General features: G+C 46.7%; 2 protein-coding genes across 3 annotated transcripts; both read left to right on the top strand.

Annotated features, from left to right (window-relative positions):
- Positions 1–27,452: 27,452 nt before the first annotated feature.
- OGA (O-GlcNAcase) lies at positions 27,453–102,536 on the top strand. 2 transcript variants are annotated; one of them, XM_056532868.1, is made up of 17 exons: positions 27,453–28,019; positions 37,461–37,512; positions 42,552–42,649; positions 48,856–48,986; positions 50,415–50,586; positions 50,671–50,769; positions 57,856–58,140; positions 60,550–60,708; positions 68,296–68,900; positions 71,068–71,103; positions 71,198–71,372; positions 81,665–81,750; positions 82,548–82,652; positions 95,740–95,828; positions 98,296–98,488; positions 99,386–99,545; positions 101,661–102,536. In XM_056532868.1, exons 1-17 carry the CDS (start codon positions 27,848–27,850, stop codon positions 101,795–101,797), a joined length of 2,754 nt encoding a protein of 917 aa, XP_056388843.1. In that variant the 5' UTR covers positions 27,453–27,847; the 3' UTR covers positions 101,798–102,536. The 2 variants fall into 2 exon arrangements, with proteins under 2 accessions (XP_056388843.1, XP_056388844.1); XM_056532869.1 differs by lacking the exon at positions 71,068–71,103 and having other exon boundaries at positions 27,472–28,019.
- Positions 102,537–118,482: 15,946 nt separating this feature from the next.
- On the top strand, positions 118,483–127,288 carry NPM3 (nucleophosmin/nucleoplasmin 3). Its single transcript, XM_056532870.1, has 5 exons — positions 118,483–118,620; positions 118,984–119,069; positions 122,249–122,368; positions 124,617–124,710; positions 126,654–127,288. The coding sequence occupies exons 1-5, from the start codon at positions 118,581–118,583 to the stop codon at positions 126,767–126,769; spliced, it is 456 nt and encodes a 151-aa protein (XP_056388845.1). The 5' UTR covers positions 118,483–118,580; the 3' UTR covers positions 126,770–127,288.
- Positions 127,289–144,179: the final 16,891 nt, after the last annotated feature.

Here is a 144,179-nt window from a genome sequence, read left to right as displayed (position 1 = left end):
CTTGACATACACATATGAGGTATTTCCTTACTTGAGAGAAATTGGGTTGCAAATTTTTGGGGGGCTTTTTCTCCTGTAACCCCTTGTAAAAATTCAAAAACTGGGTCTACGAGAACATGCGAGTGTAAAAATGTAGATTATGAATTTTCTCCTTCACTTTGCTGCTATTCCTGTGAAACACCTAAAGGGTTAACAAACTTACTATCTTGGAATCAGAATGAAAAATAAAAGCATCCCAGAGTTATTAATGCTTAAAGTGACAGTGGTCAGATGTGCAAAAAAAGCTCTGGTCCTACAGTGAAAATTGGCTTGGTCCTTAACCCCTTAAGGACCCGGGCTTTTTCCGTTTTTTCATTTTCAATTTTTCCTCCTTAACTTAAAAAAATCATAACTCTTAAAAATTTTCACCTAAAATTATATATAATGGCTTAATTTTTGCGTCACTAATTCTACTTTGTAATGAAATTAGTCATTTTACCCAAAATTCTACGGTGAAACGGGAAAAAAAATCAATGTGCGACAAAATTGATGAAAAAACACTATTTTGTAAGTTTTGGGGGCTTCTATTTTTACGCAGTACATTTTTTGTCAAAAATGATACCTTATCTTTATTCTGTAGGTCCATACGGTTAAAATGATACCCTACTTATATAGGTTTGAATTTGTATCACTTCCGAAAAAAATCATGAATACATGCAGGAAAATTTATACGTTTAAAATGGTCATCTTTTGACCCCTATAACTTTTTTATTTTTCTGTGTTCAGGGCGCTTTGAGGACTCATTTTTTGCGCCGTCATCTGAAGTTTTTAGCGGTACCATTTTTGTTCTGATCAGACTTTTTGATCACTTTTTATTCACTTTTTTGTGGTATAAAAAGTGATCAAAAATGCGCTATTTTGGACTTTGGAATTTTTTTGCGCGTACGCCATTGAACAAGCGGTTTAAAAAGCGGTATATTTTTATAAATCGGACATTTCCGCACGCGGCGATACCACATATGTTTATTTTTATTATTATTTACATAATGTTTTTTTTATTTTTGGAAATGCCGGGTGATTTAAACTTTTATTAGGGGAAGGGATAATTGAAAGGGTTAATGATTTTTTTACACTTTTCTTATGCAACATTATAGCTCCCATAAGGGGCTATAACATTGCATTTACTGATCTTTTACACTGATTGATCCATCTCCATAGGAATGGATCAATCAGTGTTTTCGGCGATTGAATGCTCAAGCCTGGATCTCAGGCTTGAAGCATTCATTCGGCGATCGGACAGCGCAGGAGAAGGTAAGAAGACCTCCTCCTGTGCTACAGCTGTTCGGGATGCCGCGATTATACCGCGGCGATCCCGAACAGCTCCCTGAGCTAGCCGGGCACTTTTACTTTCGTTTTTAGCCGCGCGGCTCAGCTTTGAGCGCGCGGCTAAAGGGTTAATAGCGCGCGGCACAGCGATCAGTGCCGCGCGCTATTAGAGGCGGGTCCCGGCTTCATTATGACGCCGGGCCCGCCGCAATATGATGCGGGGTCACCGTGTGACCCCGCGTTATATCGCAGGACCGGGACCCATGACGTATGCATACGTCATGGGTCCTTAAGAGGTTAAGGGGTTAACCCCTCAGATGCCATGATCAATACAGATCACGACATCTGCAGCAGCGCGGCTACATTTTATAATGATCTGATCGCCCGCACGGCTGCTGGAATCAGATCAGCTAACAAGGCAGACGGAGGTCCCCGAACCTGCCTCTGCCGCCTTCCCGGCTTCTCGTGCAGACCAGAGCAGAAGATGACTGATAACACTGATCAGTGCTATGCCCTATACATAGCACGGAACAGTATTAGCAATCAAATGATTGCTATAAAAAGTCCCCTATGGGGACATAAAAAGTGTTGAAAAAAAAGGAGTAAAAAAGAGTAACCCCCCCCACAAAAAAAAATTTAAAAATGTCCCTTTTTCCCATTTCGCCCCCAAAAACTGTAAAAAAAGAATATTAATAAACATATCTGGTATCGCCGCATGTGTAAATGCCTGAACTATTAAAATATAATGTTAATGATCCCGTCGTACGGTGAACGGCGTGAACTTAAACAAAACAAAAGTCCAAAATTGCTGCCTTTTTGTCACATTTTATTTTAAAAAAAGTTATATAAGTTTTATATACACAAATGTGGTATAAATAAAAAGTACAGATCACTGCGCAAAATATGAGTCCTCGTACCACCACTTATACAGAAAAATGAAAAAGTTATAGGTTATCAAAATAGAAGGATTTTAACTCCTTAACAACAATGTACGTAAATGTATGTCATGGTGCTGTGGTACTTAACGCACCATGACGTACATTTATGCGCCGCCATGACCGCGAGCACCGCGGCAGGTCCCGGCTGCTATCAGCAGCCCGGAACCCGCTGGTTATGGCTGACATCCGCCAAGACCGTGAGCACCGCTCCAGTGATCGCAGTCATGGCGGCGCGTAAATGTATGTCACGGCATCTGCGGCAGTGCGGTACTTTGAATTGATGATTGGATCGCCCACAGCGCAGCCGTGGGGATCCAATGATCCAGCATGGCAGCCAGAGGTCCACTCACCTGGCTCCGGCCGTCTCCCGGGGTCTTCTGCTCTGGTCTGAGATTGAGCAGACCAGAGCAGAATATCACCGATAACACTGATCAGTGCTATGTCCTATGCATAGCACTGAACAGTATTAGCAATTGTTACGCCGAGCGCTCCGGGTCCCCGCTCCTCCCCGGAGCGCTCGCAACATCCTCGCTACGGCAGCGCCCCGGTCAGATCCACTGACCGGGTGCGCTGCGATACCGCCTCCAGCTGGGATGCGATTCGCGATGCGGGTGGCGCCCGCTCGCCATGCGCACCCCGGCTCCCGTACCTGACTCGCTCTCCGTCGGTCCTGTCCCGGCGCGCGCGGCCCCGCTCCCTAGGGCGCGCGCGCGCCGGGTCTCTGCGATTTAAAGGGCCACTGCGCCACTGATTGGCGTAGTGGTTCTAATTAGTGTGTTCACCTGTGCACTCCCTATGTATACCTCACTTCCCCTGCACTCCCTCGCCGGATCTTGTTGCCATCGTGCCAGTGAAAGCGTTTCCTTGTGTGTTCCTAGCCTGTGTTCCAGACCTCCTGCCGTTGCCCCTGACTACGATCCTTGCTGCCTGCCCCGACCTTCTGCTACGTCCGACCTTGCTCTTGTCTACTCCCTTGTACCGCGCCTATCTTCAGCAGTCAGAGAGGTTGAGCCGTTGCTAGTGGATACGACCTGGTTACTACCGCCGCTGCAAGACCATCCCGCTTTGCGGCGGGCTCTGGTGAATACCAGTAGTAACTTAGAACCGGTCCACTAGCACGGTCCACGCCAATCCCTCTCTGGCACAGAGGATCCACCTCCTGCCAGCCGAATCGTGACAGTAGATCCGGCCATGGATCCCGCTGAAGTTCCTTTGCCAGTTGTCGCCGACCTCACCACGGTGGTCGCCCAGCAGTCACAACAGATAGCGCAACAAGGCCATCAGCTGTCTCAACTGACCGTGATGCTACAGCAGCTACTACCACAGCTTCAGCAATCATCTCCTCCGCCAGCTCCTGCACCTCCTCCGCAGCGAGTGGCCGCTTCCGGCCTTCGACTATCCCTGCCGGATAAATTTGATGGGGACTCTAAGTTTTGCCGTGGCTTTCTTTCACAATGTTCCCTGCACTTGGAGATGATGTCGGACCAGTTTCCTACTGAAAGGTCAAAGGTGGCTTTCGTAGTCAGCCTTCTGTCTGGGAAAGCTCTGTCATGGGCCACACCGCTCTGGGACCGCAATGACCCCGTCACTGCCTCTGTACACTCCTTCTTCTCGGAAATTCGAAGTGTCTTTGAGGAACCTGCCCGAGCCTCTTCTGCTGAGACTGCCCTGCTGAACCTGGTCCAGGGTAATTCTTCCGTTGGCGAGTATGCCATACAATTCCGTACTCTTGCTTCCGAACTATCCTGGAATAATGAGGCCCTCTGCGCGACCTTTAAAAAAGGCCTATCCAGCAACATTAAAGATGTTCTGGCCGCACGAGAAATTCCTGCTAACCTAAATGAACTCATTCATCTAGCCACTCGCATTGACATGCGTTTTTCCGAAAGGCGTCAGGAGCTCCGCCAGGATATGGACTTTGTTCGCACGAGGCGTTTTTTCTCCCCGGCTCCTCTCTCCTCTGGTCCTCTGCAATCCGTTCCTGTGCCTCCCGCCGTGGAGGCTATGCAAGTTGACCGGTCTCGCCTGACACCTCAAGAGAGGACACGACGCCGCATGGAGAATCTCTGCCTGTACTGTGCCGGTACCGAACACTTCCTGAAGGATTGTCCTATGCGTCCTCCCCGCCTGGAAAGACGTACGCTGACTCCGCACAAAGGTGAGACAGTCCTTGATGTCAACTCTGCTTCTCCACGTCTTACTGTGCCTGTGCGGATATCTGCCTCTACCTTCTCCTTCTCTACTATGGCCTTCTTGGATTCCGGATCTGCAGGAAATTTTATTTTGGCCTCTCTCATCAACAGGTTCAACATCCCGGTGACCAGTCTCGCCAGACCCCTCTACATCAATTGTGTTAACAATGAAAGATTGGACTGTACCATACGTTACCGCACGGAGCCCCTCCTAATGTGCATCGGACCTCATCACGAAAAAATTTAGTTTTTGGTCCTCCCCAATTGCACTTCCGAAATTCTCCTTGGACTACCATGGCTTCAACGCCATTCCCCAACCCTTGATTGGTCCACAGGGGAGAACAAGAGCTGGGGTACCTCTTGTTTCAAGGACTGCCTTAAACCGGTTCCCAGTACTCCCTGCCGTGACCCTGTGGTTCCCCCTGTAACCGGTCTCCCTAAGGCCTATATGGACTATGCTGACGTATTTTGCAAAAAACAAGCTGAGACTTTACCTCCTCACAGGCCTTATGACTGTCCTATTGACCTCCTCCCGGGCACTACTCCACCCCGGGGCAGAATTTATCCTCTGTCCGCCCCAGAGACTCTTGCTATGTCTGAATACATCCAGGAAAATTTAAAAAAGGGGTTTATCCGCAAATCCTCCTCTCCTGCCGGAGCTGGATTTTTCTTTGTGTCCAAAAAAGATGGCTCCCTACATCCTTGCATTGACTACCGCGGACTTAATAAAATCACGGTAAAGAACCGCTACCCCCTACCTCTTATCTCTGAACTCTTTGATCGCCTTCAAGGTGCCCACATCTTTACCAAACTGGACTTAAGAGGTGCTTATAATCTCATCCGCATCAGGGAGGGGGACGAATGGAAAACTGCATTTAACACTAGAGATGGACACTGAGTATCTGGTCATGCCCTTTGGCCTGTGCAACGCCACTGCCGTCTTCCAAGACTTTGTTAATGAAATTTTTCGTGATCTCTTATATTCCTGTGTTGTTGTGTATCTGGACGATATTCTGATTTTTTCTGCCAACTTAGAAGAACACCGCCAGCATGTCCGCATGGTTCTTCAGAGACTTCGAGACAATCAACTTTATGCCAAAATGGAGAATGTCTGTTTGAATGTCAATCTCTTCCTTTCCTAGGATACTTGGTCTCTGGCCAGGGACTACAAATGGACCCAGATAAACTCTCTGCCGTCTTAGATTGGCCACGCCCCTCCGGACTCCGTGCTATCCAACGTTTTTTGGGGTTCGCCAATTATTACAGATAATTTATTCCACATTTTTCCACCATTGTGGCTCCTATCGTGGCTTTAATCAAGAAGAATGCCAATCCTAAGTCATGGCCTCCTCAAGCGGAAGACGCTTTTAAACGGCTCAAGTCTGCCTTTTCTTCTGCTCCCGTGCTCTCCAGACCTGACCCATCTAAACCCTTCCTATTGGAGGTTGATGCCTCCTCAGTGGGAGCTGGAGCGGTCCTTCTACAAAAAAATTCTTCTGGGCATGCTGTTACTTGTGGTTTTTTTTCTAGGACTTTCTCTCCGGCGGAGAGGAACTACTCCATCGGGGATCGAGAGCTACTGGCCATTAAATTAGCACTTGAGGAATGGAGGCATCTGCTGGAGGGATCAAAATTTCCAGTTATTATTTACACCGATCACAAGAATCTCTCCTATCTCCAGTCTGCCCAACGGCTGAATCCTCGCCAGGCCAGGTGGTCTCTGTTCTTTGCCCGGTTTAATTTTGAAATTCACTTTCGCCCTGCCGACAAGAACATTAGGGCCGATGCTCTCTCTCGTTCCTCGGATGCCTCGGAAGTAGAGCTCTCTCCGCAACATATCATTCCTCCTGACTGCCTGATCTCCACTTCTCCAGCCTCCATCAGGCAAACTCCTCCAGGGAAGACCTTCGTCTCTCCACGCCAACGCCTCGGAATCCTCAAATGGGGTCACTCCTCCCACCTCGCAGGCCATGCGGGCATCAAAAAATCCTTGCAACTCATCTCTCGTTTCTATTGGTGGCCGACTCTGGAGACGGATGTTGTTGATTTTGTGCGGGCCTGCACTGTCTGTGCCCGAGATAAGACTCCTCGCCAGAAGCCTGCTGGTCTCCTTCATCCTCTGCCTGTCCCCGAACAGTCTTGGTCTCTGATTGGTATGGACTTTATTACAGACTTACCCCCATCCCGTGGCAACACTGTTGTTTGGGTGGTCGTTGATCGATTTTCCAAGATGGCACATTTTATTCCTCTTCCTGGTCTTCCTTCAGCGCCTCAGTTGGCAAAACAATTTTTTGTACACATTTTTCGTCTTCACGGTTTGCCCACGCAGATCGTCTCGGATAGAGGCGTCCAATTCGTGTCAAAATTCTGGAGGGCTCTCTGTAAACAACTCAAGATTAAATTAAACTTTTCTTCTGCTTATCATCCTCAATCCAATGGGCAAGTAGAAAGAATTAACCAGGTCCTGGGTGACTATTTACGGCATTTTGTTTCCTCCCGCCAGGATGACTGGGCAGATCTTCTACCATGGGCCGAATTCTCGTACAACTTCAGAGTCTCTGAATCTTCTTCCAAATCCCCATTTTTCGTGGTGTACGGCCGTCACCCTCTTCCCCCCCTCCCTACTCCCTTGCCCTCTGGTTTGCCCGCTGTGGATGAAATAACTCGTGATCTTTCCACCATATGGAAAGAGACCCAAAATTCTCTCTTACAGGCTTCATCGCGCATGAAAAAGTTTGCCGATAAGAAAAGAAGAGCTCCCCCCATTTTTTCTCCCGGAGACAAGGTATGGCTCTCCGCTAAATATGTCCGCTTCCGTGTCCCCAGCTACAAATTGGGACCACGCTATCTTGGTCCTTTCAAAATCTTGTGCCAAATTAATCCTGTCTCTTACAAACTTCTTCTTCCTCCTTCTCTTCGTATTCCTAATGCCTTTCATGTCTCTCTTCTTAAACCACTCATCATCAACCGTTTCTCTCCCAAACTTATTTCTCCCACTCCTGTTTCCGGTTCTTCTGACATCTTTTCCGTAAAGGAGATACTGGCCTCCAAAAAGGTCAGAGGAAAAACTTTTTTTTTGGTTGACTGGGAGGGCTGTGGTCCTGAAGAGAGATCCTGGGAACCTGAGGACAATATCCTAGATAAAAGTCTGGTCCTCAGGTTCTCAGGCTCCAAGAAGAGGGGGAGACCCAAGGGGGGGGGGGTACTGTTACGCCGAGCGCTCCGGGTCCCCGCTCCTCCCCGGAGCGCTCGCAACATCCTCGCTACGGCAGCGCCCCGGTCAGATCCACTGACCGGGTGCGCTGCGATACCGCCTCCAGCCGGGATGCGATTCGCGATGCAGGTGGCGCCCGCTCGCGATGCGCACCCCGGCTCCCGTACCTGACTCGCTCTCCGTCGGTCCTGTCCCGGCGCGCGCGGCCCCGCTCCCTAGGGCGCGCGCGTGCCGGGTCTCTGCGATTTAAAGGGCCACTGCGCCACTGATTGGCGTAGTGGTTCTAATTAGTGTGTTCACCTGTGCACTCCCTATGTATACCTCACTTCCCCTGCACTCCCTCGCCGGATCTTGTTGCCATCGTGCCAGTGAAAGCGTTTCCTTGTGTGTTCCTAGCCTGTGTTCCAGACCTCCTGCCGTTGCCCCTGACTACGATCCTTGCTGCCTGCCCCGACCTTCTGCTACGTCCGACCTTGCTCTTGTCTACTCCCTTGTACCGCGCCTATCTTCAGCAGTCAGAGAGGTTGAGCCGTTGCTAGTGGATACGACCTGGTTACTACCGCCGCTGCAAGACCATCCCGCTTTGCGGCGGGCTCTGGTGAATACCAGTAGTAACTTAGAACCGGTCCACTAGCACGGTCCACGCCAATCCCTCTCTGGCACAGAGGATCCACCTCCTGCCAGCCGAATCGTGACAGCAATCAACTGATTGCTATGAATAGTCCCCTATGGGGACTATTATAGTGTAAAAAAGAAAAGTAAAAAAATGTAAAATAATAAAGTTAAAATAATTTGAAAAATCCCCTCCCCGAATAAAAAAGTAAAACGTCCGTTTTTCCCATTTTTATCCCCAAAAAGCGTAAAAAAAAAAATAATACACATATTTGGTATCGTCGTGTGCGTAAAAGTCTGACCTATTCAAATATATTGTTAATTATCCCATACGGCGAACGGGGTAAACGTAAAAACATTTTAAAAAGTCCAAAATTGCAGTTTTTTGTCACATTTTATTTCAAAAAAATAATAATAATAAAAAATGTATAAAAAGTAAAACCTCCGGATTCCTCTCCCACTACCCAACTCCTTTGCAAGCTTTGGGGCCACGCGCGTAAATTACTGGGTCTTACAAGTTTCATATCGTGTACACCGCTGTGGCGTAACCCGGGCTTGCCAGTTTTCTACTCTTTTGGGGATGCTGGTTATTGGGAAAGGAAGGGACTGTGTGAAGTGGGGCAGTTGGCTGTACAGGGGGTAGTCCGATCTTTTGAGGAATTGCAGGAGGAGTTTGCTTTACCGCGCTCCTCGTTTTATCGGTACCTGCAACTCCGTCACGTGTACGAAACTCAAAATCGTGTGCGGCTGATGGAGGTGCAAACTAACAGGGTCCTCGACTCGATTATTGTGAAACGGGAATCTGCTGGAGTTATTTCTTGGCTGTACGGTGAGCTATTGAGTCTTTACCATGAACGGTTCCCTTTGACGGTCCGACATAAGTGGGAGAGAGACCTTGGTGGGCTGAGTGATAAGGAATGGTGTATAGTCTTGTCGCTTACCCCGTCGTTGTCTCTGTCGGAGACTAACAGGCTGTCACAGCTGTTCTTTCTACATAGGGTGTATAAGACCCTTCTGTTCTTATATAAGGTTGGTGTACGGTCCGACTCTGCCTGCCCTAGGTGTGGGGAGTTGGAGGCTCACTTGCTTCACATGATGTGGGAGTGCCCCGTTTTAGATGCTTATTGGGCTGATGTGTTACGCCTTGTCAGGGATGTTTATGGGGTTACTCTGCTTAGAGAACCTAAGGTATGCTTACTTGGTCTTATTGGATGTGATAGGGAACCTTCCATGAGAGAGGTGGGGATCTTACGTGTGCTGTACCAAGCCAGGAAACTCATTGCGCAGTATTGGATTAGACCGGCTCCTCCGGGTATAGCTGATCTTATTAACAGAATATGGCAGATAGTACGCTTGGAGAAAGGGATGTATATTAAACGTAACGTTGAACGGAAATTTACTAATATTTGGGGACCCTGGGTACACCATTTTGACCCCCTGAGGACTGGTTCGTAATTGCTTGTGACCTCTCGGCCTGTGTTTATCTTGGGATTGGCTTATGGTCTGGGGACTCTCTGTATGTGACTTCACTCTCTTCCTTGTCTGCCCTTTTCTTTCTCTCCTCTTCTGGTGGCTGTGTTGGATTGCCTGGGGGTGCTGCATGCTGGAGTCATGTGCGCTGGGATTGGGGGAGTCTCCCTAGTGGAATATGAGTATATCGAAACCTATAGTTTACTGCTTGTGTATATTCCTGCTCCTGCAGAGGGAAGTGACGGATTGTTTGTATGTACGGGGGGTGGGGGGTTTATTGTTGGGGAAATGTTGTTGTATGTTTAAAAATTGTTAAACTATTAATAAAAAATATCTGATTTTAAAAAAAAAAGTAAAACCTAAGCAAAAGTGGTACTGAAAAATTAGCCCTCATACCGCCCCATATACGGAAAAATTAGAAAGTTATAGGTGGTCAAAATAGGGCAATTTCAAACATACTAATTTTGTAAAAAATGTTTGAGATTTTTTTTTTAAGCGGTACAATTATAGAAAAGCATATAACATGGGTATCATTTTAATCGTATTGACCCACAGAATAAAGAAAACATGTCATTTTTACCGGAAAGTGTACAGCATTCAAAAATTTGCTAAATTGCGGTTTTCTTTTCAATTTTCCCACAAAAATAATATTTGTTTGGTTGCGCTGTACATTTTATGGTAAAATAAGTGATGTAATTACAAAGCACAATTTGTGACGCAAAAAACAAGCCCTCATATGGGTCTGTGGATGAAAATATAAAAGAGTTAAGATTTTTAGAAGGCGAGGAGGAAAAAACGAAAATGCAAAAATAAAATCGTTCTGGTCCTTAAGGGGTTAAACATACTAATTTGGTTAAAAAGTTTGCGATTTTTTTAGCGGAATAATAATAGAAAAGTATGTTATCATGGGTATCATTTTAATTGGATTGACCCACAGAATAAAGATCACATGTAATTTTTACTGTAATTTGTACGGCATGAAAACAAAACCTTCCAAAATTAACAAAATTGCGGATTTCTTTTTAATTTCCCCACACAAATAGTATGTTTTTGGTTGCGGCATACAATTTATGGTAAAATGAGTGATGGCATTACAACGGACAACTGGTCGCACAAAAAACAAGCCCTCATACTACACAACACGGCACCTATCACCCTATAGCAGCAGGAGTGAGGTGGCACAGGAATCAGGACTCCTGCTGTGGGGGTGTCCCTAAACGGAAACCAATCCGCGCCAATTTCGGAGGACGAGAGCGGGTGTCGGGAGTGTGTAACTGGACTGTGGGCCCCCGATCCCCTACAGCGGGATCGGGCCCCCGGAGCGGAAACAGTCAGTGGCGGCAGTGGCAGGAGGATCCGGCGTGTGTGCAGCAGCAGGAGGTAAGGCTGGCCTCCTACTGTTGCTTAGCAACAACTCCCAGCATGCACAAATGGGCATGCTGGGAGTTATTGTTATGCCACAGCAGAAGGTACTTCTACAACTCCCAGCATGCCCTTTGGTAGTTTGTGCATGCTGGGGGTTGTAGTTATGAAACAGCTGGAGGCACATTTTTTCTATGAAAAAGTGTGCCTCCAGCAATTGCATAACTACAACCCCCAGCATGCACAAACTACCAAACGGCATGCTGGAAGTTGCAGTAGTGTGCCTTCAGCTGTTGCATAACTACAACTCCCAGCATGCCCTTCGGCTGTAAGTGCATGCTGAGAGTTGTAGTTTTGCAACAGCTGAAGGCACACTGGTTGCGAAACACAGAGTTTGTTACCTAATTCAGTGTTTTGCAACCAGTGTGCCTCCAGCTGTTGCAAACTACAACTCCCAGCACGCACTGATAGACTGTACATGCTGGGAGTTGTAGTTTTGCAACAGCTGGAGGAACACTGGTTGTGAAACACTGAGTGAAGTCACAAACTCTGTTCTGTAACTAATGTGTCTCCAGCTGTTGCAAAACTACAACTCCCGGCATGTATGGTCTGTCAGTGGATGCAGGGAGTTGTAGTTTTGCAACAGCTGAAGGTTTGCCCCCCCCCCTCCCTCCATGTAAATGTACAGGGTACATTCACATGGACGGGGGTTTACAACGAGTTTTCTGCTGCAAGGTTGAGATGCTGTAAATTTTCCGCCACAGCTCAAACTCCCAGTGGAAAACTCGCTGTAAACCCCGCCCATGTGAATGTACCCTAAAAACACTACACTACACAAACTACACAAAATAAAAAGTAAAACACTACATATACACAAACCCCCCAATAAAAAGAAAAAATGTCTTGTACTGCACTGTTTCCAAAACAGAGCCTCCAGCTATTGAAAAATAACTCCTCCCAGTATTGCCGGACAGCCACTGACTGTCAAGGTATGCTGGGAGTTTTGCAACAGCTGTAGACACCCTGTTTGGGAAACACTGCCGTAGGGTATTTTTGTGGCGGATGCAATACCCCAATTTAGTCCTCAAATGTGTGCGCTCTCTTTCTCTTTGGAGCCCTGTCGTATTTCAAGGCAACAGTTTAGGGCCACATATGGGGTATCTCCGTACTCGGGAGAAATTAAGTTACAAATTTTGGGGGGCTTTTTCTCCTTTTACCCCTTATGAAAAGGTAAAGTTGGGGTCTACACCAGCCTGTTAGTGTAAAATAAATTTATTTTTTATACTAACATGCTGGTGTTGCCTCATACTTTTTATTTTCACAAGAGGTAAAAGGAAAAAAAGCCCCCCCAAAATTTGTAACACAATTTCTCCTGAGTACGGAGATACCCCATATGTGGGCGTAAAATGCTCAGCGGGCGCACAACAAGGCTCAGGAGTGAGAGCGCACCATGTACATGTCACGATGCCGGCTGGCAGGAGGTGGATCCTCTGTGCCAGAGAGGGATAGGCGTGGACCGTGCTAGTGGACCGGTTCTAAGTCACTACTGGTTTTCACCAGAGCCCGCCGCAAAGCGGGATGGTCTTGCTGCGGCGGTAGTGACCAGGTCGTATCCACTAGCAACGGCTCAACCTCTCTGACTGCTGAAGATAGGCGCGGTACAAGGGAGTAGACAGAAGCAAGGTCGGACGTAGCAGAAGGTCGGGGGCAGGCGGCAAGGTTCGTAGTCAGGGTGGATAGCAGAAGTTCTGGTACACAGGCTTTGGACACACAAAACGCTTTCACTAGGCACAAGGGCAACAAGATCCGGCAAGGGAGTGCAAGGGAGGAGATCAGATATAGCCAGGGAGCAGGTGGAAGCCAATTAAGCTAATTGGGCCAGGCACCAATCATTGGTGCACTGGCCCTTTAAGTCTCAGGGAGCTGGCGCGCGCGCGCGCCCTAGAGAGCGGAGCCGCGCGCGCCAGCACATGACAGCAGGGGACGGGAACGGGTAAGTGACCTGGGATGCGATTCGCGAGCGGGCGCGTCCCGCTGTGCGAATCGCATCCCCGACGGCCATGACAGTGCAGCGCTCCCGGTCAGCGGGACCGACCGGGGCGCTGCGGAGAGAGAGACGCCGTACGCGCTCCGGGGAGGAGCGGGGACCCGGAGCGCTAGGCGTAACAGTACCCCCCCCCCCTTAGGTCTCCCCTTCTCTTTGTCCGGTAACTGCCTCCCCTGGGATGAGGACACCGGGAAAGGATGGAGGGATTCCTCAACGGAAGGCAGAACAGCAGGAGTGGGAATGGGGAGGGAGGGCAGAGGGCGAGGCCTGGCACGGGGCAGTGTGACACCAGGACGAGGGCCATGAGGAGGCACCGAGGCTTGCCTGACTGGACTGGGAGGGGGGGAGAGGCACTTCTTAAGGCAGTCCTTGAAGCAAGAGGTACCCCAGCTCTTGATCTCCCCTGTGGACCAATCCAGGGTTGGGGAATGGTGTTGAAGCCAGGGTAGTCCAAGGAGAATTTCGGAAGTGCAATTGGAGAGGACCAAAAACTCAATTTTTTCGTGATGATTTCCGATGCACATTAGGAGGGGCTCCGTGCGGTAACGCACGGTGCAATCCAACCTGGCTCCGTTGACCGCGGAAATGTGGAGTGGCTTGACAAGACGGGTCACCGGGATGCAGAATTTATTCACCAAGGACTCCCGAATAAAATTCCCAGAGGCACCAGAGTCCAGGCAGGCCACGGCTGAGAGGGAAGAGCTGGCTGAAGTAGAAATCCGTACAGGCACCGTGAGACGTGGAGAAGCCGACTTAGTATCAAGAGACGCCACACCCACGAGAGCTGGGTGCGAGCGTGCGTTTCCCAGACGTGGAGGACGGATAGGGCAATCCACCAAAAAATGTTCGGTACTGGCACAGTACAGACAAAGATTCTCTTCCTTACGGCGATTCCTCTCTTCCAGGGTCAGGCGAGACCGATCCACTTGCATGGCCTCCTCGGCGGGAGGCCTAGGCGCAGATTGCAATGGAGACTGTGGGAGAGGTGTCCAGAGATCTAAGTCTTTTTCCTGGCGGAGCTCTTGATGCCTCTAAGAAAAACGCATGTCAATGCGAGTGGCTAGATGAATGAGTTCATGCAGGTTGGCAGGAGTTTCTCGTGCGGCCAGAACATCTTTAATGTTGCTGGATAGGCCTTTTTTAAAGGTCGCGCAGAGGGCCTCATTATTCCAGGATAGTTCAGAAGCAAGAGTACGGAATTGTATGGCGTACTCGCCAACGGAAGAATTACCCTGGACCAGGTTCAGCAGGGGAGTCTCAGCAGAAGAGGCCCGGGCAGGTTCCTCAAAGACACTACGAATTTCCGAGAAGAAGGAGTGTACAGAGGCAGTGACGGGGTCGTTGCGGTCCCAGAGCGGTGTGGCCCATGACAGGGCTTTTCCAGACAGAAGGCTGACTACGAAAGCCACCTTAGACCTTTCAGTAGGAAACTGGTCCGACATCATCTCCAAGTGCAGGGAACATTGCGAAAGAAAGCCACGGCAAAACTTAGAGTCCCCATTAAATTTGTCCGGCAGGGACAAGCGGAGGCTAGGAGTGGCCACTCGCTGCGGAAGGGGTGCAGGAGCTGGCGGAGGAGATGATTGCTGCTGTAGCTGTGACTGAACTTGCTGTAGCTGTGACTGTTGCTGCTGTAGCTGCGACTGGAGTTGCTGTGTCATGGTGGTCAAGTACGACAGCTGGTGATCTTGTTGGGCGATCTGTCGGGCTTGCTGGGCGACCAGCGTAGAGAGGTCAGAGACAACTGGCAGGGGAACCTCAGCGGGATCCATGGCCGGATCTACTGTCACGATGCCGGCTGGCAGGAGGTGGATCCTCTGTGCCAGAGAGGGATAGGCGTGGACCGTGCTAGTGGACCGGTTCTAAGTCACTACTGGTTTTCACCAGAGCCCGCCGCAAAGCGGGATGGTCTTGCTGCGGCGGTAGTGACCAGGTCGTATCCACTAGCAACGGCTCAACCTCTCTGACTGCTGAAGATAGGCGCGGTACAAGGGAGTAGACAGAAGCAAGGTCGGACGTAGCAGAAGGTCGGGGGCAGGCGGCAAGGTTCGTAGTCAGGGTGGATAGCAGAAGTTCTGGTACACAGGCTTTGGACACACAAAACGCTTTCACTAGGCACAAGGGCAACAAGATCCGGCAAGGGAGTGCAAGGGAGGAGATCAGATATAGCCAGGGAGCAGGTGGAAGCCAATTATGCTAATTGGGCCAGGCACCAATCATTGGTGCACTGGCCCTTTAAGTCTCAGGGAGCTGGCGCGCGCGCGCCCTAGAGAGCGGAGCCGCGCGCGCCAGCACATGACAGCAGGGGACAGGAACGGGTAAGTGACCTGGGATGCGATTCGCGAGCGGGCGCGTCCCGCTGTGCGAATCGCATCCCCGACGGCCATGACAGTGCAGCGCTCCCGGTCAGCGGGACCGACCGGGGCGCTGCGGAGAGAGAGACGCCGTACGCGCTCCGGGGAGGAGCGGGGACCCGGAGCGCTAGGCGTAACAGTACATTTGAGGTCTAAATTGGTGATTTGCACAGGGGTGGCTGATTTTACAGCGGTTCTGACATAAACGCAAAACAATAAATACCGACATGTGACCCCATTTTGGAAACTGCACCCCTCACAGAACGTAACAAGGGGTATAGTGAGCATTAAGCCCCCACAGGTGTTTGACGAATTTTCGTTAAAGTTACATAGTTACATAGTTACATAGTTAGTATGGTTGAAAAAATACATACATACATCAAGTCCAACCAGGGAATTGAAGTGAAGGGTGTAAGGGGATAAGGGAAAGGGATGTAGTTTTATAATTCTGCATAAGCATTAATGTTATTTTGTTCCAGGAATGTATCTAACCCTGTTTTAAAGCTGTTAATTGTTCCTGCTGTGACCAGTTCCTGAGGTACACTGTTCCATAAATTCACAGTCCTCACGGTAAAGAAGGCGTGTCGCCCCTTTAGACTAAACCTTTTCTTCTCCAGACGTAGGGAGTGCCCCCTCGTCCTTTGGGGGGGTTTAACCTGGAACAGTTTTTCTCCATATTTTTTGTATGGGCCATTAATATACTTATATACGTTTATCATATCCCCCCTTAAACGTCTCTTCTCAAGACTAAACAATTGTAACTCCTTTAATCGCTCCTCATAGCTAAGATGTTCCATGCCCCATATTAGTTTAGTCGCGCGTCTCTGCACCCTTTCCAACTCCGCAGTGTCCCTTTTGTGAACAGGCGACCAAAACTGAACAGCATATTCCAGGTGAGGCCGTACCAATGCTTTATAAAGGGGGAGTATTATGTCCCTCTCCCTCGAGTCCATGCCTCTTTTGATACATGACAATATCCTGCCGGCTTTGGAAGCAGCAGCCTGACATTGCATGCTATTCTGTAGTCTGTGATCTACAAGTACACCCAGATCCTTCTCTACCAGTGACTCTGCCAGTTTAATCCCCCCCTAAGACATACGACGCATGCAGGTTATTAGTACCCAGATGCATAACTTTACATTTATCCACATTGAACCTCATTTGCCAAGTGGATGCCCAGACACTTAGTCTATCCAAGTCATCTTGTAACTTATGCACATCCTCTATAGACTGTACCGTGCTACAAAGCTTGGTGTCATCTGCAAAGATAGAAACAGAGCTGTTAATACCATCCTCTATATCATTGATAAATAAATTAAACAGCAGCGGGCCCAGTACTGAACCTTGGGGTACACCACTAATAACCGGAGACCAATCAGAGTACGAATCATTGACCACCACTCTCTGGGTACGATCCATGAGCCAGTGTTCAATCCAGTTACAAACTAAAGTTTCCAAGCCCAAGGACCTTAACTTACCTGTCAGACGTCTATGAGGGACAGTATCAAACGCTTTAGCAAAATCCAGAAACACTATATCCACAGCCATTCCTCTGTCAAGGCTTCTACTCACCTCTTCATAAAAGCAAATTAGATTGGTTTGACAACTTCTATCCTTAGTAAACCCATGCTGGCTATCACTTATAATACTATTATCCCCTATGTATTCCTGTATGTAATCCCTTATAAGTCCTTCAAACAATTTACCCACAATGCACGTTAGACTTACCGGTCTATAATTGCCTGGCGAAGACCTAGAGCCCTTCTTGTTGGATGTGAAAATAATTTTAAAAAAGTTTTTCACTAAAATGCTGCTGTTACCCTACATTTTTCATTTTCACAAGGGGTAATAGGAGAAAAAGCCCCCAAAAATCTGTAGCCCCATTTATTCTATGTATGGAAATACAGTGGGAATCAAAAGTTTGGACACCCCAGGTAAAAAATTGTATTAATGTGCATAAAGAAGCCAAGGAAAGATGGAAAAATCTCCAAAAGGCATCAAATTACAGATTAGACATTCTTATAATATGTCAACAAAAGTTAGATTTTATTTCCATCATTTACACTTTCAAAATTACAGAAAACAAAAAAATGGCGTCTGCAAAAGTTTGGGCACCCTGAAGAATTTATAGCATGCACTGCCCCCTTTGCAAAGCTGAGACCGACCAGTGTCATGGATTGTTCTCAATCATCATCTGGGAAGACCAGGAGATGTCAATCTCAAAGGTTTTAAATGCACAGACTCATCTGACCTTGTCCCAACAATCAGCACCATGGGTTCTTCTAAGCAGTTGTCTAGAAATCTGAAACTGAAAATAGTTGACGCTCACAAAGCTGGAGAAGGCTATAAGAAGATAGCAAAACGTTTCCAGATGTCAATATCCTCTGTTCGGAATGTAATTAAGAAATGGCAGTCATCAGGAACAGTGGAAGTTAAAGCAAGATCTGGAAGACCAAGAAAAAATATCAGACAGAACAGCTCGCAGGATTGTGAGAAAAACAATTCAAAACCATGTTTGACTGCACAATCCCTCCAGAAAGTTCGGGCAGACACTGGAGTTGTGGAGTTTCGCATTATATTTGTAGTTGTATCTTGTAAATTTATTTTCGCATGCGCAAATTTATTTTTGATATACTCGTGCATGAGAAAAACTTGCAAAACTGCAACTCCCAGCTCCCACTGTGCAGTGGTCTCTAAACTGTAGCCCTCCAGCTGTTGCAAAACTGAAAATCCCAGCATGCCCAAACAGCAAACAGCTGTCTTGGCATGCTGGGAGTTGTAGTTGCGTACCTCCAGCTGTTGCATAACTACATCTCCCAGTACATGCTGGGAGTTGTAGTTTTGCAACAGCTGGAGGCACACTGTTTGGAAAATACTGAGTCAGGTAACAGACCCTAACTGAAGGTTTTCCAACCAGTGCGCCTCCAGCTGTTGCAAAACTACAACTCCCAGCATGCACGCTCTGTCAGTGCATGCTGGGAGTTGTAGTTTTGCACCAATTGGAGGCTCCCTGTTTGGGTAGACATTGCATTATGGGCGTTCTCCCCAGCGGAGAGCGCCAAAAATGTCATAACCAATTTTTTTTTCTTCTCATTTCAGATCCATTTATGCAGAGGATTATGGAGAATTTGATGGATTACTGCGGATTAACTGGATTTTTTTCTTTTAATAAAATGGCTAACGAGGGCTGTGGGGGAGTGTTTTTTTTTTAAATAAAATAATTGTTCCAATGTGTCGTGTTTCTTTTTTTAATTAAATTTTCAGGGTTAGTAGTGGAGGCTGTCTTATAGACGGAATCCATTACTAAGCCAGGGCTTATTGTTAGCCCCAAAAACAGCTAGTGCTAACTCCCAATTATTACCCCGGTACCCACCGCCACAGGGGTGCTGGGAAGAGCCGGTACCAACAGGCCTGGATCATCAAAAATGGCGTTCCTGGGCCTAGGCGGTAACAGGCTGGCATTATTTAGGCTGGGGAGGGCCAGTAACAATGATCCTCACCCACCCTGGTAACATCAGGCTTTTGCTGCTTGGTTGGTATCTGGCTGAGAATAAAATAGGAACCCTATGCGTCTTTTTTCCATAAATAAATAAAAAGCGCATAGGGTTCCCCGTATTTTTATTCACAGTCAGATACCAACCAAGCAGCAATAGCCTGACGTTACCAGGGTGGGTGCCCGCAACACCAAGCCCACAGGGGGAACGACCCAGTGGCCAGACAGCCCCACTGCTGCCCGACCAAGCCCCTGGCTCCGAGTCACACAACCTCACAGACAAAGCATCACAAAAACAATGGCTGCCAAAGAAAACCACACCAGTGTGAAACCTACCATGTGCTCCCTACCAGAGGGCTGGGAGAATGTTAGGAGGAAACCCTTATGCAGTCTCCTGCTAATTAAAAATGCCTGGGCCGAATGGGTGCTGGCCATAGAAGAGGGGAGAGACTACAATGTACAACAAAAATAGAGAAACATAGCTGCACATCCACCATTTGTATTTTGATCTACTTGCTTCTCAACATATTATCAAAAACTAACAGGCCTCTGGCAGGGACCACTTTGTAGGTGTTCACACTGTGGTGGGGCTCTGCGGCGGTCATTGTTACTGTGGTGCTTTGTCTGTCAGGTGGAGTAGCCCGGAGCCAGGGGCTTGGTCGGACAGCAGTGGGGCTGCCTGACCACTGGGTTGCCCCCCCCTGTGGGCTTGGTGTCAAAGTGGCGGTGGCCATTGCCCGGCGCTACGTCAGTGTTAGGTTAGGGACCCACTCTGAATAGGTGGCCTTGACGTGGCGAGTGGGCTTGTACTTTTTGATCAACATGTATACTAACAACCTGTTAGTTATTGAATTTATGCTGAAAAGCAAATAGATCAAAATACAAATTTTGGATGTGCGGCTATGTTTCTGTTTCTCTATTTTTGTTTTACAGAGGTCTGGTAATGGTTTAAGAATTTGTGGTGCTGGAAGCAAGATCCGCTCTCTCCTTTTTTTCTTTTTCTATATTCCTGTTGTTAAATGATCGGGTGAAGTTCCACTACACCAGAGAGATTGCAGCGGCCAATGAATCTCCAGCTTATGATAAGCGATCTCCCAGCCTGCCAGGACAGTCAATGGCTGTCCAGCAATACTGGGAGTTGTTGTTTAGCAACAGCTGGAGGCTACGTTTAGGAAACACTGCCGTATGAGATGTAAGGGTGTAAGGGTGTTTATGTAGTGCTTTACTTTTTATTTTGTGTTAGTGTAGTGTAGTGTTTTTGGGGTACATTCACACAGGCGAAGGATCACAGTGAGTTTTCCGCTGGGAGTTTGAGCTGTGGCGGAAAATTTGCCACAGCTCAAACTGGTAGAAGGAAACCCACTGTAAACCCGCCCGTGTGAATGTACCCTGTACATTCACATGGGGGGGGGGGGGGGGGGCAAACCTTCTGGTGTTGAAAAACTACAACTCCCAGAATGCACTGACAGACCATGTAGTTTTGCAACAGCTGTAGGCACACTGGTGGGGAACCACTGAGTTAGGAAACAGACTCTAGCTCATTGATTCCAACCGGTGTGCCTCCAGCTGTTGCAAAACTACAACTTTCAGCATGCATTGACTGCCTCGGCATGCTGGGAATTGTAGTTGTGCAACATCTGGAGGGCTACAGTTTGGAGACCACTGTACAGTCGACCACGGTTTTAGGTCCGGTTGGAAAAGCACATACGGGGCAAAAATTAGCCAACCGGAGTTAGCGTTTCACTCCGGTCGGCTCAGTGAAATGAATTACCATACGGCTCATACGGCCGGGATACGGAAGCGCGCGGTTTTAGTTCCCCGTCACCGTTTGCGCTCCTGTATGGGTAAAAACGTGGTGTGAACCCATCCATAGCGAAGGGGTGGGATACTTTCCTATTGGTTGCTGGGTATGTTGCTAATCTCCGACAACTGTATTTGCATCATTCTCATTGGCTCACAAGTTAAAAGGAGGGAGGGATCAATATTCGCGAATATTCACATATGCGAATATTCGCATATGCGAATATTCACCCGGCGGTCTCACACAGTAGTATTAGAGCATTCTTGATATCACACAAGCTGGAAGCAGAGAGGGAAGATCACTGTGGTGTACTGTGAAAAAAAAAATAAAAAAATATGAATATTCGTAATTTCGAATATATAGTGCTATATTTGCGAATTTCCGAATATGCGATATCCGCGAATAAAATTTGCATTGCAAATATTCGCAAGCAACACTAGTCATCAGAAGAGAGCCTCTTCTACGTCCTCACCACAAAAATCAGTGATTGAACTTTGCAAATGAACATATAGACAAGCCTGATGCATTTTTGAAACAAGTTCTGTGGACCGATGAGGTTGAAATTTTACTTTTTGGCCGGAATGAGCAAAGGTACGTTTGGAGAAGAAGGGGAACAGAATTTAATGAAAAGAACCTCTGTCCAACTGTTAAGCATGGGGGTGGATCAATCATGCTTTGGGGTTGTATTGCAGCCAGTGGCACAGGGAACATCTCACGAGTAGAAGGAAAAATGGATTCAATAAAATTTCAGAAAATGTTGGATGCTAACTTGATGCCATCTGTGAAAAAGCTGAAGTTAAAGAGAGGATGGCTTCTACAAATGGATAATGATCCTAAACACACCTCGAAATCCACGGGGGATTACATCAAGAGGCGTACACTGAAGGTTTTGCCATGGCCTCACAATCTCCTGACCTCAGCATAATTGAAAATCTATGGATAGACCTTAAAAGAGTAGTGTGTGACAGACAGCCCAGAAATATCAAAGAACTGGAAGACTTTCGTAAGGAAGAATGGACAAAGATACCTCAAACAAGAATTGAAAGACTCTTGGCTGGCTACAAAAAGCGTTTACAAGCTGTGATACTTGCCAAAGGGGGCAGTACAAGATATTAACTCTGCATAGTGCCCAAACTTTTGCCGACGCCATTTTTATGTTTTCTGTTATTTTGAAAGTGTAAATGATGGAAATAAAATCTAACTTTTGTTGACATATTATAAGAATGTCTAATCTGTAATTTGATGCCTTTTTGAGATTTTTCCATCTTTCCTTGGCTTCTTTATGCACATTAATACAAATTTTTACCTGGGGTACCCAAACTTTTGATCCCCACTGTATGTGGATGTAAAAAGCTATGCTGGTGAACTACAATGCTCGGAAGAGAAGGAGTGCCATTGGGCTTTTGGAGAGAGAATGTGTCTGAAATTGAAGGCCATGTGTGTTTACAAAGCCCCCATGGTCAAACAACAGTGAACCCCTCGACATGTTACCCAATTTTGGAAACTACCCCCCTCATGTAATGTAATAAGGGGTGCAGTGGGCATTTACACCCAACAGGTGTCTGACAGATTTTTGGAAGAGTGGTCTGTGAAAATGAAAAATTTAATTTTTCATTTGTCAACACCAGTTAAGGATCACTGTACCCCTTGTTACATTCCTTGAGGGGTGTAGTTTCCAAAATAGTATGCCATGTGGGGGGGGGGGGGGGTTGCTGTTCTGGCACCATAGGGGCTTCTTAAATGTGATATGCCACCCCAAAAACCATTTCAGAAAAACTCACTCTCCAAAATCCCATTGTCGCTCCTTCCCTTCTGAGCCCTCTCGTGCACCCACGCAGAACTTGACATACACATATGAGGTATTTCCTTACTCGTGAGAAATTGGGTTACACATTTTAGGAAAATTTCTCTCCTTTTACCCCTTGCAAAAATTCAAAAACTGGGTCTACAAGAATTTTGAATTTTTTCCTTCAATTTCCTGCTATTCCTGTGAAACACCTAAAGGGTTAACACACTTACTGAATGTCATTTTGAATACTTTGAGGGGTGCAGTTTTTATATTGGGGTAATTTGTGGGGTATTTCTAATAAGGAGACCCTTCAAATACACTTCAAAACTGAACTGGTCCCTAAAAAATGTTTGATTTTGAAAGTTTTGTGAAAAATTGGAAAATTGCTGCTATACTTTGAAGCCCTCTGATGTCTTCCAAAAGTAAAAACATGTCAACTTTATGATGGAAACATAAAAGTAGACATATTGTTTATGTGAATCAATATATAATTTATTTGGAATATTCAATATTCTGGCACCATAGGGGCTTCTTAAATGTGACATCCCCCCCCAAAAAACATTTCAGAAAAACTCACTCTCCAAAATCCCATTGTCGCTCCTTCCCTTCTGAGCCCTCTCGTGCACCCACGCAGAACTTGACATACACATATGAGGTATTTCCTTACTCGTGAGAAATTGGGTTACACATTTTAGGAAAATTTCTCTCCTTTTACCCCTTGTAAAAATTCAAAAACTGGGTCTACAAGAATTTTGAATTTTTTCCTTCAATTTCCTGCTATTCCTGTGAAACACCTAAAATACACTTCAAACTGAACTGGTCCCTAAAAAATTTTTGATTTTGAAAGTTTTGTGAAAAATTGGAAAATTGCTGCTATACTTTGAAGCCCTCTGATGTCTTCCAAAAGTAAAAACATGTCAACTTTATGATGCAAACATAAAAGTAGACATATTGTATATGTGAATCAATATATAATTTATTTGGAATATTCATTTTCCTTAAAAGCAGAGAGCTTAAAAAAAAAAAAAAAAAGCGACATTTTCGATTTTTTCATCAAATTTTGGAATTTTTCACCAAGAAATTATGCAAGTATCGACGTATATTTACCACTATCATAAATTGGAATTTGTCATGAAAAAACTATCTCAGAATCAGAATGAAAGGTAAAAGCATCCCAGAGTTATTAATGCTTAAAGTGACAGTGGTCAGATGTGCAAAATGGCCGTGTCCTACAGTGAAAATTGGCTGGGTCCTTAAGGGGTTAAGCTTACTTTTTGGTAAAAAAATCTTTTTTTAGACTACAGGGTGGGCCATTTATATGGATACACCTTAATAAAATGGGAATGGTTGTTGATAATAACTTCCTGTTTGTAGTTTTGAAAAAGAAAAAACTGAAATGGACCAATGCCCATCTAAGCGCAATTATCTTTTTTAAGGAAATGGTATATGGAGTATAGGAAAAGGTTTGCTCACCTACTGGTGTTATGCTATGAGCACAACACCATAGAAGACTTGTTACCACTAACTGTGGTGTAGAGAAGGAGTGCACCCGGCACCGGTCCCGTTCTCATCTGACAGAGGACGGTCTGGAATAGTAACCGATGGGAGAGGGATATTCTCCCCGAAAAAAGGTGTCTTCTCTGGCGCTCTCCTTCAGAAGGTCTGTGTATAGTATTCTGCAGTAAAACTGTTACAACCCCCAGATCTACTGCAGAATACTATACACAGACCTTCCGAAGGAGAGCGCCAGAGAAGACACCATTTTTCGGGGAGAATATCCCTCTCCCATGGGCTAAACTTCCTGTTTGTGGCACATTAGTATATGTGAGGGGGGAAACTTTTCATGATGGGTGGTGACCATGGCGGCCATTCTGAAGTCGGCCATTTTGAATCCAACTTTTGTTTTGTCAATAGATAAAGGGTCATGAGACACATCAAACCTATTGGGAATTTCACAAGAAAAACAATGATGTGCTTGGTTTTAACGTAACTTTATTCTTTCATGAGTTATTTACAAGTTTCTGACCACTTATAAAATGTGTTCAATGTGCTGCCCATTGTGTTGGATTGTCAATGCAACTCTCTTCTCTATATACTGCTATATACTACTATACACACCGCAGGAGAAATGCTAGCACAGGCTTCCAGTATCCGTATACACTGCTATATACTACTATACACACCGCAGGAGAAATGCTAGCACAGGCTTCCAGTATCCGTATACACTGCTATATACTACTATATACACTGCAGGAGAAATGCTAGCACAGGCCTCCAGTATCCGTATACACTGCTATATACTACTATATACACCGCAGGAGAAATGCTAGCACAGGCTTCCAGTAGCCGTATACACTGCTATATACTACTATACACACCGCAGGAGAAATGCTAGCACAGGCTTCAAGTATCCGTATACACTGCTATATACTACTATATACACCGCAGGAGAAATGGCACGTTCCCTGGGTTTTTCCAGCAAGATGGTGACCACCACATTATGGGTGTCAGGTCCGAGCATTCCTAGATGAACAGTTCCTAAAATGGACAGAGGTGTCAGCAGAGAGCACTGTGATCAGACAGAAAGGAAATTCGTAAAGAAAAGAAATTCCTGTGGGTCATAACAGCAGCTAATATGTACTGGAAGGATTAAGATTTTTAAATAGAAGTAATTTACAAATCTGTTTAACTTTCTGGCACCAGTTGATTTAAAAAAAAAAGTTTTCCAGTGGAGTACCCCTTTATGGGTGAAGGGTGCACTCACTGCTGACTGTTTGCAATTGCAGGTAATTCCTTATGGTATCTAAAAAAAAAATTGAAAAACATTTTTTTAAGTGTTAATAAATGTGAATAATCCCTTCCCCCTAATAAAAGTTTAAATCCACCCCCCATTCCCATTTCTCAAATCAAATTATTTAAACAAAAAGAAGCATATGTAGTATTGCCATGTGCAGAAATATCTGAAGTAATGAAATATAATGTTAATTAAACTGCGCAGTCAATGCGTAAAATGTAAAAAATAAATAATAAAACGTGATCAAAAGGTCCCATAAAAACAGATAAAAACTACACATTACAGCGCAAAAACTGAGCCCTCATACATCCCCGTATATGGAAAAATAAAAGTTATAGGGGTCAGAATATGACAATTTTAAGTATTTATCGGGGTATACCACGCACCGGCCTATAACACGCACCCTCATTTTACCACGGATATTTGGGTAAAAAAAGTTTTTTACCCAAATATCCATGAAAAAATGAGGGTGCGTGTGTGCGCGTGTATACCCCGATATACCCCCAGGAAAGGCAGGGGGAGAGAGGCCGTCGCTGCCCGCTTCTCTCCCCCTGCCTTTCCTGGGGTCTAGAGCGCTGCTGTCGGCCCTTCTCACCCCCTGGTTATCGGCGCCGCTGCCCGTTCTGTCCCCCTGACTATCGGTGCCGGCGCCGATAGCCAGGGGGAGAGAAGCGGCGCCGACAGCCAGGGGGAGAGAAGGGGCAGCGGCACCCATTGCCGGCGCCGCTGCCCCGTTGCCTCCCCCCATCCCCGGTGGCATAATTACCTGAGTCTGGTCCGCGCTGCTCCAGGCCTCCGTCGTGCGTCCCCAGCGTCGTTGCTATGCACGGCGCGGCGCTCTGACGTCATGCGCCGCGCCGTTCAGCGCATAGCAATGACGCCGGGGACGCACGACGGAGGCCTGGAGCAGCGCGGACCCCACTCAGGTAATTATGCCACCGGGGATGGGGGGAGGCAACGGGGCAGCGGCGCCGGCAATGGGTGCCGCTGCCCCTTCTCTCCCCCTGGCTGTCGGCGCCGCTTCTCTCCCCCTGGCTATCGGCGCTGGCAATGGGGCGCCGGCACCGATAGTCAGGGGGACAGAACGGGCAGCGGCGCCGATAACCAGGGGGTGAAAAGGGCCGACAGCAGCGCTCTAGACCCCAGGAAAGGCAGGGGGAGAGAAGCGGGCAGCGACGGCCTCTCTCCCCCTGCCTTTCCTGGGGGTGTATCGGCGTATAACACGCACACAGACTTTAGGCTAAAAATTTTAGCCTAAAAAGTGCGTGTTATACGCCGATAAATACGGTATACTGAATTTCTTACAAAAAGTTATAATTTTTTAAAAGTAATGAAACAAAACCTATGTAATTTGGGTATCGATGTATTCGTATGGACCTATAGAATAAACATTTCTTTAAAGATGCGATGCTTAAAAACAAAAACCCCAGATATTGCAAAATTGCGTTTTATTTTTATTTTTTTTATTCAATTTTGCCTTACGAAGAATAATGAAATTTGGTTGAGTCCTCCGAGGGTTAAAAAAGTTAAAAAAAATTATAAAAGTGTTTCCCAACCAGGGCACTACCGCTGTTACAAAACTACAACTCCCAGCATGCCCGGACAGCCAACGGCTGTCCGGGCATGCTGGGAGTTGTAGTTTTGCAACAACTGGAGGCACCCTGGTTGGGAAACACTGTCTTATAATATAGGGGGAGATTTATCAAAACCTTTGTTGCCCATAGCAACCAATCAGATTGCTTCTTTCATTTTCAAGAGGCCTTTTCAAAAGTGAAAGAAGCGATCTGATTGGCTGCTATGGGCACCTCAGCAACTTAATCTTTCCCATAGTCTTTTACCCTCCAGCACCCAGCGCCCCCTACAGCCAGCCCCACCCTGAGGATCTTACCCTTTACTAAAACTTTTTGTTGACGTTGTCAGGTTTGAATTGGAAAGCCACGCCCCCTTTAACTCTTACATGGTCAGTAGTCAACGGCCCTGGGCAAGCCAGGTCTCCAGCGGCTTATAAAGCCTGCCAGCACCCACAGAGTTAACTTTCACCGCCCTTTGACGTAAGCCCGCCCCGATTGGCTCTTCCGAGTCACGAGGGCAGACGCCGCCAGACGTCACGTCGCAATTGTCTGGCGCAGTCCTGCCAGTAGTCTGGACGTTTTGTGAGGCCCCGCCCCCCTGACGTCACGCCGCAGGTTCGGGCGCCTGCGCAGTCTGGCGTAAACAGACACTCCGGCAGAAGACGTACGGCGGATCGGTAATTTGTTACCGGAGGCTGCAACGAAGGAAAACCGAGTCCTGAGCGGGAGGAGGGGGAAGACTGACAACCGGGCTGCCAGGCCGAGACCTCTCCCGTGCGCCCACCCGAGCTCCTGGCCCCCGTGGAGTATTAATAATTTTTTTTTGTTGTTTGGAGTCTCAGAGGCGACTGGTTCCATCCGGTTCCTGCGCCTGCGCACTGAGTCCCGTGCGGGAAGCTAACAGGATGGTGCAGAAAGATGGGCAGGCGGCGGCGGCCGTCATCTCCGAGGCGGACAAGGAGGCCAACCCCAACCCTCTTGTGCCCGAGCTGGTGCCCACCGTGCCGGCAGGAGAGGACACCGACACGGAGACCGAGACCTCGGCGAACAGGAGGTTCCTGTGCGGCGTCGTGGAGGGTATGTGCCCCTGCGGTGTGGACGGGAGCCCCCGTGTCTACCAAGAGTCTATGGGAAGGGGGGTGCGGGGGCCGCACTGCATCCTGGGAGACATCATGAATGATATCCCGTGTAGAACTACAAGTCCCATCATTCCTGAAGTGCCTTAGGAATGATAGAAGATGGGGGCTGAGGAGCTAAAGCACCGATCCCCCAAACCTGTGCCAAAACTACACCTCCTTACATGCTGGGAGTTGTAGTTCTGTATGTTATAGGCCAGTGGTCTTCAACCTGTGGACCTCCAGATGTTGCAAAACTACAACTCACAGCTTGCTGGCTGTCTGAGCATGCTGGGAGTTGTACTTTTGCAACATCTGGAGGTCCGCAGGTTGAAGACCACTGTTATAGACCATATAAAACCTGGGGCAAAACTATAACTCCCAGCAGGCCCCGAAGGATGTTGCATTCTGGGAGTTGTAGTTTAGCATCTTATAGGCCATATAAAACCTGTGCCAAAACTACACCTCCCAACATATGCCCTGAATGCTGGGAGTTGTAGTTTTGCATGGTATAGGCCAGTTGTCTTCAACCTGTGGCTCTCCAGATGTTGCAAAACTACATCTCCCAGCATGCTGGCTGTCTGAGCATGCTGGGAGTTGTAGTTTTGCAACATCTGGAGGTCCGCAGGTTAAAGACCACTGTTATAGGCCATATAAAACCTGGGGCAAATCTACAAAACCCAGCAGGCCCCGAAGGCTGTTGCATTCTGGGAGTTGTAGTTTTGCATGTTATACGCCATGTAAAACCTGGGGCATAACTACAACTCCCAGCGGGCCCCGAAGGCTGTTAGCGCATTATGCGAGTAGGAGTTTTTTCCACAGCTGGAGACCCTATATTTATTTAGCAAAACTACATCTTCCATCATGCATTAACAGCATTTAGGACCTGCTGACCTGTAACCCGCAGAACTACAACTCTCAACATGCACTGACCACTGAAGCCTGGGAGTTGTGGTGATCAACAGCTGGTGGGGATCACCGACCTATTGTTTTGCCAAACTACAACTCCCAGCATGGAACAGGTGGTGGGAATTACCGACCTTATGGCAGTGTTTTCCCAACAAGGGTGTCTCCGGCTGTTGCAAAACTACAACTCCCAACATGCCCGGAGAGCCAGAGGCTGTCCGGGCATGCTGGGAGTTGTAGTTTTGCAACAGCTGGAGGCACCCTGGTTGGGAAACATTGCCTTATGGTCTCCAAACTACTACTCCCAGTAGGACTTGCAGCAGCTGGATATCATGGAATCCGGTCCCCCAGAATGTCAGGATATGTGCTTTAAAAGTGGGATAATCCTTACAATTTTTCACTACAACTCCCAATATGCCCTGACAGCCTGTAGCATTGGGGAGGGGGTTGGTAACAAGACCAACAGCGGTGTGGCTCTTTAGCTATTGCAAAACTACAATATCAAGCCATGGCATGCTGGGAGTTGTAGTTGTGCAACAGGTTGGAGACTACAGACCTAGTCCTGTGAGATGGTCGCCCAATGTGGATAGGGGCCTGAAGGGCAGAAGATACCTCCCCCCCCTGTCTAGTGTTGATGGGGGCCTGAATGGTGGGAGATACCCCCCCCCCCCCCCCCCCCCCCAGTCTAATGTGGATGGGGGCCTGAAGGGCAGAAGATACCCCCCCCCCCCTCCCCCCTGTCTAATGTTGATGGGGGCCTGAAGGGCAGAAGATACCCCCCCCCCTGTCTAGTGTGGATGGGGGCCTGAAGGGCAGAAGATGCCGCCCCCACCCCCTCTCCTTTTTTTTTTCCAGGATGTAGATGTCAGATCTTCTCAGCACCTTCTTAGGTCAATGTTTTCCATAATTGTTCCCAGGGTCCAGATTTTAATCAGGTTTTGCTTGTTTGACAAAGAGAAATGATCAAATCACAGTACAAAGTAAGTCAGACCGATTGTCTATCCTTGGGAGCAGCAGGGAGGTAGGGAAATACCCCCCCCCCCCCCAAGTAGCCTAAACCAGTAGGGAGAGAGGATACCCCCCCCCCCCCCCCATTAAGTAGAAGCCCCAAGTAGGTAAGTAATCAGGTAGGAAGGGAACCTACTATTAGGTAGATGTCTCGTTAGTTTCCGCCAATAAGTCACCTACAAAAGAAAAAAATAAGAATCCCACTCTCCTTCCCTCTGCCCCCGCAGCCTCTGCCCTGTTAGTGGTGCAGGACCTTCTCCTGCGCAGCATGAACCCAGCCTGAGAGATTTAGCAGACGTCCCTGACAGCAGCACCTCCCTCTTGTGTATATGGCCGCCATGCTTGATGCCTTGTGTGACAGCAGCTTGACACATGTCACACTAGTCATCATGGCATCGTTTCCCTGCCCCATTAACCAGCTGGTACCTGCCCTCCGCTGGTCGCAGTATAGTTTGCGCAGCGCTGGGCACATGGGGAGCGGAGAGGCTGCTGTCAGATTGATTGCTGCTGAAGATTCACGCTCACTTCGTAGTGCCAGTCTGAGAGGCATGCCCAAAACTGGCATCATGGCTGTGTGTTGTGTACCAGGGGATTAGAATGAAGCCTATGCAGTATATGTAGAAGCTGCAAGGCCTGGATACATGGCGGCAGAAGAGATGTTGGGGTTACTTTTATCTTCTGATAGAGATTTTTAGCTGCCCATAGATGGACGGATTTTTTTATCCCCAGCGAAGAATGTAAGGGGGTCATGTAAGGCAGTCTTTCCCAACCAGTGTGCCTCCAGCTGTTGCAAAACTACAATTCTCAGCATGCCCGGACAGCCGAAGGCTGTCCGGGCATGCTGGGAATTGTAGTTTTGCATCAGCTGGAGGCACACTGGTTGGGAAAGACTGATGTAAGGAACCTATCACTCAAATTGCAGTTTGGAGACCACTGTACTATAGTGTGGAGCTTAATCACAGTAAATGTGGCTAAATCTGATGACTTGGAAACATTATCCTGATTTTAAAGGGGTACTCCGGTGAAAACCTTTTTTCTTTTAAATCATCTGGTGGCAGAAAGTTAAACACATTTGTAAATTACTTCTATAAAAAAAATCTTAATCCTTCCAGTACTTATTAGCTGCTGAATACTACAGAGGAAATTCTTTTCTTTTTGGAATGCTCTTTGATGACATCACGAGCACAGTTCTCTCTGCTGACGTTATTATAATAATAATAACGCTTTATTTATTGTTGTCCTTAGTGGGATTTGAACCCAAGTCCCCAGCACTGCAGGGCAGCAGTGCTAACCATTGAGCCACCATGCTGCCCTTAGCATACATCTGCTATGCATGGTTGCTAAAATGGACAGAGATGTCAGTAGAGAGCACTGTGCTCGTGATGTCATCAGTGTTCCAAAAAGAAAGGAATTTTCTCTGTAGCAATCAGCAGCTAATAAGTACTGGAAGGATTAAGATTTTTTAATAGAAGTAATTTACAAATATGTTTAACTTTCTGCCACCAGTTGATTTAAAAGAAAAAAGGTTTTCAACGGAGTACCCCTTCAAAGGGTTTTCAGTGCCTGGGAAAGATGTGTACAGTCCTAAAAGACCCCAGACTGTGTCCATCTTTTCCAGGCTCCCAGAGTAAATTTAAAAGGGTACTCCGCTGCTCAGCTTTTGGAACAAACTGTTCCGAACGCTGGAGCCGGCATCAGGAGCTTTTGACGTCTTAGCCACACCCATTTGTGACATCACGCCCCACCCCCTCAATGCAAGTCTATGGGAGTGGGTGTGACAGCTGTCACACCCCTCCCATAGACTTGCATTGAGGGGGCAGGGCGTGACATCATGAGCTGGTGGGGTTATGATGTCACGAGCTCCCGGCTCCAGTGTTCGGAACAGTTTGTTCCAAACACTGAGCAGCGGAGTACCCCTTTAAAGGGGTACTCCGGGAAAGAAAAATGTATCCATCCCCTATCCCTAATTTATCCCCTACATTTTTGCTGCCATTGTTTGCTCAACTTTAGTGTTGTTAAGTCCCGTTGGCTCAAGTGTGTTGACCAGGCAGCGATGTGGTAACATGCATAGTGATGCCATATGTCATGGTAGAAGTTCTGGTTACTAGTAGGGCTGGGCAGTATACTGGTTCAAACCGAATACCGACATTTTTGTGCTGCACGATATGAATTTTTAACCCGTACCGCAATACCGGTTTGGCCCCTCCCCCTCAGGTATGAATGAATTTACAGCCTAGCGCTCCGCCGTCCCCATCGGGGAACTACTCGCATGTCACCCACAAGCGCTGCCTTCCTCGTCCTCGTTTGTTGCTGGCGCTGATACTCTATACTGTGCGGTATCCCTATGCCCGGGCTGCAAAAAGTAAACTTTAACTCGCCTCCCGTTGGTCCGGTACCGGCCTCATCTGCTTCCTGAGGACGGGAGCATCGGAGAGCCGTCAGCCTATCACCGGCCACAGCGAGGTTCCGCCTCGGCTGGTGATAGGCTGAGGGCACTGTCATGTAAGAAGCCGGCGTCTCACGTGACAGTGGGCTCCGCCTATCACTGGCCGAGGCAGAACATCGCTGCGGCCGGTGATAGGCTGACAGCTGTCCGACATTCCTGTCCCCTGCGTAAGGCCGACGTCGGAATATGCCGCGGGTCCCGGCCGTTGATGGCCGCAGGGACCGACCCGATAGGGGTGTATTCACCGTATAAGACGCACCGACTTTTCCCCCCCAGTTTTGGGAAGAAAAAGTGCGTCTTATACGGCGAAAAATACGGTAATCCCTTAGGAATGGTAAACTGAACAGCGGATCCTATGAAGAGTTTGTGGAGTGTGTCCCATATGTATAATTGGTCTCTTTGGCAGCAATCCACGGCCAGGTCTCTTCTGCACTGGCAGATATTGACACTAATAGATTTCAGGAACACATTTCCGGAGGAGAGAAGATGCCAATAAGGGGTACTCCAGTAGAAAACTTATTTATTTATTTTTTAAATGAACTGGTGCCAGAAAGAAGACTTTTAAATTACTTCTATAAAAAAAAAAAAAAAATTGTAATCCTTTCAGTACTTATTAGCAGTTGTATTCTACAGAGGAAATTCTTTTCTTTTTGAATTTCTTTTTTGTCTTGTCCACAGTGCTCTCAGCTGACACCTGATGCCCGTATCAGGAACTGTCCAGAGCAGCATAGGTTTGCTATGAGGATTTTCTCCTGCTCTGGACAGTTCCTGATACGGGCATCAGGTGTCAGCAGAGAGCACTGTGGACAAGACAGAAAAGAAATTCATGGAGGTAATGGAAATAAAGTGAACCAGTCCTCAAAGGTTCATTGGGAGAAGGAAAAGATGAGAGGAAGTAGGATCCAGATAAAGACAATTGTTTATATGATGCCTAAAATAGAATTAAAATTCAGTGAACCTCCTGTCGCCTTAGCAGGGCCCTGGCATCAGGCGGAGGGGTTACAATGGTAAATACACAATGGTATAATAATATAAAATATATGTAAAAACAGTCTGGAAATGGTATACCAACTGAGAAGACAACGGCTGGATGGTATAAAATAGAATAAAATGGATGGCGCTAGATGTTATAATAGTTCAAATAATATAGAAATGTTCAGCAGTGATATTTCGTTGATGGTTATAGTGCACAGTAGCGACATTAAAGATTCATTGGTAGCGCAGTGCAACAGTTTAAAGGGGTTATCCAGGAAAAAACTTCTTTTTTATATATCAACTGGCTCCAGAAAGTTAAACAGATTTGTAAATGACTTCTATTAAAAAAATCTTAATCCTTTCAGTACTTATGAGCTGCTGAAGTTGAGCTGTTTTTTTTCTGGCTAAGTGCTCTCTGATGACACGTGTCTCGGGAACTGTCCATAGTAGAAGCAAATCCCCATAGCAAACCTCTGCTCTCTGCTGACATCTCTGCTTGTCTCGGGAACTGCACACTGTTGCCAGACTGAAAACAACAACTCAACATATCGTATTTTTCGCCCTATAGGACGCACCGGCGTATAAGACGCACCCAATTTCTAGGTGCAAAATCTAAAAAAAAATAAAGATTTTGAACCCAATAGTGGTCTTCAACCTGCAGAGCTCCAGATGTTGCAAAACTACAACTCCCAGCATGCCCGGACAGCATGCTGGGAGTTGTAGTTTTGCAACATCTGGAGGTCCGCAGATTGAAGACCACTGCATAGGAGGTAATACTTACGTGTCCCCGCTGCTCCGGACCCGTCACCGCTGCCCTGGATGTCGCTCCATCGCTGTCACCCGCGTCCCCGTCGCTCCGGAACGTCTCTGCTGCCGGCCGGGTATCCTCGCTCTCCGTCGCCGCCATCACGTCGTGACGCACGTACGCGACGACGTAATGCCGAGGAAGGAAAGGGCCGGCCATGCAGGGGATCCCTGAACGGAGAAGACACCGAGGAGGCAGGTAAGGTCCCTCCCGGTGTCCGGTAAGCACTAACCCTGCTATTCAGTCGGGCTGTTCGGGACCGCGGCGGTGAAATCCCGAACAGCCCGACTGAACAGCCGGGTTAGTGTCACTTTCCCTTCAGACGTGGCGGTCAGCTTTGATCGCCGCATCTGAAGGGTTAATACAGGACATCACCGCGATCGGTGATGTCCTGTATTAGCCGCGGGTCCCGGCCGTTGATTGCCGCAGGGACCGCCGCGATAGGGGTGTATTCGCCGTATAAGACACACCGACTTTTTCCCCCCAGTTTTGGGGAAGAAAAAGTGCGTCTTATACGGCAAAAAATACGGTACGTTAATGGTATAGGAGGATGCAGGGTTGGTGCACGGCTCCACTCACCGACCGTTGGGGTGTAGAAGAATCCGAAGTCTGGGCTGGCACGGAGGCGTCCGGCACTTATAGTTGATACCCGTCTGCGTGGTGCTGCAGGGTCTCAGTCTCAAAGTGTGTTCAGCTGTGCACGGCTGGCACGGGACAGCGTCCGGCCTTAGCCTAGGTGAATTTCCTTTCTGTCTGACCACAGTGCTCTCTGCTTACACCTCTGTCCATGTCAGGGACTGTCCAGAGCAGGATGGGTTTTGTACGGGGATTTTCTCCTACTCTGGACAGTTCCTAAAATGGACAGGGGTGTCAGTAGAGAGCAGGAAAAGTCATCAACTGCCGAGCCGAGAAGTTTGTGATGAATCGAATTTACTGTAATTTCGCTAGTAACATCTCTAGTTACACTGCAATAGGGAATGTAGCAGACTGAGCTTCACTAGCTTTCTTTAATACTTTGTCATTGTTTCTGGACCATGGTGCCTACAGCTGTTGCAAAACTACAACTCCCAGCATGCAGCAACAGCTGGAAGCATCCTGCTTGGGAAACTCTGCTTTAAAGTATGGGGGGGATGTTATCCAGCATGTACAAATACTATAGGCCAGTGGTCTTCAACCTGCGGACCTCCAGATGTTGCAAAACTACAACTCCCAACATGCCCGGACAGCCGTTGGCTGTCCGTGCATGCTGGGAGTTGTAGTTTTGCAACATCTGGAGGTCCGCAGGTTGAAGACCACTGCTATAGGCCATCAACAGCAAATTTGTGATTTGGAGGCGACCCATCCTCCTCAGTTTTTCTTGTATTGTCGTACTATTTGGAGCAAGGAATTGCAATGCTGCCTACTTTAATGGGACAACGCGGCAGTACCCTCACACTTCAGGATGGGCTGAAGGATTGAAGATTTGCAGTCGTCTGGTAAAGCTGAGTGACAACTTCCATCACAGCCATACTGACTCTCTTCCCCCCCCCCTTACAGAACTGAATTAGGCCCGGACTGATATTTTCGGCCATGTTTTGGGTGAATATGCTCTTTCATACTCCTCCGCTGTGAGCTTTTTGTTTTGCTGATGGGCGCAGATCTTGGCAGCTGAGCCCTGATATGTGTAGGTGCCAGCTGTACGCTGCTGCAGAGTGAGTGGCGTTCGGCTGCCTCCAGGGCAATTCTGCAGCGGATTAACATTCCTGTAGTTAACTATATTATTATTTTTATATATTCTTTAAAATCTAGGTCACACCGTATTATTTGGCAGCTAAGGCTGCGTTCACACGGCCGTCTAGATCCGTCCCGTTCTTCTCCCGTCAAAAATAAAAACAGACTTAAAAAAAAATAATGGATGCAAACGGATGTTATCCGTTTGGATCCGTTATTGTTCAGTTAATAAAAAATAGAAAAAAAAAAAGATATATAAATATATAATATAAATATATATAATAGTAAAAACGGATAACATTAAAGGCTCATCCGTTTTCCATAGACTTCAATTTTCAATTTACTGTATCCGGGTTTTTTTCCCCCCCGTTTTTTTAGACGGAAGAAAAAATACTGCATGTGCCGTTTTTTTTGCCGTCAAAAAAACGGAAATTAGCTCAGAGGGGTGCAAACAGATGTGAAAGGATTGTAGAAAAAAAATGAAAAAATCCCATTGACATGAATGGGATTTTTTTTAAAGGGGTTAAGGATAGGGGATAAGATGCCTGATCACGGGAGTCCCGCCGCTGGGTACGCCCGTGATCATGCACGCGGCACCCCGTTTGTTATCAGTCCCCGGAGCTTGTTCACTCTGGGTCTGATTACGGGCGACTACAGGGCCGGCGGCGTGTGACGTCACGCCTCTGCCCCCGTGTGACGTCATTCTCCGCCCCTCATTGCAAGCCTACGGGAAGGGGCGTGATAGCCCGGTGGTCGCCCGTAATCAGACCAGGAGCAAACACGCACCGGGGACTGATTATAAACGGGGTGTGGCACGCACGATCACCGGGTGCCCCAGCGGCGGGACCCCCGCGATCAGGCATCTTAACCCCCATCCTTTGGATAGGGGATAAGATGTGTAAGCACCGGAGAACCCCTTTAATCCGTTTACAGCCTGCAAGAAACGGGGGGGGGGGGAAACGTGGACAGACGGCCGTGTGAATACACCCTAATAAGTGTTTCTATGTAGAGAGTGGTCCCAGAGGGTCTGGGTACAGGGAATCTCCGGCTGGTCACTGCAGCCATTGTGTAGACCTCCCTGACCGGTAGAGACATGGATGCCACAAGACCTCTGAAGATGTCCCTTCCTCACTACACACCTCAGCAGTCATGACCCTGTTGTTAAAGTCTGACGATGCCGGAGTCACGTAAATTGGGGAAAAAAACGCTTGTTTGGTTGTTTTGAGTATACCAGCTGTCGCAACTCAGGTGGGGGCCATGTGGGACCTAGAAGGGTGACCCGCATGTATCGGGTATTTATGGCTTATCCTGTGCATATTCCATAAATGTTTGAATTTCTGCTCGGAAATTATTCCGTGAGCACGCAGCCTGTAAAGGGGTCCTCCACTGCTATCCTTTTGGATACTGGATAAGATGTTTGATCACAGGAAGCTTTCATTTTTATGCCTTTTCTTTCTTGTGGACAACACCTCTAATACCCTTTTATTGGTGAAATGTTTATAGGATCTTTGTTATGGGATTTATATTGATTCAGCTTGTTTTTATTGATGCAGGTTTCTATGGACGACCGTGGACTATGGAACAAAGAAAAGAACTGTTCAGGAGGTGAGTGGCATCCAAGGGAAAGTTTCTTGTTTTCTGTCTGTACTCTTCTGTAATAAACTTTATATTACAAAGGTGTAGGGCAGGGAAATATCTACTTGTAATAAAAACGGTTTGTTTTGTCTTATGTATAATTTTTTATTATTGGTATTATATAAATATATAATAATAATTACCGTATATACTCGAGTATAAGCCGAGACCCCTAATTTCAACCCGAAATCCCAGGAAAAGTTATTGACTCGAGTATAAGCCTAGGGTGGGAAATACCTCATCCCCCCCTGTTATCATCCAGACCCGTCATTAACATCCTCATCATCATCACCGCCTGTCATCATCCAGACCCTCATCATCATCACCTGTCATCATCCCACACATCCCCCCTTCATCATCCCCTTGTCATCATCCCCACCCCCCTTCATCATCCCACACCCCCGCTTAATCATCCTCTTGTCATCATCCCACACCCCCCCCTTCATCATCCTCTTGTCATCATCCCACACCCCCCCCCCTTCATCATCCTCTTGTCATCATCCGCCTTCAGTGGTCTTCAACCTGCGGACCTCCAGAGGTTTCAAAACTACAACTCCCAGCAAGCCCGGGCAGCCATCGGCTGTCCGGGCTTGCTGGGAGTTGTAGTTTTGAAACCTCCGGAGGTCCGCAGGTTGAAGACCACTGCGGCCTTCGACATCATCCAGCCCCCTCTCACCCCCCTTTAGTTCTGTACAGAACTCGCCTCCGCTCGGTGCTGGTCCGGTGCTGCAGGACTGTCCGGAGAGGAGGTGGTCCAGTGGGATAGTGGTTCCGGGCTGCTATCTTCACCGAGGGCGCCTCTTCTCCGCGCTTCGGGCCCAGAATAGAGGCGTTGCCTTGACAATGACGCAGAAGTATGTTGGCAATGAACGTACCTCTGCGTCATTGTCAAGGCAACGTGACTATTCTGGGGCCGGGCCCGAAGCGCTTAGAAGAGGCCTCCCCGGTGAAGATAGCAGCCCGGAACCACTATCCCACTGGACCACCTCCTCTCCGGACAGCCCTGCAGCACCGGACCAGCACCGAGCGGAGGTGAGTACTGTACAGAACTAAAGGGGGGTGAGAGGGGGCTGGATGATGTCGAAGGCCGCAGTGGTCTTCAACCTGCGGACCTCCGGAGGTTTCAAAACTACAACTCCCAGCAAGCCCGGACAGCCGATGGCTGCCCGGGCTTGCTGGGAGTTGTAGTTTTGAAACCTCTGGAGGTCTGCAGGTTGAAGACCACTGCGGGTGGAGAGTTCACTCGAGTATAAGCCGAGGGGGGTGTTTTCAGCACGAAAAATCGTGCTGAAAAACTCTGCTTATACTCGAGTATATACGGTATACATAAATAAAAATATTATAATTATTAGTATTTATTATTAGTAGAAACAGGAAACAGAAAAAAACGGTGCGCAGGTAAACCCAAAATATAGATGGTAACAATAAAGTCAAGATGGCGGGGCCAGTGAAATGGACCCTTACCTTGATGAGTTATGCTGAGAGCATAACACCTATATGCGCATATCTAGGAGAAGTGCAGCCCCCTGGTCCCTCCGATCAGTAAGCGTAAATCGGTAAGTACAAAGCAGGAACAGTGGTCATCAACCTCAGTGGAAATGGGACATCAATAGGGGCGCAGACTTCAAGAAGAGAATTTCTTTTATTTAATGTAAAGGGATGCAACGCTGTAACATCAGAGCATTTCCAGCCCGAACTGGGCTCTTCGTCAGGCAGTGTCAAAATAAAATCACAATAGCTCATTTAAAAACAGAGTAAGAAGGTCTTCCGGGTCCGGTAACATGCTGGTAAAACCAGAAATTGAAAATATATTATATAACAGAAACAATAAAACAATTTAAAATTGTTTAAAATACCGCACATAAAATATAACATACATATTAAAAGCTATTAACAAAGGAATATGCATAACAGCTATATACAATTTTTTGCATATTCTTTTGTTAATAGCTTTTAATATATTTTATGTGTGGTATTTTAAACAATTTTAAATTGTTTTATTGTTTCTGTTATATATATTTTTTCAATTTCCGGTTTTACCAGCATGTTACCGGACCCGGAAGACCTTCTTACTCTGTTTTTAAATGAGCTATTGTGATTTTATTTTGACATTGCCTGATGAAGAGCCCGGTTTGGGCTGGAAACGCTCTGATGTTACAGCGTTGCATCCCTTTACATTAAATAAAAGAAATTCTCTTCTTGAAGTCTGCGCCCCTATTGATGTCCCATTTCCACTGAGGTCGATGACCGCTGTTCCTGCTTAGTATTTATTATTAGTGTTTATAATTAATAGTATTATTATTAGTATTTATAATTAATAGTATTATTATTATTTATAATTATTATTGGTATTATTATTTATAATAATTATTATTGGTATTATTTATGATATTATTTATAATTATTGGTACTATTATTTATAATATTATTAGTATTGGTATTATTTATAATAATAATAATTAGTATTATTATTAGTATTATTTATAATTATTAGTATTTATAATTATTAGTATTTATTAGAGATGAGCGAATTTACAGTAAATTCGATTCGTCACGAACTTCTCGGCTCGGCAGTTGATGACTAATCCTGCATAAATGAGTTCAGCTTTCAGGTGCTCCCGTGGGCTGGAAAAGGTGGATACATTCCTAGGAGAGTAGGACTGTATCCACCTTTTCCAGACCACCGGAGCACCTGAAAGCTGAACTAATTTATGCAGGATAAGTCATCAACTGCCGAGCCGAGAAGTTCGTGACGAATCGAATTTACTGTAAATCCGCTCATCTCTAGTATTTATCATCTATTTTGTACAATTTGTAGGTGGTGACCAATAGAACAGAATATACAGCACAAAATAGATGATTAATACCAATAATTATAAATAATAATAAATAATACTTATTATAAATAATACTTATTCTACAATTATTATTATTCCTATAAGGTTACAGAATTCATTGCTTAGCTCTTTACTGTTATTAGCGTATATTGGCAAGTTAATCCCAGCCCCTCAGAGATCCCACAGTCAACTTGATCTCAAAATCATGCAGAAATTGTACTGTGCATTTTGTGGCTCATAAAATCATTACCATTCGAAACTCCTATTAACCCCTTAAGGACCGGCAGGTTTTCCGTTTTTGCATTTTCGTTTTTTGCTCCTTGCCTTTAAAAAATCATAACTCTTTCAATTTTGCACCTAAAAATCCTTATGATGGCTTATTTTTTGCGCCACCAATTCTACTTTGTAATGACATCAGTCATTTTGCCCAAAAATCTACGGTGAAACAGGAAAAAAAGATCATCGTTTGACAAAATTGAAAAAAAATGCTGTTTTGTAACTTTTGGGGGCTTCCGTTTCTACGTAGTACATTTTTCGGTAAAAATGACACCTGATATTTATTCTGTAGGTCCATACGATTAAAATGATACCCTACTTATATAGGTTTGATTTTGTCGTACTTCTGGAAAAAATCATAACTACATGCAGGAAAATTAATACGTTTAAAATTGCCATCTTCTGACCCCTATAACTTTTATATTTTTCCGTGTATGAGGCGGTATGAGGGCTCATTTTTTGCGCCGTGATCTGAAGTTTTTAACGGTACCATTTTTGCATTGATAGGTCTTATTGATCGCTTTTTATTCATTTTTAAATGATATAAAAAGTGACCAAAAATGCACTATTTTGGACTTAGGAATTTTTTTGCGCGCACGCCATTGACCGAGCGGTTTAATTAATGATATATTTTTATAATTCGGACATTTCCGCACGCGGTGATACCATATATTTTTATTTACACTGTTTTTTTTTTTTTTTATTGGAAAAGGGGGGTGATTCAAACTTTTAATAGGGGAGGAGTTAAATGATCTTTATTCACTTTTTTTTTCACTTTTTTTTTGCAGTGTTATAGGTCCCATAGGGACCTATAACACTGCACACACTGATCTTCTATGTTGATCACTGGTTTCTCATAAGAAACCAGTGATCAACGATTCTGCCACATGACTGCTCATGCCTGGATCTCTGGCACTGAGCAGTCATTCGGCGATCGGACAGCGAGGAGGCAGGTAGGGGCCCTCCCGCTGTCCTGTCAGCTGTTCGGGATGCCGCGATTAGCCGCGGCTATCCCTAACAGCCCGACTGAGTTAGCCGGCCACTTTCACTTTTAGCCGCACGGCTCAGCTCTGAGCGCGCGCTAAAGGGTTAATAGCACGCTGCGTGCTATTAGAGGCGGGTCCCGGCTTCACTATGACGCCGGGCCCGCCATGATATGAGGCGGGGTTACTGTGTAACCCCGCGTTATATCAGAAGAGCAGGACCAAGGGCGTACCTGTACGCCCTTGGTCCTTAAGGGGTTAAAATCAGTGGGAGTTACTCAAATTGCGGAACCTCGACTGCGGTCGACTGTTTCTGTCTTTCTCGACCACCTCCAGTGGCTGCACACAGGCTGGAGGTGGACAGGGAGCCAATTTAGGAGATGGGGAATACGGCTTCGAGACAGTTTTACCCACCCTGCGGCTCTCCAACTGTTGAAAAACTACAACTCCCATCATGCCTTTACAGTTTAAAGTTGTAATTTTGCAACAGGTTGGAAAACGCCACTTTGAGCCACCATAGTGCTGAAGTGACCAACCATTTCAGACTAAAAGATGGATGACTGCATGGATGATGGCTGGCGGACAAAGAAGATCGAATTCTCTATTGAAATTGATTTCTTGTAAAAAAAAAATTCAGCAGTGTGTCTACAACTGTTGCAAAACTACAACTCCCAGCATGCCCGGACAGCCAGAGGCTGTCCGGGCATGGTGGGAGTTGAAGTTTTGCAACAGCTACAGACACATTGTTTAGAAAACACAGATTTTTTTTTAGGATAGGCAGTTATGGGGATCATCCACTATCCACGTAGGTGATACGTTTTGGTCGTGGGAAAATCTCCCCTAGTAACAGAACCTTCTGCTCCTTACATGGGACTGCTTACCGTGGTTGTAACATTCATATTTTCTACCATAGACTTCAGAAGTGGGGCCTTAACACATATCTGTATGCACCAAAAGACGACTACAAGCACAGGATGTTTTGGAGAGAGATGTACTCTGTGGAAGAAGCCGGTAACTAATCACATTTTACTGTTCGTCATTTACAGATTTGCGCAAAATATACAGCACAGGGTGCAGCAGATCCCTGTAGGTGGTGACCAATAGAGCAGAATATACAGCACAGGGTGCAGCAAATCTCTGTAGGTGGTGACCAATAGAACAGAATATACAGCACAGGGTGCAGCAGATCTATGTAGGTGGTGACCAATAGAGCAGAATATACAGCACAGGGTGCAGCAAATCTCTGTAGGTGGTGACCAATAGAACAGAATATACAGCACAGGGTGCAGCATATCTCTGTAGGTGGTGACCAATAGAACAGAATATACAGCACAGGGTGCAGCATATCTCTGTAGGTGGTGACCAATAGAACAGAATATACAGCACAGGGTGCAGCAGATCTCTGTAGGTGGTGACCAATAGAAAAGAATATACACCACAGGGTGCAGCAGATCTCTGTAGGTGGTGACCAATAGAGCAGAATATACACCACAGGGTGCAGCAGATCTCTGTAGGTGGTGACCAATAGAACAGAATATACAGCACAGGGTGCAGCATATCTCTGTAGGTGGTGACCAATAGAACAGAATATACAGCACAGGGTGCAGCAGATCTCTGTAGGTGGTGACCAATAGGACAGAATATACAGTACAGGGTGCAGCAGATCTCTGTATGTGGTGACCAATAGGACAGAATATACAGTACAGGGTGCACCAGATCTCTGTATGTGGTGACCAATAGGACAGAATATACACCACAGGGTGCAGCAGATCTCTGTATGTGGTGACCTATAGAGCAGAAGGTGCAGCAGATCTCTGTAGGTGGTGACCAATAGAACAGAATATACACCACAGGGTGCAGCAGATCTCTGTAGGTGGTGACCAATAGAACAGAATATACAGCACAGGGTGCAGCATATCTCTGTAGGTGGTGACCAATAGAACAGAATATACAGCACAGGGTGCAGCAGATCTCTGTAGGTGGTGACCAATAGGACAGAATATACAGTACAGGGTGCAGCAGATCTCTGTATGTGGTGACCAATAGGACAGAATATACAGTACAGGGTGCACCAGATCTCTGTATGTGGTGACCAATAGGACAGAATATACACCACAAGGTGCAGCAGATCTCTGTATGTGGTGACCTATAGAGCAGAAGGTGCAGCAGATCTCTGTAGGTGGTGACCAATAGAACAGAATATACACCACAGGGTGCAGCAGATCTCTGTAGGTGGTGACCTATAGAACAGAATATACACCACAGGGTGCAGCAGATCTATGTAGGTGGTGACCAATAGAGCAGAATATACAGCACATGGTGCAGCAGATCTCTGTAGGTGGTGACCAATAGAACAGAATATACAGCACAGGGTGCAGCAAATCTCTGTAGGTGGTGACCAATAGAACAGAATATACAGCACAGGGTGCAGCAGATCTATGTAGGTGGTGACCAATAGAGCAGAATATACAGCACAGGGTGCAGCAAATCTCTGTAGGTGGTGACCAATAGAACAGAATATACAGCACAGGGTGCAGCATATCTCTGTAGGTGGTGACCAATAGAACAGAATATACAGCACAGGGTGCAGCATATCTCTGTAGGTGGTGACCAATAGAACAGAATATACAGCACAGGGTGCAGCAGATCTCTGTAGGTGGTGACCAATAGAAAAGAATATACACCACAGGGTGCAGCAGATCTCTGTAGGTGGTGACCAATAGAGCAGAATATACACCACAGGGTGCAGCAGATCTCTGTAGGTGGTGACCAATAGAACAGAATATACAGCACAGGGTGCAGCATATCTCTGTAGGTGGTGACCAATAGAACAGAATATACAGCACAGGGTGCAGCAGATCTCTGTAGGTGGTGACCAATAGGACAGAATATACAGTACAGGGTGCAGCAGATCTCTGTATGTGGTGACCAATAGGACAGAATATACAGTACAGGGTGCACCAGATCTCTGTATGTGGTGACCAATAGGACAGAATATACACCACAGGGTGCAGCAGATCTCTGTATGTGGTGACCTATAGAGCAGAAGGTGCAGCAGATCTCTGTAGGTGGTGACCAATAGAACAGAATATACACCACAGGGTGCAGCAGATCTCTGTAGGTGGTGACCAATAGAACAGAATATACAGCACAGGGTGCAGCATATCTCTGTAGGTGGTGACCAATAGAACAGAATATACAGCACAGGGTGCAGCAGATCTCTGTAGGTGGTGACCAATAGGACAGAATATACAGTACAGGGTGCAGCAGATCTCTGTATGTGGTGACCAATAGGACAGAATATACAGTACAGGGTGCACCAGATCTCTGTATGTGGTGACCAATAGGACAGAATATACACCACAAGGTGCAGCAGATCTCTGTATGTGGTGACCTATAGAGCAGAAGGTGCAGCAGATCTCTGTAGGTGGTGACCAATAGAACAGAATATACACCACAGGGTGCAGCAGATCTCTGTAGGTGGTGACCTATAGAACAGAATATACACCACAGGGTGCAGCAGATCTATGTAGGTGGTGACCAATAGAGCAGAATATACAGCACATGGTGCAGCAGATCTCTGTAGGTGGTGACCAATAGAACAGAATATACAGCACAGGGTGCACCAGATCTCTGTATGTGGTGACCAATAGGACAGAATATACACCACAGGGTGCAGCAGATCTCTGTATGTGGTGACCAATAGAACAGAATATACACCACAGGGTGCAGCAGATCTCTGTAGGTGGTGACCAATAGAGCAGAATATACACCACAGGGTGCAGCAGATCTCTGTATGTGGTGACCAATAGAGCAGAAGGTGCAGCAGATCTCTGTAGGTAGTGACCAATAGAGCAGAATGTACAGCACAGGGTGCAGCAGATCTATGTAGGTGGTGACCAATAGGACAGAATATACAGCACAGGGTGCAGCAGATCTTTGTAGGTGGTGACCAATAGAGCAGAATATAGAGCACAGGGTGCAGCAGATCTCTGTAGGTGGTGACCAATAGAACAGAATATACAGCACAGGGTGCAGCAGATCTCTGTAGGTGGTGACCAATAGAGCAAAATATACAGCACAGGGTGCAGCTGATCTCTGTATGTGGTGACCTATAGAGCAGAAGGGGCAGCAGATCTCTGTAGGTGGTGACCAATAGAGCAGAATGTACAGCACAGGGTGCAGCAGATCTATGTAGGTGGTGACCAATAGAGCAGAATATACAGCACAGGGTGCAGCAGATCTATGTAGGTGGTGACCAATAGAGCAGAATATACACCACAGGGTGCAGCAGATCTATGTAGGTGGTGACCAATAGAGCAGAATATACAGCACAGGGTGCAGCAGATCTCTGTAGGTGGTGACCAATAGGGCAGAATATACAGCACAGGGTGCAGCAGATCTATGTAGGTGGTGACCAATAGAGCAGAATATACACCACAGGGTGCAGCAGATCTCTGTAGGTGGTGACCAATAGGGCAGAATATACACCACAGGGTGCAGCAGATCTCTGTAGGTGGTGACCAATAGAGCAGAATATACACCACAGGGTGCAGCAGATCTCTGTAGGTGGTGACCAATAGAACAGAATATACAGCACAGGGTGCAGCAGATCTCTGTAGATGGTGACCAATAGAGCAGATTATACACCACAGGGTGCAGCAGATCTCTGTAGGTGGTGACCAATAGGGCAGAATATACACCACAGGGTGCAGCAGATCTCTGTAGGTGGTGACCAATAGAGCAGATTATACACCACAGGGTGCAGCAGATCTCTGTAGGTGGTGACCAATAGGGCAGAATATACACCACAGGGTGCAGCAGATCTCTGTATGTGGTGACCAATAGAGCAGAATATACAGCACAGGGTGCAGCAGATCTCTGTAGGTGGTGACCAATAGAACAGAATATACAGCACAGGGTGCACCAGATCTCTGTATGTGGTGACCAATAGGACAGAATATACACCACAGGGTGCAGCAGATCTCTGTATGTGGTGACCAATAGAACAGAATATACACCACAGGGTGCAGCAGATCTATGTAGGTGGTGACCAATAGAGCAGAATATACACCACAGGGTGCAGCAGATCTCTGTATGTGGTGACCAATAGAGCAGAAGGTGCAGCAGATCTCTGTAGGTAGTGACCAATAGAGCAGAATGTACAGCACAGGGTGCAGCAGATCTATGTAGGTGGTGACCAATAGGACAGAATATACAGCACAGGGTGCAGCAGATCTATGTAGGTGGTGACCAATAGGGCAGAATATACAGCACAGGGTGCAGCAGATCTCTGTAGGTGGTGACCAATAGAACAGAATATACAGCACAGGGTGCAGCAGATCTCTGTATGTGGTGACCAATAGAACAGAATATACACCACAGGGTGCAGCAGATCTCTGTATGTGATGACCAATAGAACAGAATATACAGCACATGGTGCAGCAGATCTCTGTATGTGGTGACCTATAGAGCAGAAGGTGCAGCAGATCTCTGTAGGTGGTGACCTTAAAAGTAAAATATACCCCTTCCAGGCCCCGCTGCTTAGCTATTCTATTCTGAGACTGCAGCTTATTTTACTCTTATACATATGTTTTGTTGACCTGTAGGTTGTAGTTATCCATTCAGTTGTAAACTCTGTAGTGTTGTGTCCATAAAACATGGAACTGAAAAAAGCACAAGACAAAAGAACAAAGAAGCACCTGTGTACTTGTGTGTGGTTTTTATTTTTGTGTTTTTTTTTTTTTCCCTTGTTCTTCTGTCTGTTTGTGCTTAAAACCCAAACTTTTGCCTTGGGCCCGAACATGGTAGAACCTGTTTTTCTTCCTGACATTAGTGAAGTAAAATCATAAGTTCAACAGAGAACTTTATTTACAACTTATGTATAAGCAGTGTTATTACCGTACGTAACTTTTCCTTTACTGCCTGGCTAAGCTTTAGGGATAAATCTCTCAAGCAGCAGAATAGTGAGTACAGCTCTGGAGTATAATACAGGATATAACTCAGGATCAGTACAGGATAAGTAATGTAATGTATGTACACAGTGACCTCACCAGCAGAATAGTGAGTACAGCTCTGGTGTATAATACAGGATATAACTCAGGATCAGTACAGGATAAGTAATGTAATGTATGTACACAGTGACCTCACCAGCAGAATAGTGAGTACAGCTCTGGAGTATAATACGGGATATAACTCAGGATCAGTACAGAATAAGTAATGTAATGTATGTACACAGTGACCTCACCAGCAGAATAGTGAGTACAGCTCTGGATAATACAGGATATAACTCAGGATCAGTACAGAATAAGTAATGTAATGTATGTACACAGTGACCCCACCAGCAGAATAGTGAGTACAGCTCTGGAGTATAATACAGGATATAATCAGGATCAGTACAGGATAAGTAATGTAATGTATGTACACAGTGACCCCACCAGCAGAATAGTGAGTACAGCTCTGGAGTATAATACAGGATATAATCAGGATCAGTACAGGATAAGTAATGTAATGTATGTACACAGTGACCTCACCAGCAGAATAGTGAGAACAGCTCTGGAGTATAATACAGGATCAGTACAGGATAAGTAATGTAATGTATGTACACAGTGATCTCACCAGCAGAATAGTGAGAACAGCTCTGGAGTATAATACAGGATCAGTACAGGATAAGTAATGTAATGTATGTACACAGTGACCCCACCAGCAGAATAGTGAGTACAGCTCTGGAGTATAATACAGGATACAATCAGGATCAGTACAGGATAAGTAATGTAATGTATGTACACAGTGACCCCACCAGCAGAATAGTGAGTACAGCTCTGGAGTATAATACAGGATACAATCAGGATCAGTACAGGATAAGTAATGTAATGTATGTACACAGTGATCTCACCAGCAGAATAGTGAGTACAGCTCTGGAGTATAATACAGGATATAACTCAGGATCAGTACAGGATAAGTAATGTAATGTATGTACACAGTGACCCCACCAGCAGAATAGTTAGCTCTGCCTGTTTGATGCTGTTCTCTGACTGTATTGTATATTGCCTTATTTACAGTTGGCACACTGTGTCTGGCTCTTTTGCTTTGTACTACCTGTATTTGCTGTCGGTTTTCACTAAATATTGATATGTTTTAATACTAGAATAGTTAGCGCTGTTATAAATTGGTCCACATTTTAAGCTAATTTTGTTAGCCTTTTGTGTTTTCTACAGATCAGCTCATGACGTTGATCTCTGCTGCCCAGGAATTTGGAATAGAGTTTATTTATGCCATATCTCCAGGACTTGATATAACTTTTTCTAACCAAAAGGAAGTGTCCACACTGAAGCGCAAGTTAGACCAGGTTGGTAAATCTGCAAGGTCCTTTTCCTCCTCTGTAGGTCTCTCAAAAAATACATTTGAAGCGCTATTGCAGAGCTTCTGGGGGCGGACTTGACACATGGTTCTTTAGTGTTTGTTTGAATGACTTTGATGTTTTCCAGTGCATCTATGACAGTGTTTCCCAAACCAGGGTGCCTACAGCTGGTGCAAAACCACATCTCCTAGCATGCCCAGACCGCCGAAAGCTGTCCTGGGCATGCTGGGAGTTGTGGTTTTGCAACAGCTGGAGGTACCCTGGTTGGGAAACACTGGTCTATGATTATGTACATACAGAAAAAGCTGCCATGTGAACGTAATAGTGACACCTAATGCTTTCCAGTGCAAAATATATATATATTTAAGACTGTGCTATAATCAAAGCAAGACAATAGGGGGTGGAGCATAGCAGTTGATAAAAAAAAATTCCAGGGAAGTACCCTTTTATTTTTTTTATCAACTGTTATGCTCCACCCCCTATTGTCTTGCATTGAATGTATGTGTGTGTGTATATATGTATATATATATATATATATATATATATATATATAATTATTATTATAATATTTTTTTTTTTTGCACTGGAAAGCATTAGGTGTCACTAATGTTCACATGGCAGCTTTTTCTATATGTAAGTAATCATAGACCAGTGTTTCCCAACCAGGGTGCCTCCAGCTGTTGCAAAACGACAACTCCCAGCATGCCCGGACAACCGAAGGCTGTCAGGGCGTGCTGGGAGTTGTGGTTTTGCACCAGCTGGAGGCACACTTGTTGGGAAACCCTTTCATAGATGCAGACATTTTTTGCTTTGAACGACTTTAAGGGGTACTTCACTGGAAAACATTATTATTATTTTTTTTTTTAAATCAATTTTATCAATCGGTATTCTCCACACGTTGTTGTCTTGTTTTGAGCATAACACTGTGTTATTGGTTTTGCTTGGGGTCTTGAGCATGAGCGCTTGATTAAGCTGCTTTCACACTTTAAAATACTTCCGTTATAAACATCCGTCATAAAAATTTTGAAAATCGTCTGTTAGAAAATCCCATTATAGTCTATGGGATTTTTCTAATATCCATTTTAACCCGTTATTGCCAGTTATTAATAACGGCCGTTAATTTGTGACAGGCGATTTGTGACAGGCACTATTTCTCCCGTTCATTCGCCCATCACAAAATAACGGGCGATGACGGGTTAAAACGGCTATTAGAAAAATCCCATAGACTATAATCTGGACAAATTTCAAGATTTTTATGATGGACATTTATAACGGAAGTATTTTTATAGTGTGAAAGCAGCCTTAGGAGTGTAGACTGCTGAGCCACAGCTATAAGTATTAAGCTGCAATGAGTATGTATTCTGAATGTATTCTTTTTTTCTGTAATCCCTGACGATCTATTTCTTACATTTTTAGGTCACTCAGTTTGGGTGCAAGTCATTTGCTCTTTTGTTTGATGACATTGATCACAATATGTGCCCAGCAGATAAGGAGATTTTCAGCTCTTTCGCCCACGCACAAGTATCAATAACTAATGAGATTTTTCAATATTTAGGTGAACCCGAAAACTTTTTATTTTGTCCTACGGGTAAGTAAAAATGTTATGCTGGTTAGCAAAACCGTCACTGTGTGTGAAATAACATTGATTCATGACCCAAAACTGTTCTTACAGAATACTGTGGAACGTTCTGTTATCCAAATGTCGCCCAGTCACCGTATCTGAGGACAGTGGGTGAAAAACTACTGCCTGGTATAGAAGTTCTCTGGACAGGTAATTTTAATATTTATTTTCATTATTTTACTTCGATCTGCCTTGAAAACACTTCTATTTAATGGGTGCTCCAGTGGGAAAAAAATGTCCTTATATATATATATATATGTATATGTATGTATATATATGTATGTATGTGTGTGTATATATATATGTGTATATATATATATATATATATGTGTGTGTGTGTATATATATATATATATATATATATATATATATATATATATATATATATATATGTATATATGTAATCAACTGGTGCCAGAAAGATAAACAGATTTGTAAATTACTTCTATTAAAAAAATCTTAATCCTTCCTGTACTTATTAGCTGCTGTATGCTCCACAGGAAGTTCTTATCTTTTTGAATTTCTTTCCTGTCTCACCACAGTGCTCTCTACTGACACCTCTGTCCAGGTTTGCTATGGGGATTTAGTGTTAGCAGAGAGCACTGTGGTCAGACAGAATGGAAATTCAAAAAGAAAAGAACTTCCTGTGGAGCATACAGCAGCTAAGTACTGGAAGGATTAATATTTTTTTAATAGAAGTAATTTACAAATCTGTTTCTTTCTGGCACCAGTTGATTTAAAAAAAAAAAAAAAAAGTTTCTCGGTCGCTCTTCATTGGGGGGCACCTAACTGATTGGTATATGCTCTTGCCACTAGGAGGCGCTGACACTAGGAAAAAGAATGATCAGCTTAGTTTTGCATGCTGTGTATAACTCTGTCCCCTTCACAGTCCCTCCAGTGATATCCCTCCCTCGGATGGTCCCCCACTTTTCTCTCCCCCTGTTTCTCTCTATCCATTTACAGCCATCTCTTTAGGATTGCACTTTAACCATTGCTGTCCCTGTGTTCATCATTATTACTGATTCAGTTACTTTGTTCTCTTTGTAAATATACTTACCTGTTTAAATTGTCAGCACCAGCCTCGTAATACTCATTTGTACTATTGAAAGGTATGTTGCCATTGGCGCATGCGTAGTGTATTATCAGCATCGCCTGGCAACGCAGGACGCTCCGCTCCGTAGCACAGACGTGCCCCCGGAAGTGACGCCGGCACACAGTTGTGACGTCGGCATCCGGAAGCGGCGCGCGCATGAGTGAGCGTGGAAGCAGCCGGTTAGGTAAGTGCTATTTAAGGATCCCCGGTTCACTGATGTGACCCAACGGGATACAGACACCATAACCGCGCACTCTGCCACTGCAGTTCCCGATATCTCGCCGACCGCCATTGTGGTTACCTGAGTCAAACCCAATAGCAGGGCTCTGCTCTGGGTAACCAGCACACCCTTTGTCACTTTGTCCCTTGGTTATCTTCTAAGGGAAATGTGTTTATTTTTTGGACTTTGTTAATGTGTTGGTTCTAATTGGTGCACTTTATCATCATTATTGTTGCACCTTATTGGCCTATGAACTTTGTTTGCACCTTGTTATCTCGTCGCACTTTATGTATTATTGTTTACATTGGGTAACGCATTACTGACGTGATTTCTTGTTTGCCCTGGAGCCCCTGATGAACCCATTAACTTGGGGGAAACGCGTTGGGTGGGCCACGCAATTGTTCTAGTGTAGGGGCTGACCAAGGGGTAGACCGGGGCAGGGGTCGTCCTTTCATGGACGAGTGCCCCGACAGCTCCCTGAGCGAGCAGGGTAAGTGGGCACAACATCTCCCCTGTCAGGGTGTATTAGGGCTTTAGCCCCATCCTACCTGGTCTCCACACACATCCCTGTCACCCCACTGTGTCATTATTCAGGCCATCAAATTGTCCGACTCCGACTATCATTGCTAGTTGTGGCCTCTGAGCCTCCTTGACCAATTTCGTTGTTTGTATGTCAGTGGGGATTCTGTTGTTTTAAATAGCACAATTAAACGTTATGTTTTAAATGTTTTTACCCCTTCTGTGAACCAATATTTCTAGCAGGGTAATTGATTTGCTTTATGTAGGAAAAAGAAACAGTCGGCTCCTCCCTGGCAGGATATAGCCGCCCACCTGCAGTGAGGCAACCAGTTTTATCTAGTGTCACTTAGGTAGACACAAAGGTCTGGAGCTTTCCAGATCTGGTCTTTTTATTATTTTCTAGTAAGGGCTGTTTGGTTAGATTTCTTTATTCCCTTTTGTTTCCTTTTTCAGGTGGGGCGACAGGAGCATGGCACTGCCTGTTTCCCCATATGCGGCTAAGGGGCACGGGTCATAGAATATACACCGTCAACCCCTTTCCGCCAACAAAAAAAAATTCCTCCCTCCCTTGCCTGGGTTCTGGCTCCCCCTAGTGGCCGTCTCGCATTACTGCATCCTTCTTGGACATGCTTGCCTTGTTTCCCTCAGTCATCCTGCAGGATGACTTACTGTATATTGCCTTTAAAATGCAGCCTTGGAGATGAAGTCGGGTCACCCTGACCAGTTGGCGTAGTTTGGCGCTCCTTTGTGGCCAAATTTTCGTGTTACCCTATTCTATTGCAGCCTTGGCCGGCCGACATTATCTGTTATTTCAGTTTGATACCTGCAGCCCTAGATACCTAGGGTCTGCGTTCGGGGCTGCTTTATTTGTCCGTCACCCCGGATGGTGACCTGTCAGAAGCTCTTGGCGTTTCTGATGGCCATTTCAGTCACCTTTTGGGGTGCCTTATCTGTGTTGTCCGTCGGCCACCTATCCTGGGGTGTTCTTAGCATTTCTTCTATATGCTCCCTTTTCCACAGGCTGAGCATCTAGTGCTCCGGACGGAGCCTCTCTTCCTCGCCGGGTTTCCAGGGCAATATCCCTGTGTGGACAGGGTTAAACCTTGTATCTCTGTACAGGGGGGAGAGGTCTGCCAAACAGTGGCCTTGCCTGTCTTTCATCTCTGCTGGTGTGGGGTGTTCAAAGGCTGAACGTTTCCCTACTAGAGATCCATACCAGTCAGTCAGACGGTGGTCTGCATGGTTTCCTCGGCCACCTGTCATCCACCTCGTCCGAGGTATCCGGGCTTGGAGTTCTGGTACCTCACTGCTGTGCGAGGTGTCCAATGACATGTCTCGTTTCTGCTCTGGACCTATGCCAGTGAGCCAGATGGGTCAACATGGTTTCCTCTGTCTTTGTCACACGTCTCACGGCTGTTGTGTTTGTGGCCGCAGTTCCGATACCCCACTGCTGGGTGCAGTATATGGAAACCTGACCCGATGTGTCTTCAGGACCCATACCAGTAAGCCGGACAGTGGTCTGCATGGTTTCATCTGCCTTTGTCACACGACTCACGGTGGTTGTGTTGGTGGCCGCAGTCCCGATACCCCACTGCTGAGTGCGGTATATGGAGAATTCCAGTGAGCCAGATGGGTCAACATGGTTTCCTCTGTCTTTGTCACACGTCTCACGGCTGTTGTGTTTGTGGCCGCAGTTCCGATACCCCACTGCTGGGTGCAGTAAATGGAAACCTGACCCGATGTGTCTTCAGGACCCATACCAGTAAGCCAGACAGGGGTCTGCATGGTTTCCTCTGCCGTTTGTCACCTGTCTCACGGCTACCCTGTCGCACGGCTGATGTTTCTGTGGCTGCATTTCCGATACCCCACTGCTGGGTGCGGTATGTGGAGAACTGCCCTGCTGTGCCTTAAGGACCCTAAGACTCGTTGTCTCCTACGGACCCATTCCAGTAAGCCAGACAGTAGTCTGCATGGTTTCCTACATCAGCTGTCACACACTTCACGGCCGATGTATCTGCGACTGGAGTTCCGGTTCCTCACTGCTGAGCGAGGGTCCGATGTTATGACTAATTGTTCTGTGGATCCATGCCATTAAGCCAGACGGTGGTCTGCATGATTGTTTACACCACCTGTCATCCATCCAGCGGCGGATGTGTCTGCAGTTCCAGTACCTCACTACTGGGCAAGGTACCGATGGGATGAATAGTGGTCTTCTGTGCATCCATGCCAGTAGGCAAGGCAGTGGTCTGCATGGTTGACTACTCCACTTGCCATACATCAAATGGCTGATGTCTCTGCGCCTGGAGTTCCGGTTCCTCACTCCTGGGTGAAGTGCCGATGGTATGTATAGTTGTCTTCTGTGGATCCGTACCTGTAAGCCAGAGAAGGTCGGCATCGTTGCCTCCACCATCGGTCCTACTTCATGCGGCTAATGTATGTGCGGCTTGAGTTCTGGTACCTCGCTCCTGGGTGAGGTACCGATGGGATACATAGTTGTTTATTTTGGCTACCAGTAAGCCAGACATTGGTCGGCATGGTTCTCTACACCACCTGTCATACATCAAACAGCTGGTGTGTCTGCTTCTGCAGTTTTGGTCCCTCACTACTGCGAGGTGTCCGTCCGGAGGGTTCCATTATCTACTATGGACCCATACCGGTGAGCCAGACAATGGTCTGTATGGTTTCTTATGCCGCCTGTCATACATCAAACGACTGATATATCTGCGGCTGGAGTCCCGGTACCTCGCGTCTGAGCGAGGTGCCAATGACGTGACTCCTCTTCCATGGTCTTCTACCTGTAAGCCAGGTAGTGATCTGCGGGGTTCCCTGCACCACCGGTTACACATCACATGGCTGGTGTATCTGCGCCTGGACTTCCGGTACCTCTCTACAGTACGTGGTTCCGATGGACTCACTCGCTGTTACCTAGGGGCCCATATCAGTCCGCCAGACTGCTGTCTACATATCTTCTTCTGCCGAATGTCACACGGCGGATGTTTTTGCAGCTGGAGTTCCAGTATCCCACTATTGTGCGTGGTATACTTGGACCTGACCCAGCGTGTCCCTCAGACACTATACGGGATGTCAGGGATACATTCCACGGTCCCTCTGTTTCTCTCTCTCTACAGGGGCCGGGGTTTCTTTGCCCCCCGCCCTTCCACCTTCGGGTCATCTCCCATGTATTGTCACCCCGTGGACAGTAGTTCTCCACTGCCATGGTAGCTTACTTGTGAATCTCTCCAAGTTGCCCATGTGTCTACTACAATGCACTACATACTGGTTTATAGGGTTACCTACTTGACCAGGTCCCTCTCTGCAGGCTAGTATCTCTCCACTGTGTGTTCCGTGTGCGGGACCCGGCGTGACCGCGGTCTATTCCCACATGGCCAGTCTGTGTCTGCTTGGTGCTCTACTCCACCTGGTCAACTTCACCATTCGGCTGCTACTGCAGCTTTAGTCCGGTGTCTCTCTTCCAGGTGCTGTTCCGCAGAGAGAGTGGGTTCTTAGGACTTTTCCTTCCTTTTGCAGAATCACTCTGTTCTCCCTTCTGGGGATGCACTGTTGGTCTGCTGGGGGCATACCTCCCTTCCTGCTGCATCCTTAGTTGTCTGCGATTTCTTGGTGTCTGCAGTCTTGGTACCCCACTGTTCATGGGGTCCCCATGTCTGTGTTTTCTACATATGCTGGGACCGCTTGGTAGGCTTAGAGCCTTCCTTCCTAGTCTGTGGGGTGCGCCCAGGGGTTTCCGGTGATCGTCCCCGCGGTTCCGAGGCAGTTCAGCACCTCGGTTCTGACAGGGGGGTCTGCCGGGGCGCCTGTCAGTTCAGCCCCTCCCTGTGCTCCACCCTAGGGGACTACTTCCGGGGTCCCTGTCCAGGGTGACTCAGGTGCCTACTAGGTACCTTCTGCTCACTATCTGGTATGGCTCTCTACACATCTTGTGTTTGCTGCCAAGTTTCAGCGTACGGGTTCCGGTCCCTCTTGGGTCGCTAGGTGGCTTCCCCACGCGGTCAGGGTTATTGCTGGGGCCTGGGGGCTTCATCCACCCAGTTGTTGTATTTCCCTGCTCCTTCTGCGCCTAGCGCGCTCGCCAACCCCCTTCCACAAGGGGTGCAGAGATCAGGGTGCATGTCATAGGTCTGTTCTTGTGTCGTCGTTTCGACCACCCTTGTTTTCCCTCTTATGGAGGGACTACTTTGTTTTTGTGTCTTTAGTTTTGCTGAAGAACATTCAACAGTGATTTTTCCTGCCTCGGCTGGTGTGCTTTCTGTTCACCATCACAGCCTAGTGCTCTCCCTGGAAGAGGTGTGTCTTTCTTACCCTTTGTCTGTGGCAGTCGTGCTGCGTTTACTTTGCAGTCTTTTAGAGTAATTTTTTCCTATGCCCAGACCCTGGGCGTCCAAGCTGGGTTCTCGGTTGTTCTCCCTCCATTCCCGTTCTGGCGGGATGTTTCTTAAGGCTGCTCAGGTCTACTCTGTCCATTCTGGTCTGTCACTGTTGGTCCCCTTATTGGGGCTCTGTAATACGATGCTACGGTATGATTTCCTTTCAAGCGGCTTCTGTTTCCTCGAGCCTTGGTGATGGTTCCGGTCTGGGACATTGTAGCGACCGGCCCCCGACTCCTCCGTGATCCCTTTGTCGGGGCAGTCTTCTGTTCTGCACTCCCTTCACTTTTTATGGCAGTTTTTCGCCTGGGGAGTTTTCGCGTACATCTGTTCCTTTTTTCTGCCTGGTGCCTTGGGTCTCTACATAGGACGGACCTTTTTCCTTTGGGTCCTGGTCCATCTCCTTGGTCGGGAGAACTTGCGGGAGCTCTTTTTTTCTGGAACTAGGGTGTCTCCGACCTTAGGGCTTGTCCGCAGTCCTTACGGACATGTGGGTTCAGTCTTGGGACTGTCTTCTTTCATTGGTGGTTGTTTTTCCCACCCTAGGGGACTGCTTTGGTACATCCCATCAGTTAGGTGTCCCCCAATGAAGAGCGACCGAGAAAAGGAGATTTTTTTTGTACTCACCGTAAAATCTCTTTCTCGTAGCCTTCATTGGGGGACACCACACCCACTCATTGTTTGGTTCTCCGGGATTCCCTTCTAGGGTCCTTCGGACATGATTCCTCCTCGTTGGCTTCTCCTATTGCTTTGTGACTAAACTGGTTGCCTCACTGCAGGTGGGCGGGTATATCCTGCCAGGGAGGAGCCAACTGTTTATTTTTCCTAGTGTCAGCGCCTCCTAGTGGCAAGAGCATATACCCATCAGTTAGGTGTCCCCCAATGAAGGCTACGAGAGAGATTTTACTGTGAGTACAAAAAAATCTCCTTTTTCCAGCGGAGTACCTCTTTAACAAATCTCAATATTGTGTTGTAATTTGTTCTATTAACATTTTGCATCTACTTTCTAATTCTTTCAGGCCCTAAGGTTGTTTCTAAAGACATTCCAGTGGAATCCATTGAAGAGATTTCCAAAATTCTCAAGAGGTCACCCTTGATCTGGGACAACATCCATGCAAACGATTACGATCAGAAGAGACTATTCCTCGGACCCTACAAGGGCCGCTCCACAGAACTTATTCCTCGACTCCAAGGAGTTTTAACCAATCCAAACTGTGAATTTGAGTCAAACTATGTCGCCATTCACACATTAGCTACCTGGTATAAATCAAACATGAACGGAGTGAGGAAAGATGTTGTAATGAGTAAGTATAGCGCTTTATAATGTGTAATGGGGTGAAAAAGATTTCCCTCCCCCCAAATAAGAGCAATCCAGGACTCTGATAGCCCAGCTGAATCCTACATATCTGATATATACATATGCTATGTGTACATTGTTTTACCCGATTTCTGGAAAATATGCAAATTTGGCAAAATCCTTAGACTTTAACCCCTTAAGGACTCAGGGTTTTTCCGTTTTTGCACTTTCGTTTTTTCCTCCTTACCTTTTAAAAATCATAACCCTTTCAATTTTCCACCTAAAAATCCATATTATGGCTTATTTTTTGCGTCGCCAATTCTACTTTGCAGTGACATTAGTCATTTTACCCAAAAATGCACGGCGAAACGGAAAAAAAAATCATTGTGCGACAAAATCGAGAAAAAAACGCCATTTTGTAACTTTTGGGGGCTTTCGTTTCTACGCAGTGCATATTTCGGTAAAAATTACACCTTATCATTATTCTGTAGGTCCATACGGTTAAAATGATACCCTACTTATATAGGTTTGATTTTGTCGCACTTCTGGAAAAAATCATAACTACATGCAGGAAAATGTATACGTTTAAAAATGTCATCTTCTGACCCCTATAACTTTTTTACAGGGCGGTATGAGGACTCATTTTTTGCGCCGTGATCTGAAGTTTTTAATGGTATGATTTTTGTTTTGATCTGACTTTTTGATCACTTTTTATTCATTTTTTAATGGTATAAAAAGTGACCAAAATACGCTTTTTTGGACTTTGGAATTTTTTGGCGCGTACGCCATTGACCGTGCGGTTTAAGTAATGATATATTTTTATAGTTCGGACATTTACGCACGCGGCGATACCACATATGTTTATTTTTTTATTTTTTTTACACTTTTATTTTTTTTATGGGAAAAGGGGGGTGATTCAAACTTTTATTAGGGAAGGGGTTAAATGACCTTTATTAACACTTTTTTTTTTTACATTTTTTTTGCAGTGTTATAGGTCCCATAGGGACCTATAACACTGCACACACTGATCTCCTATGCTGATCACTGGCGTGCATTAACACGCCTGTGATCAGCATTATCGGCGCTTGACTGCTCCTGCCTGGATCTCAGGCACGGAGCAGTCATTCGTCGATCGGACACCGGGGAGGCAGGTAAGAGCCCTCCCGGTGTCCGATCAGCTGTTCGGGACGCCGCGATCAGCCCGACTGAGCAGCTGGGTCACTTTCACTTTAGAAGCGGCGGTCAACTTTGACCGCCGCTTCTAAAGGGTTAATACCGCACATCGCCGCGATCGGCGATGTGTGGTATTAGCCGCGGGTCCCGGCCGTTGATTAGCGCCGGGACCGACGCGATATGATGCGGGATCGCGGCGCGATCCCGCTTCATATCGCGGGAGCCGGCGCAGGACGTAAATATACGTCCTGCGTCGTTAAGGGGTTAAAGGGGTACTCCGGTGGAAAACTTTTTTTATTTTATATTTTAAATCAACTGGTGCCAGAAAGTTAAACAGATTGGTAAATGACTTCTATATCAAAGTCTTAATCCTTCCAGCACTCATTAGCTGCTGTATACTATATAGGAAATTATTTTCTTTTCGGATTTATTTTCTGTCATGACCACATTGCTCTCTGCTGACACCTTGTCAGGAACTGTCCAGAGCAGCATAGGTTTGCTATGGGGATTTTCTCCTGCTCTGGACAGTTCCTAAAATGGACAGAGGTGTCAGCAGAGAGCACTGTGGTCATGACAGAAAATTAATCCAAAAAGAAAATAATTTCCTCTATAGTATACTGCCGCCAAAAGTACTGGAAGGATTAAAGGGGTATTTCAGGAAAAAACTTTTATATATATCAACTGGCTGCAGAAAGTTAAACAGATTTTGTAGATTACATCTATTAAAAAATCTTAATCCTTTCAGTACTTATGAGCCTCTGAAGTTAAGGTGGTTCTTTTCTGTCTAAGTGCTCTCTGATGACACGTCTCGGGAAACGCCCAGTTTAGAATAGGTTTGCTATGGGGATTTGCTTCTAAACTGGGCGTTTCCCGAGACACGTGTCATCAGAGAGCACTTAGAAAAGAACAACCTTAACTTCAGAAGCTCATAAGTACTGACAGGATTGATTTTTTTTAATGGAAGTAATTTACAAATCTGTTAAACTTTCTGGAGCCAGTTGATATATAAAAAAAAGTTTTTTCCTTGATAACCCCTTTAAAGATTTTTTTTTTTTTTTTTTTATAGAAGTAATTGACAAATCTGTTTAAGGTTTCTGGCATCAGTTGATGGAAAAAAAAAAAAAATTTAAAGTTTGCCACTGGAGTACCCCTTTATTGGTTTAGCAGGTAAATAAACCAGAAATTCTTATGGCAGGAGCTTTGCAACTCGTCATATTTTTTATTTTATTTTTTCCTTTTGCAGCTGACAGTGAGGATAGCACCGTATCCATACAGATTAAATTAGAGAATGAAGGCAGCGATGAAGACCTGGAAACGGATGTACTTTATAGTCCTCAAATGGCCCTTAAATTGGCGCTGACAGACTGGCTGCAAGAGTTTGGTTTGCCTCTTCAGTACAGCAGTAAGTCACAGAATGCTGTAATGTAGGGGGTTTGAGAAAATACTTGGAAATGAATATATAGTTATATATAAAGTGCACAGAAAAGCAATAGGTATCTGTGACTATAATGGCAGCTTTTTCTGTATGTAAGTAATCATAGACCAGTTTTCTCTATCGGCTCCATTGGGGGACACAGACCGTGGTTATGCTGCTGTCTCTAGGAGGTGTGACACTATGGTAATAAAAAAAAAAAAAAGTCAGCTCCTCCCAGCAGGATATACCCGCCTTCAGGCTCTGAGCTAGTCAGTTTAAGCTTGGTGTCTTGCAGGAGGTGGACATGGTCTGGTTTGCTCCAGACCGGGTCGTCTGTTTTTTTGTTTTCCTAGTATAGGGACGTGTTAGTTTTTTATTCCCTTTTCTCTTCTGTTTTCAGGTGGGAACTCAGGGACTTCGGTTCCCTGTTTCCCCATTGCGAGTAAGGGGGCACAGACATTGCATATATGCGCTGTTAACCCCCCCCCCCCCCTCGCCAACGGTCAGCGCCTGGGTGGTACCTCATGGGTCCGGGTCCCCCTATTTTTCCTTCTCTCCTCGCTCGCGCATAGCAGCCAGGCGTGATGCAGGTAACTACAGCTGACTGAAGACTTCACTGAAGACTTCATTAGGTAAGTTCTTCTGACTGAGGTAAGTACTTTCCCTCTTTTCTCCTCAGGTAAGCGGACTTGCAACTGCTGGAGACCCCGTTTTTGGCCCACCTTTTCAGGTTGGGCTGGCTTACTGGGAATGGACTTTTATTGAGGACTTTATTCTGAGGGAGCAGTGGCACTCTGAGGGGGCATGTATGTTATGTTTGGCACTGTGTGTGTGTGTGTGTGTGTGTGTGTGTGTGTGTAGTGTGTTGATCAGCGCCTTATATGCAGCTTACAGCCGCTGCGCTAGTACGGGCCGGCTTACTTTAGTTTTCGCCGGCAGCGCCTTATACGCGCCTTATACGCGGCTGACAGCCGCGGCGCTGGTACGAGCCGGGCGCTCTCAGCGCCGGCTTACTTTCATTTTCTTCGGTGGTCTCTGCCGTCCTATTAACCGCCTGCTCTGTTTCCCCGAGCGCATATGCGAATGATATGTGCGCTCGGGACAAGGAGCGGGCGCCATTACAGCTCCTTCTCGGCCTGGTTTTAGCTCCGCCCACAGGGTGGTCGGAGCTCTTCTGAGGCGCACATCAGCCTCCAATCAGCGCCGTGGGTGCGAATTTCAGTCAGGGGGGGGGGCCAACTAGTTAGTGCCTCTGCTGCAGGCACGCCCCCCTCTACCATTGGCCGTTCCTTTTCTCACTCTAGCTGCATGGAGCTGTTCTCTCTGCAGCTGCCAGGATACATAGACTTATTTGGCCTGTATACACTGTAGTACCAAAAAGCCTGGCTCTGCCGTGCCCACTTGCCCTGCCTGCTCCACTGCTCCCCCAGACCCTCTGTACCCCCTGATGCCCTTTCGGTCCCAGTGGGTTCAGCTGCTGCACCACCCTGGGTTTCTTCCCTGACCCAGTATATGGCTGACTTGACCCAAGTCTCCCGTTCGGTGGCTGAGGCCTCCCGAGTAGTGGTGTCCGCCCTGAAGGGGTCTTCCCTGCGTAGAACCCCTGAGAGGGCCCGCTCCTCGTCTCCTCATGCTTCATGCTCTCACAAGCGTACTAGGGGTGCCTCGTCTGACTCTTCCATTGAGTGTTCAGATAGACGTGGGCGTTCCCCTCATGGGTCCCGCCCCCCTGTCATCTGGGCACAAACGTCGCTACTCCAGAGGACATTCTCGGAATCGCCGCTCTGCCATGCCAGAGCTGCGTACCCGGACAGGGTCGCCCCCCCCCCCCCCCCCCTCCAGGACTGCCTCTACTCATTCATTACCCCTGGTGGACGAGGCTTCCGAGCCAGCATCTGACTCAGAGGACCGCTCGGACTCAATTGCAACGGTGAACTCATTGGTGACAGCCATAAGAGACACCTTTCACTCAGAGGACCCAGGATCTTCGGATGTCTATCCAGAAGTATCCTTTCATCGTGCTAAGCCAGCACCTCAAAGGTTCAGCTCTCCCGCTGACTTTGACGACATTCTGAAATCTGCATGGAAACATCCAGACAAGAGGTTCCCGGGAATCGAGACAATCCAAGAATGTAATCCATTTGTCAAGGACTTTGTCGCTAAGGTGGTTTCCCCTCCCTCAGTGGATCCACCAATCTCCCAGATCTCTAGGGTGACTACACTGCCTCTGGCAGTTGCCGCTGCCTTCAAGGATCCCACGGACAAGAAGGTAGAATCCTTAGCAAAGTTTGCTTCTGAAGCAGCTGGCTCTTCTCTTCCCATCTTCGCCTCAACATGGGTGTCCAAGGCCCTGTCAGAGTGGTGCCAAAAGCTCCATCAGGATATCTTAGCGGGATCCCCCCCAGAGGATCTATCTGCTCTGGCTCTCCAATGTTCCGAAGCTGGGGACTTTCTGTGCGCAGCTTCCATGTAGTCAGCCCGTTGTTCTGCCTTTGCTGTGGGTCACCTAGCGGCTCTCCGCCGCTTTATGTGGCTTAAAGCTTGGAATGCGGATGCCGCTTCCAAAAGGTCCCTCACTGAGCTTCCCTCTACGGGTGGCCGTCTTTTTGGCAAACTCCTCGATGAGATTATCTCTGAGGCAACGGGAGGTAAGAGTTCCTTATTACCTCAAAATAAGGCTTGCCCCTCTTCCCAAAGGAAGTCTTTTTTCCTTTCGGACCTCTGGTTCCAGCTAAGGGTCCGGGCAGGCGACCTCGTGGGACATGAAGGCTCCCTCGTTCCGGTCACGCCTGGCTTGGAAGTCTACCTCAAACCGGTCCGACCGTTTTGCATCCAAATCGGGCAACCGCAAGCCCACTTCTGCATGAAGTGAGGCCCCCACCCACGGTTTCTTTTCGGGTGGGAGGTCGTCTCTTGTTTTCCTAGACATCTGGACTTCACACGTTCAGGACTCTGGGGTCAGGGATGTGGTGTCAAACGGTTACTGGATCGAATTCGCCTCCCTTCCGAGGGATCGCATTTTTCGATCCCGGGCCCCCCGGTCTCCTCCTCTGGCGAAGCAATTTGAGCGGCTCTCCAGTCTCTGCTTCTCCAGGGGGTTATCGTCCCACGTTCCTCCAGGGGGACGTTTTCGGGTTTGTGGTCCCCAATGGACGGTTCTGTGCGACCAATCCAACCGTCACCTTCTCTTCCACGACTTCAGAATGGAATCTCTCCGTTCGGTGGTGGCGTCCCTGGAACAAGGGGAGTTCCCTTCATTGGTGGACATCAAGGATGCCTACCTCCATGTCCCAATATTTCCGGGCCATCATCAGTACCTCCGCTTGAGGTTCCGGAAGGGCATTTTCAATTCGTAGCCCTCCCCTTTGGTTTTGCCACGGCTCCTCGGGTCCTTACAAAGATCCTTGCACTAGTGTTGGGCCTGTTTTGGTCGAGAGGAATCTCTGTGATATCCTATCTGGACGACCCTCTCATCAAGGCTCCGACCAGAGCCCAGACTCTGGAGAATCTGGACGTCACTCTCCACACTCTGACTTGCTTCGGGTGGATGGTCAACCGGGACAAGTCAGTCCTCTGTCCTACCCAGTCTCTAACCTTCCTGGGACTTCGATTCGACGGCCTCTTCCCGCATTTGTCTTCCGCCGGACAAACGTCTGGCGCTCTGGTCGGGGGTCCGCTCCCTTCGGACCCAGGTATGTCTCCATCTGCACTTGTATGGAAGTCCTGGGTCGGGTGGTGGCAACTATGTAGGCCGTACCCTTTGCCCAGTTTCATTACCGCCCCCTTCAACTGGCGATTCTCTCTCGGTGGAACAGGTCTCCTCTGTCCCTCGATCGTCAGATTGGTCTCCCTTGCAGGGTCCGTTAGTCTTTGTTCTGGTGGCTCCGCTCCCCCCCCCCCCCTTCTTCTCCAAGGGCGGTCATTTCTTTCCCTTCTCTGGCAGTTTGTTACAACGGGTGCCAGCCTGTCGGGCTGGGGCGGCGTGTTCAGGGATTGGACGGTCCAGGGAGTTCTGGTCTCCCCTGGAGACCCTTCTTCCGATAAACATATTGGAAATACGGGCGATTCTTCTTTATCTTCTTCATTGGGAGTCCCGTCTTCAGTCCCTTCCTGTCCGCACTCAGTCGGACAACGCCACGGCTGTGGCGTACATAAATCGACAGGGCGGCGCTCGCAGCTCGGCAGCCATTTTGGCGTTTCATATTCCGGGAGTGCTTAACTGGGAAGCGGTCTTCCTCAGTCGGTCCTCACCCGACCCCGGCAAGCGGTCTCCTCATCCGGAGGTCTTCGCGCAGCTCTGCGACCTCTGGGGCTTCCGGACGTGAACCTCTTCGCGTTCCGGCACAATCGGAAGATCCTTCCGTTTGTGTCAAAGTCCTGGGACCCTCAGGCTCTGGCGGGGTTCGCCCTACATTATCGGTTTCCTCCTCTTCCACTCCTTCCTAGGGTGCTGAGGAAGCTCAAAGCAGAGGACATCCTCGCCTTTCTGGTAGCTTCAGATTGGCCCCGAAGGTCGTGGTACGCCGACGTAGTCAGGCTCCTGGACGATGCTCCTCTGCTCCTTCCGCTCCGCCCGGACCTACTCTCTCAGGGTCCTCTTGCCACCCCAATTTACAGTCGCTGCATTTTTGGCGTGGTGGTTGAGAGCGTGGTTTTGAGGGCCTGCGGGTTCTCTTCCTAAGTCTTTCACACCATGCTCTAGGCTCGTAAGCCCTCCTCCGCACGAATTTACCACCGTACTTGGCGCTTTTATTTTCGTTGGTGTGAAGCTCAGGACTTCTCCCCGGTGACCTTCTCTGTTCCCCGTCTTCTCTCCTCTTTTTTTCAGTCGGGGTTGGAACTGGGGTTGTCTCTCAGTTCGCCTTAAAGGTCTGGTCGGCCCCTGGTTTCTATTTCTCATGTCCGGACCTTCCTGCAAGGAGTGGCGCACGCTGTTCCTTCTTATCGGTCACCTTCTCCCCCTTGGGACTTGAATTTGGTTCTGAGTGCCCTCCAGGGTGCACCCTTTGAGCCCCTTAGAGAGGTGTCTCTCCGCCTCCTTTCTTGGAAGGTGGCGTTTCTTGTTGCTATCACCTCCATCCGAAGGGTGTCTGAACTGGCAGTCCTTCCTGCCGTTCTCAGTTTCTGGTGATCCCCCAGGACAAGGTCGTTTTCCGGCCAGTTCCTTCCTTTTTGCCTAAGGTGGTCTCGGCCTTTCATCTCAATGAGGACATTGTCCTCCGGTCCTTTTGTCCGGCTCCTTCTCATCCTAAGAAGTGTTACTACACAAGCTGGATGTAGTTTGGGCTGTTTGGTCTTATCTCTCAATCACCTCTTCGTTTCGTCAGTGTGATTCCTTTGTCGTCCTTATGGAAGGTTGTCGCAAGGGACAACCTGCTCCCAAGGCCACCATTTCTCGGTGGATTCGGTCCGCCATTGCGGAAGCCTATCGCTGTAAGGGGAAGATTCCTCCTTTCAGGGTTGTGGCTCGTTCCACACGTTCTGTTGGCTTCCTGGGCTCTCCAGAATATCGCCTCGGCCTCGTAGATTTGCAAGGCGGCTACCTGGTCGTCTTTGCACACTTTCTCAAGGTTTTCCCGAGTTCATACTTTCTCATCGGCTGATGCTAGTCTGGGTAGTAAGGTGTTGCAGGCGGCAGTGGATCGGCCGTCTGCCTGATTACTTATCTGCCCACCCAAGGGACGGCTTTGGTACGTCCCACGGTCTGTGTCCCCCAATGGAGCCGATGGAGAAAAGGAGATTTTTTTTTTAACATTTACCGTAAAATCACTTTCTCGAAGGATCCATTGGGGGACACAGCTCCTGCCCTTTTTGGGTTTTTCTTTTGGTTCTCTGTCCGAGGGTGTGTTCAGTTATGTTTTTTTCTTCTGGTTCACGGACAATTTAGGGGGTTTTCTTTGCCCTATTGGTCTCCTCCTATTGCTCTGGAACTTAAACTTACTAGCTCAGAGCCTGAAGGCAAGTATATCCTGCCAGGAGTAGCTGACTTTTTTTATTACCTTAGTGTCACACCTCCTAGAGACAGCAGCATAACCACGGTCTGTGTCCCCCAATGGATCCTTCGAGAAAGAGATTTTAGGGTAAGTGTTAAAAAACCTCCTTTTTTTCCCAACCAGGGTGCCTCCAGCTGTTGCAAAACTGTAACTCCCAGCATGCCCAGACAGCCGCATGCTGGGAGTTGAAGTTTTGCAACAGCTGGAGGCACCCTGGTTGGGAAACACTGTCATAGATGCAGGCATTGTTGCTATGAACGACTTGGTGCGGTACTCCCCTGGAAAACATTATTTTTTTTAAATCAACTGGTGCCAGAAAGTAAAACAGATTTGTAAATTACTTCTATTGAAAAAATCTTAATCCTTCCGATACTTATCAGCTGCTGTATGCTCCACAGGAAGTTCTTTTCTTTTTGAATTTCCTTTTTGAAAAACCTCTCCTGCTCTGGACAGTTCCTGATATGGACAGAGGTGTCAGCAGAGAGCACTGTGGTCTGACAGAAAGGAAATTCAAAAAGAAAAGAACTTCCTTTGGAGCATACAGCAGCTGATAAGTACTGGAAGGATTAAGATTTTTGAATAGAAGTAATTTACAAATCGGTTTTACTTTCTGGCACCAGTTGATTTAAAAAAAAATTCCTGTGGAGTACCCTTTTAAGCGGCATATGCCTACCAGCCACGGTTGCTGCACATTTTTTGTAGACTTCAAATCTTCTATATGACCTACAAGTTGGGAATGGGATTTCTCATTCGTTTAAGCACTGAATATGCAACGTCAACATATTGCCAACACTGGTAAGGGGCAAACCTATTAGCACTACGGCTGACATTTATCATTGTCTTTAGACTGTTTTGTGTGTCTAGAAAAGGCGCAAAAAAACACCTTTTGGTTTACACATTTTTGCTGGTTTTGTGATGTAATCCCCTGATTTTGGCAATACACATGATATGGAAGGGTTTTATGTGAAAAGGCGCAAAGCCACTGAAAAGTCTCTGAAACTACAGCAGCCCAGACTTAGCTTAACTTTTTGGTGTATGTGAAGAGAGAAATTGCAGAAACTGTGACCTGCACAAAATGTATCAAATGCTCTGTGACCATTAAAGGGGTACTCCGCTGCTTAGCATTTGGAACAAAATGTTCCGAAGGCCTAGAGCCGGCGCCGGGAGCGCTTTGTCATAGCCCCGCCCTCAATGCAAGTCTATGGGAGGGGGCGTGACTTGCATTGAGGGGGCATGGCATGATGTCATTAGGGTCGGGTTTATGATGTCACAAGCTCCCGGCGCCGGCTCTAAGCATTCGGAACGTTTTCTTCCAAATGCCGAGCAGCGGAGTACCCCTTTAAATAAATTTAGAGCTCCTACACATTACCAGCACACAAAAAAAAGTGTAGAAAAATGCTTCACTTACACCTACAATGATAAATGCTTCACTTACACCTACAATGATAAATGCTTCACTTACACCTACAATGATAAATGCTTCACTTGCACCTACAATGATAAATGCTTCACTTACACGTACAATGATAAATGCTTCACTTACACGTACAATGATAAATGCTTTTCTCTCCCTCCCTACCAGACCGTCAAGTAGCCCACAGTGGAGCAAAAGCCACTGTTGTTGGAATGGCGCCATTAATATCCACCCCATCCCTCAATGCATCAACAACCGTAACCACAGTTTACCAACAGCCTATAATGAGCCAAGGTACCGCACTAAGCACTGACCCACCAATGTTGCCAAAAGAGGCGGAAAAGAAGCAACTTGATGAGGAACCCATGGAGATGGTGGTAGAAAAGATTGAAGACTTAAACAAGAACCAAATCTTAACAGACTGTGTCGAGGCTAAAATGTCAGAGGATTTAAAGCCGATGGACACCGATAAAGAGAGTGTCGGCGAAGGCAAGTCTTCTGAGTCCTGTATGCAGGAGGACGTGTGCAATGACATTGCGCCAATGCAGACTGATGAACAAATCAACAAGGAACCATTTATCCCTGGTCCCAATGAGAAGCCCCTCTACACGGCCGAAGCCGTCACCCTCGATGACTTACAATTACTTGCTGACTTATTTTACTTGCCTTATGAGCATGGACCAAAAGGAGCACAGATGCTAAAGGAGTTTCAATGGCTACGTGCCAACAGCAGTGTGGTCAGCGTGAACTGTGTCGGAAAAGACACAGACAAAGTGAGTACTTACCTTCATAAAAATGGGGCGGGGGGGGGACTAGTACTAGTTAGGATGCACATACACATTAGCTGAGCTTGCATGTATATAGGGGGGGACGGGAAGGACTTTTTGTAGCCAGTTAAGTGTTCACCTGACAGCTATCTAAGGTGCATTAAAGGGGTATTCCAGTAAAAAAAAAAAATATATATATATATATTGTTTTTTCATATCAACTGGCTCCAGAAGGTTAAACAGATTTGTAAATTACTTACTATTTAAAGATTCTTAATCCTGTTCTGTTCTGTCTGACCGCAGTGCTCTCTGCTGACATCTGTCTGTCTCGGGAACTGTCCAGAGCAGGATAAGTTTGCTATGAGGATTTGCTCCTGCTCTGGACAGTTCCTGAGACAGACAGTGGTGTAAGTACTGGAAGGATTAAGATTTTATTTTTTTTTTTTCTTAATAGAAGTCATTTACAAATCTGTTGAACTTTCTGGAGCCAGTTGTTATAAAAAAAGCAAAATTTTTTTTTTACTGGAATACCCCTTTTAAAGGGTACTCCACTGCCCCAGCGTTCAGAAAACGTTGTTCTTACGTAGGGTGCGGGCTGCGGGGGTGGCGACTGCCACGCCCCCTCCCATAGGCTTGCATTGAGGGGGTGTGGCTGTGATGTCAAGACGCCCGCACTGAACACTTGGGGCAGTGGAGTACCCCTTTAAAATGGTGTTCCATCTCAATAGGCAATGCTATCACTTCTCAATGGACAGTGACCCCCACTGATCGTGAGAATGAATAAGATATTGCGTTGCTTCCCCTGCACAGCGAATCCCAGCTACCTGGCTGCACTGCAGTTCTGTGGACAGACAGGTGTTTGGGGAAAGACAAGTGAAAGGGGTACATCACTACACCCACACTGCAGTCCATTCAGTTTTTAGGTTTTATGAGGGACTCCATGGTGGGCCGTCCACTGATTAAGTGAAGGGAGATGGAAAAACTGATTATAAATGGCCTTTCTTAACATCAAAATGTATTCGATATCCACCACATAGGGGATAACTAACTGATCAGTGGGGGATCTGACTGCTGTGACCCTCACTGTCCACAAAAACAGAGATCACATGTCCTGAGCGTATGGTTCGGCAGCATGCATGCTTGACATCCACTCCTGAATAGACGCATAAGGGGAGATTCATCAAAATCTGTCCAGAGGAGAAGTTGCTGAGTTGCCCATAGTAACCAATCGGATCGCTTCTTTCATTTTTCAGAGGACTTTTCAAAAATGAAAGTAGCGATCTGATTGGTTGCTATGGGCAACTCAGCAACTTTACCTCTGGACAGGTTTTGATAAATCTCCCCCATTGACTGTGAATGGAGCAGTAGCTGAGCATGCACACTGTCACACTATTCACTCTGCGTTTTTTTACCTTCATTCTTGTGATCAGTGGAGATCCCGCGGGTCAGAATTCCCCCGTCCTTCACGGATCAACTAGTTATACACTATACTGGGGAACACTTTTAAAGGAGTAGTCCAGTGCTGAAAAATTATCCCCTATCCTAAGGATAGGGGATAAGTTTCAGATCGCGGGGGGGTCGTACCGCTGGCGCCCCCCCCCCTGCGATCTCCTATATGGGGCCCTGGCTCGCTGGCCAGATAGTGGGTGTCGACCACCGCATGAAGCAGCAGCTGACACGCCCCCTTTAATACAACTCTATGGCAGAGCAGGAGATAGCCGAAGGCAGCGCTCCTGCTCTGCCATAGATTTATTGAGGGGGCGTGTCAGCTGCCGCTTCGTGTGGTGGTCAACACTCCCCCTTCCCTGTCGGGCCCCGTACAGGAGATCGCGGGGGGCCCCAGCGGTTGGACCCCCTGCCATCTGAAACTTATCCCCTATCTTAAAGATAGGGGATACGTTTTTCAGCACTGGATGTCCCCTTTAACTCTTTCACCTGCTGATGACAGATTCCGGTAGTGCGGGTAGCACTGATGACTATGGTATTTACCATTTTGTGATCTGTTGCTCCCTTATTTCTGGTTTTCTTATGCAAACTAAGTTGGAACATTCCCAAGCCATGAGTGCAGATAGATGGGTATAGAGATAGATATGTATATATAGATATATATATAATTTACCTTTTTTAAGTGCCAATATTAGTATGTTTGTTCATTTATATATTGTTGTCACAGGAAAAAGTGGCGGCCAGACAATACTTGCCTATTTGGGTGAGGCTATAGACACATACTTTATACATAAAACCATCTCCCCATCCATTGGACCGTTGTATTTGATGCCCTTTTCGTATTCTTTGCATTGTAGATCACTGAATGGAGAGCCAGAGCTGCAAAATTTGAAGAGATGTGCGGCGTTGTGATGACCATGTTCACCCGACTCTCCAACTGTCCGAATCGGACCATCCTCTACGACTTGTACCCCTATGTCTGGGATATTAAGAGTATAATTTCTATGGTGAAGTCATTTGTTCAGTGGCTTGGTACGTGATGAAAGAATCCCTTCAGCTCTTGTCACTCTCGATCCCGCAGTTGCTCGCTCCGGGGTGAACAAAACTTGGAGAACTCCTAAGATCGAGTTTAGTCATTTACGAGTGAAGCTTCTTCCTCCTCTTATCAGATAGTATGGAGCGTTTTGTTCCCCCCCGTGGGCTTATGCAATCTTAAAATGTGTAATCGTTGATATTTGTGTTACTGTGGACTGTTCTGAAAGCAACTTGGCTCTGTTATAATGTAACGTTGTCTTACCATACCACGGACCCAGTAGCCCGCTGCTTGCTGTGTGGCGATAACTTTATTGCTATTTTTAACAGAAGTATTGAAGAGCTACAATTGACACCCAAGGAAAAGAAAAAGGTGACCTCTCCTTTCCCCCCCCACAGCGCACGCGAGCTTTGCGCAAGGCTATTCTGGTGCTAGCGGGTATATAGGTCATAAGTATTCTGGTTAAACGGGGTGGGCTTGAATTTGCATTAAATTTGGGTAAACCCAATGTTGTGCATCTATGCAGATAGTTGCGCTGGTTTGGGTTTACAGGTAAATCTTCCTTCCTGGCTAGATTCTCTATAAATTTCGTTGCACGCACCAGCATGGCCTAGACTACTTGCGTAGCCTTATTTTATTTTCAGGTTTCAAAGTCGCTTAGAGGAGCAGTGTGGAAATTTTTGCTTTCATATGACACAGCAGGCAGCGATACTGGGGTACACAGAGGAGCGCCCTCCAAAACGGGGCCATACTTGCCACCTAGGTGACCCCCTCCCCCAACTAAATTGTTGCAAATCTATATTGTACAAACCCAGTTTTCTTTATGCAAGGAGGTTTTGCTTCCCTGTATACAGTCCATATACATAAATGAAGAGGGTTTTCCACCAGACTGCAGGAAAAAAATAAGATTGGCAAGAAATCCCGAGCTTTTCTCAGAGCCGCAGTTGCTTTCGGACCTGAAGCAGATGGTGTGTGTGTGTGTCCTGTTCTCTGGCTTACTAACGGTTGTATTGTGTCTTCCTCATTGTGCACAGATGGGAGAGACCTGAGCACAAGTGTCTGCTGCTATTGGATGGAGAAAGAAAGATGCATACCGCGCTCTGCAGCCTTGTTATAAATTACCTCTGTACACAGGCAGTGTAGGGAATCCTGGGCTGCACCCATACAGTGAAGTCACATTTGTCCAGCCGTTTTAAACGGGGTACTCCGCAGCTCAGCGTTTGGAACAAACTGTTCCGAACTCTGGAGTCGGCGCCAGCAGCTCGTGACGCCATAGCCCGCCCCTCAATGCAAGTCTACAGTCGTCACGCCCCCTCCCGTAGACTTCTATTGAGGGGGTGGGACGTCACGTCATGAGGGGGCGTGGCTATGATGTCATGAGCTGCCGACTCCAGCGTTCGGAACAGTTTGTTCCAAACGCTTAGCAGCGGAGTACCCCTTTAACTCTGCTGTTTTCACCTGCAGACTACAAGGGATTGTCCAGTTTGGAGCCACTTTATTTCAGGAATGTTTTTTTTTTTTTTTTTTTTATATATATATATATATATAACTATTGGGCCCCCTTCATATATATCAAACTATCCGGCTATATTTCCCTTCGGAAAACTGATGATTGGACTGATCCCATTCATTTGAAGAGGACTGTTCAGCTTTATACGGAACCTTAAAAGAGCACTCTCATTAACAAATGTTTCTCTATTTTGCTATTGCACTCCTTATGGTAAATAAAAAATATTTCTAATATACTTTGTTTAAAAAAAATGAAGTTTTCTATATTTTTATTTGTGCTTAAAAAAGCTCTAGAGCACATTTTCCCCATTGTATACACAGACTTAGGACCAAGGTCCAAACACAGGAAGTGCAGCCTGGAGTGCTGAGGGGGGTGTGTCCAACCAACAGCATATGGCAGTTAAGTGTGGGAGGAGCTATGATTGGATGAGGCTGGACACCCCCCCCCCCTCAGCATTCCAGGCTGCACTTCCTGTGTTTGGGCTTCGGTCCTAAGTCTGTGTATAAGTTGGGGGAAAATGTGCTCTTGAGCTTTTTTTAAAGCACAAATAAAACATAGAAAACATCATTTTTTTTAAAACAAAGTATATTATAAATATTTTTTTATTTACCATAAGGAGTGCAATAGCAAAAATTATTTGTAATGAGAGTCGCCCTTTAATCAGGGCACCGAATTACTGGACACACAACCGTGTTTTGCAGTGTTCCCTTGTCTGGCCTGGAGAAATAACTGGGCGCCGGACACATAGATATATGATGTACGTTGCGATCACTTGTCGTGTCCGTTGTGGCTAGTTTTCGAAGCTGGATTGCCAGATATATGTGAACCCAGCCTCACTGGTATTGCCCACTGGGAACCATTTATAGGAACACTAGAAAATATGCTAAAAAATCCCAACAGTTTCTACTTTAAAGGAATGATACACACAAATGCACACAGCAATTCCTGTTACTCTTCTTCTTTTCTATATATCCTAATTTTGTGTCCTAGTATAATTAATTTGGAGAAACATAAAAAAATAAAATCTGGCCTTTGTCGGGCCGAAATACAATGGTCTGCAGCAGAAGCCTCCCAAGCCCACCACCCCTCTGCCGTTTCGGCAGTAGGAGAAGATTGTTTAGCTTCAGCCCTGGCTTCCAGCTCAGATGGAACAGATCAGCAGAATTGTCCAGGGTTTGAGAAACATTGCTGCTTTGTACCAGAAACAGCACCTCACGGGTCCATGCATTGTGACTAGTATTGCAGCTCAGCTCCTTTTAAAGTGAATAGGGCTCAGTAAAAAGTTGTCCGTTTTTTTTATTTTTTTTGGGGGGGGGGGGGCGGCGGCGGAAGCGGCCTTGTTTTTCTATTATTGGACAATCCCTTTAACTCCTGTGTTCTCTGGTCATTTCAGGAACATGCATAAAAAAACCTGTGTATTGAAAAACCCTGGGGACAAATGTACCTCCCTTGTATCCTCCATTTTTAGGTTTCCTGTTTCTTTAACCCCTTAAGGACTCAGCCCATTTTGGCCTTAAGGACTCAGACAATTTAATTTTTACGTTTTCATTTTTTCCTCCTCGCCTTCTAAAAATAATAACTCATATTTTCATCCACAGACTAGTATGAGGGCTTTTTTTTTTGCGCGACCAGTTGTCCTTTGTAATGACATAACTCATTATATCATAAAATGTATGGCGCAACCAAAAAACACTATTTTTGTGGGGAAATTAAAACGAAAAACGCAATTTTGCTAATTTTGGAAGGTTTCGTTTTCACGCCGTACAATTTATGGTAAAAATGATGTGTGTTCTTTATTCTGAGGGTCAATACGATTAAAATGATACCCATTATTACATACTTTTATATTATTGTTGTGCTTAAAAAAAAAATCACAAGCTTTTTAACCAAATTAGTACGTTTATAATCCCTTTATTTTGATGACCTCTAACTTTTTTTATTTTTCCGTATAAGCGGCGGTATGGGGGCTCATTTTTTGCGCCATGATCTGTACTTTTTTTTTTTATACCACATTTGCATATAAAAAACTTTTAATAAATTTTTTATAATTTTTTTTTTTAATAAAATGTATTTAAAAAGTAGCAATTTTGGACTTTTTTTTTTTTTTTTCGTTCACGCCGTTCACCGTAGGGGATCATTAACATTTTATTTTAATAGTTCGGACATTTACGCACGCGGCGATACCAAATATGTCTATAAAATTTATTTTTTACACTTTTTGGGGGTAAAATAGGAAAAAACGGACGTTTTACTTTTTTATTGGGGGAGGGGATTTTTTTACTTTTACATTTTTTTTTAAAATTTTTTTTTACACTTGAATAGTCCCCATAGGGGACTATTCATAGCAATACCATGATTGCTAATACTGATCTGTTCTATGTATAGGACATAGAACAGATCAGTGTTTTCGGTCATCTTCTGCTCTGGTCTGCTCGATCTCAGACCAGAGCAGGAGACGCCAGGAGCCGGACGGAGGAAGGAGAGGGGACCTCCGTGCGGCGTTCTGAATGATCGGATCCCCGCAGCAGCGCTGTGGGCGATCCGATCATTCATTCAAATCGCGCACTGCCGCAGATGCCGGGATCTGTATTGATCCCGGCACCTGAGGGGTTAATGGCGGACGCCCGCGAGATCGCAGGCGTCGGCCATTGCCGGCGGGTCCCTGGCTGCGATCAGCAGCCGGGATCAGCCGCGCATGACACGGGCATCGCTCCGATGCCCGCGGTTATGCACAGGACGTAAATGTACGTCCTGGTGCGTTAAGTACCACCGCACCAGGACGTACATTTACGTCCTGCGTCCTTAAGGGGTTAAAGGGAACCTATATTCAGATTTTACCCTATAGGGTAAAATCTGTATCCTCACCATCCCCGGGGGATGCTCTTGCCCCCAGGGATGGTGAAGATATGAACTTATAAACTAGTCCCCGCCGCGGCCCTAAGTAGTCCCCTGGGCGGGAAGCTCCTCTCACCTACTCCCCGTTACTACAGCCGGCAGGGACGCCCCTCGGCTTGATTGACGGGCCGCGTCATCGTTCTGCTCACTGAACGGACGTAGCAGAACGAGGACACGGCCCGTCAATCAACCGGAGGGGGCGTCGCTGCAGTCTGCAGTAACGGGACCTGGTAAGAGGAGCTCCCCGCCCAGGTGACTACTTAGGGACTAGTTTATAAGGTCATATGTTCACCATGCCTGGGGGCAGGAGTGTCCCCCAGGGATGGTGATGATACAGATTTTACCCTATATAACACTTTGCCAAGCATTATATAGGGTAAAATCTGATGATTGGTTTCCTTTAAATATTTTCCTTTTTGATCCTATTTTGTCTCATATTACAATCAAAACTAAGAAATATAGCAAGAATTGCCTTAGTAGCTTAGCCATCTCCCCCTCACAAAGCTGTAAGAAAACTGTCTGCAGCAGGAGCCTCCCCCCACTTGCTCTATAATAGGAGACAAAGGGTTTTAAAGGGATTATCCAGGAAAAAAACTTTTTTATATATATCAACTGGCTCCAGAAAGTTACAGATTTGTAAATTACTTCTATTAAAAAATCTTAATCCTTTCAGTACTTATGAGCTTCCGAAGTTAAGGTTGTTCTTTCCTGTCTAAGTGCTCTCTGATGACACCTGTCTCGGGAACCGCCCAGTTTAGAAGCAAATCCCCATAACAAACCTCTTCTAAACTGGGCGGTTCCCGAGACAGGTGTCATCAGAGAGGATTTAGACAGAAAAGAACAACCTTAACTTCAGAAGCTCATAAGTACTGAAAGGATTAAGATTTTTTTAATAGAAGTAATTTACAAATCTGTTTAACTTTCTGGAGCCAGTTGAGATATATATTTATATATAAAGTTTTTTTCCTGGATAACCCCTTTAAGCTTTTCCCTTTACATAAGCCCCACTCCCTCTCTCTACCAGCTTAGAAGTAGAAGATATTGGAAGATAAATAAAGGCATCTTCTGCAACATTTCTATCACATTGTATATTTCAGAGATGTGCAGAATACTGACATATTGGGCCAGTTTATCAGCCATTTCCACTTATTTCTATTATTGTTCCTTTTTTAATAATTGGTTTTCAGGACTGGGTCAGATTTAGCCTTGTTGGCGGACTCCAGGTATGGTTTATGGAGGAGGGTATCCTGTCCTAGCATTGCTTACACCAGTTTTTCCCAACCAGGGTGCCCCCAGCTGTTGCAAAACTACAACTCCCAGCCTTCGGCTGTCTGGGCATGCTGGGAGTTGTAGTTTTGCAACAGCTGGAGGCACCCTGGTTGGGAAACACTGGCTTACGCAGACCTTGTGACTACAGTAGCTTGTGTCAGCAGGAGACGGGTTGGCGTAAACTGATGCCAGCTGGTACAGTATCTGCTGACACCGGGATATGAGTTTCCAGCAGTGACCTCTTCCCTGGGAGAGATTCTGATCATTACATTACAGAGCTGCTGCTTATACAATTCTGGAATTATTGAGGCTGCTCCCAATTTCAGTAACATTATTACTTTTTTTTTAGCTAACGTAGGCTAATGTATATGTAGTAAGATATTCTCTGGGTGCCACTCCCTGGTACTACATGACTAGTTTGCTATGTGCAGTAGGTATATGGCAGATCATATAACTATGATATTGTCCTCCAGCTGTATTACAAAGTGTAAAGCCCTATTGTGGTCCATGAAACACTATAAATGTAGCGTGTGACCAGGAACTGTAGCACTGTCCATATATAATCTTAATATTAAAAAAAAAAAAAAAAAAATTATATATATATATAAAAGCAAAATCATCCATGGCTCCAGAAAGTTACAGATTTGTAAATTAAAAATCTTAATCCTTTCAGTACTTATGAACTTCTGAAGTTAAGGTTGTTCTTTCTTGTCTAAGTGCTCTCTGATGACACCTGTCTCGGGAACCGCCCAGTTTAGAAGCAAATCCCCATAACTTTTGCATCACTGGACTAATACGGCTACTCCTAACTAATCTATCTATATATATATATATATATATATATATATATATATATATATATGTGTATGTATGTACAGTGACCCCCCGACATACGATAATTTCAACATGCGATGGCCTCTCAGACTCCATCGCATGTTGAAGACAGCATCAAGATATGATGCTTTTGTATGTCGGGGCCATCGCATAAATGGCTATCCGGCAGCGCAGTCTGCTTCAGCTGCCGCCGGATAGCCGTATACGGTGCCCCGTGTGGTCCGCTGATGGTCACTTACCTGTCCTCGGGGCTCCCGTGCGTCCTCTTCGGGATCCTTTGCATCGTCGGCGCTCTCCATTGACGTCATCACGTCGCTGCACACGACGTCCCGTCATCCAATAGGAGCGGTGTGCGTAGCGACGTGATGGCGGCGACGGAGAGCGCTGATGCCGGGGAAGCAGAGGGCTTGCCGGAGCGTCGGGGAACCTCAGCGACGCGGCGACAACGATGGACGGCGACATCCCGGGCAGCGGTGACTGTCCGGAGCGGCGGGGACAGGTGAGTACAACTTCCTCTAACAGTGGTCTACAACCTGCGGACCTCCAGATGTTGCAAGACTACAACACCCAGCATGCCCGGACAGCCAACGGCTGTCCGGGCCTGCTGGGTGTTGTAGTTTTGCAACATCTGAGGCCCGCAGGTTGTAGGCCACTGTCCTATACTTAACATTGCACGGATCCCTCAACATACGATGGTCCGTTTGGAACGGATTACCATCGTATGTTGAGGGATCACTGTTTATTGCAAACCTGAGGATCCTTCTGCAATGATTGATTCAAAGTTCATTCAGAACATAGATGCAACATCTTCCCCACAGACACGAGCAGAGCTGAGAGGCAGGAGCGTGCACCCGGATGACAGCCGCTGCGCCAGCAGTGCCCGGTCCTACTCCTATCCAAGTTGTTATTCTATTGTGTCCTAGCTGATCAACTTGGGGCCCTAAACCTAAAGACTGTGTCGTATAACTGCAATCTATTGCTCCCTGTTATTAAACTACAAGGATAGGATAAGAAAGCACCGAAAACTCCCAGATCACTGCTTTATTCAACACTCCCCTTGCACGGGTGGTATTAAAGGGGTACTCCGGTGAAATGTATTTTATTTTTTTTTTTTACATCAACTGGTGCCAGAAAGTTAAACAGATTTGTAAATTACTTCTATTTAAAAATCTTAATCCTTCCAGTACTTATCAGCTGCTGTATGCTCCAAAGGAAGTTCTATTCTTTTTGAATTTCCTTTCTGTCTGACCACAGTGCTCTCAGCTGACACCTCTGTCCATGTCAGGAACTGTCCGGAGCAGGAGAGGCTTGCTATGGGGAATTGTTCCAGCTCCGGACAGTTCCTGACATGGACAGAGGTGTCAGCAGAGAGCACTGTGGTCAGACAGAAAGGAAATTCAAAAAGAATAGAACTTCCTTTGGAGCATACAGCAGCTGATAAGTACTGGAAGGATTAAGATTTTTAAATAGAAGTAATTTACAGTGGAGTACCCCTTTAAGTTACCTATATCCCCCATATGGACTAGAAGGCTGTACTTTCCCCATGAGCTCTTACCAGCTCTAGTCTTGTTGATTTCTTGCCACATAAGCACAGCCTGTCAATATGGCTGCTTTTTTTTTTTATATGTTTTTTGGTAATATTTGGTCATGATCCCTAAAACCAGGTATCTTCCCTTATTGTGTGCTTATAATAAACCTTCTGGGGGGAGATTTAATGGATTCATACTGGCCAGGAAGACAACACTCAGCTCTTGTGACCCTCCCAGTATGTGTTTATATATTTACATAGTAAACACAGGGAAGGCCCGGTACATTCCAGAAGAACATTTCACCCAATGGAAGAATACCTTAAGGGGGGTACTCCGGTGGAAAACATATTTTTAAATGAACTTGTGCCAGAAAGTTAAGCAGATTTGTAAATGACTTCTATTAAAAAATCTTTACCCTTCCAGTACTTTTTAGCAGCTGTATGCTACAGAGGAAATTCTTTTTTGTCTTGTCCACAGTGCTCTCTGCTGACACCTCTGTCCGTGTCAGGAACTGTCCAGAGCAGCATAGGTTTGCTATGGGGATTTTCTCCTGCTCTGGACAGTTCCTGATACAGGCATCAGGTGTCAGCAGAGAGCACTGTGGACAAGACAAAAAAGAAATTAAAAAAGAACAGAAAACAGCATACAGCTGCTAAAAGGTACTGGAAGGGTAAAGATTTTTTAATAGAAGTCATTTACAAATCTGTTTTAACTTTCTGGCACCAGTTGATTTAATAAAAAATGTTTTCCACCAGAGTACCCCTTTTAAGGGTTTCCATTCCAATCAGGATAATCAATACTGTATGATGTGAGCAGTAAAGGGGGGTACTCCACTAGCCAGCGTTCGGAACATTTTAGTTCCGAACGTTGTGTGCGCGCTGCGGGGGGTCGACCAAGCCCCCTTGTGACGTCACCTCACACCCCCTCAATGCAAGTCTGTGGGAACTGCCACGCCCCATTTCATAGACTTGCATTGAGGGCGCATGATATCACAAGGGACGTGACTGACCCACACAACTAAGTGTTCCGAACGTTTGACAGTGGAGTACCCCTTTAATGCTCACCTCACCTTTTAAAGCGTCCCTGTCAGATCCAACAAAAACTTTATTTTTTTTTTCAATATATCACTTTTAATTTAGCTCACTAGTCTGAATTCCTCTCAAAGGGAGGGGGCGTGGCCTCACTGGGCAGGACTCCGCCCCCTCCCTCAGTATGCTGTCTGCTCACATCTCCCCTAGCATTAGCAAAACTACAACTCCCAGCTTGTCCTCACTGACAGTAGCGGGACACAAGCTGACAGTGGGAGGATTTTTCCTCCAGCTCTGAGCCCTGCACTCACAGCTGTCAATCAAGGAAGTGTGTCCATGATATAGGTGATGATGCATGGACACAGCAGGACTAGTATGTGTCCAAGCAGGTGGGGGGGGGGGGGGGGGCAGTTGTTTGACTGTTTTTTTCCGTATGAAATACTGAAAATTTCATAATAATAGCAATTGCAAAATCTATTGGTTATACCTGCTTTACAACATATTAAAAGTTTTTGTATCTGAGTTTTTGTGCCCATTTAAAGTTACCTCCTGCCTTCGGTTTGGATTTCTTTTACTTGTAGTAGATGCAGTTGTATTAGTAGATACAGGAGACAATTGGTAATCGTGCAGTTCCATGTTAGCAGTTCAGGTGTCCCCATATCTGGAGGTAACTTGTGAATTATTCTTGTTTACTGCTTAAAGGGGTACTCCGCTGCTCAGCGTTTGGAACAAACAGTTCCGAACGCCGGGGCCGCCGGCGGGAGCTCGTGACGTCATAGCCCTGCCCCCTCATGACGTCCCGTCCCGCTCCCTCAATGCAAGTCTCCCATAGACTTGCTTCGAGGGGGCGAGGCTATGACATCATGAGCTGCCGGCACCGGCTCCATCGTTCGGAACAGTTTGTTCCAAACGCTGAGCAGCGGAGTACCCCTTTAAGGTGGCAGCAGAGTAAAATGGCTGATAAATGTGACTTCAGAAACACTAAGGGCTGTAATAATGCTGGCTTCCTCTAGCCATCAGCGCGCCAATGTTATTGGGGGGTGGGAGGGGTCTCCAGACGACTTATTACAGCCTTGAGGCTTGGAGTTTAGTGGAATTAGAGAGTCTTTTCCAGGTCTTAAGTATTTTGCTGGAAATGTAGACACTCGAAAAAAAACAAACAAAAAAAAAAAACCCTAAGAACCCCCCTTCATGTAACGTTCTCCGCTTGGATCTGATTTCAACAGGGTGTCGTAGTCAATCTTCAGCACAGTTCTTAAGTGGAGACCAGGAGCCCTGGGCCTTTAGAGGAGGTCTAGCAGGAGAGTTCCAGGTATCAATATGAATTCCAAACTCAATGACTTTCATTTTGTTCACACGTTTATTTTCGACAAAACCGTTTCTGTGAGGGGATGAAAGGCTTGGTCTGCTGAAGGCTTAGACTGTAACAACCTAATATACTCTCTTTTGTTTTTTAATTTAACCATCCTGTCATTTCAGGTGGAGGAGACGTTGTGGTCCAAAGTGCCGGAAGCGCGTTGCGTAGCGCGCTGCGTTTCACACTGTTCCTTTGCAGGTTTGCGTTGCGCCCGCCCCTTTTCGCGCGGCAGCCAGCGCTGGCTTTGGCTCTGAACTGAAACTCCATGAACAAGGTTTAAAGCGGTGTAAGGCTGTGTCAGTATCGGGTTGAGATGGAATAGCTGGGGATGGTGAATTACCTAACTTGTTCATGGACTTTCATGCGCTGCTGATCTTTTTCCCTCTCACAGGTGTCCTGGCGCGCGCTCTGCATGTGATGGCGTAGCACTGTGCAGGACGGCACGCCTCCTCTTGTCACAGTCAACCCTCTTCAGACCAATCCTCTCCGTGCGCCGTTCGCAGCTCTGGCGCTTTCCTTTACCTGTACAGGTGACAGGTAGCCAAAATGTTACCGTACAGGGCGCAAATATTGTGTTTCTTTTTATTTTTTTCTCTTTGTTTTGCTGACAACTTATTGCAATGGCATGTTAATTTTTTATCATGCCTGATCAGCATTTTTTTTTATTTTTTTAAATGTTTTTTTTTCCTTTTTTGCTTTTGCTCCTTATTTCCAGGTCTGATTTTGTCTTTTGTCTTTCTTATATTTCACAGCGTTTGCTTCCAATTGAGGGAGCAAATGACCTATTTTTTCAGCCTCCTCCCCTGACACCGACGTCTAAAGTCTACACAATAAGACCTTATTATCCGAAGGATGAGGTGAGTCTACTTCTAAATTATCACAGAGAATTAAAGGGGTACTCTGCTGCTCAGCATTCGGAAGAAAATGTTCTGAGCGCTTAGTGGAGCTCGTGACGTCATGGCGCTGCCCTCTAGTGGTGTCACACCCCACCCCTCAATGCAAGTCTATGGGAGGGGGCCCCCTCCCATAGACTCTCATTGGAGGGGGCGAGGCGTGACAAGTCCCTGGTGCCGGCTCTGAGGGTTTGGAACATTTTGTTCTGAATGCTGAGCATCAGAGTACCCCTTTAAGCTCAATGATGATCTGATCCCGTACACATACACTTTGGGGTGAGCTGGATGTGTGTTCTGAATGGGATGAATTTAGAAAAAGACAATATCCTGAGAACCAAGGGATAGGGCATGTAAAATGCAGCATGCCTGATCCTTTTCTCCCCAGCATCTGGTAAGACAGGTAGCCTTCACACATAAGATGTCACTTAGTTCAGCCGCACATATCTAATGTTTAAAGAGGGCCTACCCCCCAAAAAAATGAGTTTGCATTATCATTAAATAGCTCATGGTGCCCTGATCATGCTCCGTTTACAGTTTCCTGATAGGCCTTCCTGTTCCCGAGATATTGGGGTTTATAGTTTGTCTGACAATTCAGGGAACAGTCAGATGGGCGTGAACTTAATTTTAATAATGGGAGTGATGAGCAGGGTTGTACAGTCGGGGTGTGTGCCCCTCAATGTAAAACATTAACACCCCCCTGACTGTATAATCCCGCCTATCACCTGTATATCATTGTGCCATATTAGAGCCTTCCACTACATCTAAACAGGACCTATCTTAAGCGACGAGATCCAGCACCATAGAATTACATTACACTGGGAGATGGGCACCGCTATATACAGCTGAAGGCAGACTGGAGAAATCCTCCCCATTCGGTCATTTAGGCACCAATTTAAAATGGATCATATTTAAACAAATGACTATAGTGCACAGACTATATAAATGTATATATGTGTGTGTGTGTGTGTGTGTATATATATATATATATATATATATGTTCAGTTTACTACCTATATTTTAAAAATAATCCTGGTCTCTTGCAATGACCGCAAGGCCTAAAAAGATGCAGTCTTCCTATTCTGTACAGATCACCACAGTGAAAAGTGACAGCAGTGTATAAATAGGAGGTTCATACAATAGCTGTTGCTCACAGATCAGTTTCCCCTCCCTGTAGAAGAACCTCTGAAAAGGTCAGAGTACGTCCAGTAACTTTTCAAGTCCAGGTGAATGGGAAAGGTTCTGTGTGTTGTCCCTTATGTCCGTGGGACCTGCTGTAAAGCAGATCTCTAAATGATGTTAAAAACAGCTCAAGAAAATGGTTGTACCAATAATAATGTACCAATAATGTAAAAATCTGTTCCATTCATCCCCTTTTTAAGTGTTCATGGGCATTTTTTCCCACCCTAAAAACAACTCCACATAGAGAACACCAGCAGGAGCTAATAAACCTATATCGGCCCAGAAAGGGCTTGTAGAAACCACTGGGTCTGGTACTGCAGCTCGACTTTATTGCATTGTATAGGGATGAGCTGCAATACTGCCCACATCCCCTGGACAGCAGTGGCACTTCTCCTAAGAGAACACAAAGTTTTTCTAAATATGTACAACCCTATTAAAATCATACAAACTGTTAATAATTGCAGGGTTTTATTTTTTTTTGGGGGGGGGAGCCTGACTAGCAAGAGAGAAGGTCTGTAGCCAGGGAGGACAACACAAATGTTGTGTAGTCAATAGCTTATGGATACAACTTGTTGGCAAGAAGTATGAGGCACTGTGTCCTCTGGGGGGTTACTGCCAGAGTTTCCTTAAAGGGGTGCTCCGGTGAAAAACTTTCTCTATCGGCTCCATTGGGGGACACAGACCGTGGGTGTATCTTGCTGTCTCTAGGAGGTGTGACACTATGGTAACAAAAAAAAGTCAGCTCCTCCCAGCAGGATATACCCGCCTTCAGGCTCTGAGCTAGTCAGTTTAAGCTTAGTGTCTGAGGAGGTGGACGTGGTCTGGATTGCTCCAGACCAGGTCTTCTGATTTTTTGTTTTCCCAGTTAGGGACGTGTTAGTTTTTTAAATCCTTTTCTTTTCCATTTTCAGGTGGGGACTCAGGGACTGCAGTTCCCCCGTTTCCCCATTGCGAGTAAGGGGGCACAGACATTGCGTATATGCGCTGTTAACCCCCCCTCACCAACGGTCAGCGCCTGGGTGGTACCTCATGGGTCTGGGTCCCCCTATGTCTCTGCTTGCCTCGCTCACGCATAGCAGCTAGGCGTGATGCAGGGACCATAAGCTGGCTGAAGACTTCACTGAAGACTCCATTAGGCAAGTTCTTCTGACTGAGGTAAGTACTTTCCCCCCCTTTTTTTTTTTCTCCATAGGTATGGACTCGCAACCTCTGGAGACCCCCTTTTTCTGGCCCACCTTCAGTTTTATGGGGCAGCATTTTACAGGGGCTGCATCTTTTTATTGGGGGAACAGTGGCACCTAAGGGGGTATATATATTACAGGGCACTTTACTTCTGGGGGCACTTTATTTTACTATGTGTGCGTGTGTGCTTGGTGCAATACTTCAGCGCCTTATATGCGGCTGTCTGCCGCGGCGCTGTTCGGGCCGGGCGCTTCCAGCGCCGGCTTACTTTCGTTTTCCCTCAGCGCCTTATCCGCCGCTTCGAGCCGGGCGCTTCTGCGCCGGCTTACTTTCACTTTCGTCGGCCAGCGTTTAGGCCGCCCGCTCTGTTCCCCCGAGCGCTATGCAGACTGGACATGGCGCTCGGGACAAGGAGCGGGCACCATTACAGTCCTTCTCGGCCGGTCTTAGCTCCGCCCACAGGGCTGGGAGCTTCCAGGGGCGCGAAGCAGCCCCCAATCAGCGCCGTGGGCGCAATTTTCACAATGTTGGGGGGTGCCTTACTTCGGGCACGCCCCTCCCTTTCTATTGGCTGGTCTTTTTTTGTCTCCTTAGCTGCACGGAGTGAGTTCTCACTGCAGCTGTCATGGGACACAGACCAGGGTGAGAAGGCTAATCCCTCTCTCCATCTTTTTTTCCACCATTATGTCTGCTCCCAGAGCTGTTCCTCCCTCTAGTCAGAAACCTGGAACATCAGTAACTTATTATGTTTGTAGCACTGTAATACCAAGATGTCTGGCTCTGCTGAGCCCCCTTGCCCTGCCTTCTCCACTGCTCCCCCAGGCCCCCTGGTACCCCCTGATGCCCTTTCGGTCCCAGTGGGTTCAGCCGCTCACCACCCTGGGTTTCTCCCTGACCCAGTATATGGCTGACTTGACCCAAGTCTCCCGTTCGGTGGCTGAGGCCTTCTGGGTAGGGATGTCCGCCCTGAAGGGGTCTTCCCTACGCGGGACCTTTGAGAGGGCCCGCTCCTCGTTCATGCTTCACGATCTTACAAGCGTAATAGGGGTGCCTCGTCTGACTCTTCAATTGAGTTTTCAGATAGACGTGGGCGTTCCCCTCGTGGGTCCCCCTCCGGTCATCTGGGCACGAACGTCTCTCCTTCTGAGGACGTTCTCGGATTCGCCGCTCTGCCACGCCAGAGCTGCGTACCCGGTCAGGGTCGTCCCCCTCCAGGACTGCCTCTACTCATTCACTTCCTCTGGTGAACTGGTGGACGAGGCTTCCGAGCCGGCATCTGACTCAGAGGACCGCTCGGACTCAATTGCAACGGTGAACTCATTGGTGAGTGCCATAAGAGACACCCTTCATCTAGAGCACCTCAAAGGTTCAGCTCTCATGCTGACTTTGACGACATTCTGGAATCTGCATGGAAACATCCAGACAAGAGGTTCCCGGGAATCAAGACAATCCAAGAATGTTATCCATTTGTCAAGGACCTTGTCACTAAGGTGGTTTCCCCTCCCTCAGCGGATCCACCAACCTCCCGGATCTCTAGGGCGACTAAACTGCCTCTGGCAGTTGCCGCTGCCTTCAAGGATCCCAGGGACAAGAAGGTAGAATCCTTAGCAAGGTTTGCTTCTGAGGCAGCTGGCTCTTCTCTTCTTCCCATCTTCGCCTCGACATGGGTGTCCAAGGCCCTGTCGGAGTGGTGCCAAAAGCTCCATCAGGATATCTTAGCGGGATCCCCCCCCCAGAGGATCTATCTGCTCTGGCTCTCCAATGCTCTAAAGCTGGGGACCTTCTGTTCGCAGCTTCCACGTAGTCAGCCCGTTGTTCTGCCTTTGCTGTGTTTCACCTAGTGGCTCTCCGCCGCTTTATGTGGCTTAAAGCTTGGAATGCGGATGCCGCTTCCAAAAGGTCTCTCTCTGAGCTTCCCTTTGCGGGTGGCCGTCTTTTTGCCTACCGCCTCGATGAGATTATCTACGTGGCAACTAGAGGTAAGAGTTCCTTCTTACCTCAAAAGAAGGCTCGCTCTTCTTCCCAATGGAAGTCTTTTTTCCTTTCGGTCATTTCGGACCTCTGGTTCCAGCTAAGGGTCCGGGCAGGCGCCCTCGCGGGACAAGAAGGCTCCCTCATGCCGGGCACGCCCGGCTTGCAAGTCAGACTCCAACCGGTCCGGCCGTTTTGCGCCAAAATCGGGCAACAGCAAGCCCACTTCTGCTGAAGTGAGGCCCCCACCCGTGTTTTCTTTCGTGTGGGAGGTCGTCTCTTGTTTTCCGAGACATCTGGACTTCACACATTCAGGACTCTGGGGTCAGGGATGTGGTGTCCAACGGCTACTAGATTGAATTCGCCTCCCTCGAATCGCGTTTTTTCGACCCCGGTCTCCCCCTCTGGCGAAGCAATTTCGAGCGGCTCTCCAGTCTCTGCTTCTCCAGGGGGTTATCGTCCCCGTTCCTCCAGGGGCACGTTTTTCGGGGTTCTATTCAGATTTTTTTTTTTTTTTTTGTGGTCCCAATATGAATGGTTCTGTGCGATCAATCCAACCGTCATCTCCTCATCCACCTCTTCAGCATGGAATCTTTCCGTCCGGTGGTGGCGTCCCTGGAACAAAGGGCGTTACCTTCATCGGTGAACATCAAGGATGCCTACCTCCACGTGCCAATATTTCCGGGATATCATCGGTACCTCCGCTTGCGGTTCCGGAGGGGCATTTTAAATTAGTGGCCCTCCCCTTTGGTTTGGCCTCGGGTCCTTACAAAGACCCTTGCGCCAGTGTTGGGCCTGTTTGGTCGAGGGGAATCTCGGTCATATCCTATCTGGACGACCCTCTCATCAAGGCTCCGACCAGAGCCCAGACTCTGGAGAATCTGGACGTCTCTCTCCACTCTCTGACTCGCTTCGGGTGGATGGTCAACTGGGACAAGTCAGTCTTCTGTCCTACCCAGTCTCTAACCTTCATGGCCTTCGATTCGACGGCCTCTGCCCGCATTTGTCTTTCGCCGGACAAACGTCTGGCGCTCCGGTCGGGGGTCTTCCCCCTTCGGACCCAGGTGTCAGTCTCCACCTGCACAGTATGGACGTCCTGGGTCGGGTGGTGGCAACTATGGAGGCCGTACCCTTTGCCCAGTTTCATTACCGCCCCCTTCAACTGGCGTTTCTCTCTCGATGGAAGAGGTTTCCTCTGTCCGATTGTCAGATTGTTCTCCCTCGCAGGGTCCGTCAGTCTCTGCTCTGGTGGCTCCACTCCCCCCTTCTTCTCCAAGGGCGGTCCTTTCTTCCTCTTCTCTGGTGGGTTATTACACCGGTTGCCAGCCTGTCGGCCTGGGGCGGCGTGTTCAGGGATTGGACAGTCCAGGAACTCTGGTCTCCCCTGGAGACCCCCCTTTTCCGTCAAACATATTGGAATAACGGGTGATCCTTCATTGGGAGTCCCGTCTTCAGTCTCGTCCTGTTCGCATTCAGTCGGACAACGCCACGGCCGTGGCGTACATGATCGACACACATTCCGGTCGTCACCCGACCCCGGCAAGTGGTCTCTTCATCCGGAGGTCTTTGCGCAGCTCTGCGACCTCTGGGGCCTTTCGGACGTGGACCTCTTCTCGTTCCGGCACAATCAGAAGATCCTTCCGTTTGTTTCAAAGTTCCGTGACCCTCAGGCTTTGGATGTGGACGCCCTAGTGATTCCTTGGGCGGTGTTCGCACTACCTTATCTGTTCCCTCCTCTTCCGCTCCTTCCTAGGGTGTTGAGGAAGCTCAAGGCAGAGGACATCCTCGCCTTTCTGGTAGCTCCAGATTGGCCCCAAAGGTAGTGGTACGCCGACGTAGTCGGGCTCCTGGACGGCGCTCCTCTGTGCCTTCCGCTCCGCCTGGTCCTACTCTCTCTCGGTGTCCTCTTGCCACCCCAATTTACAGTCGCTGCATTGTTGGCGTGGCGGTTGAGACCGCGGTTTTGAGGGCCTGCGGGTTCTCTTCCCAAGTCATTCACACCATGCTCTAGGCTCGTAAGCCCTCCTCCGCACGAATTTACCACCGTACTTGGCGGTTTTTATTTTCGTTGGTGTGAATCTCAAGACTTCTCCCCGGTGACCTTCTCGGTTTCCCGTCTTCTCTCCTTTTTTTGCAGTCAGGGTTGGAACTGGGGTTGTCTCTCAGTTCCCTTAAGGTCAGGTTTCGGCCCCTGGTTTCTATTCTCATGTCCGGACCTTCATGCAAGGAGTGGCGCACGCTGCTCCTCCTTATTGGTCACCTTCTCCCCCTTGGGACTTGAATTTGGTTCTGAGTGCCCTCCAGGGTGAACCCTTTGAGCCCCTTAGAGAGGTGTCTCTCCGCCTCCTTTCTTGGAAAGTGGCGTTTCTTGTTGCTATCACCTCCATCCAGAGGGTGTCTGAACTGGCAGTTCTTTCCTGCCGTTCTCCATTTCTGGTGATCCACCAGGACAGGTCGTTTTCCGGCCAGTTCCTTCCTTTTTGCCTAAGGTGGTCTCGGTCTTTCATCTCAATGAGGACTTTGTCCTCCCGTCCTTTTGTCCAGCTCCTTCCCATCCTAAGGAGTGTTACTACACAAGCTGGTTGTAGTTTTGGGCTGTTCGGTTTTATCTCTCCATCACTTCTTCGTTTCGTCAGTGTGATTCCTTTGTCGTCCTTACGGAAGGTTGTCGCAAGGGACAACCTGCTTCCAAGGCCACATACTTCGGTGGATTCGGTCCACCATTGCGGAAGCCTATCGCTGTAAGGGGAAGATTCCTCCTTTTCAGGGTTGTGGCTCATTCCACACGTTCTGTTGGGCTTCCTGGGCTCTCCAGAATAGAGCCTTGGCCTCGCAGATTTGCAAGGCGGCTACCTGGTCGTCTTTGCACACTCTCTCGAGGTTTTTTCGAGTTCATACTTTCGCATCGGCTGATGCTAGTCTGGGTAGTAAGGTGTTGCAGGCGGCAGTGGATCGGCCGTCTGCCTGACTACTTATCTGCCCACCCAAAGGACGGCTTTGGTACATCCCACGGTCTGTGTCCCCCAATGGAGCCGATACAGAAAAGGAGATTTTTTTAACATTTACCGTAAAATCTTTTCTCGAAGGATCCATTGGGGGACACAGCTCCCGCCCTTTGTTTTTTTTTCCTTTGGTTCTCTGTCCGAGGGTGTGTTCAGTTGTGTTTTTTCTAATGGTTCTCGGACAGTTTTGGGTTTTTCTTTGCCCTATTGGTCTCCTCCTATTGCTCTGGAACATAAACTGACTAGCTCAGAGCCTAAAGGCGGGTATATCCTGCTGGGAGGAGCTGACTTTTTTTGTTACCATAGTGTCACACCTCCTAAAGACAGCAAGATACACCCAAGGTCTGTGTCCCCCAATGGATCCTTCGAGAAAGAGATTTTAGCGTTAAAAAAATCTCCTTTTTTTTTTTTTTTTTTTTTTAAATCAACTGGTGCCAGAAAGTTAAACAGACTTGTAAATTACTTCTATTAAAAAAATCTTAATCCTTCCTGTACTTATTAGATGCTGAATACTACAGTGGAAATTATTTTCCCTTTGAAACACAGAGCTGTCTGCTGACATCATGAGCACAGTGCTCTCTGCTGACATCTCTGTCCAGTTTTTAGGAACTGTCCAGGGTAAAAGGAAATCCCCATAGCAAACATATGCAGTTCTGGACAGTTCATAAAATGGACAGAGATGTCAGCAGAGAGCACTGTGCTCGTGATGTCAGCAGAGAGCTCTGTGTTTCAAAAAGAAAATAATTTCCGCTGTAGTATTCAGCAGCTAATAAGTACAGGAAGGATTAAGATGTTTTAATAGAAGTAATTTACAAATCTGTTTAACTTTCTGGCACCAGTTGATTTGCGCGATTCCGGGTCATTACGAGTCTATAGTGACCCGGAATATAAGGGTGATCGCGGTTGTCTAAGACACCCACGATCCCCCTAAAGGCATAGGAGTAAGGAGGCAGGGGTGCCACCCCTCCTATCTCTGCTATTGGTGGTCTAGACGCGACCACCAATAGCAGATCGGGGGCGGGGGGGGGGTTAACTTTCGTTTTCCTCGTCCTGCCCACCCACAATAGGCGGGGCAGGACGGGGACCGGCGCCGAAGATCCACTTACCGATCCGGGCGGGCGACTGAGATCGGCGGGCGGCGATGACGTGTGGCTGGATCCGACGGAAGCCGGTGAGTTGCCTAGCAACATCTGGATGGTACATATTGAGACCATTATACAGTGGTCTCTAACTGTAGCCCTCCAGATGTTGCAAAACTACAACTCCCAGCATGCTGTCAGGGCGTGCTGGAATTTGTAGTTTTGCAACAGCTGGAGGACCACAGTTTGGAGATCACCTTGCAGTGTTCACTAAAACTGTAGCCCTCCAGATGTTGCAAAACTGCAAATCCCAGCATGTCCAAACAGCAATCAGCTGTCTAGGCATGCTGGGAGTTGTAGTTGCGTACCTCCAGCTATTGCATAACTACATCTCCCAGCATGCCCTTCGGCGATCGGTACATGCTGGGAGTTGTAGTTTTGCAACAGCTGGAGGCAGACTGGTTGTAAAATACTGAGTTAGGTAACAGAACCTAACTGAAGGTTTTCCAACCAGTGTGTCTCCAGCTGTTGCAAAAGTACAACTCCCAGCATGCACGGTCTGTCAGTACATGCTGGGAGTTGTAGTTTTGAAACAGCTGGAGGTTTGCTCCCCCATGTGAACGTACAGGGTACATTCACACGGGCAGGCTTACAGTAGGTTTCCTGCTTCAAGTTTTGGGTGCGGCAAATTTTTGACCGCAGCGCAAACTCCTAGCGGGAAACTCACCGTAAACCGCCAGTGCGAATGTACCCTAAAAACACTACACTACACTAACACATAATAAAGGGTAAAACACTACATATACACCCCTTACACTGTCTCCCCCCCACAATAAAAATGAAAAACGTATTGTATGGCAGTGTTTCCAAAACGGAGCCTCCGGCTGTTGCAAAACAACAACTCCCAGCATTTCCGGACAGCCACTGACTGTCCAGCCATGCTGGGAATTTAGCAACGGCTGGAGGCACCCTGTTTGGGAATCACTGGCATAGAATACCCCTATGTCCACCCCTATGCAATCCCTAATTTAGTCCTCAAATGCGCATGGAGCTCTCTCACTTCGGAGCCCTGTCGTATTTCAAGGAAACAGTTTAGGGCCACATATGGGGTATCTCCGTACTCGGGAGAAATTGCACTACAAATTTTGGGGGGCTTTTTCTCCTTTTACCCCTTATGAAAAGTAAAAGTTGGGGTCTACAGCTACCAGCTACCAGCTTGTTAGTGTAAATGTTTTTATTTTTTTACACTAACAAGCTGGTGTTGCCCTATACTTATTTTCACAAGTGTTAAAAGGAAAAAAAGACCCCCAAAATTTGTAACGCAATTTTTCCTGAGTACAGAAATACCCCATATGTGGGCGTAAAACACTCTGCGGACGCACAACAAGGCTCAGGAGTGAGAGCACACCATGTACATTTGAGGCCTAAATTGGTGATTTGCACAGGGGTGGACGATTTTACAGCGGTTCTGACATAAACGCAAAAAAATAAATACCCACATGTGACCCCATTTTGGAAACTACACCCCTCATGTAATGTAATAAGGGGTAAAGTGAGCATTTACGCCCCACAGGGGTCTGGCAGATTTTTGGAACAGTGGTCCATGAAAATGAAAAATGTAATTTTTCATTTGCACAGCCCACTGTTCCAAAGATCTGTCAAACGCCAGTGAGGTGTAAATACTCACTGCACCCCTTATTAAATTCTGAGAGGGGTGTAGTTTCCAAAATAGGGTCACATGTGGGGGGGTCCACTTTTCTGGCACCACGGGGGGGCTTTGTAAACGCACATGGTCCTTGACTTCCATTCCAAACAATTTTTTTCCCAAAAGCTCAGTGGCGCTCCTTCTCTTCTGAGCATTGTAGTACGCCAGCAGAGCACTTGACGTCCACACATGGGGTATTTCCATACTCAGAAGAGATGGGGTTTCTAATTTTGGGGGGCATTTTGTCCTATTACCCCTTGTAAAAAATTAAAATTTGAGGGAAAACCATCATTTTAGTGAGAAAAAAAATCATTTTCACATCCAACTTTAACGAAAAGTCGTCAAACACCTGTGGGGTGTTAAGGCTCACTGGACCCCTTGTTACGTGCCTTGAGGGGTGTAGTTTCCAAAATAGTATGCCATGTGGTTTTTTTTTTTTTGCTGTTCTGGCACCATAGGGGCTTCCGAAATGTGACATGCCCCCCAAAAACCATTTCAGAAAAACTCACTCTCCAAAATCCCATTGTCGCTCCTTCCCTTTTGAGCCCTCTACTGCGCCCGCCGAACACTTGACATACACATATGAGGTATTTTCTTACTCGAGAGAAATTGGGTTACACATTTTAGGAAGATTTCTCTCCTTTTACCCCTTGTAAAAATTCAATAACTGGGTCTAAAAGAACATGCGAGTGTAAAAAATGAAGATTTTGAATTTTCTCCTTCAATTTGCTGCTATTCCCGTGAAACACCTAAAGGGTTAACAAACCTTTTGAATACTTTGAGGGGTGCAGTTTTTATAATGGGGTCATTTGTGGGGTATTTCTAATATGAAGGCCCTTCAAATCCGCTTCAAAACAGAACTGGTCCATGAAAAATTTTGATTTTGAAAATTTTGTGAAAAATTGGAAAATTGCTGCTGAACTTTGAAGCCCTCTGGTGTCTTCCAAAAGTACAAACATGTCAACTTTATGATGAAAATATAAAGTAGACATATTGTATATGTGAATCAATATATAATTTATTTGGAATATTCATTTTCCTTTATAAGCAGAGAGCTTCAAAGTAAAAAAAAAAAATGCAAAAGTTTCAATTTTTTCATCAAATTTTGGAATTTTTCATCAAGAAATGATGCAAGTATCGACAAAATGTTACCACTAACATAAAGTAGAATATGTCACGAAAAAACATTCTCGGAATCAGAATGAAAGGTAAAAGCATCCCAGAGTTATTAATGCTTAATGTGACAGTGGTCAGATGTGCAAAAAATGGCCGTGTCCTACAGTTAAAATTGGCTGGGTCCTTAAGGGGTTAACTGCTGGATGGAATAGTGAATACGTGTACGCTATTCCATAGGGCAGTCTATGTGCAGTATACAGTTTTTTTTAACATAGGGTTCAGTGTACATAGGCCACAAAGTGGTATCTGTCATAGGTATACAGTGGAGATATACAGTCATGGCAGTAAATGTTGGCACCCCTGAAATTTTTCTAGAAAATGAAGTATTTCTCACAGAAAAGGATTGCAGTAACACATGTTTTGCTATACACATGTTTATTCCCTTTGTGTGTATTGGAACTAAACCAAAAAAAGGAGGAAAAATAAAGCAAATTGGACATAATGTCACCAAACTCCAGAAATGGGCTGGACAAAATTATTGGCCCCCTTAACTTATATTTGGTTGCACACCCTTTGGAAAAAATAACTGAATTCAGACGCTTCCTATAACCATCAATAAGCTTCTTACACCTCTCAACCGGAATGTTGGACCACTCTTCCTTTGTAAATTGCTCCAGGTCTCTTATTGGAAGGCGCCTTTTCCCCTTATTAATGCGCTCATGTGCCATGACTGGTGAAACTACAGAATATGCTGTTATAAAGGTCCTGCGAGATGTGCAATATGAAGAATGAAAAAAAATTCAAGTTGGAAGAATTTTTCTAATGTAACCGTGAGTTATGTCTTGAATTTCAACTCTCTTGCAATGATTCAATTTAGTTGGCGTGCAGTCATTATATCTTTGCCCTACGTATGTGTATTATCCAGGGTCCTCCTGGGTCTCCTGCCATAGCGTTTCATTTCATTTAAATGTCAACGGATAGTTTGCGCTGACACTGATGCTCCCTGAGCCTGCAGGACAGCTTGAATATCTTTGGAACTTGTTTGGGGCTGCTTATCCACCTTCCGGAATCCTGCGTTGACACCTTTCATCAATTTTTCCCTTCCGTCCATGCCCAGGGAGATTAACTACAGTGCCATGGGTTGCAAAATTCTTGATAATGTTGCGCACTGTGGACAAAGGCAAATCTAGATCTCTGGAGATGGACTTATAACCTTGAGATTGCTGATATTTTTCCACAGTTTTGGTTCTCAAGTCCTCAAAGTTCTCTTCTCCTCTTTCTCTTGTCCATGCTTAGTGGGGCACACACAGACACACAATGCAAAGACTAAGTGAACTTCTCTCCTTTTTATCTGCTGTCAGGTGTGATTTTTATATTGCCCACACCTGTTACTTGCCCCAGGTGAGTTTAAAGCAGCATCACATGCTTGAAACAATCTTATTTTTCCACAATTTTGAAAGGGTGCCAATAATTTTGTCCAGCCCATTTTTGGAGTTTGGTGACATTATGTCCAATTTGCTTTTTTTCTTTCCTTTTTGGTTTAGTTCCAATACACACAAAGGGAATAAACATGTGTATAGCAAAACATGTGTTACTGCAAACCTTTTCTGTGACAAATAGTTCATTTTCTTGAAAAATTTCAGGGATCCTGACATTTACCGCCATGACTGTACATCTGGGAGTCTCCTGACATATATCCCCCGCTGGACAAGAGCCTTATATTCATCGTACATTGGATATGCCAAACTTGCACTGCAGTGTGACCACAGAGAGAGATAATAAAATAATTTTTATTCCTTTTTTTTTTTCTTTTCTAGGCATCTGTTTACAAGATTTGCAGAGAAATGTACGATGACGAGATGGACGATCTGCCATTTGAGAGTCAACCTGACTTAATAGGAGACAAGTGCGTGCACAGGAAATAAAACTTTAGGGGGGAGATTTATCAAAACCCGTCCAGAGGAAAAGTTGCTGAGTTGTCCATAGCAACCAACCAGATCGCTGCTTTCATTTTTCAGAGGCCTTTTCAAAAATGAAAGAAGCTCATCTTTTCCTCTGGACAGGTTTTGATAAATCTCCCCCTATTTGTTTTTCAGTTTCTTTTGAACAATTGATATTTCTGAAGATTAAAGTTTCTAGTTTGTTCTACTTTAAAAATTTAGCTACCGTATATACTCGAGTATAAGCCGACCCGAATATAAGCCGAGGCCCCTAATTTCACCCCAAAAACACAGGAAAAGTTATTGACTTGACTATAAGCCTAGGGTGGGAAATACATCATCCCCCCCCCCCCCCCATGTAATCATCCAGACCCACCCCCGTCGTTATCCCCTCTACATCACCCCCTGTCAATCCCTTCATCAGTAGTCTTCAACCTGCGGACCTCCCGATGTTGCAAAACTACAACTCCCAGCATGCCCGGACAGCCATCGGCTGTCCGGGCATGCGGGGAGTTGTAGTTTTGAAACCTCTTGAGGTCCGCAGGTTGAAGACCACTGCGGCCTTCGTAATCATCCAGACCCCCCCCCCCGTTTAGTTTTCTACTTACCTCCCCTCGGTGGGAAGGAAGGGTGAGCTGGTTCGGACCATCTATGCTGCAAGGACCGTCTGGTGGGAAGGGTTAGTCATTCCGGGCTGTCCATTTTCACCGGGGGGGGCGCCTCATCTCCGCTCCGGCCCCAGACTAGTGACGTTGCCTTGACGATGATGCACAGGGACGTTCATGCACGTCCCTGTGCGTCGTCGTCAAGGCAACGTCACTAGTCCGGGGCAGGAGCGGAGGAGAGGGCCCCCCCGGTGAAAATGGACAGCCCAGAACGACTAACCCTCCCCACCGGACGGTCACTGCAGCATAGATGGTCCGGACCAGCTCACCCTTCCTTCCCACCGAGGTGAGTAGAAAACTAAAGGGGGTGTCTGGATGATGACGAAGGCCGCAGTGGTCTTCAACCTGCGGACCTCCAGAGGTTTCAAAACTACAACACCCAGCATGCCCGGACAGTGGGAGTTGTAGTTTTGCAACATCTGGAGGTCCGCAGGTTGAAGACCACAGAAGGGATTGACAAGCGGAAAGTTCACTCGAGTATAAGCCGAGGGGGGCGTTTTCAGCACGGAGTATATACGGTATGTCAGAAGGCACTGATCAAACTGCAGAATCTAGCATAAAAATTCCCATTACTTTTAGCGGTCCAATGCTCCACCGGAGCACCTGAAGGCTGAACTAATTTATGCAGGATAAGTCATCAACTGCCGAGCCGAGAAGTTTGTGACGAATCGAATTTACTGTAAGTTCGCTCATCTCTAGTCACGAACTTCTCGGCTCGGCAGTTGATGACTTATCCTGCGTAAATTAGTTCAGCTTTCAGGTGCTCCGGTGGGCTGGAAAAGGTGGATACAGTCCTAGGAAAGAGTCTCCTAGGACTGTATCCACCTTTTCCAGCCCACGGGAGCACCTGAAAGCTGAACTAATTTATGCAGGAAAAGTTATCAATTGCCGAGCCGAGAAGTTCGTGACGCATCGGATTTACTGTAAATTCGCTCATCTCTAGTTTTGATGAATCTCAAAACACGAAGGCGGTGTTTTCCAAGCAGTGTGCCTCCAGCTGTTGCAAAACTACAACTCCCAGCATGCCAGGACAGCCTTTGGCTGTCCGGGCATGCTGGGAGTTGTAGTTTTGCAACAGCTGAAGGCACCATGGTTGGGAAACACTGCACTAAGGGCATGTTCACAAAAATGGTGCCCTTGTGTAGCCCTGTGGTTTTCTCTGAGCTGCGGTCAGCCTGTAGGGGCCGGCTATGAAGTTCTCATTGATTTCAATAGGGAGTGTCAGAGCATAAGAAGTTACTTGCCTCTTTTTGCATTGAAGTCAATGGTAACAGTATTTTAAAGTACTGTTTCCGTGACAAAAAGCATTTTTGGGCTGCTTATGTGAACATACGTTTAATGTCTGGAGCCTTCCAGTCAAAACATATATCTTGTATGGGAAGATGCAGGTCGTGCTGGGTGGTACAGTCATCTCGGCAATTGTACCTTGTGCAGCAATTTCTGTGTAACAAGCCCTTTTCTAATTTACGGGACTCGTGCACAGAACTTGCTGGGCATGGTACCGCTTTCTTGGATGCTGAAGGAACTTATAGTTCTGTCCTCTGCCCCATACTATTCCTGATACCTCCTTTTTTTTTTTATAGGCAGAGGATAGGCCACTTAGCCTGAGTTATTTGTAATAGCAAAAAGCTCACTGCACAATGTGGTACAAAGCGACAGATGGGTAACATGAGGAAGTTACATGTGTGGGTGTTTCTATGTATGAATATATAAAGTGTCATTTTAAGTTCTGAACAGTTTCTAAAATGCGACACTTTATGTCCTGTAGGCTCGTCGGAGGTCTTCTGTCCCACAGTCTTGACTACTGTTTTGTATTGGAAGATGAAGATGGGATATGTGGCTATGCTGTGGGCACAGTAGATGTGACTCCTTATCTAACAAAATGCAAACATTCCTGGATTCCCTTCATGCAGGAGAAATACACCAAACCGAAGGCGGACAAAGAGCTGTCTGCTGCAGAGGTACCGGGGCCTATATCCTTATGCCAAAAAAATGTAATCTCCATTGTGATTATTGTGTTGGAGCACAAGGTGGTTGAGCCATATAAATTTAATTGTTTGCTAATATTGGGTGTAAGGCCTCAGTGTAGAGGCTCAGCACATGCACTGCTTTCATTAACACAAACCGCAAATTATTCCAAGTATTCCAATTATTCCATGTGCTGTTGCACTACACTGCAGTACCCCTTTAAAGGGTACCTTTCATCAAAATAAACTTTTGATATATTATAGATTAATGTATGCAGAATAACTTTCCAATTGCATGTTATTAAAAATTATGCTTCTTTCTATTTAATTTTAAACTTTGAAAAAATGACCACTAGGGGTCTCCCTACCAGTCTTGCCCGCAAGCCCTTTTTATAGATTTCAGACTCATGCTGGAGTCCTAAATCTTAGACTGCAGCCGGGACACAGACAAGCTCAGCAAGATCAGACAGGCAGGAGCCAGTCTTAGCACAGCAGGGCATACTCCTGACTCTGCCTTACTGCGTGCCCTCATTCATTTTACAATCGGAGCTCCGATCTTTCTTCTCTCTGCACATGCAGTTGTAAATAGAGAGGAGAAGATTCAGAGCTGCAGGCTGCTGTGTTCATAGCCTCTATGCTGGGCCACGCCCCCTTCCTCCCTCACACTAGAAGGGCTGAATGAGCAGCCGAGAAGACAATAAATGAGGTAGAAAGAGGGGGTTTTGAATGAAAAGAAATACAGAGATAATGTCATTGAGAGTCAGGGACAGATTGGGGGTGGTGGGGGGATTAGGGAGTGGTTGGATCATGATAGGTACTCTTTTTAAGTAACAATATGAGCTTCATTAGTTATATGCAACTTATGTTTTTTTTTTTCTCTCTTCCCTTTAGAAAATAATGCTCAGTTTTCATGAGGAACAAGAAATCTTACCCGATACATTCCTTGCTAATTTCCCTTCTTTAATAAAAGTGGATATTCATAAGAAAGTTACGGATCCTAGTGTAGCCAAAGGAATGATGGGGTGTCTTCTATCTTCTCTTAAAGCTAATGGTAAGCCTGTGTAATGGAGGGGAACAGTACTTGTGGGGTTCATGCAGAACTGCAATGTGATTCACATAGTGAAAGCTCCAAGAACTGCTCCTGTGGGAACAAAAGATGAATTATTGGTGTTTCAGTCACTAAAAAAAATTGAGACGTCAAGTTTCATTATTCTGGGTCTCAAGGTTGAGACCCCCACCAATCGCTAGACAAAGCTTGAAGAAGCGCACAGCTGTGCTTTCACCCTCCCAGGTCTCGGCTTAAAGGGGTACTTCACTGCTCATCGTTTTGTACAAACTGTTCCCGAACGCTGGAGTCGGGAGCTTGTGACGTCATAGCCCCACCCCCTCATGACATCACACCCCACCCCCTCAATGCAAGTCTATGGGAGGGGGCGTGACTGCTGTCACGCCCCCTCCCATAGACTTGCATTGAGGGGGTGGGGAGTGACATAATGAGGGGGCGGGACTATGATGTAACAAGCTGCCAGGTCCAGCGTTCAGAAAAGTTTGTTCCAAACGCTGAGCAGCGGAGTACCCCTTTAATTCAACTTCTTGCAGCAGACTGGCTGACTATTTAGCAATCGCTGGTGGGGGAAACCTGACTGATCAAACTTTTACAGTCTGCGTGACAGGTCAAACGTTTGAAGTGACAGTAATGCTTAACTTTTGACAAATGCCTGATATGATGGCTGCCATGATGTCACCAGGTAAATAATTCCTGGATGCAAATGCGCATGTGCAAAGTAAAAACCGTATACGGTTTCCCTGTATGGAACCGTATACATGTGCGTTTCCCATTGACGTCCATGTTAAAAAAAAAAAAAAAATGTATCCAGTTGCAGTACGGTTTTTTAAACCGGAGACAAAATCGTGGTCAACCACGGTTTTGACTCTGGTTTAAAAACCGTACTGTAACCGCATACGATTTTTTAACATGGACGTCAATGGGAAACGCACATGTATACGGTTCCATACGGGAAAACGTATACGGTTATTAATTAGCACATGCGCATTTTCATCCTAAAGTCCCCACCCAACACCCCTCCCATTAAAAATGGACAACGTTTTCAAAAACGTATGGGTTTATTTTTAATAAAAATGGGCGACTTTATGCACTTTTAAAAACAGTATGCGGTTTAAAAACGCATACAGTTTACTTTGTCCCATACTGTTCCATCCGTTTTTTTTGCCATACGGTTTACTCTGGAAAAACTGATTGAAAACAGTATGACAAAAACGTGATGTGAACCCAGACTAAGAGTCAGGGCTGTACATCTTGAAAATGTTACAAAGTTACAGAAGCTTTCCTTGGTTAGATTCTATGTATATGTAAAAACGGAAAGCCATCAGAAGTTTTGGGCTATCAAAATTGCTGGCAATCCCATTAAAGGGGTACTCCGCTGCTCAGCGTTTGGAACAAACTGTTCCGAACGCTGGAGCCGGCGCCGGGAGCTCGTGACGTCATAGCCCTTCTCCCTCATAACGTCACACCCCACCCCTTCAATCCAAGTCTATGGGAGGGGGCGTGGCAGCCGCCACGCCCCCTCCCATAGACTTGCTTTGAGGGGGCGGGGTGTGACATCATGAGGGGGCGGGTCTATGACATCACAAGCTCCCGGCTTCAGCATTCGGAACAGTTTGTTCCAAACGCTGAGCAGCGGAGTACCCCTTTAAGTCCTTGGGGAGAGGAGTAGAGTTGTACATTAGATCTGTCTTGCAGCTTGCATGACCGTGAACGTTCTGTGCCCCGATGACGTAATAGAAGAAAAAAAAAAGAAAAACATACTTACCTAGCCCTGATAACCTGCAGCTTCTGTTCACCTGCATCGGTTCCCCAATCTTCTCTCTTCTTACTGCTTCTAAGACAAGTGCTTGTTGCAGGACCTGTCAGGTCAGCCAATCACTTGCCGAGACAGGACATTGCAGCTGATGATTGGCTGAGCTGACAGATCCTGCATTGAGCGCTCGTCTCAAAATTGAGAAGAAGAGAGAAGATTGGGGAATCGGACAGAGGTAAATTGGAGCTGTGAAGCAGCAGAGCTAGGTATGTATTTATTTATTTATTTTTCTTCCCAAAAAAATTGTAAAACAATTAAAACATTTTTTTTTTCCGTGCACGTCTTAGGTTCACGTGGTGCTTTCTGCGAGGTGAGACCCGACGATAAACGGATCCTCGATTTCTACAGCAAACTCGGCTGCTTTGAAATTGCCAAAATGGAAGGATTCCCTAAGGATATTGTTATTCTCGGTAGAAGCCTATGAAGACTATATATTTGTTTCTGCGGAATAAGCTAAGAAAACAGATTATAACATCATGCAAGATGGCAGCAGGTTTACCAACAGGTTGTCTGGACTCTTCCTATGCATACTATAACAGTACAAGTGGACGACTAAAAAAACACAAAAGGAAAAGAAAAAAAAAAAGTTTTTACGGCAAATGTCTTTAATCTTCTGTTGGTTGTTTGCATGGGCCCCCACCCTTGGAGCGGCGCGCTCTACTATAGGAGAACACGCGCCGGATTTGTTTTTATGTAGTTCTGATTTCAGTACCTGATACTTCACCTTCTGTTTTGCTATCGTTTCAGGATTTGACAGGATTTTTTTCTTTCTTTTTTTTTTCTTTTTCCTTGCACGTTGGGAAATCCATATTGCCAATTTTCTGCATTCTGTAAGCCAGAGAAAAGGGGGGGGGATGATACACGTAGCACTTGGTATAGGAGGGAGTGATGTGAGGTAGGACACAAGGGCCCAGCTTGTGAGTATGAAGGACCAGCCCGAGTTTTGGGGACGGGGCCCTAGGACAAGCTGAGGTGGTGTGCGACCCAACAAAGAGAAGTGAAGCCTTTCTGTAAATGAAACTGTAGAGAACTGTATGTACAGTCTGTTTACCATGTTATGTTTTTTGTACATTATATTCTGTTTCTTTTTACAAGTTTTTGATCCAGCATGGTTCACGTAATACGATGGTTAAAAAAGAATTCATAAGTGCTTAAACCTCGCATTCTCGTTTTTCCTCTGTACACTGCTTATCCAGGAGTTGATGGTCTTCATAGTTCGGTTTAGGGATCTGGAAATCTAAATGGGTATTCTGGTGGTAAAAAAAAAAGAGAATCATGCCCAGGCTGCCAGCATTAAAGGGGTACTCCGACGATATGACATTTTATCCCCCAAAGGATAGGGGATAAGATGCAATCGTTCATGCAGCACCCCCTATCATCAGCCTCTGGAGCAAAGATCGCACCGGGTCTGATGACTCACGATCAAAGTATCGGGGCCAGAGTATCATGAAGTCATGCCCCGCCCCTCAATGAAAGCCTATGGGAGGGGCGTGGTGGCTGCCATGCCCCCTCCCATAGGCTTTCATTGAGGGGGTGGGGTGTAATGTCAAAAAGGGGTGGGGCCATTGCATCACAATACTGTCACACCTCCTACCAAAGGCTTGTATTGAGGGGGCGGGGAGTGATGTCACGAGGGTTGGGGCCCTGGCGTCACGATACTCCGGCCTTGTGATCGTGAGTCATCAGACCCGGAGTGATCTTCGCTCCAAAGGCTGATGATAGCGGGGTGCTGCATGAAAGATTGCAGGGGTCTTAGGGCCAGAGTACCCCTTTAAGAGAAAAATTACTCCCCTTTCGTCACTCCTCCGGTTATGCTACCCCGGCCTTCACTGCAATCCTTTTCCTGATGCCGGGGAATTAACCAAACGGAATGCAGCTTAGCTAATCATTGGTTTCAGCGGTGTCCTGTCTCGGCCAGTGATTGGCCAAGCCGCACATGTGATGAATTGGGCCCTGGCACCTGCAATGAGGCCGGGGCAGTAATACCGGAGGGAGTGAGGAAAGTAAGTAGATGCAAGGAATCAGATGAACAATAACACCCCATAACTCCGAAACGGGGGGGTTGTGGTTGTGAGCAGATCGACAAACTGTAAAAAGATATGTGATCAGCCCCCCCCCCCCCCCCCAAGAAATCTATGCATGCCAGTAAATAGCATTTTTAGAAGTTACCCCAGGTTCTCTTCTAAAAAAAAATGTTTAATGGAATTGTCTTATGCTCAGAATATTAGATGGTGGGGGTCCAACACCCAGGGCCCCCACCAATCAGGTGATAAAAGGTACAGGAGCCTCTTCTTTTTCTACAGGGCACAGTGCCATATATTTTATAGTGGTTGTGTCTGGTATGGTTAGCGCTCAGTTTCCAGTATATGCTAAAATGATGTGGCCCCTTTTTATCAGCTGATCAGAGGCTGACCCCCTCAAATCTAATATTTAAAGCGTACCCGTCAGATCCAACAAAAACTAAGTACCTAATCCTGACCATGTATATCTAATTATTTTGTGTGTCTAGCACCTTTATTTTTTAGCTCACTAGTCTGAATTCCTCTCAAAGAGGGGGCGTGGCCTCACTGTGCAGGTCTCCGCCCCCTCCCTCAGTATGCTGTCTGCTCACATCTCCCCTATCATAAGCAAAACTACAACTCCCAGCTTGTCCTCACTGACAGTAGCGATATATAGAGGAGACTTCAAGGATACAGGAATTCGGGCGCTGACCAAGAAGGGAACAAATGGAGCCAGGTAGGTAACGAACAAATTTAATCCAATGCGATGCGTTTCACCGCGCTTGCGCGGTTTCATCAGGTGAAACGCGTCGCATTGGATTAAGTTTGTTTGTTAACTACCTGGCTCCATTTGTTCCCTTCTTGGTCAGCGCCCGAATTCCTGTATCCTTGAAGTCTCCTCTATATATCTCTATCGTCTTCAGGAAGGCTGCAGACCTACATTATCACATTAAACGCATATCCTTGTTGTGTGGGAACGTGCACAACCTGGCGGGGTGAGCCTTTACTTTACCCTTCCTTCCCACACACCTGTGATCCCGTTGATACTCCACAAGGGAGCGCCTGTTCTTCTTTTGTTTTACTCACTGACAGTAGCGGGACACAAGATGACAGTGGGAGGATTTTTCCTCCAGCTCTGAGCCCTGCGCTCACAGCTGTCAATCAAGGTAGTGTGTCCATGACATAGGTGATGATGCCTGGACACAGCAGGATGCATGCAGGGGGGGGGCAGTTGTTTGACTGGCTTTATCAGTATGAAATACAGAAATTTTTTTAATTAAAGCAATTGCAAAACCTATTGGTTATATATGCTTTACAACATATCAAAAGTTTTTGTATCTGACAGTGCCCATTTAAGGTCTTCCCTTCAAATAGTCCATTGGTTTATTTTAAGTCCCAGAAACCAACTTTAGGGTTGGGCTACATGGGGTCACCTGCGGGTAGGGATAAAATTTTCAGCTTTGCTGCAACTTGTGTGATGATTAGAGATGAGCGAACTTACAGTAAAGTGGCTCGTAGCAAACCTTGCAGCTCGGCTGTTGATTACTTTAGTCTGCCTAAATTGGTTCAGCTTTCCAAGGGCTCTGGTTGCCTGGAAAAGTTTGGGATGACAGTCTTGGGTCTCCTAGGTCTGTATCCACCTTTTCCAGCCAACTGGAGCCCTTGTAAAGCTGAACTGATTTACGCAGACTAAAGTAATCAACAGCCGAGCTGCAAGGTTTGCTACAAGCCAATTTGCTGTAAGTTCGCTCAACTCTAGTGACGATTGCAGGAATTCCAAACCTTGTCTTATGACTTTCTCTCAGTTAGGAAACACTATATAAAGTTGCAATTTTACCATTATTCATGTGTGATGCCATGGACACATAGCCTTGAAGGGTTATCCCAAAAATGTTACCCCCTTTCCACAGGATATCCCAAAGTTAATTGAGCAGCAGCATGTACACATGTGCTCCATTTACTACAAACCTACATACAGCAACCCCATTCATTTCAAGGACAATTTACCTCTGTTCTCCAGATCTGTGGGGTTCCAGTGGTCAGACCCACACCGATCAGCTATTTGTCCCCTATCTTTTGGACCCGAAAACTTTTAATCTTTCTATAACCCCTTTAAGGGGTTATTCCCAGAGGGAAAAAAAATTCATATCAATTGGAACCAGAATGTTATATAGATCTGTAAATTACTTCTATTTAAAAATATTAATCCTCCCAGTACTTATCAGCTGCTGTATGCTCCAGAGGAAGTTGTGTAGTTCTTTCCAGTCTGACCACAGTGCTTTATGCTGACACCTCTGTCCGTGTCAGGGCTTGGCCAGAGTAGAAGCAGATGCGTAAACCTCTTCTACTCTGGACAGTTCCTGACATGGACAGAGGTGTCAGCAGAGAGCACTGTGGTCAGACTTGAAAGAGCTACACAACTTCATCTGGAGTATACAGCAGCTAAGTACTGGAAGGGTTGAGATTTTTATATGGAATAATTTACAAATCTGTATAGTTTTCTGGCACCAGTTGATTTGAAAAAAAAATAAATAAATAAATGTCCCCCTCCGTGGTACCCCTTTAACCCTTTAAGGATGCAGGGCATACAGGTACGCCCCTGTTCCCATATCCTTAAGGACTCGGGCGTACCTTGTATGTCCTGAGTCCCACTAACAGGGTTTATACCGTTCTCACAAGCGGAGAACGGGTTAAACTCTGTGAGTCCCAGTTGCTACGGGCAATCAGGACCCACGGCTAAGGCCGGGCACCACCGATTGAGCCGATGCCTGGCATTAACCCTTTAGACACCGCAATCAAAGTTGATCACTGAGTCTAAACTGAAAGTTAACCTATTCCGACAGCTCAGCGGAGCTGATCGGGACTATCGTGACAGAATAGTGATGTCCAGATCAGCTTACTGGACGACAGGAGTGTCCTCACCTGCCTCCTTGTTGTCTGATCGGCGATCTACTGCTCCAAGCCTGGCTAGAGCAGCAGAGTGCCGATAACGCTGATCAATGCTATGCATATGGCATACCATTGAACAGTGTATGCAATCAGAAGATTGTATGGTCTAGCCTCCTAAGGCTAGGTTCAGACTACGGCTTTTCTGCCTGCAATTTCAAAGTAGAAATTCCACTTGCTAAAATGTATAGAATAGTGAATGGGTTTCCGTTCACAAATTCACACCTTGGAATTTGTGAAACGGAATTTGTGAACGCACATGTAAAAAAAAAAAAAAAAAAAAAAAAAAGTCCAAAATTATAAATTTTTGGTCACTTCATATACCATACAAATTTTAATAAAAAGCGATCAGAGTCCCATCAAAATAAAAAATGGTACCGATAAAATCTATAGACCACAGCACAAAAGATAAGCTCTCATATAGCCGCATACGCGGAAAAATTAAAAAGTTATAGGGGTCACAAAAATGACAATTTTAAACATACTAATGTTGGTGCATGTAGTTATAATTTTTTTAAAGTAGTAAAATAAAATAAAAGCTACATAAATTGGGTATCCCTGTAACCATATGGACCTACAGAATAAAGAGAAGCTGCCGGGCATCCTGGGAGTTGTAGTTTTGCAACAGCTGGAGGCACACTGGTTGGAAAACAGTGAGACAGCACAATGTTATTGTTTATTTAGACAGTGCCATACATAAATGTGGCATTTCTTGGTACTGCAGCTCAGAGCATATAAAGTAAAGGATAAGCAATCATTTAAAAGTTGTCTCCAATAATATGCACAGTAAACATATGAAGCCTTTTATTTTTAAACTAAGCTGCCATAGCATGTGATCTTTTGCCAGTCCTACCCCTGATTCCCCATGGCCTCTCACTATGGGCAATACCCGAGCACAAATGTTAGGCCTATGCCTTTGCAGACAAGGTAGGTGCTGAGTTTTGGTTCCCTCTCTATACTAAATGCTTATTTTTATATTGCTCTTGTAGCCTTTACCTTGGGTTTGTCCTGTTATGCATGCAGTTGGCTGGTAGAGCTGTTAGTACACTACTCAAAAAAAAATAAAGGGAACACTTAAACAACACAATGTAACGCCAAGTCAATGACACTTCTGTGAAATCACACTGTCCACTCAGGAAGAACACTGATTGACAATCAATGTCACATGCTGTTGTGCAAATGGAACAGACAACAGGTGGAAATTATAGGCAATTAGCAAGACACCCCCAATAAAGGAGTGGTTCTGCAAGTGGTGACTACAGACCACTTCTCAGTTCCTATGCTTCCTGGCTGATGTTTTGGTCACTTTTGAATGCTGGCGGTACTTTCACTCTACTGGTAGCATGAGACGGAGTCTACAACCCACACAAGTGGCTCAGGTAGTGCAGCTCATCCAGGATGGCACATCAATGCGAGCTGTGGCAAGAAGGTTTGCTGTGTCTGTCAGCGTAGTGTCCAGAGCATGGAGGCGCTACCAGGAGACAGGCCAGTACATCAGGAGATGTGTAGGAGGCCGTACGAGAGCAACAACCCAGCAGCAGGACCGCTACCTCCGCCTTTGTGAAAGGAGGAGCACTGCCAGAGCCCTGCAAAATGACCTCCAGCAGACCACAAGTGTGCATGTGTCCACTCAAACGGTCAGAAACAGACTCCATGAGGGTGGTATGAGGGCCCGACGTCCCCAGGTGGAGTTGTGCTTACAGCCCAACACTGTGCAAGATGTTTGGCATTTGCAAAGATTGGCAAATTCGCTGCTGGTGCCCTGTGCTCTTCACAGATGAAAGCAGGTTCACACTGAACACGTGACGGATGCGGAGAACGTTCTGCTGACTGCAACATCCTCCAGCATGACCGGTTTGGCGGTGGGTCAGTAATGGTGTGAGTTGGCATTTCTTTGGGGGGGGCCCGCACAGCCCTCCATGTGCTTGCCAGAGGTAGCCTGACTGCCATTAGGTACCGAGATGAGATCCTCAGACCCCTTGTGAGGCCATATGCTGGTGCGGTTGGCCCTGGGTTCCTCCTAATGCAAGACAATGCTAAACCTCATGTGGCTGGAGTGTGTCAGCAGTTCCTGTAGGAGGAAGGCATTGATGCTATAGACTGGCCCACCTGTTCCCCAGACCTCAATCCGATTGAGCACATCTGGGACATCATGTCTCGCTCCATCCACCACAGACTGTCCAGGAGTTGGCGGATGCTTTAGCCCAGGTCTGGGAGGATATCCCTCAGGAGACCATCCGCCACCTCATCAGGATCATGCCCAGGCATTGTAGGGAGGTCATACGGGCACGTGGAGGCCACACACACTACTGAGCCTCATTGTGACTTGTTTTAAGGACATTACATAAAGTTGGATCAGCCTGTAGTGTGATTTTGAGTGTGACTCCATATCCAGACCTCCATGGGTTGATACATTTGATTTCCATTGATAATTTGTGTGAGATTTTGTTATCAGCACATTCAACTATGTAAAGACGAAAGTATTTCATACGATTAGTTCATTCATTCAGATCCAGGATGTGTTATCTTAGTGTTCCCTTTATTTTTTTGAGCAGTGTGTATGGCCATCTGTTTACTGTGGGTATCAAGGGCTATGATGACATTGTGACCCGTTATGTACATCTTTGGTAAGAATGCTGTGTCTGTTATATGAATTTATGGTTGGAATCTTTACTATAAAAAGCAAACATTTTCCTTTATGATGACTTCAGCTCTGAGTGCTTGGAGTGTTTTTGTCAAACTTTGACTTAACAGGTGCGACAGAGGGGTATCAGGTGCGCGCAGCAGAACCCTGCCATATTGCCTGGAGATGAAATCATATGTAATAACCGTAAGGCTGTTCTGGTATCAAAGGGGATTAAAAAAAAATATATATATCTTTTAAAAACAAAGGTAGAAGCTTGACTAATGCACAATCCATGATGTTGCAGCACCTGGTATTCATACCGTCTGCTTCTCTGCATGTGGCATTGTTCTGCACAAGTCAGCATGGAATAAACATGCCTTAGTCTCCCTGTCAATGTCTCAATAAAAAAAAAATATATATATATATATATATATATATTTATTTATTACATACATATGTATTCACACCACTTTTCATCAATGGTATATAAACAAATTCTAACTTAGGGCTGGGTTCACATCACGTTTTCTCCCATAAGGGAGCACATACGGCAGGGGGGGGGGGAGCTAAAACCTTGCGCTCCTGTATGCCTTTGTATGCGCTCCCGTATGTCATTCATTTCAATGAGCCGACCGCAGTGAAATGTTCGGTCCGGTCGCCTAATTTTTGTGCCGTATGCGCTTTTACAACCGGACCTAAAACCGTGGTTGACCACAGTTTTAGGCCTGGGGAAAAAGCGCATACAGCGCAAAAATGAGCCGACCGGACCGAACGTTTCACTCCGGCCGGCTCATTGAAATGAATGACATACGGAAGCGCATATGAAGGCATACAGGAGCGCAGGGTTTTAGCTCTCCCCCTGCCGTATGCGCTCCTGTATGAGAAAACGTGATGTGAACCCAGCCTTATTTATTTCACTGCAATAGTCCATCATTTGGAAATGAGGGAAAATATTACACGGATTTCAAAAGTATTTACACATAAAAATGTGAGTGTTGAATACATGTGTATTGTAAAACTTCTAACAAGATCTGATGCGACCAGTGGCCTTCACGAGTCACACAATTAGTAAATATGATCCACCTGTTCTGTGATGGCCTCAGAGTTTGTTACAGAGCATTATTGAACAAACTGCAGCATGAAGACAGAGGAATTTTCCAAACAGGCCAGAGATAAAGTTTTGAAGAAGTACAAAGCCGGTTTAGGTTATTGAAAAAAAATATCCCAAGCTATGAACATCTCACGGAGCAATGTAAAGTCCATCATCAGAAAAGAGAAAGACTGTAACCAAACCTAACAAGACCACCCAAACCGACAAGCCAGGCAAGGAGAAAATTCTCAGAGCAGCAACCAAGAGGCTCATGGTAACTCTGGAGGACCTGCAAAGATCGACAGCTGAGGTGGGAGAATCTGTCAACAGTACAACTATTACTCATGTACTCCACAAATCTGGCCTTTATGGAAGAGCGGCTATTAGAAAGTCATTGTTGAAAGTGAGCCACAAGAAATCCCATTTGGAGTTTGCCATAAGAAATGTGGGAGACACAGCAAACTTGTGGAAGAAGTTGCTCCAGTCAGATGAGACCAAAATTTAACTTTAAAGGGGTTATCCAGGAAAAAACTTTTTTTTATATATCAACTGGCTCCAGAAAGTTAGACAGATTTGTAAATTACTTCTATTAAAAAAATCTTAATCCTTTCAGTACTTATGAGCTTCTGAAGTTAAGGTTGTTCTTTTCTGTCTAAGTGCTCTCTGATGACACGTGTCTCAGGAACCACCCAGTTTAGAAGAGGTTTTCTATGGGGATTTGCTTCTAAACTGGGCGGTTCCCAAGACACGTGTCAGAGAGCACTTAGACAGAAAAGAACAACCTTAACTTCTGAAGCTCATAACTACTGAAAGGATTAAGATTTTTTAATAGAAGTAATTTACAAATCTGTTTAACTTTCTGGAGCCAGTTGATATATAAAAAAAAAGTTTTTTCCTGGATAACCCCTTAAAGATTGCTTCTTTCATTTCTCAGAGGCTTTTTCTCAAAATGAAAAAAGCGATCTGATTGGTTGCTAAGGGCAACAATTTGACTTTTCTTCTGCACAGGTTTTCATAAATCTCCGATGTGTGGTGGAAACCCAACACTGCTCTGAGCATGCCATCCCTACAGTGACACGGGGGTGATAGTGCCATGATGATGATGATGATGATTGGGGGGGGGGGGGGGATCTTCAGCAGGTACAGGAAACTGGTCAGAATTAATGGAAAGATGGATACAGGACAATTCTTGAAGAAAATCTGATGCAGTCTGAAAAAGACTTGAGACAGGGATGGAGGTTCATCTTTCAGTAGGACAATTGGGGAGATTTATCAAACCCTGTGCAGAGGAAGAGTTGCCCATAGCAACCAATCAGATCGCTTCTTATCTTTCGGATGCCTTTTTCAAATTCAGAAAAGTGCTCTGATTGCTTGCTATGGCAAATGGGCAACTTTTCCTTTTCATAAATGTCCCCAACCATACAGTAAGAGCTACAGTGGTTTACATCAAAGCATGTTATGGCCCAGACCTGAATCCAATAGAGAATCTATGGCAAGACTTGAAAATTGCCGTCCACAGACGTCTCCATCCAATCTGAGCTTCAGCTTTTTAGCCAAGAATGGGTTAACATTTCCATCTCCAGATGTGTAAAGCTGGTAGAGACATCCCCCAAAAGATGTATAGCTGTAGATTCATCGAAAAGTGGATACTTATCCAAAAAGTGTCAACTTTTTTTTCATTATGGTTTGCCTGTGAAAACTTAAAGGGGTACTCCGTCCCTAGAAATCTTATCCCCTATCCAATTTTAATTAATATTTTATATTATAATAATAATTATAATATTATATTTTAATAACCCATCCATTTTGTTGAAATCGAAGTCGGGGGTCATGTGCATTTATAAAGCCCCCATTGTGCAATAACAGCCAAAAAAAAAAAAACACATGTGACACCACTTTAGAAACTGCACCCCTCAATGAACGTAACAAGGGGTACAGTGGGAAATAATACCTCACAGTTTTTTCGAAAAGTGGGCCATAAATTGAAAAATAAGAGGTTTTACAGTAAAATGCTGGGGTTACCCAATTTTTAACATTTTCACAAGGGTTAATATGATATTGGGTTACAAATTTTGGAGGGCTTTTCCCCCTGACTATAAAAATACATCCACATATGGGGTAACGTGCTGGACGGGCGCACAACAAGGCTCAGAAGTCATAGAGGTCACTTTGTATTTGTGGCCTATGGCATATCAGTAGCTGACGGTTACATACATTCCGAGGAAAATACAAGAATGAAACACCCACATGTGACACCATGACAGAAAGTACCCACCCTGAGGAATGGGTATAGGGGTAAAGAGGACATTTCTAACGCACGGGTGTTTCCTAAATTTATTTTCCAGGAATGGATGAAGGGTAGCTTTTGAAAATTGCTATTTTCAACCTATGCTCTGCTTCATTTTTCTGGGAACAACTAACATGTGACTCCGAATTGTCGCCTGGAAATACGACAGAGCTCATGAGGGAGAACTCTTCACATTTGAGGCGGATATTTGTTACGGACCTAACAGTTACATACATTCAGAGGAAAATACAAGAAAGGAACACCCACATGTGAGATTATTACAAACAGTACACCCCCTAAGGAAGGTGTATAGGGTGAAGTGGAGATTTGGAACAGACGGGTGTTCCCTTCATTTATTTTTCAGGAATGGATGAAGTGTATTATGGGGGGAAGAAAATTGCAATTTTAGTACTGATATGCCAATTATTTTTCCAGAATGATGACCCAGAGTACAGCCAAAAGTAAAAAGGATGCCCGCCCCAAACCCTATACTCTGAATCATCATTCTGCGAAGGGGATGTGTGGGGCCGTCCCTATTCTGTTACCTCAAATGCGCAACCCGCTCAGGTGGGGAGAGAGAGCGTTGCGCATTTGCTGTTGACTCTGTGTCCCATGACCCATTTTTTAGGGGGAAGAAAAAATTAATATTGGGGTATTGGGGAAAAGTTTTTTTTTTTTTGGGGGGGGGGGGGGGGTAGGGTATTTTGGTATAAAATTTGGAAGTCAATGTACCCTGGACTGGTACATTGGAGCTGAATTCTGGGGAATCAAAATTAGGGAAAAGGATGGAAAATTTAGTACTCCATGGAAGTGTGATACTCCCTGAAGCAGCCTATGCAGAGGCCAGGATTATCTGGGCAAGTGTCACACTGAATGGTGGCGTCCTTCCGTCTCCCCTTCCTGTGACACACACTGCATTTCTTCTGGGTTCGTCCCGACCTTCTAGTGTTGGGGATCACACCAGGAAAGTGTTGGCCGGGGATGATCCGGGGACCTAAAGTTCCAGAGGTGCTCTGACCCGCTCCTTGGCGGTCACCAAAGATGAGGGCCCTTAGAACTACCTCTTGGAACTGCAGTTATGTCCCTGTGTTGCCAGCGTACTTTAATAACCATACCATACTTTAATATCATACCCGTGTTTTCCGCATGGCATTATATGGCTTGAGGACTTGATCAGAAAGATCAACTCCCCCCATATACTGATTGTAGTCCAGAATACAATCGGGCTTGAGGACCGGTCCCGTGGTACCTCGCACAGGGAAAGGGGTGCTGCCATTCCCATGAATTGTGGTGAGCATAAGGACATCCCTCTTGTCCTTATACCGGACCAACAACAGGTTCTCATGGGAAAAGGCACGGGACTCACCTCGGGGGATAGGAGCATGTAGGGAATGATGGGGCGGAAGGCCTCTTTGATTCTCCCGGACTGTCCCACAAGCGACCGTGGATCTGGTGGCGAGGGATGTGAAGAGAGGGATACTAGTATAAAAGTTATCCACGTAAAGGTGATAACCTTTATCTAGCAATGGGTGCAAAAGGCCCCAAACGATTTTCCCTGCTAACACCCAGAGTGGGGGGACATTCTGGGGGTTCAAAACGGGAATCTCGTCCCTCATACACTATAAACTTGCAAGTGTACCTGGTGGTACTCTCGCAAAGTTTATACATCTTCACGCCATACCGCGCTCGCTTGGTCGGGATGTATTGCCGGAAGCTGAGTCTCCCCTTGAAGCTGATGAGAGACTCATCAATAGATACCTCCCGCCCCGGGACATAGGCCTCCCAAAATCTGGCCCTGAAGTGATTGATGACCGACCTGATTTTATACAGGTGGTCATACGCGGGATCAGTTCGGGGGAGACATGCCGCATTATCAGCATAATGCAAACATCTCCGAATGGCCTCGAACCGGGAGCGTGCCATGGCCATACTGTAGAGGGGTGTCTGGTAAAGGACGTCCCCACTCCAATATTGCCTGACACTGGGTTTTTTAACTAGACCGATATGCAGCACGAGGCCCCAAAAGGTCCTCATTTCGGCTGCATTGACTGGATTCCAGCCGCCGGGTCTAGCTAAAAATGAGCCCGGGTTAGCGGCGACGAACTGTTGGGCAACAGATTCGTCTGTGTAACCATCAAATTAACAAAGTCGTCACTGAGAAAATGACCGAAAAAGTAAATTTCAGTGAACCCGACAATGTTAATTTTGATTCCTGAGTCGCCAACAAACTCAGGAATCACGGGCTCGTGGTCTGCTGGCTGAGTCCAGACAGGTTCTCCGGTACGATGTACCAGTGAACTTGGCTGGGGGGCTTCACTAGTATGAGCGCCAGGGGGACTCATACTAGCATGGGGCACAGGGTCAAGGGCAGAGGAGGTTTGTGGCACCGCACGGCGGCGTCTCCGCCGCCTTGATGGCTCATCATCAGAACTAGATGATGAGGAGGACGATGAAATAAGGAAGGTGGGGTCTTCATCGTCCTCTGAATTATGTCATATGCCTCCTCCGCCGAAAACACTCTGCGGGCCATTTCTCTACTCTAATGGGGATACGGCGGTGTGTGTGTGTGTGTGTGGGGGGGGGGGGGGGGGGGGTGGTGTGTGTGTGTGAGTTAAAACTTTATTGGTGTATGTGCTGTGTGTGGTGTGGTGCGATATTACCTCCCTAACCCGCCCTAGCCTAACCTATCTAAACTAAACTAACCCGCCCTAACAGAAAATAAAAAAATATAAAAAAGGGGACTTTAAAAAAAAAATAGGGGACTTCTAGCGCAAAAAAAGCCCTGCGCCAAAAAAAGCGTTTATCTAATGAGTGGTCTGCGCACTGATTAGCATTTGTGGCGGCAGGGGGTGCAGAAGTCAGTGGGGGGTCTGGCCACTCAGCCCAGAACAGTGGCTGGTGGCTTGTACACAGACCCCCACACAAAAAAAAAGAAAAATAAAATAAAAAAACGCTTAACCCCGAAAAAATGCACCCGCCTGAACCCCCCAAAAAAAAAAAACGCTGATCAGTGATAAATCACCGACAGCGGTGGGACAGGCTGCACACACAGGTACGGTCCGTCCACACAGTACACGCCTGCTACTGGTGGCACGGACCGCCTATGGGTGCAAAAACATGCTAGAAAACCCCCAAAAAAGCGCCGGCACCACAAAAAAAAACGGTGATTAGTACTATGGGACTAATCAGAGGCGGGTGGGCTTTAACAAGCGGTGGCGGACCGCTCTTTTATAACTAAGAGGGTCCGCACACACGCTTAGGAAAAAAAAAAAAAAGATATGCGCCAAAAAAAAAAAAAACGCTGGGGGCAGACCGCAGCGACCCAGCAGGGCCGGGGTCACACAGCTAAAGGTGCTACGGACCCACGGACACCCACTGAGGTACGCTGAAAAAAAATATATATATATACTTTTTTTTTTTAACCCTAACCTGTCCCTACCTAATCTAAAGCTATCCCTGGGGATTTCTTTGCCAAGGGGCCACAGAAAGGGGGCAAGGGGCACTTTTTTTTAACTGAGGGGATGGTGGGCAGCACGGGGCTCCGTCCTGCACACCAGATCTCTCTGAAATGGCGGGCAGAACGGAGCAACATGCTCCTAGCCCACCCAATCCACTCCCATTACATTGTGATTGGTGTGGCCACTTTGGCCACCCAATCACAACTGTACTGAGGGGGGTGGCCACAATGCCAGCCCCCAGTACAGCATCGATGGTGATTGGTGGTGTATACTACACCACCAGTCACCATACCATCTATATCCGGGTCACACGTGACCCTGATGACCCGGAACCGCTGCAGAACGCCGGTAAGTAGTTTAGTTACCGGCGTCCTGCAGCGATCGCCGGTATAGGAGGTCCTCCGGCACACTGCCGGGATGTCTGCTGATAGAAATCAGCAGACATCCGGCTCCGATCCCCGCCCGGCGAGCGGCGGGGAACGGAATCTCAGCGCATCGCTGACATGGGGGGGGTCATCATGACCCCCCTGGGCGATATGCCCCGATGTCTGCTGATCGATTTCAGCAGGCATCCGGCTCCGGTGCCCCTCTGGCTAGCAGCGGGGGGCCGGGATTTGACAGGACGTACTCAAACGTCCTGAGTCCTTAAGGACTCGGAAAAGGGGCCGTTTGAGTACGTCCTGCGTCCTTAAGGGGTTAAAGGGGTATTCCAGGAAAAAACTTTTTTTTTTATTTATATATATATATATATATTATATATATATATATATATATAAATAAATCATCTGGCTCCAGAAAGTTAAACAGATTTGTAAATTACTTCTATTAAAAAAATCTTAATCCTTTCAGTACTTATGAGCTTCTGAAGTTAAGATTGTTCTTTTCTGTCTAAATCCTCTCTGATGACACCTGTCTCGGGAAACGCCCAGTTTAGAAGCAAATCCCCATAGCAAACCTCTTCTAAACTGGGCTTTTCCCGAGACACGTGTCATCAGAGAGGATTTAGACAGAAAAGAACAACCTTAACTTCAGAAGCTCATAAGTACTGAAAGGATTAAGATTTTTTAATAGAAGTAATTTACAAATCTGTTTAACTTTCTGGAGCCAGTTGATATATATAAAAAAAGTTTTTTCCTGGAATACCCCTTCAACCCCTTAACGACGCAGGACGTATATTTACGTCCTGCACCGGCTCCCGCGATATGAAGTATTAACCCTTTAGAAGCGGCGTTCAAAGCTGACCGCCGCTTCTAAAGTGAAAGTGACCCGGCTGCTCAGACGGGCTGTTTGGGACCGCCGCGGTGAAATCGAGGCGTCCCGAACAGCTGACCGGACACAGGAAGGGCCCTTACCTGCCTCCTCGGTGTCCGATCGGCGAATGACTGCTCCGTGCCTGAGATCAAGGCACCTATAACACTGCAAAAAAAAAAAGTTAAAAAAAGTGTTAATAAAGGTCATTTAACCCCTTCCCTAATAAAAGTTTGAATCACCCAACTTTTCCCATAAAAAAAAATAAAACAGTGTAAAAAAATAAATAAATAAACATATGTGGTATCGCCGCGTGCGTAAATGGCGTACACGCAAAAAAAATTCAAAGTCAAAAAAAGTGCATTTTTGGTCACTTTTTATACCATTAAAAAATGAATAAAAAGTGATCAAAAAGTCAGATCAAAACAAAAATACCGATAAAAACTTCAGATCACGGCGCAAAAAATGAGTCCTCATACCGCCCTGTACGTGGAAAAATAAAAAAGTTATAGGGGTCAGAAGATGACATTTTTAAACATATAAATTTTCCTGCATGTAGTTATGATTTTTTCCAGAAGTGCGACAAAATCAAACCTATATAAGTAGGGTATCATTTTAACCGTATGGACCTACAAAATAATGATAAGGGGTAATTTTTACCGAAATATGCACTGCGTAGAAACGGAAGCCCCCAAAAGTTACAAAATGGCGTTTTTTCTTCGATTTTGTCGCACAATGATTTTTTTTTCCGTTTTTGGGTAAAATTACTAATGTTACTGCAAAGTAGAATTGGCGACGCAAAAAATAAGCCATCATATGGATTTTTAGGTGGAAAATTGAAAGCGTTATGATTTTTAAAAGGTAAGGAGGAAAAAACGAAAGTGCAAAAACGGAAAAACCCTGAGTCCTTGAGGGGTTAAAATCTACAATTTAGTAAAGATTTTTTTTTTTCCATTAAATCATATAAATAAAAAATGCAGAGTAAAAAGGCGTGTACTAACATGCAGCCACGTTGCTTGCTCCTTACAGTGGTGAAGATAGCGTACACTAATAGAAGTAGGTGCAGTGACGTCACACAGAGCGCCCTCTGGCGCTAGCAACCTGTAAAATGGGCGGAGTGTAGAAAGATAGGCGTGTAGCGCTCTACAGTGACGTCACTACTTAGGCGGAGCTTAGGATGGGCGTGTAGATTTCTACAGTTACGTCGCGCTTTCCACCTCTCGCGCTAGCAGGTTGCACTGTCGGCGGAGCTAAGGATAGGCTTGTAGGGCTCCATAGTAACATGACGCTTCTAGCCACTCCCCCTCGCGCTGACTGCCCGTACTGTAGGCGGAGTGTAGGAGAGGCGTGTAGGGCTCCATAGTAACATGACGCTTCTAGACACTCCCCCTCGCGCTGACTGCCCGTACTGTAGGCGGAGTGTAGGAGAGGCGTGTAGGGCTCTACTCCGACGTCACGCGGCTGGCTCCTCCCCTTCCGCTCCTGTCTAGGTAGTGCGGTGTGCGCTGTAACCCACGTGTGTTGTAGTTCGTGTCTTTAACAATCAGAAACGATGGAGGACATGATCCCCACCATGGAGTCCTACATATTCGGTAAGTAGTATATATGGGGGGGAAGGGTAGATATTTAGTGTGTCTGATTTTCTGGTGTAGGACTAGAACTCCCAGCATTTTCTATATAATTTATATTTTCAGATATAAAGTTTGTATTGTATAGCAGTAATGCAAATTCCGGCATACACCCCCCACGGACACACTCCTGAATGGTATATCCCAGTGTTTCCCAACCAGTGCGCCTCCAGCTGTTGCAAAACCACAACTCCCAGCATGCCCGGACAGCCTCTGGCTGTCCGGGCATGCTGGGAGTTGTGGTTTTGCAACAGCTGGAGGCGTGCTGCTTGGGGAAACCCTGTGATACCCGCTCAGTTTGTCACCTCTCTTCTCTGTATACCCCAGGGTGTGAGCTGTCCGCAAAGACCAACCACTACACGTTCAAGGTGGAAGAAGATGACGACTTTGAGCCCAACCTGTCCCTCTGCACTGTAAGTACTTCATATAACACCTGCCACTAGGGGGCAGGCTAGGATGTTGTCTCCCCCAGGAGCCGAGCATAATGGAAAAGGCTTGCGTTATTATCGTGTCCTTCAGCTGTGCGTCAAAAGGAATTCCATAGTGTGTATCGTATAGATTTGGCTTTAGCAAAGGTGATCTCTAATGCAGCGGTTCTCAACCTTTTTGGCGACTGTACACACAAAGGCTGAAAGTGTGTCAGCGAGTACCCACTCGTGTGGAACACCCACAGACCAAAGGTGTGTTCTTACCGTTATACTAATGCGATACTTAATCCCCTTGTGCCATTATTTCCCCCCCCCCCCTCCATTTTAATCCCCTTGTGCCATTATTATCCGATATGGCAAAAGGGAGGGGATCAGAGGAAAGGGGGGGAATGGCGCAAGAGGATCAGAGTGAGGGAGGAATAATGGTACAAGAGATTAAGATGGGGGGGAGGGTTAATCATTACTCCCCCCCCCCCCCCCCCACATCCATATTAATCCCCATGTGCCAATATCCCCGCCTCCATTTTAATCCCCTTGTGCTATTATCGGATATGGCAGAAGGGGATCAGAGGGAGGGGGGGATAATGGCACAAGGGGATAAAGATGGAGGGGGGGGGGGGATGATAATCATCACCCCCCCCCCCCATATTAATCCCCTTCTGCCATTATCCTCCCTCCCTCTGATCCCCTTCTGCCATATCCGATAATAGCACAAGGGGATTAAGATGGAGGCGGGGAATATTGGCACATGGGGATTAATATGGATGGGGGGGGGGGGAGTAATGATTAACCCTCCCTCCCATCTTAATCTCTTGTGCCATTATTCCTATCCCCCTCCCTTGCCCCGATCCCCCTGTTCTAATATAATATAAATATATATACACACACAAAAACCCTCCCTCCGTCCCATACACTTATATTTCACTTTACCAGGCCTCCTGCGGCCCTGTGTGGCCTGTCCTTGGGTGCAGCGCGTCCTGTTTTGGGGGGCCGCACTGATGTGCTGTTCTGCACCTCCGCACAGCGTCAGGGGAGGTCACTTGTTTCCCCGGCAACCACGCAGCTCCCTTACAGTAGCCGCAGCGCTGGCCGCGCTACTGTACAGAGAGCTGCCGCGGCTATGCGCTGACACATACTGGCCAATGCATTGCAGATATTTGTGCATTTGCATACCCCCCAAACTGGTGGCGTACCCCTAGGGGTATGCTTACCACCGGTTGAGAACCCAGGGTCTAATGGATCTCCGTAATGGCAGAACACAGTGGGTTGTGTTTGGTAGCCTGGGGATAGGTGTTATCTGCTGCTCCCATGAGCTTTTCGGGATACTCTGGGGGCTCCGGCCTTTTAACTTAAAGGGACCCAATCATATTTTACACTATATAATGCTTGGCAAAGCGTTATATAGGATAAAATCTCTATTCTCGCCATCACCGGTGGAGGCTCCTGCCCCCAGGGATGGTGACGATATGAACTAAGAAACTAGTCCCCGACGACCCCATAAGTAGTCTCCTGGGCCAGGAGCTCCTCTCACCTAGTCCCGTGTCTTCGGCCAGCAGCGACGCCCCCTCAGCTTGATTGACAAGCCGTTCTGCTCCGTCTGTTCAGATGACGCAGCCCGTCAGACGGAGCAGAACGGCTCGTCAATCAAGCAGAGGGGGCGTCGCTGCTGGCCGAAGACACGGGACTAGGTGAGAGGAACTCCTGGCCCAGGGGACTACCGTATTTATCAGGGTATACCACGCACCGGCCTATAACACGCACCCTCATTTTACCAAGGATATTTGGGTAAAAAAAAGGTTTGTGTGTGTGCATGCGTATACCCCTATACACTGTTTCTGACCCCGCAGAAGCCCCCAGGAAAGGCAGGGGGAGAGAGGCTGTCACTGCCCGCTTCTCTCCCCCTGCCTTTCCTGGGGTCTAGAGCCCTGCTGCCGCCGCTTCTCTCCCCCTGGCTATCGGCACCGCTGCCCCATTGCCTCCCACATCCCCGGTTTTATAATTACCTGTTGCCGGGGTCGGGTCCGCGCTGCTTCTAGCTCCGGCGTCTCCTGCGTCGTTGCTATGCGCTACGAGGCGCAATGACGAGTGACGTCTTCAACGTGACGCAGGAGACGCCGTAGCCAGAAGCAGCGCGGACCCGACCCCGGCAACAGGTAATTAAAAAAACCGGGGATGGGGGAGGCAATGGGGCAGCAGGGCTCTAGACCCCAGGAAAGGCAGGGGGAGAGAAGCGGGCAGCAACTGCCTCTCTCCCCCCTGCCTTTCCTGGGGGCTTCTGCGGGATCATAAAAACCGGGGATGGGGGAGGCAATGGGGCAGCGGTGCCGATAGCCAGGGGGAGAGAAGCGGCGGCAGCAGGGCTCTAGACCCCAGGAAAGGCAGGGGGAGAGATGCGGGCAGTGACAGCCTCTCTCCCCCTGCCTTTCCTGGGGGCTTCTGCCGGGTCAGAAAAACCGGGGATGGGGGAGGCAATGGGGCAGCAGCGCCGGCAGTCTCTGGACCCCAGGATAGCCAGGGGCAAAGAATCGGGCAGCAACGGGAGGTCTCTGGACCTGCAAAAGCCGCTGCAGTTCATTGATTTAAAGCACCCAATTTAAATAATTGAACTACAGCGGCTTATCGGCGTATAACACGCAGATAGACTTTAGCCTAAAAAATTTTGCCTAAAAATTGTGTTATACGCCAATAAATACAGTACTTATGGGCGCGGCGGGGAGCAGTTTATAAGTTCATATCCTCACCATCCCTGCAGGCAGGAGCGTCCCCTGGGGATGCGAGGATAAAGATTTTACCCTATATAATGCTTTGCCTTTTAGGGATGTACCGATACCTGCAGACAATATAAAAAAATACTGTACTCCGTTATCCAGTGTTGTGCTAAATCTGCCACACGATGATGTCATTTCACTGCGCGGCAGGTCCTGCACCACTCCGGCTTGCCAGGAGAAGGTCCTGCACCGATAACGAAATGGAACCTAACTACTTCGGGCTTATTAGGGTCAGTGAGGTCCTCATGTTTCTCTGTCACATGACAAAGTAGCAGTTATTGGTGTAAAAAAAATAAAATAAAAATAATAATAATGGCACCCGGGTCTGGTTAGAAGCCTTGGACAGGATCTTTCTGATTTTTATACACTGTAGCAATAATTCTTTACCTCCCATAGATCAGCCTTGGTGCAGAAGCCAAAGATGAGTATAATGTGGTAGAGGTGACGGGGCGCGATCATAATGATGAGGACATCACCGTGCCAATAGCCACCCTCAAGCTGTCCTGCCAGACTATGGTAAGTACCTGTGCACACCTATGGGAAAATGTAACTGAGGTGGTGTTGCCTGTGGATTTTAGCAGGGATACCATTAGTGTGCGGTCTCGTTATGGAGAAGGTCACCTTGTGGTCTGTCCCATCACTCTAGCTACTGTTTTGGCTCAACCTATGGGTAGCGCCATTGGTTCCTGGTTTTTAAGAGGGGGGGGGGGTCCTTTTGTTGTTCTGAGGTTTTCATGCTGCACTTGATTGTCCTAAATGTATAATGGTGCATCTTTATTTTATTTTTGTTGTTGTTGCTCTGCTAGTAATGTGCACCATCCCCTCGCTTTGCACTTTCACTATAGGGGGCAGCCATAAGCAGCGCCAATGCCACTTTCGGCTCTGATGCTAACCAGAGACTTCTTTGGGTGCAGTTTCCCAACCAATGTGCCTCCAGCTGTTGCAAAACTACAATGCCCAGACTGCCACAGGCTGTTCGGGCATGCTTGGCGTTGTAGTTTTGTAATAGCTGGAGGCACATTGTGCACTGCGGTCTCAAAAGTCAAAGCACGAGGGCTATGAGAATTACCAGCAAGACCTGTTGATGGCTCCCCCTATGGGCACTGTAGTGCAAGTGTAAAATGTGAATATGGTGCAGGCAACCATGTCAGACCTTCTGTCGGAAAGTCATTTATCCAATGAAGTTCTGAATCTCATAGACAGATACTGTGGGTGCCCATTAGGGTGAGATTAACCATTTGTTATATCCCAAATCTACTCTTATTCCATGGGGCTAACCCTATGTATAGCAATCCATCGGCTCCTCGGCAAGGGATCCACTCCTAGATGTGACCTGTAATAAGGTGTGATGTGGATTTCACCAGCGACAAACCATTTCCTATGGTAAAACAAGAGAAAAGTTTTCTAGTGGAATTCTGCGCAGACTAAAAAAGAAAAAGGTCTTTTTCTCTGGGATACATGGAGGGGGCGTGTCGGCTGCAGCTCCGGAAGGGGGTCGACACGCCCCCTCCAGCAGACTGCCGGGGCCCTGTTTAGGAGATCGTGGGGGGTCCCAGTGGTCAGACCCCCCCCACGATCTATAACATATGCCCTATCCTTTGGATAAGTTATGTTTCACTGCACTACTCCTTTGAGCCATGTTCACACAGTGGAATTCTGCACAGATTCCAAAGTTTGCTGAACGGAAATGCTGCAGAACTGCAGTGGAATTCTGTGTTCTCAAAACACAGAATTCGGCTGAAATTCTAAGCCCATTGTCTTCAGTGGGATTCCGCCGCAGGTCTTAAAATTTAGCGAAATGCCGAATTTCCCAGATGGAAATTCCTCTGTGTGAATGGGACAGCGGAATCCCATTAAAGTCAATAGGCAGTAAATATTTGCCTAAATTCTTCAGTGGAATAGACTTAGACTGTCTATGGTGTCTTCCTGTTGTCTTTAATGAGATGCTGCTCCACCATGCGCACAGCATCATTTCTGAGGCAAAATGTCAATTCTTTCTGCTGAATCCACTGAGAAATGCATTACGGTCTATGGGGACGGTGCTCTGAGCAGTCCTAGCGCCGGTTTGTTCTGCCAACGTCTGCTCTGAAATTTTCCGGACTTATATTCCACCATGTGAACAGACCCTGAGGGGTGTGTATGAGGTCTAGCAGACAGCAGAATAGGGAGTACAGCTCTGAAGTGAAATGCAGAACGTAACGCAATGTTAATACAAATAATGCAATGTAAATATGAAGCGACATCATTGGCCATTACCGGGATCATTAACCACGAAGCAGATCCCACGTAAGGGTAAGGTCACACGTAATGAATCTGCAATGTAAAATAAGTCATCCACCTATGATTGACCCCAGAGTGTGCGTAATGTGGTGTGCCCATGTGTCCGCTCGTAGCACCAATACGCTGCCATGAGCAAGATCTGAAGTAATATGCACGCGCATGCGCAGTTTTTACTCGGGCATTACGGTCGCTCCCTAAACTAGGCAGAGAGCGGCCACAATGTCTGAGTAACTGGTAATGCACGAGCATTTTACTACAGTCGCGCAGATCCCGGTCTGCTCATAGCAGCGGACACACAGGCCTAACCACAGGCACACTATAGGATCGGTCATCGGCAGATCCGCATCGTATTTTTCCGTTACGTTTGACCCTACCCTAAATTTGAAATCTATGTTTGTTACTGATTTAAAAAAAAAAAAATTGAGAAGTGAGTGTACATTTTCTCTCTTCCATCTCTTTGACCTTATATACTATTTTTACGCAGATTAATCTGGATAACTTTGTAATTCAGCCCCCGGTTACATTTCGCCTCAAGTCCGGCTCTGGTCCTGTAATGCTCTCTGGACAAGTCATGGTCGGTAAGTGCACAGCGGGTGCATGTGTGATCTGGATCAGCCCTGAATGACCTGCGGTTCTCCAGCTGTTGTCAAACTACAACTCCCAGCATGCCCTGACAGCGCATAACTAACAATCTAGCCTACATAACATTTATCTACATTGAGTTTTGTGCTAAAATTTTCAGCTGCCTCTCTCATTCTGTGGCAGGGTCGGGTGCTTGTCTGTCTGTGTCTAACACTGTGCAAACTGGAATAGAATGTGTGCAGGCTGTCAGGGATGCTTTATTGGGCACTGTCATCATTTAAGATAACACCATAGAGCAGAGCTTAAAAGTCCACACCTGGTAAATACTGCCGGAAATGAGACATCTGAGATCACTGCATTTAAACAGTTGTGGTGCGCATACATGGTGGCCCAGTGTCCGGTCGCACATGCCCCTAATCGTTTTTTAGGCCAGACCGAAGCCTGTGCTAGGCTTTGTTGCGGTCAGCCTGTCTTTATAATAGAGCGCCAATTTCAAATTAATGTAATACAGTGGTCCCTCAACTTACGATGGTAATCCGTTCCAAATGGACCATCGTTTGTTGAAACCATCGTATGTTGAGGGATCCGTGCAATGTAAAGTATAGGACAGTGGTCTTCAACCTGCGGACCTTCAGATGTTGCAAAACTACAACACCCAGCATGCCCGGACAGCAAACAGCTGTCCGGGCATGCTGGGAGTTGTAGTTTTGCAACACCTGGAGGTCCGCAGGTTGAAGACCACTGGTAGAGGAAGTTGTACTCACCTGTCACCGCTGCCCTGGATGTCGCCCTCCATCGCTGTCGCTGCGTCCCCGCGGTGTCCCTGATGATTCTGCCGCATGACTGCTCAGGCCTGGATCTCAGGCACTGAGCAGTCATTCGGCGATCGGACAGCGAGGAGGCAGGTAGGGGCCCTCCCGCTGTCCTGTCAGCTGTTCGGGATGGCGCGATTAGCCGCGGCTATCCCGAACAGCACGACTGAGCTAGCCGGCAACTATTAGAGGCGGGTCCCGGCTTCACTATGACGCCGGGCCCGCCGTGATATGATGCGGGGTTACTGTGTAACCCCCGCATTATATCAGGAGAGCAGGACCAAGGGCGTACCTGTACGCCCTTGGTCCTTAAGGGGTTAAAGGGGTACTCCGCCCCTAGACATCTTATCCCCTATCTGAAGTATAGGGGATAAGATGTCCGATCGTGGGGGGCCTGCCGATAGGGACCCCCGCGATCTCGGCTGTGGCACCCCAGACATCAGGTGCACTGAGCGAACACTGCTCCGTTCCGCATGATTGGCGATGTGAGGTGGAGACTCATGACCTCATGGTCACGGCCTCGCCCCCTCAATGCAAGTCTATGGGAGGGGGCATGAGACTTGCATAGACTTGCACAACGTTACGAGCCTCCAGTGCTGCACCTGATGCTCTAAACGAATGCTGGGTGCAGCAGGGAGATTACGAGGGTCCCGCCGCTGGCTCCCCCTGCAATCAGACATATCCCCTATCCAACAGAGCTTTGTTTGTGTAGTGTTAGGTTGCGTGCACACTACAGAATTTTCGCAGCTTAACATTCTGCAGCGGAAATTCCAGATCCTCTAAAGAAAAGAACATGTTTATTCTTTTGCCAGAATTCAATGGTGACGCCATGGTCCTAGCGCCGATGGTTTTCGGCAGTGCCCTCTGTGGATAGTGTCAATACACCTTTTATTCTTCTGCCTTATCTAGGACTTTGACTTTACAATATAATCATTATAACTGTGATGTCTCTGGTAATTCTGTCCCAATCTATACAGCAAAGCTGACTAGTGAACTGTAGAAATTTTTTTAGATTGTAAAGTCTACTCTAGTGGCCAGTACAAAAGCAGCAGTATTTTTAGATAAATAGCTACATCTAACAATAACACAATGTAAGTTGTTTGATACATTCCCTTTTTGCTTTGCAGCCCCCACCCCTTTAGATTCTGAGGACGATGATGAAGAGGAGGAGTCTGGTGACAGCGATGAAGAAGAGGAAGAATTAACCCCCATCAAACCAGCCAACAAAAAAATGAGAAACTGATGAAACTTAGCTTTTTGGCAACTATGTATAGTCCACTGGATGGACCTACAGATGGAGACCAACTGGAATTTTTAAGTGGCCATGAATTGTCATAGACCTTGGTAGAAAGCAATGCATACATAGTTATTAGAAGTGGCTCTATAGGTGCTGGAGGCCTCGTTTTTGAAGTTCATCCAACTGTGTTAAAGTGATTGGGAAATGTGCCCCTATTTAAGGAGAGGGATCCTAAAAAAAAAAACAGTCCACGCCAGTTATTGACTTCTCAGCCTCTGGTCACCGCTTGACTTATTTCAGGTGCGATTGCCAAGGTTTTATATTGTTTGCATCAATGTGATGTGGTGCTTACTCATTTAGGGCTTTTTACCTTGATACTAGAAATGACTGCCTATTATGATCTATACGTTTATTTTTGTACTTAAGCTTTAGTGTGTTTTTGTATTTTCTTAGTACAGTATTTTATCCTGTGCCAAAGACCCCAACACACTAAAAAATACAGTTTATCAAGTTCAACCTGTTGTGTGTTTTTTTTTTAGGTATTCTTAGGACACAGTACGATTTGTCTTACACTAGAGAATATTAGCACATAGATTCTGAACAGAACAAGAAATGACGATGTCCCAAGTGGAGAAGGCCTATTTCCTGGGCTTTTCCGTATAGAACAGGTGCATGTTGTGTTCCAACACTAACACAATGGGACTAAAAACAGTCAACTTGGTAATACGTTGCCTCAAAGTACAGCAGTGTAAATATCAATGATATAGGTGCATAAAAGGAATAGACAAGCTGCCATATGTGCCCTGAAGTATAGAGATGCATACCATACATATACAGTAGGGCTGGGCAGTATACCGGTTCATACCGAAATTTTTGTTCTGCACGATATGAATTTTAACCCATACCGCAATACCGGTTTGGCCCCTCCCCCTCAGGAATGAATAAATTATCAGCCCAGCACTGCGCCGTCCCCACATCGGGGAACTAATCCTATGTGACCTGCAAGCGCTGTTCTGCCCCCCCAATTAATTATTAGCCCAGCACTGTCCCCATCAGGGTACTTACTCGTATGTCGCCCGCATGCGCTGCCCTCCTTGTCCTGTTTTTTGCCGGCGCTGGCACTCTATACCAGTGGTCTCCAACCTGCAGACCTCCAGATGTTGCAAAATCACAACTTCCAGCATGCCGGGAGTAGTAGTTTTGCAACATCTGGAGGTCCGCAGGTTGGAGACCACTGCTCTATACTGTGTGGTATCCCTATGCCCGGGCTGCAAAAAAATATAAACAAACTTTAACTCGTCTCCCGTTGGTCCGGTACCGACCTCACTTGTTTTCTGGGGACGGGAACGTTGGACAGCAGTCAGCCTATCACCGGCCGCAGCGATGTTCCGCCCCAGCCGGTGATAGGCTGAGCCCACTGTCATGTAAGAAGCCGGCTTCTTACATGACAGTGAGCTCAGCCTATCACCGGCCGAGGTAGAACACCGTTGCTGACGGCTGTCCGACGTTCCCTTCCCCAGCGTAAGGCCGACGTAGGTGCGTTAAAGTTTTTTTTGTTTATCTTTCGGAGCCCGGGCATAGGGATACCGCACAGTATAGAGGTCAGCGCTGGCGGCTGCAACAAACAGGACATGGTTGGCAGCGCATGCGGGTGACATATGTGAGTAGTACCCCGATGGGGATGTTGGCTGATAATTAATATGAGGGGGGCTAGGAAATACTGTGGAACCGCTAAAAGTAAAAAAAAAAAAAAAAATACCATGATACACACATTTGGTCATACCACCCAGCCCTAATTTACAGTGTGGGCTCCTATTACTAGACAATAAGAGGACATAATAGTTATACCTGTAGATTTACTAGGGAATCATGTAGAGCTTGTTAGCAGTACAAAGTCCTGTCTAGTAAGTGGGTCATAATTCTTTCATTATTATCAGGGAGGAATGGTAGGTAGCGTTTCCATTTATGCACAAATGCTTTGACCAGGGTTTCCCTCCGCCTAAGGACATTGACTAGTTCTTTCTTTAGTGTTGGAGAATTCCCGAGTATAAAGCTGTATCAGGGATGGTAGGTAGTGGCAAGTGTCTCAAAGAAACTTCATGTTTATAAGGAGAAGGTTTACCGTATTTTTCGTCCTATAGGACGCACCGGCGTATAAGACACACCCTATTTTTAGGGGCAAAATCTAAAAAAAATAAAGATTTTGAACCCAATAGTGGTCTTCAACCTGCGGACCTCCAGATGTTGCAAAACTACAACTCCCAGCATGCCCGGACAGCCGTTGGCTGTCCAGGCATGCTGGGAGTTGTAGTTTTGCAACATCTGGAGGTCCGCAGATTGAAGACCACTGCATAGGAGGTAATACTCGCGTGTCCCCGCCGCTCAGGACCCGTCACCACTGCCCTGGATGTCGCTCCATCGCTGTCGCCGTGTCCCCGTCGCTCTGGAACGTCTCTGCTGCCGGCCGTGTATTCTCGCTCTCCGTCGCCTCCATCGACGACGCACAGACACACCGACGTGATGACGAGGAAGGAGAGCGCCGGCCATACAGGGGATCCCTGAACGGAGAAGACACCGAGGAGGCAGGTAAGGTCCCTCCCGGTGTCCTGTAAGCACTAACCCGGCTATTCAGTCGGGCTGTTCGGGACCACGCGGTGAAATCGCGGCCGTCCCGAACAGCCTGACTGAACAGCCGGGTTAGTGTTTCTTTCCCTTCAGACGCGGCGGTCAGCTTTGATTGCCGTGTCTGAAGGGTTAATACAGGGCATCACCGCGATCGGTGATGTCCTGTATTAGCCGCGGGTCCCGGCCGTTGATGGCCGCAGGGACCGCCGCGATAGGGGTGTATTCGCCGTATAAGACGCACCGACTTTTTCGCCCCAGTTTTGGGGAAGAAAAAGTGCGCCTTATACGGTGAAAAATATGGTATTTCTTTTGCCATTTTCCCTCTATTTATTTGGTGAGTCCCTCAAGGGAATATATAGGATTCCGGTATGAGGGGTATGTCTTGTCCCCAAATTTTTTATACGAGTGATTATAGATAATTTTTTTTTTTTATATAGAAGATACAAACCGAAACATAGCCGCACATCCACAATTTGTATTTTGACAGGTTGTTATTATTAGAGATGAGCGAACTTACAGTAAATTCGATTCGTCACAAACTTCTCGGCTCGGCAGTTCATGACTTATCCTGCGTAAATTAGTTCAGCCTTCAGGTGCTCCGGTGGGCTGGAAAAGGTGGATACATTCCTAGGAAAGAGTCTCCTAGGACTGTATCCATCTTTTCCAGCCCACCGGAGCACCTGAAAGCTGAACTAATTTATGCAGGAAAAGTCATCAACTGCCGAGCCGAGAAGTTTGTGACGAATCAAATTTACTGTAAGTTCGCTCATCTCTAGTTATTATACATTTTGATCAAAAAGTACAAGCTTGGTCAGGCAGTAGTGGGGCCACTGGGTCGTTCCCCCTGTAGGCTTGGTGCCGTGGTGGCGGTATGCCAGTGGTAGTTTAGGGACTGAATAGGTGGCTTTGATGAGGCAAGTGGGCTTGTACTTTTTGATCAAAATGTTTACTAACAACCTGTTAGTTTTTGAAATAACGCTGAGAAGCAATTACATCAGAATTGTGGATATGCGGCTGTTTTTGTTTTATGATTGTATTTTCTCCCACAGTTGGTGTTCTCTCTCACACTCCCACAATAAATGCCATAGGTCTGCTCCTATGAGGGAGAAATGGTTAGGCGGGAAAAATTCTGGGTGACCGAAAAACTTTAAGGTGCAAGTCACCCTGCGCGAGGACCTTACACTTTCTTAAACTTACAGTAGCAGATTGGGGAGGTTCTGTTCATAGGTGAGTATTTCAGTTGGTCAAGGCTTTACTTGCTGGTCCTTTATGGATCCCATTAAATTGTTAAAAACAGTTGTTTGACATATTACCGGGCTCGCTCTTGAAGAAACAAACAAAATGGATTCTAAAGCTATTGCTGATTGGGGATAAAATCAAACTTTGCCTTTGAAAACCTCCCGGCCTAGAACATGGCCAGTGGAGCCATCAAGGAAGGAGTGAAAACTAATATCTTACCAGAAAAAGAACTGTTGTCTCAGACTCCACTACCGCCTCTGTTCTACTTAGCAGAAGGAATATCTTGGTATGCTATCTGCCACAATATTCTCATGGCAGATACATTGGCCACATGGAAGGCCATCACAAAGCTTTAAAGGAGTACTTCAATGGAAACATTAATTTTTTTTATTTTTTTTACATCAACTGGTGCCAAAAAATTACAGATTTTTAAATTACTTTTATTTAAAAATCTTAATCAGCTACTGTATGCTACAGAGGAAGTTGAGTTGTTCCATTCAGTCTGACCACAGTGCTCTCTGCTGACACCTCTGTCCATGTCAGGAACTGTCCAGAGCAGAAGAGGTTTGCTATGGGAATTTCCTCCTACTCTGGACAGTTCCTAAAATGAACAAAGGTGTCAGCAGAGAACACTGTGGTCAGACTGGAATAAACTACACAACTTACTTGGAGCATACAGCAGCTGATAAGTACTGGAATTATTAAGATTTTTAAATAGAAGCAGTTTACAAATCTGTTTAACTTTCTGGCACCAGTTGATTTAAAAAAAAAAAATGTTTTCCACCGGAGTACTCTTTTAACCCCTTAACGACTACGGACGTAAATGTATGTCCTGGTGCGGCAGTACTTCGTCCACCAGGACGTACAGCGATGCTCGGGTCATGCGCGGCAGGTCCAGGCTGCTGATAACTAGTGTTGAGCTGCGGTTGGCTCTTCCTCAGCGAGCTCAGGAGCTGATATGAGTTCAGGACTAGCTGGTACCGGAGTCACTGGCAGCTGTGCTGGAGAGGCTGGTGACAGGGTTGGTACTTGGGAGACTGGCGTATAGGCTGGAGCCAATGGTGACAAGACTGGGACTGCTGTGGAGACTGGGTTGAACCAGCCCCGGAGTTGGTGAGACATAGAAGATCGCAGGCCGACTTGGAGTGAACATGGGGAAATACATAGGTGGATTCCCTCGCCTGGGACGTACTCTCTAGCTAGTCTTAACAGCTGGAGGAGATGGTGCAGGGAGCACTGGTAGATCTTCTTTCAGACATAACTTGATCCGGTTTCGGTGAACAACTTGCGGCTCATACCCATGCTTTTGTACTTCATATACATCAGATTCCGGATAAGGTACGACGGTTACCATGTACGGTTCTGTCTCCCAAATAGAGTATAACTTGTGGCTCCTTGGAAACTTCCGCAGCCATACTTTATCGCCCAATTGAAGTTGTTTGGCAGAGGCATTATGGATATGGACCTCCTGTTGTCTCTGCTGGGCCTCGCCCATCTTCTTGCTGACAATTTCTTTGGCCTCTTGGATTCTTCTCTGGTGGTCAGAGACCCAATCCAGGAAGGCTTTCCGGAGAGTTGTTGAACGGGGCTTGGAGCCCAAATATTCGGTCTTTAGGCAGCCATCTATGTTGCCCCATCATCAAGTAGAAAGGGGTGTACCCCGTACAACAGGGGACTGTCATTATAGATCTCCAATAGTTTGGACAGCAGTTGGCTCCACTTTTTTTGTCTTGACACAGAGGCTGCTCGCAACCTGTGGATAAAGACTTGATTGATGTGCTCACAGAGCCCGTTCCCTTGGGGGTGGTAAGCAGTAGTACGGATTTTTATTGCAGGCATGGAATCGACACAGCTCTTGGAAGTGTTGGGCCTCAAAGGCCATTCCACGGTCATGACAGACTCCGGACACCCAAGAGTTTGAACCCAATTGGAGTAGAACATCTGGGCCACTGTCTTGGCTGTGAGGTTTTTAACTGGTACGACAACCCATTTAGAGTAGTGATCCACCATGGTGAGAGCATAAGTGTATCCGGACCAGGTAGGAGACAACTTCACATGGTCTAGCGTGACCAACTGGTTAGGCCTTTCACTCTGGATGGAATGGAGACATGCTCTTGCGTCCTTTCGCATGTTCTTGGTGACATTAGACAGCACATTCACAGCACCATTTCTCAATGTCGCTCTGCATTCCGTTCCAATAGAATCTTCGCCTGACAGTTGCTTCTGTCTTGTGGACTCCAAAGTTTACCGACTGATCATGGTATGCGTGGAGAAACATCGCCTCATCTCTTCGGGGAACCAGAATCTGATGAAGATCACCAGAGACCGGATCCAAAGAATTTCGGCACAACAGTCCTTTGTGCACAGTCACTTCCTCTGTCGCCACAGAAGTTTCAGCTCATAATCACACTGGGCTTGGCGTAGAGGGGTTGGTACCTTTTTCACGAGAAGGTAGTCCAACAGGTCCCCCCATGACTTGACTTTCATCTTGAAGAGTCTTCCAGATATACAGGTCTTCTTTAACCTTTTTGGACCTCGGTTCACCATCCATCAGGTCACAACATTCTGGTTCACGAACCGTTGATAAAATGAGGGCATCTCCACGTCTTCCCACACATTTTCGACATGTGGTTTTCGCTGGGGTTCATTCGAGACAGTACATCAGCATTGATATTTCACTTGCCGCTTCTGTACTTGATGGTGAAACTGTGTAATTGGCTAGTCTAGAAGCCCCTCGCTGTTCAATGGCACCCAACTTGGCAGTGTTCAGGTGGGCCAACGGGTTATTGTCTGTGTAGACAATAAATGGCGTGGCAGCCAAATAGTCTTTGAACTTTTTGGTCACGGCCCACACCAGGGCAAGAAGTTCCAACTTGAATGAGCTGTAATTGGCATAATTGTTCTATGCTCCTCGCAGGTTGCGACTGGCATAGGCAATTATTCGCTCCTGTCCTTCCTGGACTTGGGACAGGACAGCTCCCAGACCCTCGAAACTGGCATCTGTATACAGCCGGAACGGATGACTGTAGTCTGGCTACGCCAAGATGGGAGGCTCCATCAACAGATGTTTAAGAGAGCGGAATGCTGTTTATTTCTCTTCGGCCCACTCAATAGGCAGTCTTCCATTGTAGTTCTCCTTCGCCGTACCCCCGTAACAGAGCTGTGAGGGGTTCTGCAATCTGGACGTAGTGTGGGATGAAGTGGCGGTAGTAGCCGGCAAATCCCAGGAAGCTCCTGACATCCTTCACTGTGCATGGGGTTGGCCAGTTCTTTACAATTTCCACCTTTTCAGGATTGGGCTGGACTCGCTCTGCGCTGACAACATGACCCAAGTAATGGTCCTGAGGTTTGAGCAAATGACACTTTGATGGTTTAATCTTCAATCCATGCTTTATTAGGACTGACAGATGGCTGAGGTGTTCAGGGTAGGACTTGGAATACACAATGACATTGTCCCGGTACAATAGGACACTTTGAAAATTCAGATAGCCCAGGCACCTTTCCATCAGACACTGAAACGTAGCAGGGGCATTGCACAGCCCAAACGGCATACTTTTAAACCCGGACAATCCCATGGGTGTCACGAAGGCGGTCTTTTCCCGGTCCTCCACAGCCATGGGCACTTGCCAGTACCCGCTGGTTAAGTCCAGGGTGGAGAAGTAAGCAGCTGACCCGAGGGCCGTGAATGACTCCTCGATCCTTGGCAATGGGTAGGCATCCTTATGTGTGACATTGTTCAGTTTCCTGTAGTCAACACAGAAGTTGATGGTTTCGTCTTTCTTCTTGACCAGGACAAGTGGTGGCGCCCAGGGGCTCTGACTTTCTTGAATCCCATCTGCCTCTTTCATGTCGGCCAGCATCTTCTTGATAGTCTGATTACATGTCTGGCGCGACCAGATGGTGTCTTTCCTTGATAGGTGGACTGTCATCTGTGAGGATTCGGTGCTGGATCGTTGAAGTCTGCCTGAAGTCTGTGGGGTTCTTACTGACAGCCTCATGGTACCTCTTGGTGACATTGAGTCCATTGACTTGGTCCCTTGGGGTAGTGTCGTCTCCAACCTGGAGTTGCGCCCACCAGCCATTTGAGCTGCATGCTGTCGGGCCAACATACGCTCTGTCACAATGTCCTTCGACTCTAGAAGGTACAACTGGGCTGCGGGAGTGTATTTAGGTAAGACAGTAGCAGAATCAGACAGGTTTACTAACTGCACCGGGACTCTCCCGTTGGTGACAGTGACAAGGCTTCTCACAGCTCAAACAAGAGGATGATCTTCCAATTCCATAAGTTTCAGTAAGGCTTGATAGTCCCTATTCTTGACTCCAGGACGTTCACTACACTAGATGATGGTCTCCGTGTTGCGTTGTAAGGTCACCATCCTTATGTCTTGAACTTGTACTCTGCAGAGTCCACCTTGCTTGTTGGCAAACTTTTGTTCCGCCTGTAGAACTTTCAAATTGTGCTGCGCAGCCCGCTGGCCTGAAGGGGACATATGGGGAAGAGAGGCATACTATTTCAACAAAACAGTTTTTTATAATGTTCATCCCCAGTATAAATTCAGCAGACCCCTTATCTGTCACATTAGTTACAATCACTCCCTGCCCGGTAAGTACATGCTCTCCCAACTGAATGGTTGGCTCCCAGTATCCATGTCTTAGGACTGGTTGACCATTACCAGCAACTACTCGGAAGTTAACATCATCAGGCTCACACAATAAACTAGCATCCCAATGCTGATAGAAAACACTTTTAGGTATAGTAGACACTTGTGACCCTGTATCTATCAATACCTCCAACGGTACACCTTCTACACTAACTTTTACATAGGGGCAGGAGGTGACATAAAGTGAGAGTCCTGACTTAGGTCGTTCGGGGATATGACCTGATGACAGTTTTACTGAGGGCCAGTCCGCAACCTCAGGGGAAATCCGTTTAAATCCCAGCACTGCATTTTCCAATTTCCTGACTTATTACAATAAGTGCAAAAGGGTCTTTGAGTCCCCGAGGGTCTATTGGGTGCAGGATTGCGGTAATTGAAACTGTGGGGAGCAGGGGTAGGTTTTCTAGGAAGAGGCGGTTCACGGTCAGATGGAGCGGCCTGGGTGGCAAGCTCCTTCGCAGCCTTAGTCAGTTGTATGTCCTGCCTTACACTCTGTAAGTCTGGGGCTGCGGTGACTGGCAAAGTAGAGGACACTGGGGCAGGGGCTGGTGAAGGGGGTGGTATAGGTCTGGCTACTGCCCCTAGTGGTTCTGGAATGGGTGGAAGGGGTGTTCAGTCCCGGACTCAATCACTTTTATAGCCATATTTTGAAAGCGGGGAATGACATGTTGGGGTTTTGGACTGCTAACATTCTCAGCTGGGCTTTGTCTCACTAATTATGAGCCCCATCAATACTGTAAATCTGTCCATTAACACCTTGTTGCCCTGCTCGGGAGTTATACCATCTAATTTTTTGAAAGTCTCTAGAGCATTCTGTAGGGCTACGGCATATGCTTTCAAGGTCTCACCTGGCTCTTGCTGCCTTTCATACAGCCGTAGACGTACCTCTGATAGAGAATGTGACTCTGACTGAGACTTGCTTTGAAAGAGAGGAGCTGCATGAGAGTTAGAAATCTGAGAGTTTGAAAGCAGGAGTTTGCGATCGCTGTGAGTGTTACTTTGCTTACACTGTAGAGACTTTGGACTCCATGTTGGAAAATGCAGTCCAATGTACATCCTGTTCAATGTATGCAATCCTTGAACAACAGTTTGAGGGTGCATATTGTTGTGCTAGTTGTTCGTGTAGAGGCCCAGATCCTGCATCTAGAGGAGCGACTGGCAACAATGAGAAGCATTGACAACATGGAGAGGATTCTCCTGCTCACTGAGCAAGTACTCTCTGGGGTAGAGGTGAGGGAGGATAGTGAGACGGAGGTGCAGGACAGTCAGGCAGCTAGCTGGGTTACAGTTAGAAAATGGGGTAGAGGGAAAAGTGTCAGGGAGGCTAGTCCTGAACTGGCACACCCCAACAAGTTTGCCCGGTTGGCAGATGAGGGGGATACCATTTTAGAGCTAGCAGTACTGCAGCAAGATACTGCCTCTGACCGCCAGGGGGGTGTCTGCTCCAGTAAGGAGGAGTTCAGGGCAGCCCAGACAGGTACTGGTAGTGGGGGACTCAATTATTAGGGGGATAGACAGGGCAATCTGTCACAAAGACCGGGATCGCCGAATAGTGTGTTGTCTTCCTGTCACTCGAGTTCGTCACATTTCGGATCGGGTTGCTGGGTGGGGCTGGAGAGGATCCAGCAGTCATGGTACATATTGGCACCAATGACAAAGTAAGAGGTAGGAGGAGTGTCCTTAAAAATGATTTCAGGGACTTAGGCTGCAAGCTTAAGGCAAGGACCTCCAAGGTAGTATTTTCTGAAATATTACCTGTACCATGAGCCACACCAGAGAGGCAGCGGGAGATTAGGGAGGTAAAAAAGTGGCTCAGAAGCTGGTGTAGGAAGGAGGGGTTTGGGTTCATGGACAACTGGGCTGACTTCGCTGTCGGTTACCGGCTCTACCATAGGGACGGGCTGCACCTCAATGCCAGGTGAAATACAGCGAGATAAGGTAAACTCCCCAGTACAGATCACCTGTCTAACCCAGGAAGAAGTACAGTGCCGCCTACAAAAAATCAAAATAGACAAATCACCAGGTCCATATGGCATTCACCCCCGTGTTCTAAGGAAATTAAGTAATAAGATAGACAGACCCCTATTTTTAATATTCAGGGACTCTATAGTAACAGGGACTGTTCCCCAGGACTGGTGCATTGCAAATGTGGTGCCAATATTTAAGAAGGTATCAAAAGGTGACCCTGGGAATTATAGACCTGCTAGTTTGACCTCCGTTGTATGTAAATTGAGGGTTTTCTAAGGGATGCAATTCTGGAGTATCTTAATAAAAATAAATGCATGACCCCATATCAGCATGGCTTTATGAGGGATCGGTCCTGTCAAACTAACCTGATCAGCTTCTATGAGGAGGTGAGCTCCAGACTGGACCTGGGGCAATCACTGGATGTCGTATATCTGGATTTTTCCAAAGCATTTGATACGGTTCCACATAAAAGGTTGGTGCATAACATGAGAAGGATGGGGCTGGGGTAGAATATGTGTAAGTGGGTAAGTAACTGGCTCAGTGATAGTAAACAGAGGGTGGTTATAAATGGTAATTATTCTGATTTGGTGACTGTTACTAGTGGGGTACCACAGGGGTCTGTCTTGGGTCCTGTTCTATTTAATATATTCATTAATGACCCTGTAGAGTGGTTGAATAGTAAAGTAGCAATCTTTGCAGATGATACTAAACTCTGTAAAGTGGTAGACACTATAGAGGACAGTGCACTGTTACAAATGGATCTGGATAGGTTGGAGGTTTGGGCTGGGAGGTGGCAGATGAGGTTCAACACTGATAAATGTAAGGTAATGCACATGGGGAGGAAAAATCTGGGCTGGGATTATGTATTAAATGGGAGAACGCTTGGGACAACTGACATAGAAAAGGATTTAGGAGTCTTAGTTAATAGTAAATTTAGCTGTAGTGACCAGTGTCGGGCAGCTGCTGCCAAGGCAAATAAAATCATGGGGTGCATCAATAGGGATATAGATGCCCACGACAAGGAAATAATTCTACCGCTGTACAAATCACTAGTCAGACCACACATAGAATACTGTGTACAGTACTGGGCACCAGTCTACAAGAAATATATAGTGGAACTGGAGAGGGTTCAAAGATAGGCAACCAGAGTAATACGGGGAATGGGAGGACTACAGTACCAAGAAAGATTATCAGAATTAGGGTTATTTAGTTTAGAAAAAAGAAGGCTTAGGAGCGACCTAATAACTATGTATAAATATATCAGGGGGCAGTACAGAGATCTCTCCCATGATCTATTTATACCCAGGACTGTATCTATAACAAGGGGGCATCCTTTACGTCTAGAGGAAAGAAGGTTTCTACACCAGCACAGATAGGGATTCTTTACTGTAAGAGCAGTGAGATTGTGGAATTCTCTACCTGAGGAGGTGGTTATGGGGAACTCTGTGAAAGAGTTCAAAAGGGGTCTGGATGCATTTTTGGAGAGCAATAACATTACAGGTTATGGATTTTAGATTTATTGGGATAGAACGTTGATCCAGGGATTTATTCTGATGCCATATTGGAGTCAGGAAGGAATTTTTACCTCTAGTATGAGGTTTTTTTGCCTTCCTCTGGATCAACTCAGTAGAGACTCATTAGGGATATAGGTTGAACTTGATGGACTCGGGTCTTTTTTCAACCTTATGAACTATGTTACTATGTTACCTGGTACAGCCCTTCAAAGCCCTTCAAAGATCTGCTCTACAGTCGCCTTCTCGGAGGCTGGCCAGGTGCGGACTTCCTCTAAAGCTGGTCCCTGGAGTTGTCCTGTGAGCAATTGCACCTGTTCATTAGGATGGAAGAAGTAAAAGACAAACAAACTCTGGATCCTCTCTTTGAAATCCCTCAAGGTGAAGGGGTCTCCATTGTAGGTAGGAAGGACAGGGTTCCCCATGAATAACATACTGGAACACCAGGACTGTTGATGCTGACTTCAGGCAGATCTGGCAAGATCCTGGCTGCTGGGGCAGGTTATGACCTCGCTTCTGGAGATGGAGGGGCGCTGTCGCCTGGTTGATCTGGAGAGCTGGGTTCTGACATCCTGTTGAATTTTGAGTCGCTGTTGCTTTAAGATAAATAAGGTGCTTTCCACTTTAACAAGCTTAATGTAGTGCTGCAATGGCTCCGGTTTGACTGATGCGGGCACTATAATGGACACTCTCCCTCTATTTTGTAGGTACCCTGTGATGAGCAGTCTTGCCACCAGACTTGCAGACAGTAATGTGACAATAATGACAGATTCAGGCAACGGAGACTTGATTCTGATGATCGGTGGTGGTTGCGGAGCCTGTGATGCAGCATGGCTTTGCGGTTGACTGCCGGAGAGGGACGCAGCAGCTGGGACCTTCCTGCTCCCAGGGATCTTCCTGTCTAGGTCCGGTCAGCAAAATCTTCCCCTGTGCAACACAGGGCGGCTATTTGGTTCCTCCTCGCTTGATTGAAGAGGCGTTACTGCTGGGTACTGACGGGGCGGAGCTGCGGGAAACACTGGACCAAATTAACCCTTTTAGGTACCACCTCTGTACTGTTCACACAGTTCACAGTAACAGATAACAGTGTTTTCTTCACCTCCCCCTCCCGGACCCCAGCGTATGTTCACAAAGGGCCAAATCCAACAAGCCCCCACAGGGCTCATGTGGCCGTGAGATGTAGGCGCAACGTCTCCATTGCCCTGACCAGCCATTGTTTCGCCAAGGCAAACCATGTGAAGAACAGCGTGACACCGCCGTGCCCTGCGCACATGGTATGCTGAAGGGCCACTGAGACTTGTCCGGGCAGTGGAGGCTGAGGACACAATGGAGGATGAGGAGGCGGAGTCGCACACTGTCACAGGACCAACGGGCTGACAGAGTGGAGCAGGAAGCAGCATGAGTACACAAGAGGGGTTCACAACCCCTAAAATTAAAAGGTGAATGTTAAAATCTCTATTGAAGATGCATGTTAGGTAGTGCTACCATCCAAAAATTTAAGGCCCAAGCCCAGAAGCATCAGTAGGCCAAGTAGTTCCTGAAAGACACAGTCAGGAATAGGCATCAGCAGTACACAAGAGGATTTCATAACCCCTAAGATTGAAATATCAATGTTAAAATCTCAATTGAGCATGTATGTAAGCTAGTGCAAAATATCCAAAAACTTACGGCCCAAGCACAGAAGCATCAATAAGCCAAGTAGTTCCTGAAACACACAGTCAGGAGCAGGCATCAGCAGTACACCTGAGGGTTTCATAACCCCTTTACATTGAAAGATCAATGTTGAAATTTCTATTATGCATGTTTTTAGCTCGTGCTAAACATCCAAAAATGTAAGGCCCAAGCCCAGTAGCATCAGTAAGCCAAGTAATTCCTGAGAGACACAGGAGCAGTCAGGAGCAGGCATCGGCAGTACACCAGAGGGTTTCATAAACCCTTACATTGAAAGATCAATCTTGAAATCTCTGTTAAGCATTTATGTTAGCTAGTGATACCAGAACATATTTTGGAGTTAATATCCCAGTCCCAGTAGCATCAGAAAACAATATATTGGCTGCATTACAAAGCCTGGAGGTGGGGAAAGCATAAGTGGTGTCTGAATGGTACAGTCTGAAGGTGGCTGAAGCATGAGGAGATCATTGAAATACAAGAATTTTAAATAGAAATCTAAGATTTTGAAATTGAGGATTTTGAAATGGAACTTTTATCTCCCAAGTTTTAGTGGCCCGGGCCCCGGCGTGTGGGTACAAAGGACCTAATCTAACAAGGAGTCACATGTCAGCACAATGACAGAAGGAGGAGACCATATAGTGTCTGAATGGCACAGCCTGGAGTTGGCTGAAGCATGAGGAGACCCCAGGGCTTCACAACAATTGTCAGAATACCACCTGATATTCAAAATAATAAAATGAAAGATACGTTCTCTGAAGAAAAGGATCCTTCATTAGATGACAATATGAGTATTGTGTGTTCCAGTGACATTAGCTCATCGGAGGAACAGGAAAACATGATACAACTTAATTCTGTAACTGAAGAACCACAACAAAGAATGAATGACTGAAAGCCTACTGGAACTGAGGAACTTCAAAATGGTAAATCTACCACCTGGGATAGTCAGTCAATTCCAACAGCCGGTGATCAGTATCCAAAATTCCCTGTTTCTGCTAGTCCTTGGCAATATTCCTTTCATTACTGGTCTGATAGCCACATGTTTCTTACAATGCACAGTCAATATATGGAGACCATATAGTGTCTGAATGGCACAGCCTGGAGGTGGCTGAAGCATGAGGATACCATATAGCGGCTGAATGGCACAGCCTGGAGTCCTGAAAGTGACCCTAATGCAAGGAATTTCTGAAACTGGGGACCAGCACCTTAATTATGTTTTGCAGTATCCATGGAAGCCCAATGAGAGAGTCTGGAGGTGGTAGCATCAGTATGAGGAGACCATAGAGCAGCACAATTATAGAGCCTGGAGGTGGCAGCATCAGCATGAGGAGACCATAGAGCAGCACAAGGACAGAGCCTGGAGGGCGTAGCATCAGCATGAGGAGACCATATGGTGGCACAATGACAGAATGTGGAGGTGGTAGCAACAGCATGAGGAGACCATAGAGCATCACAATGGGGGTTGAGTGTGAGGAACCCACCAACTGTTGACTGGGGGTGTCGAATGTCACTTGAGATGAAGTGGATGCTGGGTTACTGGTTGCGACACGACTGCTAGCTGACACCGGGAGCTCAGACCTCTTGCTGCGACTCCGGCATGTACACACCCCTACTCTGCTGTGACCTCTAGCTGCGCCTGATGAATTTAGGCCTCTTCCACTCCTCTGTGCACGTCCTGGCAATTGTCACGATGCCGGCTGGCAGGTAGTGGATCCTCTGTGCCAGAGAGGGATTGGCGTGGACCGTGCTAGTGGACCGGTTCTAAGCCACTACTGGTTTTCACCAGAGCCCGCCGCAAAGCGGGATGGTCTTGCTGCGGCGGTAGTGACCAGGTCGTATCCACTAGCAACGGCTCACCTCTCTGGCTGCTGAAGATAGGCGCGGTACAAGGGAGTAGGCAGAAGCAAGGTCGGACGTAGCAGAAGGTCGGGGCAGGCAGCAAGGATCGTAGTCAGGGGCAACGGCAGAAGGTCTGGAAACACAGGCAAGGAACACACAAGGAACGCTTTCACTGGCACTAAGGCAACAAGATCCGGCAAGGGAGTGCAAGGGAAGTGAGGTAATATAGGGAAGTGCACAGGTGATTACCCTAATTGGAACCACTGCGCCAATCAGCGGCGCAGTGGCCCTTTAAATCGCAGAGACCCGGCGCGCGCGCGCCCTAGGGAGCGGGGCCGCGCGCGCCGGGACAGAACAGACGGGGAGTGAGTCAGGTAGGGGAGCCGGGGTGCGCATCGCGAGCGGGCGCTACCCGCATCGCGAATCGCATCCCGGCTGGCAGCGGGATCGCAGCGCCCCGGGTCAGAGGACGTGACCGGAGCGCTGCAGCGGAGAGAGTGAAGCGAGCGCTCCGGGGAGGAGCGGGGACCCGGAGCGCTCGGCGTAACAGTACCCCCCCCCTTGGGTCTCCCCCTCTTCTTGGAGCCTGAGAACCTGAGGAGCAGACTTTTGTCAAGGATGTTGTCCTCAGGTTCCCAGGATCTCTCTTCAGGACCACAACCCTCCCAGTCTACTAAAAAAAAATTTTTCCCTCTGACCTTTTTGGCAGCCAAAATTTCCTTGACCGAGAAGACGTCCGAGGAGCCGGAAACAGGAGTGGGAGGAACAGATTTGGGAGAAAAACGGTTGAGGATGAGTGGTTTGAGAAGAGAGACGTGAAAGGCATTAGGGATACGAAGAGAAGGAGGAAGAAGAAGTTTATAAGAGACAGGATTAATTTGACACAAAATTTTGAAAGGACCAAGATAGCGTGGTCCCAACTTGTAGCTAGGGACACGGAAGCGGACATATTTAGCGGAGAGCCATACCTTGTCTCCAGGGGAAAAAACGGGGGGAGCTCTTCTTTTCTTATCCGCGAACCTCTTCATGCGTGAAGAAGCCTGTAAGAGAGAATTTTGGGTCTCTCTCCATATAATGGAAAGGTCACGAGAAATTTCATCCACAGCGGGCAGACCAGAGGGCAAGGGGGTAGGGAGGGGGGGAAGAGGGTGACGGCCGTACACCACGAAAAATGGGGATTTGGAGGAAGATTCAGAGACCCTGAAGTTATACGAGAATTCGGCCCATGGAAGGAGATCTGCCCAGTCATCCTGGCGGGAGGAAACAAAATGTCGCAAATAATCACCCAAGATCTGGTTAATTCTTTCTACTTGTCCATTGGACTGGGGATGATATGCAGAGGAAAAATTTAATTTAATCTCGAGTTGTTTACAGAGAGCCCTCCAGAATTTAGACACGAATTGGACACCTCTATCCGAGACAATCTGCGTAGGCAACCCGTGAAGACGAAAAATGTGTACAAAAAATTGTTTAGCCAACTGAGGCGCTGAAGGAAGACCAGGAAGAGGGATGAAATGTGCCATTTTGGAGAATCGATCAACGACCACCCAAATAACAGTGTTGCCACGGGAAGGGGGTAAATCAGTAATAAAATCCATACCAATCAGAGACCAAGGCTGTTCGGGGACAGGCAGAGGATGAAGAAAACCAGCGGGCTTCTGGCGAGGAGTCTTATCCCGGGCACAGATAGTGCAGGCTCGCACAAAGTCCCCAACATCCGTCTCCAGAGTCGGCCACCAATAGAAGCGGGAGATGAGTTGCACAGATTTCTTGATGCCCGCATGACCTGCGAGATGGGAGGAGTGACCCCATTTGAGGATTCCGAGGCGTTGGCGTGGAGAAACAAAGGTCTTCCCTGGAGGAGTCTGCCTGATGGAGGCAGGAGAAGTGGAGATCAGGCAGTCAGGT

This window comes from Hyla sarda, chromosome 7 (genome assembly GCF_029499605.1).
Source record: "Hyla sarda isolate aHylSar1 chromosome 7, aHylSar1.hap1, whole genome shotgun sequence".
Taxonomy (NCBI): domain Eukaryota; kingdom Metazoa; phylum Chordata; class Amphibia; order Anura; family Hylidae; genus Hyla; species Hyla sarda.
Note: the sequence above shows the minus strand (reverse complement) of the source record. Positions and strands in the feature narration are given on the sequence as shown.

What these genes read in the sequence shown, in the direction of transcription:
- OGA (XM_056532868.1), top strand. Translation starts at nt 27,848, where the DNA reads ATGGTGCAGAAAGATGGGCAGGCGGCGGCGGCCGTCATCTCCGAGGCG. An exon ending in GTCTAGCAGGAGAGTTCCAG is followed by an intron (nt 81,751 to 82,547) that starts GTATCAATATGA and finishes TATATTTCACAG; the next exon opens with CGTTTGCTTCCAATTGAGGG. An exon ending in CTTATTATCCGAAGGATGAG is followed by an intron (nt 82,653 to 95,739) that starts GTGAGTCTACTT and finishes TTTCTTTTCTAG; the next exon opens with GCATCTGTTTACAAGATTTG.
- NPM3 (XM_056532870.1), top strand. Translation starts at nt 118,581, where the DNA reads ATGGAGGACATGATCCCCACCATGGAGTCCTACATATTCG. An exon ending in CCAACCTGTCCCTCTGCACT is followed by an intron (nt 119,070 to 122,248) that starts GTAAGTACTTCA and finishes TACCTCCCATAG; the next exon opens with ATCAGCCTTGGTGCAGAAGC. An exon ending in AGCTGTCCTGCCAGACTATG is followed by an intron (nt 122,369 to 124,616) that starts GTAAGTACCTGT and finishes ATTTTTACGCAG; the next exon opens with ATTAATCTGGATAACTTTGT.